Below are 144,179 nucleotides of genomic sequence, written 5' to 3' on the forward strand. Positions count from 1 at the left end.
CCCAAATGGAGTTCTGAGCGAAATGTTATGTGCACTTTATTAGACAGTGCGCAATATGCCTACTCGATTCTTCGTTCTTTCTTAACTAGCATACGTTGATCCCCGAACATGATCTCATCTTAATTTCTTGGGTTTTCACTCAGACTTCAAAGCTCCAAATCACTTGACTTCATTTCATAACATCTAAATAGCTCGAAATCACTCATAGAAGGCATAAAACACACAATTAGTGCAAAACACTAGCGATTAAAGCTCAAACTCAAATAAAGTGCAATAAATTAGAGTGTAATAAGCGACTAAAATACGTAATTATAGCCTATCATCAAGAATTCAGGTCAAGTATATATATTGTTTGGGCTTCTCATTTGTAACAGACAAATCATTTCATTCTTTCAGCTCATCAATAATATCAAAGGCTCTTTCTCATTTGCTCTCAAACCCTACACTAAATCTAATCGATTTCACCTCCATTACTTCTGTTAACATGGTATCAGAGCATGAAATCTCGTAGATCCGGTGTTCCTCTTCTTCTGAGGTTACACTCGTCGGATTTCATCGCCGTCATGATCTCCGACGAAACTGACGGATGTTTACTGATCGAGCCATATTGTGGTTTTTTTTCTTCTTCACAACACAATGACTATCGCTTCCTCACTGATTATTGCTTCAAATATGTGTATCAAGGCCCAAACAGTATGTGTTAGGGTTTGTTGGTATTTTTTTCGATTTCAAGGCCGTACCTTCTCCAGTTGCGAGAAGAGTTGGTTTTCTCTTTCATTTTATCTTATTATCTTGTGATTCTTCATTAGGATTACTGTTGTTAGCATTTTGTCGGGTTTTAATGGCGGTAACTGCTACATCTTCGCCTTTATCTACTTCTGACACTATAAGTGATATCACACCAACACACACCCGTCTTCTTTTCCATCTTGACGATATAATCACCCTTGCCATCCTCTATATGTTCACCATTCTGATTTTGTAGGGGAGCTCTTTAGTCTATCACCCCTTTGATGGGACTTGTTATGGGAGTTGGCGACGATCTGTGTTGGTTGCCTTTTCCATTAGAAATAAGCTGTATTTCATCCATGGGACTATTGAGAAACCTCCTAAGGGATCTCCTCTCATGCGACAGTAGAAGAGATGCAATGATCTAGTTATTGCATAGCTTTCCAACTCTGTCACTAAGCAAATCCATCGTACAGTCGTGTATTCTGAATATACCAAGGATATTTGGCAAAAATTAGAGACTAGCTATGGGCAGGCTGATGTGGTTAGAGTTTTTGAGCTAAAGAAGGAATTAGCTCATATTTCTCAAGGTGCTCTTGACAATTCCTCCTACTTTAAGAAAATAAAGCAACCCTAGGATGAGTTGGCTTCTATTTCTGAGAGTAAGTGTATTTATGGTGGTGGTGTCAAGGCAGAGGAGGAGCAATATGTTTACCAATTTTTGATGTGGATGAATGATGTCTATGTTCAAGTGCGCAACAACAATTATGCTAAAGCTCTTCCCCTCTATAGATACTATGTACATCATTCTACTAAGTGAAGAGAAACAAAGACAAGTGCCTTCTACCTCTCAATTTACCTCAAAATCCACTTCTTTTAATGCTGGTACAACTAAGATTGTTTATGCACCTCGGGTGCATTTTGAGTCTTCAAAGTCTCTCATTTGCAAATTCTGCAAAACACCTGGACCTAGCATTGAAAAGTGATACAAGCTCCATGGTTTTCCACCCAATTTTAAAGTCACCAAGAATGTTGCACCTCAAAGAACATCTGCCAATGTTGCTATTGAGATCTCCTCTGTCTCAGTCAAATTTAGCCCTAGTCCCAGTAATGTACTTGCAAATGATGCATCTTATCAGCATTCTGGAGTGCCAAGGCTGACCAAAGAGCAATATTCTCAATTGATGCTGCTTTTGCAACAGTCTTATGTCAGCCCAGATCCTTCTCATTCTCTCGTGGCCTCTACTCACTTTGCTAGTAGGATTGCTACTCACAGTGTGTTACTTAAACCTGCCTTATTTTACAAGTAGATAGTTCAGCTTGGATTCTTGACTCTAGGTCATCTGATGATATGACTTCTCAAAAATATCTTCTCTTTAATCTACAACCTCTTACTATTCCTTGGCTTGTATCTCTTTCTAATGGATATAAAGTTAAGGTTACACTTACTGGAACTTTGACTTTGTTTTCCCAGTTCACTCTTCATAATGTCCTCTATGTTCCTACTGTTCAGTATAACCTTATTTTTGTTTATCAGCTAGTGGCACAATTTGATGGAATTGCTCAGTTTTCTAAGGCTACGTGTGTCTTACAGGGCCCTTCTCTGGAAAGCCACTGGTTTTTGGTAAACTGGACAAAGAGTTATACAAGCTGGACATTTTTAAGTCTGCATCCATGCCATGTTTTTTGCATTCTGTTGTTTCTTTTCCTATTGTTGATATGTGTTCATCTTCTATTTTTCCTGTTGAATCTGTTTGTAATTTCTCTCATTCCACTATTAATAAAATGGATGTTCTTTGGCATTTTAGACTAGGTCATTTACCTTTTTCTAAGATGAAGCTTATTTCTGCTATTAGCTTTTGCTTTTCTCCTAAGCAATCTTTCCCTTGTTCTATATGTCCCTTGGCTAGGCAAACTAGGTTACCTTTCCCTGATAGTTCCATTCAATCTTCCTCCCCATTTCAATTAATACATGTTGATACTTGGGGTCCTTACCATTCCCCCACATCAGGTGGTGCCAGGTACTTCCTCACTATAGTTGATGATTGTACTGGGGCTACCTGGACCCATCGTCTTGGTTCTAATAGCAATGTTTTTGACCTCCTTAAAGCTTTCATAGCCATTGTTGAGACCCATTTTTACTTTAAAGTTCAAACTGTTAGGAGTGGCAATGTATTAGAGCTGGGCTCCTCTAATTCTGATTCCAAATTATTTGCTGAGAAAGGCATCATTCAACAAACTTCTTATCCCCACACTCCTCAACAAAATTGTGTAGTTGAACGGAAACATAGACACTTGCTTGAAACTGCAAGAGCTTTGCTTTTTTAATCCAGCTTGCCTACTTCTTTCTGGGGTGATTGCATTCTCACTGCCACTTATCTTTTCAACAGGTTTCCTTCACCTCTACTCCATAACAAAAGTCCCATTGAACTCCTCTGTGGGAAGCCTCCTTCCTATAGCCATCTGAGATCGTTTTGGGTGTCAATGCTATGCCACTGTTCCTATGGTTCATAGGGACAAATTTGGGGCTAGGTCTGTCCCATGTGTCTTTTTAGGCTATTCCTTTGCTAAAAGGGGCTATAAGTTGTATAATCTTGTTTCCAAGTCTTCATTTGTCTCGAGAGACGCTATCTTCCATGAGACTATCTTTCCTTTTGCCCAGCCTTCCTTCACTTCTTCTACTATTTTTCCTTCACAGTCCTCTCCTGTTGATGTGTTTCCTTCTGCACCTCCCTCCTTCCCTTCTTTTGGTGAGGCAAGAGATGAGGTTTTTCCCTTACCTTCACCTTCTCTTGGTGATCTTTCTCCTTCTCCCTCTTCTCCTTTTTCGGATGCTTTGCCATCATTTTCTCATTCTTCCTCTCCTTTTCCTACTCCTTCTACTTCTCCTCCCTTTGTCAGGAAATCCTCAAGACCTCACAATCCACCAAGCTACCTCCAGTACTATGTTTGTCCTCTCCCTTCTTGTTCTAGGCCTTGTACTTCTTTATTAGCTGTTGGTGCTCTTTCTTTCTTTGAACCCCAGTCTTACTCCCATGTTGCTCCTGTCCCTGAATGGCAGGAGGCTGTGAGGAAGAACTATGTTTGTTCTCTCCCTTCTTGTTCTAGGCCTGGTACTTCTTTATTAGCTGTTGGTGCTCTTTCTTTCTTTGAACCCCAGTCTTACTCCCATGTTGCTCATGTCCCTAAATGGCAGGAGGCTATGAGGAAGGAATTTAAGGCTTTGGATATCAATGGAACATGGTTTGTCATGCCTTTGCCTCCTGGTAAGAAACCGATTGGGTGTAAGTGGGTTTACAAGGTTAAATATATGGCTGATGGCAGTGTTGAGAGGTTTAAAGCTAGACTTGTAGTTAGGGGGGACACTCAAGTAGAGGGTGTTGATTTCCAAGAGACTTTCTCTCTTGTTGTCAAGATGTCTACCATTAAAACTTTGGTTGCTCTTACTGTTAAAAGACAGTGGCCACTGTTTCAGCTTGATGTCAATAATGCATTCTTGCATGGGGACTTGGATGATGAAGTTTTCATGAAGCTTCCACCTGGTTATTTTGTTCCCTCATCATCTGGCTCTGACCAATTGGTGTGCAAGCTTCAAAAGTCCCTTTATGGCCTGAGACAAGCTTCAAGGCAATGATATGCTAATATTTATCAAGCCTTCACATACAGAGGCTATTGATGTTTGGCATATTTCGATATGTGTTGATGTTACTTTACCCATGTTTTAACCACTACTTGATGTTATTTGATCTTTAAAATGCCCAACATGGTTTAATTATTGGTTTTATAACTAATTGAGTTGTGTGTGGTGAATTAGGGTGTGTGGAGTGCAAAAATATGAAGAAAAGGTGCTCTAGGTAGAGGAAGAGAGATTGGATGCGTCGCATCCAATCTAGAAAAAGATCAGTTCGCGCACCCTTAGCAGTGAAGTCAGCCCATAGCATCCGCCATAGCATCCGCACATGGGCAAAGCTGAGATGGAGGAACTAGGGGTGGATGCGTCGCATCCACCCTCGCATGCAAAGCTGAGAAATAGAGGACAAGGTGGATGCGTCGCATCCACCTTCGCAGGCAAAATTGAAATGGAGGACGAGGTGGATGCGTCGCATCCACCTTAGCATCAATCCCTGAAGCTGATTTGGATTAGAAATAGGAGAACTTTGGCCCACGACTTTGGTACGCAATATATAAGCCAAAAATGCCTCTTTTAGGTCATCTAACATATTGGGAAGAGGGAAAAAAAAGCCACAAAGCTGTGGAGACCGGAATTCATCAAGTTTCTTCTTTCTCCCACCAAACTTAGTAATTTTTATGTTTCTTTGTATAATTTGTTGTTTGGCTACCATGTCTATGTGGAGTTAAACTTCACGTTCTAGGGTTGTGGTTCTTTCATGACTATTGTTATTCGGATATTGATTTTGACTTCTTGATTTATCATATTAGTTTATTTATTCAATCTTGCGCTTAGTTATTTAATTGCTTGATCACCAATTGAATACTATCTACGAATCTAGAATTGAACTCGAAAGTGGGAATTCTATATTGCATATAGGATTGAGTAGAGCAAGTTCTTGAACTTGGGCATCGGGGAACGGATTCGTGGTTAGGATAGACATATACCTAATTGCCTTGCTTGGTTGATTTACAGGAATTATAAATGCGTTCTTGTTGATTCTAACTCCATAGACATATAGGCATTAGGTTAGCTTGAATAGGCGAGTAAGAACTCGACAGATTCTTATGAGCAATATTAACCCTGTCAACCAATAAGCTAGATAAATTAGTCGGTCAATTCAATTGAAGAATACAATAGGATTGTTAGATAGCCCATAACCCTAGAACGTTTTCATTACATTGATATCATAAAAATCTGCTCTTTCTCTGTTCAAAGTTCATTATTTATATTTTTTTATTTAATTAGTTTAGAATAAAATATTTTTAGGTTTAATTCTTGTTTAGATAATTGGGATAGTCTAATTTAGTTAATAGTTAATCATAAGTCCTCGTGGGTTCGACATCCGACTTTTAGTCACTTTATTACTTGACGACCGCGTATACTTGCGTGAGTGTGTTTGGTCGCAACAAGTTTTTGGCGCCGTTGCCGGGGACTTAGAAATTTGCTATTTTTCTAGATTAGACATTTTTTTTATCTATTCATGTTTTTTTTATTATTTTATTTTAGTTAGTATTTTTTATTTATTTTAGCATGGCATCTTGGAATAAAAATTGTTCGAATGATGGTTATTCTTATTTTGATGATCCGTGTCCATATTGTGGAGGACCCCACTGGTGGAAAAATTGTCAGAATGTTCCCAGGAGCGAGTTGTGCGCACAATCTCAATCCTTTGAGTGGAATATTTGTAATATGTGTGGTGGTCAAGATGGCCATTGGGATGGTTGTCCTAATTTTGTTCATCCTTCTCTGAGCCCTTATTATGATCTTTCTAATGATGTTTCTGAGTTTGATAGGGGCAATGAAGTGCAGGATATGGAGCCTGATGCATATATTAGGGATATTCTGAGGCAAGTAGCAGAGCAACAGGATGAACTCAAAAAAGATATGAAAAGAATGAGGGCAGCAATCACAAGAATGAAGGCCAATATGGAAGAATTGAATGAAGAGAGCGAGTACCAGCAAGAGAAAATTTTTGAAAAAGAGGAGATTTTGAGCCAAACTTGGCTGGCAGAACAGGCTGAAAAGTTAGAAATATATGAAGCTCAACATGAGGAACTTACTGATGGGATGAGACACTTTATAGAGGGAAGATCTAAACTGGGACAAGGGATCTATAAATTTGTCACTACTATTCACGACTTGCAAGATAAATTAAATGCAAAGGTTGTTGCGTCTATCGCCCAACAAAATAGTAATGAGTTGTCAGAAGCTGAAAAGGAGCTTATACGCCAAATTGAGGAGTTAAAAGTGGAGAGCCAATCATTCGAGCATATTTCTGTTGATGATGCCCATGTTGAGAAAAGTACACTAGAGCCATGCGAGGTAGCAGATAATGTTATATTTGAAGACTCTAATGTGTGCACATATGAGGATATAAATAGTAATACAATTCTAAAGTTGGGGCGTGTTGGTCCTCATTCTAAACATTTTTCGACATTGTATTTGGATGATGACATGGAAATCGAGTCATCTAAGCCTTTGGAGGAGTCAATGGAAGAGGAACATGATGCCTATATTTTTGAATTTGTCATGCCAAAAAGAAAAAAATACATTCCTCATCTAAAGGCCGAGAAGTGTAGAGTGAAAAATTTATTACTTGGCCTGGTTATCTTTGTAGCCCCACCACTGGAGCATAGCCGCAAACTGGATGCCATGTTAGGGGCTCAATTCATAAGTTTGAGGTGGAGGCAAAAAGTGGTTCACGTCGTGCCGCTACGTCAAATCAGGCGCTTGTTGGGAGGCAACCCAGCGTTACTGCTTTCTTTTATTTTTGTTTACTTTTTATTTTATTTTATTTTTATTATTTTATAGTATTTATTTTTGTTTTGTAGGATTATGAGCATAGGAAGCAAAGCCATTAGAAGAGTGCAAAAGCGAGCTAGATGGTGAGGACTAAGTGTGGGGTGCCCACACAAAGGACGATGCCTGGGGGAAGTCTGAGTACCTCGTGAGCCGCTATTGCTTCGGCCTTTGGCCTACCAGGGAGTCTCGTTTACCCTCTTATTATTTATAATGTGCATTGAGGACATTGCAAAATTTTAAGTGTGGGGTGAGGAGATCGTTTGGATGAGTTTCTGTGCTATTTTAGCTTAGTTGTAGTACTCATAAAGAAAAAAAAAAGAAATTAAAAAAAAAACGAAAAAAGTAGAAAAATTGGACTTTTCCCGACGATTGATCTCCTAGACAGTTTTCTTGAGGGATTAAAGTCTAAACAAAAATCCAAAATATATCTTTTAGCTTTCTTTAGGTAGTAATAATCCCCTGTGGTTTTTCTTTGTGCCTCGGTTCTTTTCCATGGGATGTAGTTTGAACCGGGTAACTTTTTTTCTTTCCGAGTAGATTAGGAATTTAGAGAATAAAAGGAGCAAGAATGATGAACCTAGGCGCCCTTGATGATGCCTTGTTAAATTGGATAGCATGTTTTGTGGCGCCTATGTCTCGTTTACATGACTTATGTTCACCTTGTGTTTAATACTTAATATCTCGTGGCTCCGTGAATACTTGCATTGCTTGAGAGTCGGAATGTGATCGTCCTTAGTGAGTCATGTGCCATGTGTGGTGAGGTTTTTGTGTTGTCCATGTATTGTACTTATGTCTAGAACTTGTCCGGTATGTGAGTTGAAGCAAAATTTTAGGTGATGCTCGGTTTGAAAAATGATTTTAGGATTTCTTTGATCTTTTTGAGCTTATTGCTTATCACAAATAAAATCTATCCCTAGTTAACCCTTTTGAGCTTGTAGACCTTTTATTTGGTACCCACATTACAAGCCTATACCCTTTTTATTCTTAATTGACATTGTTTTGATCCTTTTACCTCTTAAAGCACTTTAATTGTTAGATGAGCGCTAAAAGAAGTAAGAAGGGACTAAGTGTGGGGTGACTTTTGAGTGGAACCAATGAAAGAAAGAAGGGTGCACTTATTTTGTAAAATAATACACCACTAGCGGAAATTGAAAGAAAAAAAAGAGAAAAATCTGGAAAAAAAAAAAGAAAGAAAAATATAAATGAATAAATTGTTATCTTGTTCTTGCTAGTGGGTATGAACTAAAGTAGTGCTTAAAGAAAAAGGGACTGTTTTGGGGGTGATATTGTTTGTGAAATTGAAGTGGGGTTGAAAAAAAAATGCTTAAAGTAATTTTGTGATGTATTAAAGTGCTTAGGAGGTTGAGTCACTATTCCTAAAATATATCCTACCTTTCCCTTAGCCCACATTACAACCATGAAAAAGTCCTAATTGATTTTAGATCGAGCGAGCTTACATTAGTAGAGATTTACATTAAGGGCAAGCATATGGTACCAATTGCATGCATGTGACTTCTCTGTGAGAGTGAGCGATTTTCTTTGATATATGTGAGTCATTAAAATATTTGATCATGAGATTCGAATGTGTGGATTGAACTCGCTCTCTTGTTCTTGTTGTGAGGGCACATGGTTTCACGAGGGATAGGTAACGTTATTAGACTTCTCTATGATGTTGGGTGTTCAAGCCATGAGTGCATAGTGACATTGAGTCGGTTTTTGAGGTTAGGATTGTTGTGAGCATGTTGTCTTTGTTTGAATACTTTTAAAAGAATGGCATAAGTAAAGGGAAGGGTATGTGATGCATAGCCTAGAGCCTAATTGTTGCAAATAACCACGGTCATAGGTGCAGTGTGCTTTGAATGATAAGAGCTTAATTTTGTTTCGTCTACTATAGTGATGGTTTGTTCGAGGACGAACAAAGGTTTAAGTGTGGGGTAGTGATGTTTGGCATATTTCGATATGTGTTGATGTTACTTTACCCATGTTTTAACCACTTCTTGATGTTATTTGATCTTTAAAATGCCCAACATGGTTTAATTATTGGTTTTATAACTAATTGAGTTGTGTGTGGTGAATTAGGGTGTGTGGAGTGCAAAAATATGAAGAAAAGGTGCTCTAGGTAGAGGAAGAGAGATTGGATGCGTCGCATCCAATCTAGAAAAAGATCAGTTCGCGCACCCTTAGCAGTGAAGTCAGCCCATAGCATCCGCCATAGCATCCGCACATGGGCAAAGCTGAGATGGAGGAACTAGGGGTGGATGCGTCGCATCCACCCTCGCATGCAAAGCTGAGAAATAGAGGACAAGGTGGATGCGTCGCATCCACCTTCGCAGGCAAAATTGAAATGGAGGACGAGGTGGATGCGTCGCATCCACCTTAGCATCAATCCCTGAAGTTGATTTGGATTAGAAATAGGAGAACTTTGGCCCACGACTTTGGTACGCAATATATAAGCCAAAAACGCCTCTTTTAGGTCATCTAACATATTGGGAAGAGGAAAAAAAAAGCCACAAAGCTGTGGAGGCCGGAATTCATCAAGTTTCTTCTTTCTCCCACCAAACTTAGTAATTTTTATGTTTCTTTGTATGATTTGTTGTTTGGCTACCATGTCTATGTGGAGTTAAACTTCACGTTCTAGGGTTGTGGTTCTTTCATGACTATTGTTATTCGGATATTGATTTTGACTTCTTGATTTATCATATTAGTTTATTTATTCAATCTTGCGCTTAATTATTTAATTGCTTGATCACCAATTGAATACTATCTACGAATCTAGAATTGAACTCGAAAGTGGGAATTCTATATTGCATATAGGATTGAGTAGAGCAAGTTCTTGAACTCGGGCATCGGGGAACGGATTCGTGGTTAGGATAGACATATACCTAATTGCCTTGCTTGGTTGATTTACAGAAATTATAAATGCGTTCTTGTTGATTCTAACTCCATAGACATATAGGCGTTAGGTTAGCTTGAATAGGCGAGTAAGAACTCGACAGATTGTTATGAGCAATATTAACCCTGTCAACCAATAAGCTAGATAAATTAGTCGGTCAATTCAATTGAAGAATACAATAGGATTGTTAGATAGCCCATAACCCTAGAAGGTTTTCATTACATTGATATCATAAAAATCTGCTCTTTCTCTGTTCAAAGTTCATTATTTATATTTTTTTATTTAATTAGTTTAGAATAAAATATTTTTAGGTTTAATTCTTGTTTAGATAATTGGGATAGTCTAATTTAGTTAATAGTTAATCATAAGTCCTCGTGGGTTCGACATCCGACTTTTAGTCACTTTATTACTTGACGACCGCGTATACTTGCGTGAGTGTGTTTGGTCGCAACAGCTATTCTTCTTCTCTCAATGATTAATCTCTCTTCATTAAGGGTTCTGGTACTTCTCTTGTGATATTGGATGTTTATGTGAATGATATTGTGACCATTGGGGCCGATTCTTCTGACATTTCTGTTGTTAAGTTCTTTCTTCATGCTCAGTTCAAGATTAAAGATTTGGGGTGCCTTAACTATTTTCTGGGCATATTGAGGTTTATTATTTAGATTCTGGTGTTTTCATTCATAAGAGGAAGTTTATTCTTGATCTATTGGCTGACTTTCACTGCTCAAATGTCTCTCATGTCCTTTGTCCTCTTGAGTTGTCTGCCAAGCTTAAAGCTCATGAGGGTGATCCCTTACCCAATCTTGATATCTACAGGTCTCTTATTGGAAAATTGAATTTTCTTACTCACACTAGGCCTGGTATTTGCTTTGTTGTTCAACAACTTAGTCAGTTCATGCAATCCCCTTGGCTTCCCCATATGCAAGTTGCCCTCCATGTGTTAAGATACCTGAAGGGCACCTCTAATTGTGGGATTTTCTTCAACAACTCCTCTGATTTGTCTCTCGCTGCTTATTATGATAGTGATTGGGCTACGTGCCCTGACACCAGGAGGTCTGTGAGTGGTTATTGTGTGTTTTTGGGTGGCAGCCTTGTGGTTTGGACTAAAAAGCAGCTTGTTTCCATGTCTTCTGTTGATGTTGAATACAGGGCTATGAGCAAAGTTGTGGCTGAGCTGGCTTGGCTGTCTCGTTTGTTATCTGATTTGGGTTTGCATTCTACTTCACTTGTTCCTTTGTTTTGTGATTCTCAGGTTGCTATCCACATTGTTAAAAACCCAGTTTTTCATGAATGAACGAAGCATATTGAACTTGACTTCCATTTGGTACGGGCCAAGCTTGCTGAAGGTCTTATCCATCTGTTGCATACATCATCTTCTTCTTCTTCTCAGCTGGCTGATATTTTCACTAAGGCTCTAGGTGGTGCTACTCATCATGGTTTCCTTTCCAAGTTAGGGGTTTTATCACCCTCCAACTTGGGGGGAGGGGGGTGTTAGAAATATACCACCAACTCCTGATTAGTGTTTGGCCCATTTTTTGTTTCATTATTATTTGTATTGGGATAAGCCCATTTTTCCTCCTTTGCAACTATGTTAACCGAGTTGGGTTAGAGGGGAAGTCGAGTCAGGTATATATATTGTTTGGGGACAGATCATTTCATTCTTTCAGCTCATCAATAATTTCAAAGGCTTTTTCTCATTTTCTCTCAAACCCTAGACTAAATCTGATCGATTTCACCTCCATTGCTTCTGTTAACAGAATATATAGAGCAGCCTATTTCATCTTAAAAATCTTTTTCAAGAAAGACAAGAATGTCTTTTTTTTTCTTAATGGATGGATACTGCAAAAATCCAGAGTTAAAAATAGTGGTACTTGATATTGACAAAACAACTAATGAAAGCAGTCAATCAAACAGATTACTAACATTAGCAGCAGTCTAATAGCCTATTATAGTCTCTATTTTTAGCGACCGTAGGTACTCTAGGATGTACTCCCCTTCATTTCATTTTTTTCACATAATGTAAAAAACAAAGGATAAATGATCCCTTCTTTGCCAAGCATATTGCTACTGCAGCTGTTTATCAGTAAACCAAGACATTGACATCTTAAGTTTGTTGGTTACTTAACTTGCTTTCAATTAAGCATCAATTGAAAGGACAACTTTTTCCATGAACCAAGTAAAATGCATGGATAAATATTAAAAAGAGACACTGAACCAGTGTTAAGAGTATGACTTACTGCATCATTACGTATGCCATATTATGAAGCTACATAACACGTCTGGCTCGAACCACATAGCACATAGTATCTACATGAAAAAGTAGAAGTTCAAAAGATAGAAATGTTCTTCTAAAGTGGTGAAGGACTAACCACAGTAGAGAACTTTGGACTTAATTCATGGATGCCACGCTGCATCATCCAAAATCACCATACTGTTTCTAATTAAGTAAACATAAAGAGCAGAAGGTGTTACAATTAACAGTAGGGAATGATAATGTCGGGGAAAGAATATATGTGTAACCTCACTCTTATCCTGAAATAAATGGTTAAATAAGTCAACTAAACCTTAAAATGGCATGCGTGTCATAGCTAAGAGTAAACAAAAACAGTTTTATGTTAAAGAAAATTGAAAGATATGAATAAAGTAGATTTAAGCTAACATGAATGATGTGTGGCTATAATTTCATATTTTAGTACATTAATTACCTTGTATTTTATGTGCTTTAATGTTAAACTACACTTTATTTGTGCGTAATGTAGTCTATTTTATGTGTAGGTGAATTGAAGATGAAAGTAGGGCAAAAGGAATATTTAAAGTCTAAAGCCCGTTCGAAAACAGTTGAAAAGAAGAACGAAAGAAAGAAAGAAGTGAGCAACGGGAAAATGAGGAAGCGGGTGAAGCAAGCTAAAGAGCTCGTGTTAGAACTGGCTGGGCGAGCCTTTGAGCTCGTGTGGGAGCAGGCTACGCGAGAGATAAGGCGAGGTCCATCTCGCATTGAGGCTGGTGTCGTGTGTCCTGGCGAGGTCCATCTCGGGTGGAGCCTAGCGAGGCATGGTCTGAGGCACGTGTACTCCGGATTTTGAAGGCTTATTTTATCTACCGGTTTGACTAGGACTTGCCTATGTCGTTTAGGCCTTTTCCTACACATATAAATAGATAGAAAACACCACTGTTTGACATACTTTGAACCTAAGTAGGCAAGAACACACTAAGAGCAAGGCAGAGAATTCTTCTACGAGTTTTTCAATTCCTTCTTGTTATTTCAATTATTGGTTATGAATTTTAGTATTGTAGTTTTGCATACTATTATGAATAGCTAATTTATTATCTTGGTTTTGATGGAACCTTTTGTAGGATAAATTCTTGTTATGTTTTTATATAATTGAGCCGTTGGATTTCTCTGCTTGTTCAACTACGTGTTTATTGTTGTTGATTGAATGGCCATCAATTGACTAAGCCTATTTAGTGTGCACTACTCGAGAAAGAGTACATATTTAGATAGTTGTTGAACAATATCACTCCTAACGTATGTAAGAGATCAATACAGAGGGTTAAAAGGCGGGATTAGAGATAACGAAACCTTAGTGCGATAATAGTGAGCGGTGAATTAGTGCTAGCTAGTGTAGTTCGAGAGAATACATCTAGTAAATTGTGGTAGTCGTTCGAGAGAGAGCTACGACACTCAGAGTACTCACGATCGGTAGAGAATACTTAGGTGAAATTATAGAAGACACAACAGGAAGGATTCAGACAATTGAGAAAATCATAACTCTAGACCTTCTTAATCTTGTTTCCAATCCTTATCCTTGTTAATTGATAGTTTTGTTGCTTTCTAGTATTTGTTAGTTAATTGGATAAAAATAAATATTATAATCTTTATAATTAGGAAATTGTTTAGACTTGTGTTTCTTAGCGATATTGAACAACTTTAGTTAAGCATTAGTTCTCTGTGGGATTCGACTCCGTACTTGTAAACCGGATTATATTTGTAGCGACCGCTTAGTCTTTTTTATAAGGCATAGTTGGGCGTGGTCAAATTTTGGCGCCATTGCCGGGGAACTAACGGTGTAGCTTTAGTTGTACATATTGCTAGGTTTCGAGTTTGAACTTTTATTTTGTTTATTTTAGTATTTGATTATTCTTTTTAATTTTTATTTCTGATTTCAGAGACATGGTATCTTGGAATTATGGGAGATTTGATGTTGGTAATTGTACTTTTGATCCTCCTTATGCATATAGTGGAGGAAACCACCCATGGCAAAATTATCAAAATATTTCCGAGAGTGAGTTATGTGCACCAACTCAATCTTATGTGTGGAATGTGTGTGATATGTATGGTGGTCAAGATGGTCACTTCCATGGTTGTGCTTATATTTCTTATCTTCCCCTATATGGTTCTACTTTTTCTGGTGAAGTTAATAGGAACAAAGAACCTAGGGAAGCTGACCCGAAGGAGATCAAAGATATGTTAAAGTGTTTTATGGAATAAAGTAATGAGAAACAACAACAAATACCAAGTCTATGTGATACTATCCAAAGGCAAGAAGCAATTATTCATAACCTGGAGCCACAAATGAGTCAATTAGTTCAATCATTTAACGCTCAACAAACTAATATTGTGGATAGTAGCCAAAAGAAGCATGCATTAGATGCAGAAATTGATGTACCAATAGAGGGGTCCATAGTAGAACACCAACAATCAATCAAACTAGAATTTGAGGATGCCGATGTTGTAGAAGGGGTACTAGAGTCAACCAAGGACATTGATGATACATATTTAGTTGACTCTAGTATCATTAGTGTTGAGGATGTAGATAGTCCCAATGTTTATGTAGTTGAGCGCATTGGTCCACACTCCAAGCATTTTTCCACATTGTGTTTGGATGATGATATAGAAATAGAGTCATCCGAGCCACTTGAAGAGTCAAGGAATAAGGAACAAGATTCCTACATTCTGGAATTCTTCTTGCCAGAAAGTCGGAATTACACATCTCATCTAAAGGTTAAGAAGTGCAGAATACTACATTGTTTTATTGGGCCAGTCATATTCGTTCCACCACCCCAGGAGCATAATCATAAGCTTGAATAAAAAATTGGGGTCCAATTCATAAGTTCGAAATGGAGGCAAAAAGTAATTCACGTCGTGTCGCGACGTTAAATCAAGCACTTGTTGGGAGGCAACCCATCTTTACTGCTTTCTTTTATCTTATTTTTTTTTATTGTATTATTTTTATAGTGTCGATTTTTGATTTTCTAGGATCATGGAAAGCAAAGCTATTGGAAGGATCCCACAGCAAATCAGATGGTTGGAACTAAGTGTGAGGTACCCGCACGAAGGACCAGACTTGGGAGAAGTCTGAGTATCCCATGAGCTTCTAGTGCTTCGGCCTTTGGCCTACCATGGAGTTTTTTTTACCCTCTTATTAGTTATGGTGTGCATTGAGGACAATGCACAATTTTAAGTGTGGGGTGAGGAGACTGTCTGGGTGACTTTCTATGTTATTTTAGCTGTGTTAGTTTAATTGAATAATGCTTTTATTTTTAAAAAAAGATTGGACTTTTTCCGACGATGGATCTATTAGACAATTTTCTTGAGGGAATTAAGTCTAAAAAAAATCCAAAAAGATTTTCTTGTAGGTAGTTTAGTAACTCCCCCTTGGTTTTTCTTTGGGTCGCGGTTCTTTTCCAAGGGTTTGTTTGAACCCGGTTTAGTTAAATTTTATTTTTTGTTAGAAATAGAAAAACTTGTGCTGATAATTGAATTGAAGCATTATCTCTTGACTTTGTTATACCTTGAGAATAGTGAGTACTTTGATTGAGACGCTTAGGCTCAGGTTTTGACTCTTGTATAAGTATCTTCAATTGTATGATCTTAACTATGCTTAACTGCTGTGACTAGAATGTCTTGATGAGTCTAATCCCGAGTGAGTTATGTGCCATGTGTGAGTAAGGTTTTGTGTTGTTATATGCATTGCATTTGATGTTTAGAACTTGCCTCGTGTGTTTGCAAAGAGAAATAGTAATTTTGTTCAGTCTTGGAAATGATATAGGCGTTTCTTTGTTGAGCCATATATATATTTTACCCGCCTAATTGGTATGTATCGTAGTTAACCCCTTTGAGCCTGTAATCCTATTTCTTTGGCAAACACATTATAAGCCTTACCAATTATTTGAATTGACCATCTATTTTAACCTTTTCACCTCTCATGAGCACTTGAATTGTTATGAACTATGTATAAGTTAAAGTGTGGGGTGGTTGGTTTGGATTTTGAGTGAAACTAATGAAATAAGGAGAAAGGTGCACTGTTTTGAATAAGTAAGAGCCACTTGAATTGAAAAGGAAAAAAAAAATAGTTGTATTGCTGTGAAAAATATTCCTTGATAGTGGTAACTCTTGATGTAATTGTGCTTAAAGAAGTATGGAGTTAATATACATTAATGTGAAGGTGGAGTTATAGTTTGACATAAATGTGGGGTTTTAAATGTTAAAGTATATGTATTAAAGTGCTTAGGGAGGTGTAGTAACTCTTATATCTAAATGTATCCTACCCGTCCCGCAGCTTACATTACAACCAAATAAAGTCCTACTTGATCCTAGACTGGATGAGCTCGATTAGTAGAGTAGTATACTACGGGCAAGCCTATAGTGAATCTTTTGTGGCATATGAATGTTATTTCTGAGAGTGAGTGAATTCTTTCTATCTTGAGTTCCTAAGTGTTCTTAAATTTTATTGTGTGTGGAACTACTCTTTTTTTTTTGTGGGCACTTGATTCATGAAGGAAAGGTAATGCCATTGACCTCTATGTTAGAGTAAGTGAGTGAGTTGTGAATAATACATGGTACTTGTGAATCAAATCTTGAGGTGAAGATGTTACACCTTTGTTCTTAGTCTATTTTAAATTTTTTTGGTCTGATGCGTTAAGGGAATTGATTAAAAAGGTCATGTCTATAAGTGTAGTTTGATTTCTTGAGGACGGTCAATGTTTAAGTGTGGGGTATTGATGTGTGGCGATAATTTCATATTTTAGTACATTAATTACCTTGCATTTTATGTGCTTTAATGTTAAACTACACTTTATTTGTGCGTAATGTATCTATTTTATGTGTAGGTGAATTGGAGATGAAAGTAAAACAAAAGGAATATTTAAAGTCTGAAGCACACTCGAAAACAGTTGAAAAGAAGAGAAAGAAGTGAGCAGCGGGAAAATGAGGAAGCTAGCGAAGCAAGCTAAAGAACTCTCGTTAGAGCTGGCTGGGCGAGCCTTTGAGCTCACGTGGGAGCAGGCTACGCGAAGGATAAGCAATTTCCTAATTATCAATGAACTAGAAGATCAGATGGCAGTATAATCAAATGAGATGAATATGCAAACGAATAAAACAAAATTTCTCCTCTAGAATAAAACATATCAACTATAACTTGGTAGGTAAGAGAATTTAAGCACTCATTCAATTTATATTTCACTTTATCGTAAATTTTCTTCATTTTCTTTCTCCATAGATTTGATACTCATGCTTATAGATATTAAACTTCTTTTACGTCACATACTTTTTTAGTTTTATACCCATTAATTAATTACTACTGCAACACCTCCGTGGCTGAGTCCCATATTTGTGGCTCTATCTTGATCTCACGGAATTCTTAAGCGGAATAAGTTTTTGAAAATATAATAGTTGCTTGATATTATGGTACATCTTTTAAAAAATAATAAAAGTAGTACTAATTTTACTTTTGAAAACAATGTACTTGTCATTTGGGGAAAAAAACTCGGGAAACAAAATTCAGAAAAGAACTCGCATTCTTGTGATGAATTTAAAAAATATTAAGTTATATAAGTGAAACTAGCGGTGGCAAAATGGTTAAAAGAAAATAGTTACTCACCTATATTATTCATTAAAAATGGGTTGGATAATGAACTTTTTAAAAACGGGTTGAATATGGATAAGAACCATATTATCTACTTAGAAAATGGTTAACCAAATGGATAACCAATGGATAACTAACGTGTTTAACTTTTAAACTTGTAAAGCCTAAAATTGGGGGTTCCTCAAGTTTGAAAAACTAGAAATTCTCCCATAAGTGATCATATTCAAGAAGCCATAGATAATATAGATATCTATATTATCCGCCGGATAACCCGTTTTTTACCCGTCTCAAATCGATCCGCTCATATACGACCCTACCCCTGTTTGCCACCCCTTAAGTGGAACCAAGAAATAATATAATAATGTCTTCTAATAAATGTTTCTCAAACACAGTGAAATGTATGATTGACTGCAAACTAATAACCTGTTTGGCCAAGTTTCTCCGATCGTAGAAGTACTTTCTTTTTTTAAAAAAAAAGTGTATTTTTTTTTCAAAGTTGAGGTGTTTGGCCAAGCTTTTGAAAGAGAAAAAAAAGTACTTTTGAGGAGAAGGAGAAGCAGAAGCAGTTTTGGAGAAGTAGAAAAAAAGTAACTTCTCTCAAACAGTACTTTTTTGAAAAGCACTTTTGAGAAAAATACACTTAAAAGTAATTTTTTAATACTTGGCCAAATACTAATTGCTTCTCAGAAGTTCCTTTTAAATTAATTAGTCAAACACAAACTGCTGTGTTTCAAACACGTATGCGAGAGTGATGAATCTATGAAGCTTATGGAAATTTTTGTTGTGGAGTCTATTTGTAACGATCCGACCGGTCGTTTCGAGAGTTATAGCCCCGTTTTCCCATTTCCTGCTTCTTTTCTGTTTTTAGCTATATTATGGTATATCGGGTTAGTTGGTTCGGGTCTGCAATGGTTTCAGAGTGAATTGAAACACATAGTCTCTTAATTGAAAGCTTAAGTTAGAAAAGTTGACCGAATGTTGACTTATGGGTAAACGACCTCTTATTGGAATTTTGATGATCCCGTTAGCTCTGTTAGGTGATTTCGGACTTAAGAGTGTGTCTAGAATGTGATTTGGAGGTCTGTAGCAGAGTTAGGCTTGAATTGGCGAAAGTTATAATTTTGGTGATTTTGGCCGGAAGTGGAAAATTTTGATATCGGGGTCGGATTGGATTTCCAAAGTTGGAGTAGGTTAGTGTTGTCATTTCTGACTTGTGTGCAAAATTTGAGGTCATGCAGACGTGATGGTATGTTTCGGCATCATTTGCGGAAGTCGGAAGTTTAGAAGTTCTATAGGCTTGAATCCCGGTGTAATTTGGTATTTTGATGTTGTTTTGAGTGATTTGAAGGTTCGACTAAATTCATAGAATGTTATAGGATATGTTGGAATATTCGGTTGTGGTCCCGAGGGCCTCGGGGTGATTTCGGATGGTTGATGGCTTAATTTTGGAGTTAAAAGATCCGCTGAAGTGCCGTTGTTGCTGGCGTATTCGCACCTGCGGAGTGGGAACCGTAGGTGTGTGTCCGCAGAAGTGAAGGAGGTGCCGCAGATGCGGCCAAGAAGGAGTTGTGCAGGATCCGTAGGTGCGAAGATTATTCCGCATCTGCGAGAGTAGCAGATGTGGACAGCTCGGTGCAGGTGCGAGAGAGAGCCGCATGTGCGATGGATTTCCTCACCTATGATAGGCGCAGATGTAGTCGTGGGGCCGCATGACAGGAGTCTTGGATTTTAAGTAAGATACGTATTTGTGATGGATTTTCTGCAGGTGCGGCATCGGAGAAGCGTTAAAGGGACTGCAAGTGCGGTATTCCTGGGCAGAAAAACCCCAGCTCGACTTTTGGACTTTCATTTTTGATTTTTGCCTTGAGAAACTCGGGAGAGAGGCGATCTTTCAAAAAATTTCAAGGAGAACGTTAGGTTAAGTGATCCTAACCCGAATTGGTCTAAATTTTGTGAATCTACGGCTTTCTTCATCATCTAATTACGGATTTGACCTAGAAATTCGAGGGTTTAGGGCTTGAGAATTGGAGAGTTGATTTTGGGGATTTGAAGGGGCAAATGATGTCGTATTTTGATGAATTTAGTATGGTTAGACTCATGAGTGAATGGGCTTTCGCGTTTTGTGACTTTTGTCGGATTTCGTGACATGGGCCCGGGGGCTGGTTTTAAGCCAATTTCGGATTTTTGGCTATAATTTGATATTTTTCTTATGGAATTGATTCCTTTAGCGTATATTGATCATATTGTATTGCTTGTGGCTAGATTCGGGACGTTTGGAGACCGATTTGAGAGGCAAAGGCATTGCGGAGTAGGATTTTGCTTCGTTTGAGGTAAGTAACGTTTCCAAACTTGGTTCTGAGGGGTTCGAAACCCCAAATTATATGCCATGCGATTAATATTGAGGTGACGCACATGCCAAATGACGGGCGTGCGTGCATGCACCGTGAGAATTGTGACCTGGGCGATTCCATGGCACCGTTTAGTGACTCTATCCTGTTGATATCCATGTTTTCATCATGTGATAAAGTAATCGAGCTGTAAATCATGCTAGATATCATGGTTAGGCTTTATGTTGGTATTATTGGGAACTTTAGTGGTCGTTTCTTGTTGTCATATCATTATTTTCATTAATATTCCGTACTGAGTCATTTTCATGCATTTTTATATCATATCTCAGTCTCAGTTATTTATAGGGATGACAATGGGGCGGTGCGGGTGCGGACACATGCGGGGTGGTGCGGGTTTAAATATATGTGGGTGCGGGTCGGATTGGGCGGGTCAAAATAAAAATAATTTAAATCTATGCGGGTGCGGGTTTAAAAACTTCATCAAAAAGGAAACTCAATTTTTTGACTTTCTAAAGATGAAATTGATTTCACGTAATATATTGAAGCAAAATAAAGTTTCATATTGTTTGAACTTTGAACCCAATGCTTGCACGTCAAGTTTGTATTCTTTTATGATGAGTTCTAATAATGTAATATCTAACACATAATTATTAATTAATTATTAATCTATGTTATTGATCAAAATAATATATCTAATACATGATTGCTTAAGCGATAAGTATTTCGAGCAATTATAAATTATATTTAAACGAGTTAATACATCTGTTGTACTTGTCGTTTTACATTATTTTTCACTAAATTTTCTATGATAAATCAAAACACGAGATTTTGGTATGTTAAGATCATGATTTGGTCTTACTTACTCTTAATAAATATAGTATACACAAAATTTTGATATGTTAAGATTTTGACTCGATCTTTCTCTTAGTAAATTATAAAATATATCTTATTTTCACTTTTTTCCCCATTCATTATTGGATATACATAAAAGTAAATTAATCAATAATCATTATAGTCACAGATCTTCGTGATACAATTTGAAAAGAATATTCTTAGATGGGAATTGAACAGTTCAATAACCAAATCTAGAATTCAATATTATAGATCTATGGCAACTGAGTGCTATAGAGATACTCTAACTGTACAATGTGTTTAATTGGTTAATTATTGTATATGGCCCCATAGATGGAAGATCTTGATTTTTGTACTTTGGCCTCAAAGAAAATATAATATAAAGTACTGTAAAAAGCAAAAATAAAAAGAGAACACTTAAAAGTAACAAAATGAAGAAAAAAAACAGTTATGCGGGGCGGGGCGGGTGTGGATGCAGGGCGGGTGAATGCGGGTGTAACTCCTATGCGGGGCGAGGAGGGACGGGTTGATATTTTGCGTGTTAGGTGAAAATCCGCCCCGCACCCGCACTGCCCCTCACTGCTTGCCATCCCTAGTTATTTATTAATTCATCATATCATTGTTCTGGGTTTGTTTTCATAACATTGTGAGCATGTGGGTGAGACTGGAGAGGTTGATGACTGAGTGAGGCCGAGAGTCCGAGTATGAGTGATAGTTATGGGATCGGGCTGCACGCCGCAGCTGTTATATTGATGATTATGATAGCGCTTGGGCTGTAGGAGCCCCTCTGGAGTCTGTAACACACCCCCAGTGAGCACGAATGATATTATTGAGGGATGAATTTTCCTAGACATGGATTTGTATGAAGTACTTGATACTTGGAGATGGATTTCTCCACAGGATTGGATTGCCCTTTTTCTTCGGTACTGGGTGACTTATAGTCCCTGTGCCGGATGGCCATATACAATACCGAGTGGTTGAGCACTTGAGAGTGGGAGCACATGGGCATTTTATACCAATGCACATGTTGTATGTTGAGGCTGGCCTAGTTTTACTATAGGCTCCATCACGACGATCGATTTTGGGTTGTGACAAGTTGGTATCAGAGCCTAGATTACATAGGTCTCACGAGTCATGAGCGGGTTTAGTAGAGTCTTGCGGATCGGTACGGAGATGTCTGTACATATCTTCGAAAGGTTGCAGAACTCTTAGGAAACTTCACATTCTTGAATTCTTATTGTGTGAATCTGTTGATACTGGTAACTAAACTTCTGTTATTCTATTCTCTCACAGATGGTGAGGACATGTGCTACTGGGCAGGACAGACAACCACCGGTGCCACCAGATAGGGTTGTGAGAGGCCGAGGTCGCGATAGAGGCCGTGGTAGGGGTAGAGGTGTAGCCCGCACAACAGCTAGGCCAGCACCTGTAGATCCTCCAATTGCCCCAGTTCAGGACAAGGTCCAGTTATGGATGCACCAGCGGGACCGGCTCAAGCACCAGCTGTGCCCATCGTGATCCTAGGTCTTTAGGAGACCTTAGCTCAGATTATAATTGTGTGCACCACTCTTGCTCAGGCGGTCTCTGTGTCTACTGCAGAGGCCACTTCCCAGGCCCGGGGAGGTACTCAGACTCCCGCCGCCTGCACACCAGAGCAAGTGGAACAGGGACTCCAGACACCAAGGGCACCACCATCCAAACCGGTTGCAACTGCTCAGGACTATGTGGTTCCAGTCATGCCTGATGATAAGCAGCGTAGATTGGAGAGGTTTGGAAGGCTCCAGCCTCCGACTTTCAGCGGTGCAGAGGGAGAGGATGCCCAGGGTTTCTTGAATAAGTGGAAGAGGATTCTCCGTACATTAGGTATTCTGGAGACCAATGGGGTCTCGTTCACTACTTTTCATTTTACTGGAGCTTCCTTCACTTGGTGGGAGGATTATGAGAGGCGTAGGCCGGTTGGTGCAGCACCACTTATATGGCGGCAGTTCTCTGTTCTCTTCCTAGAGAAGTATGTGCCACAGTCTCGCAGAGAGAAGCTGCGCAGGCAGTTTGAGAGGTTGCGTCAGGATGACATGACTGTGATGTAGTACGAGATGAGATTTTTTGAGTTAGCTCGTCATGCTATTTGCTTGGTTCCCATAGACAGGGAGAGGATCAGGAGGTTCATTGATGGCCCTCACATCAATGAACCTCGTGTACAGATCCAGGCGACTCAGTTCACGGCAGCGGTTGTTGATTGAGACCCCATAGTTTGGAGACTATCAAGGTAGCTGCACAGCATTCGCGGGCCTTGATTCTCCTTTTTTATCTTTTGTCGTATTTTTAGTTTATTTCTCTAGACATTGTAGTGGACTGTATTTTATTCTAGACGCTCATATACTCAGTGATAACTAGGTTTTAGGCTGGATTGTATCATATATTGAGATTTCTTATGTTTCAAACAGTTTTCTTTAAATATTAAATGTTTTCGTTTATGTTTCCAAACTTATTGTTGATGTGTTGGGTCGTTAAGTTGAGGTTGGCCTAGTTTCACGATAGGCGCCATCACGACGGTCGATTTTGGTTCGGCACGATTCAGATGGATGGTGATTTGGCTTATGGTGTAGAGCCGGTGGCTATTTTGGGGTGTCAGGTTCAAAAGTTGAGGTCAAAGGATATAGCTTCAGTGAAGGTGTAGTGGAGAGGTCAGCCTGTGGAGGAGGCTACTTGTGAGACCGAGCGGGAGATGCAGAGCAGATACCCACACCTATTTGAGGCTCCATGTATGTTTCTAGACCCTTTCAAGGATGGACGTTTGTTTAAGAGAGGGAGGATGTAATGACTCGGCCTGTCATTTCGAGCGTTATAGCCCCATTTCCCCATTTCCTTCTTCTTTTGGGTTCTTCAGCTATATTATGGTATACCTGGTTAGTTGGTTCGGGTCCGGAGTGTTTCGGAGTGAATTGAGACACATAGTCTCTTAATTGAAAGCTTAAATTGGAAAAGGTGAACGGATGTTGACTTATGGATAAACAACCTAGGATTTGAATTTTGATGGTTCCGTTAGCTCCGTTAGGTAATTTCGGACTTAGGAGCACGTCCGGAATATGATTTGGAGGTCTATAGCAGAGTTAGGCTTGAATTGGCGAAAGTTAGAATTTTGGTGATTTTGACCGGCAGTGGAAAATATTGATATCGGGGTCGGATTAGATTTTCGGAAGTTGGAATAGGTTCGCGGGGTCATTTCTGACTTGTGTGCAACATTTGTGGTCATGTGGACGTGATTTGGTAGGTTTCGGCATCGTTTGTGGAATTCAGAAATTTAGAAGTTCTTTAGGCTTGAATCCGGTTGTAATTTGGTGTTTTGATGTTGTCTTGAGTGATTTGAAGGGTTAACTAAGTTCGTAGGATGTTATAGGACCTGTTGGTATGTTTCGTTGTGGTCCCGAGGGCCTCGGGGTTATTTCGGGTGGTTGACGGCTTGATTTTGGAGTTGATAGCGCAGCTGAGGTATTGTTGTTGCTGGTGTAATTGCACATATGGAGTGGGAACCGTAGGTGCGTGTCCGCAGAAGCGAAGGAGGTGCCGCAGATGCGGCCAAGAAGGAGCTGGGCAGGATCTGTAGATGCGAAGATTTTTCCCGCATCTGCGAGAGTCGCAGATGCGGGCAGCTGGGCGCAAGTGCGAGAGAGAGCCGCAGGTGCGATGGATTTCTGCACCTGCGATAGGCGCATATGCGGTCGTGGGGCACAGGAGAGGAGTCTTGGAGTTTAAGTGAAATCAGCATTTGCGATGGATTTTTCGGCAGGTGCGGCGTCGCAGAACTGTTAAAGGGACCGCATGTGTGGTATTCCTGGGCAGAAAAACCCCAGCACGACTTTTGGACTTTCATTTCCGATTTTGGCCTAGAGAAGCTCGGGAGAGAGGTGATGTTTCGAAGATTTTCAAGGAGAACATTGGGGGTAAGTGATCCTAACCTGGATTGGTCTAAATTTTGTGAATCTATGGCTTTCTTCATCATCTAATTAAGGATTTGAGCTAGAAATTTGGGGGTTTAGGGCTTGAGAATTGGAGAGTGGATTTTCAGGGATTTGGAAGGGCAAATGATGTCAGATTTTGATGAATTTAGTATGGTTAAGTTCGTAAGTGAATGGACTTTCGGGTTTTGTGACTTTTGTCGGATTTTGAGACGTGGGACCGGGTGCCGGGTTTGAGCAGATTTTGGATTTTTGGCTATAATTTGGTGTCTTTCTTGTGGAATTGATTCCTTTAGCCTATATTGATCGTATTATATTGCTTGTGTCTAAATTCGGGACGTTTGGAGGCCTATTTGAGAGGAAGGCATTGCGGAGTAGGATTTTGCTTGGTTTGAGGTAAGTAACGCTTCCAAACTTGGTTCTAAGGGTTTGAAACCCCAAACTGTGTGCCATGTGACTAATATTGAGGTGACGCACATGCCAAGTGACGGGCGTGCACCGTGAGAATTATGACCTGGGTGATTCCATGACATCGTTTAGTGACTCTATCCTGTTGATATCCATGTTTTCATCATGTGATAAAGTAATCGAGTTGTAAATCATGCTAGATATAATGTTTAGCCTTTATGTTGGTATTGTTGGGACCCTCAAGGGTCATTTCTTACTGTCATCTAACTATTTTCATTAATATTTCGTACCCAGTCATGTTCACGTATTTTTATATCGTATCTAAGTCTCATTTATTTATTGATTCATCATATCATTGTCCCAAGTTTGTTTTCATGACATTGTGATTCCGTGGGTGAGACTGAAGAGGTTGATGGCTGAGTGAGGCCGATAGCCTGAGTATGAGTGATAGTTATGGGATCGGGCTTCACGCAACAACGGTTATATTGATGATTATGATAGCGCTTGGGCTGTAGGAGCCCCTCCGGAGTATGTAACATACCCCCCAGTGAGCGCGGATGATATTATTGAGGGATGGATTTCCCTGGACATGGATTTGTCCGAAGTACTTGATACGTGGAAATGGATTTCTCCACAGGGTTGGATTGCCCTTTTTCTTCGATACTGGGTAACTTATAGTCAGTGTTGTATATGTTCCGGGATGGATTTTCCTGGGTCGGATAGCCATATACAGTACCGAGTTGTTGAGCACTTGCGAGTGGGAGCACGTGGGCATTTCATACAGTAGAGATAGCTGAGTTGTATACCTTACACTGAACAGATCTGTATTTACTTTATTGCCTTGAGCTGTCTATTTAACTTGAAAGCATGCCTACATTTCTGCATATTTATTTCTGTTATATCTGTTGCGGTTGAGTTCGTCACTACCTTTCAGTCCAAAGTTTGGACTTGTTACTTACTGAGTCGGTGTACTCACGTTACTCCCTGCACCTCGTGTGCAGATCCAGGCGACTCAGTCCACGGCGTCGGTTGCTGATTGAGACCCTAGAGTTTAGAGACTATCAAGGTAGCTGCACAATGTTCGTGGGCCTTGACTCTCCTTGTTTATCTTTTTTTATATTTTCAGTTTATTTCTCTAGATACTGTAGTGGACCGTATTCTGATCTAGACGTTCATGTACTCAGTGACACCCCGGTTTTGGGCTGGATTTTATCGTATATTGGGATTTCTTATGTTTCAAATAGTTTTCTTTAAATGTTAAATGCTTCCGTTTATGTTTCCAAACTTATTGTTGTTGTGTTGGGTCGTTAAGTTGAGGCTGGCCTAGTTTCACGATAGGCATCATCATGATGTCTATTTTGGGTCATGACACTATTTTGTTTGGAAGAAAGAATGAATCAACTGTGTTGGAGGTGTATGCAGCTATTGTTGAAGACGATCAGGCTTGTGCTGATTATCCTTGGGGTATTGCGTCTTATGAGAAACTTATTACCTTAATGAAACATGCTTTAGGCAACCAGGACAAAAATAATTCAACTGAGTATACTGTAGGTGGATTTCCATATCCATTATGTGTTTGGTTCGATGAGCGCATCCCAGATATTCGGGACAAGTATTTAAAAGAGGACGACTTACTTGATACCCCTCAGGTTCCCAAGATGTTACGTTATATTTCTTTGGGAAAGCCTAAATTTAAAGAACTTCATGAAGATTACTTCAGTAATCATGGTGTAAGTTAATGTTCTTTATTTTTCCTTTTTTTGTAGTTTTGTTAATATGTTGAAGTATCAATTTTATTTTATTTTTCATAATATAGTTTTTTGTATTAAACAGAAATATCAGACATTTAAGATATTAGATATAATTTCTACCGAAGAGGAATTGAATTCAATGCCTTTAATTGGACAATTATCATGTAGCCACATTCGTTCAAATGTACTGAATCTGGTTCCTTCAACTAGTGAATCACCACGTAGTCGGAGTCGATCAAAGCAACCAATCGATCTCCTGTAATTAGAGAATCATCTCGTACTCGGAGTCATTCTAACCATTCTACAACTACGTTTGATAATGAATTAGTCAACACAATATGTCATGTAAATTTTGAGCTGAAGTTTTTTGTTTTGTGTTTTGTAAAACTACAATATGTTTTGTCTGCAGCTTTTATTTTGTTTGTGATGAACTTCAGCATTCTAGTAGCTGAAGTTTTGTTTTGTATTTTGTAAAGTAAAATATGTTTTTACTGCAATTTTCATTTTGTTTTTTATGAACTTCATCATTCTCGGAGTTGAAGTTATGTTCCGTATTTGTAAAACTACAGTATGTTTTTGCTGAAGTTTTTGTTCTGTATTTGCTAAACTTCAGTATTCTTAGAGCTGTAGTTTTGTTCTGTATTTGCTGAACTTCAGTATTTCTAGAGATGAAGTTTTGTTATGTGTTTCTATATTTTAAAATTATTGTGTTGTTTCTATTTCTATACTAGAGGATAACAAGGGAGGTCAAAATCCATGCAAAAGAAGAAAGGCGAATGACCGCGAAAGAAGTTGTTGAAGAGTTTCAACGGGATGAGTGATCTGCTATTGTGGACGAGGTTTTGAAAAAAGTCAAGGTAAGCTTATTTACAGAGAAGTCTTTTTTTCCCGCTAATGTTATTCTTTTATTCAGATTAATCATTGTTAGTAATTTTTTATAAGAATATTTTGATGAGAAATTTGAAAAGTTGTTTAAGATTGTCGACAAATCAAAAGGAATAGATGATGGCGATGCTGATTTTGAATTGATGAACTATCGACAATATGCTAGGATGAATGACTCGTTCGAACCTCAATCGGATATTAATGCTACTCATGATGCACTGCATAAAGTCGCAGATGAATATGTAACAGGTGGGGAAGCAGCTCTTGAAGGCGACGTTCAAGTATTCGAGGAAGTTCAACGTGTTGAACAACAAGTACAAGTGGAATGTTCTAGTGTTGATAGACTGAGCAAAGTTGCTGGATATGATGAACAATTATCAACCGAGAATGTAGGAAGCAAGAAAGGTGCAGATGATGAAGTTGTCGGTACTGAAGAACATGTATCGACTTGTGCTTTGGGTAGTCATATTGCAAAAGGCAATGTGTGTGCGGATGGAGATCATGAACCTGTTGGTACTGAAGAACAAACACCGAGTGATGTGGGTACTCCTATTAGGAAAGGCAATCTTCTTGCAGAAGCATTAGCTATTTGCCAAGAACTTTTAGGTGTAGAGACATAGGAAGTTGTCACTACAGGTATAAATATTTTCTATGTTAATATATAGAATATGCAGTGGAAGTTGAAAATAGTGGTGCTTCAATTGATACAACTCAAAAAATCTCCGATGATGTTGCATTGCATGAAGATAGAGTAGAGAAAATCCTTCCGCAGAATACTCCAATGCTCCCCGACGATGCTGCACCATTGAATGAAGCTGGAGCTGCTGAGATTAACAAAGGTATGCAGTGTGGCGATTGCGCAGTGGAAGGTAAACGTCAAGGTATTCTATACATCACGAATTTGTTACATTTGATCCAAGTATTTATTTTCAGTTTGAAATTTTACATACTTTCTTTTCTTTTTTATGCTTTTTGATGATTATTAAGAAAGACTCGATGCACTCAAAAAATAAATTGGTGAGCTCATTCGGCTATATGAAAAAGGATAAATACATCTATTCACACATGTAGGCTCCCAGACAGGTGGGAAGTGTCTTTGTAGTATTTTCAAATTTTAGTCACTATTATTTAATATTTTTTTGCATGAAGATATAGGCATATCTGGAGGTAATGCAAGTGGATCTATTGGTATGCAAACACCATTCGTGTCGCAACACTTAGACCAGGTAGTTATTTGCTGCAATTTGATTACAAGGAGTGTTTTTGCCTAATGTGTGTTTGTATCAGTTGTATTTATGTATATATTTTCCTTGTTTTTTGTAGATCTCATCTGATGCATCACAACTTTGTAATGACCTGACCGGTCATTTTGAGCTCTAGCGCGTCATTCAGCGGTTTGAGGCCAGAAGTAGCTTCACTTAAGGTATTATGACTTATACGTGTGATCGGAATTGAATTTCGGAAAGTTCGGAGTTGATTTGGAAAGAAAATTCTAATTTCGGAAGCTTAAAGTTGAAGGAATTGACTAATATTTGACTTTTGAGTAAACGACCTCGGAATCGAGATTTGCCGGTTCCAATAGGTTCGTATGATATGTTTTAGACTTGGGCGTATGTCCGGATCGGGTTTTGGATGACCCGGAAATATTTTGGCGCCTATTGTGGAAAGTTGGCATATTGGAAGGATTTCATTAATTTGGGTTCAAGTGAATTTCAGTGTTATCGATGTCCGTTTGGGATTCCAACTCTGGGAATAGCTCCGTATGGTGATTCTGGTCTTAGGAGCATCCGGATATGGATTTGGAGGTCCGTAGGTCACTTCGGGGTCATTTGGCAAAAGTTAGAAATTTGAAGGTTTTTGGAAAGTTTGACCGGGAGTGGACCTTTTGATATCGGTGTCGGATTTCGATTTCGGAAGTTGGAGTAGGTCCCTAATGTCAAATGTGACTTGCGTGCAAAATTTGAGGACAATCGAACGCGATTTGATAGGTTTCAGCATCGAATGTAAATGTTTGAAGTTCTAAAGTTTATTAAGCTTGAATGGAGATGTGATTCATGGTTTTGGCGTTGTTTGACGTGATTTGAAGGTTCGACTCAGTTCATATTGTGTTTTAACACTTGTTGGTAGGTTTGATTGAGGTTCCGGGGGTCTCGGGGTGGTTTCGGATGGTCAAAACAGATCAATTTGGACCTTTGTTGTGTTGCTGAAGGGCCTGAATTCTGGTGTAATCGCACCTGCGGAAAAAGCACCACAGGTGCGACGTCGCAAAATAGGCAAGGCAAGCGCAGAAATAGAGGTTGGCCAAAAGGCATGGGCCACAAAAGCGGGCATAAACGCGCAGGTGCGCTCGCGCAGAAGCGCTTGAGGACTGCAGAAGCGGAAGCACAGGGCTACATGGGGTGCAAATGCAAGGAATATTGGGCCGAGCTGGAGCCGCACCTGCGATGGAATTTTCACAGGTGCGGAACCACAGAAGCGGCTATTGGACCGCAGGTGCAAAGGACGGGCTGGGTAGTGTGCTTCTTTAAAACGAGGGTCTGGCTCAATTTCATTTCATTTCATCCTTGGAAGCCAATTTTGGAGCACTTTTTGAGTGCCATCTTTATCAACTATAATGGGGAATACATGATTTATATACAGATTTAAGCATGAAATTTATGAAAATTGGGATTTTTGGTAGAAAACCTAGAAATTGATATTTTTGGATTTTGCCCACGAAATCGGACATGGAATTGACAATAAATTATATATTTGAGTTCGTAATGTTATGGGTAATGGTTATCTTTGAAAAGTTTCGAAATCCAGACACGTTGGCCTGAGGGATGCTTTATCGACTTTTCGAGCGGAGTTGGGAATTTGTCTAAATTGATTTGTTAAGAGTATTAGAGTATATTTTTATTGGTTTTCACATTGTTTGACTAGTTTTGGAGCAACGGGTATCGGTTTGAGGTGTTAGAGAGACTTTGGAGACGGTTATGGAACTTCGTAGCAAGGTAAGTCTCCTGTCTAACTCTGTGAGGGGGAAACTACTCTCTAGGTGTTGTAATTAATATTTTCTACTTGTTGCGGGGGCTATGTACGCACGAGGTGACGAGAGTCTGTACGTAGCTAGTTTCATGTTATTGTCCAGGTATAATTAGGTTCACACCATGCTGTACTTGTATTATAGGGGTTATCCTTACTCGTTTAATTCCTTTACTTTGTATTATGACTTGAGACTAGACATGCGTAGAGTGATAGACTCGCTATTGTAGAGATTTGACAAGTTTCATGATTTGCCGCGAAATAATGGTGTTCCTCTTACGGATTTCTCACGCACCATGCATTTTCAATGAAAGGTTTTCCTTAAAAATTATTATAACTCACACGTTTGTTCGTGAGTGAGGGTCAAAAACCCCTTTAAGCTTCCTATTCTAATGGGATCAGGCCGTTCGTCTCGGCAGATTTATGTACCACACTCTCATGGGAGCGGGCCATTCGCGTCGGCAGTTTAATAGATGCATCTATGGTTCGTGTCATTCGACCCTCGGCAGTGCATAGATTATGATAGAATCGGGCCGTAAGCCTTGGTATTTCTATAAATATCCTCATGAAATCGTGCGTAATATTTGGCAAGAAGCTAGTGTATCTATAAGTTTTTCCTAATTTGAATTATAACAACCTATTTGATGATGCGGCGACTTACCGCGAGTTGCATTTCATGTTACGATCTACAACCAGCAGTGTCTCCTTCAGAGTTAATTATATTTGTTTCTTGTCTAATTTGTATTTCGGACAGATGTTGTATTTTATTTTACTTCCTAGTTGATACTCATGCACTTGTGACACCGAGTTTTAGGGGTGCTTACGGGTTATTCATTAATGTAGTTGTGAAATATTTTATTCACTTGTAAATTTCATTTTGTACTATGATATTAAAGAAAACTATTATTTCAAATACTAAAATGAGTAATTAAGGCAATAATTTATTATTGACTTGCCTGACAGCGGTATTAGGTGCCATCACGTCCCTTAATGGATTTTGGGTCATGACAAACTTCTTCCAAATCCTAAGAGAAGGAAGGTGTCCAGTTCTCCTAATGTTTTGCGTGGCACCAATGATATTCCCAACTTCAATATATGTTCATTTTCGCTGGGTAGTACACAAGGGACTGGTTCAGAAGGTAATTTTGTTGCTGCTGTTGTTGGTGAAGAGAGACAAGAACATTGTGAACAGCAGGGAGTTGGTCAAGTATCTGCCCGTATGGATGTGGATTTTTCCCCTGCTACTAAACCGCAGCAGTTAGTTGCGATTGAACAGCAGGAAGAGTAAGCAAAAAGAAAACTAGCTAAAATAGGGAAAAGAATTCGTATGAAGAGTATTTGGTTGAAATCTCCTTACGTCATTCCTAAACAAAAGGCAATGAGGCAAGATTGGAAAGCAAGAAAGACTACACGAAAGGTGTCCCTTCCATTATGTCAATCAAGACAGTGGATTGATGCAGAGATTTACAGACTGGTTGAAGACGGATGCTAGGGAATATAACTCCAAGCCATTCAAATTAGCTGGAATCGATGTTCCAATGCCATTCTTTACCGAGCTTGTGGACCTTACCTCTGATCTTGCGGATGAAGTAAGTTATTAAGTTTGTTTTTTGAATTGGTTTTGAATTGTATTTCCTAAAACTTCAGCCTTATGTTTGTTTTAAAGTTTTTGTACAGTGATATGGTAAACTTCAGACTTATGCATGCTTAAGTTTTTTAGTTCATTTGCTAAAATTTCATACTAAAAGATGTTGAAGTTTTTGTCCTGCAGTTTGTAGTCTAGCAATGAGTTTTTTCCTAAAACTTCAGACTAAACTTATTTGCTAAAACTTCAGACTAAACATGCTGAAGTTTTTGTCATGCAGTCTCTAGTTTTGTAATGTGTTTTTTTTCTTTCTAAATTTTAAAGCAAACATGCTGAAACTTTTTAGTTTATTTCCTAATAGTTCATACTGAATATGCTTAAGTTTTTAACATGCAGTTTGTAGTTTTGTAATGTATTTTTTCTAAACTTTATACTTATGCATGTTGAAATTTTTTTATTTCATTAGCTAAACTTATTTTTTACTATGAATTATATTGTGGTTAAGTTTACATATTTTCTTTTGTTATTGTTTATTTGCAGCATATTGAAGTGGGTGTATATTTCTTGCGCAAAGAATATTGCTATCACATTCCAAGTTATCCAAAATCAAAATGTGCAGTAACAAATTTACTTTTTGATCAGTATATGACTAAGTTGGATAGTGTACATCCTTCATATGAACAGAAGGAGAAAATTAGAATAAGGAAGGAAAAGAGAATGAAGGAGAAAAAAAATGGAAGGGAAAAAGAGCAAATCAAAGAGAAAGCGGGCTGTCACAAAACAGGAAGCTAAGGATTACGAAGAAGAAGAAGAAGAAGAAGAAGAAGAAGAAGAAGAAGAAGAAGAAGAAGAAGTGGAGATTGAGGAACATACCGAGTTTACCTGGTTTATTGAAGAATCAACTGCTGAAAAGGTGGCCAACTACGTAAAAGGCATTGACCTTTCATGTGGTATCACATGGACATCTGCCGAAAAAGTATTCTTTCCATTTCGACTTAAGCCAAGTGCTCGCCAGTCATCGTACTACTTTCTTGGAATTTTGCACTTTGAAAGCAAAACTATATATGTGTATGATTCCATGAGCAATACACCATATGAGCGTGCGGTTGAACATGTCCAAAATTATGCTCGGTTGATCCCACACTATCTCAAATGCTTGAACTTTGCTACGCACAATAAAAGTTATCAGGAAAATCCTGTGAAAATTTTTGCGATTAAGTGGATGAACACACCCCTACAGGAGAACAAGTACGTGTTTGGCATATGTTTACTATGCATCTTATCTTTATCGATTTTTCTTTTGAGTGATTGCGTTAACTAATCTTCAATTTTTTTTCATGTTCTTTTTTGTAGTGTTGATTGTGGTATATTTGCTCTTAAGTACCTTGAGATGCGATTGAAGCAAGATGATGTCTTTAAATTCAAACAAAGGGATGCATTGACATTCAGGAGAGAATTGGCTGCGAAACTTTGGGCTCATGGAAAGTGGAAAGAAGATAGCAGTTATGAAACTGCAGAAGAGCAACTAGGACATGACTATGGAGAATAAGAAGATACTCTATGTGAATTTATTCGATAGAGAATAACTTGTAAATGAAAAATAATTTTTTTGTTATTTTTTCAAGGATGTAAGTGAAAACAAAATTGAATTTGTGAATATACATTAATTTTTGTGAATTATGTGATGCCTATCTTTTAAATTTTTGTTCTATTCACGTTAATTAGTCTGACGGTGAGAAGTTTCCTTGGGCACGTCGGGTTCTACAGGCGATTCATAAAAGATTTTTCCAAAATTGCTAACCCTTTATGTAAACTCCTTGAAAAGGATCATCCCTTTGTGTTTTCTACTGATTGCAGGTTGGCATTTGAGGAGCTGAAAAAGAGACTGGTGACTGCACCCATCATTGTTGCACCCAACTGGGAGCAACCGTTTGAGCTCATATGCGACGCGAGTGACTATGCTATAGGAGCACTCCTGGGGCAGCGAAAGGACAAGCTAATGCGCCCAATTTACTATGCAAGCAGAACGCTAAGCAGTCCACAACTTAATTACACCGTGACTAAGAATGAGATATTGGTTGTAGTGTTTGCATTCGACAAATTCAGGTCGTACTTGATTGGTTCAAAAGTTATTATTTATACTGACCATGCAACAATTAGGTACTTGATAGCAAAGAAAGAGTCAAAGGCACGCTTGATCCACTGGGTTCTTTTGCTATAAGAATTTGATTTGGAGATTCGTGACAGGAAAGGGATAGATAACTAAGTGGCATACCACCTCTCAAGTTTGGAGAGATCTGAAAAGAAGGTAGAGGTTGAAGATATAACGGAGACATTCCCGGATGAATAGTTACTAGCAGTGGCAATGGAGGAGACACCATGGTATGCTGATATTGCTAATTATTTAGCAAGCGGTATTGTACCTTATGGACTCTCTTCAATTAAAAAGAAAAAGTTCTTTCGCGATTGTCGGTCTTATTATTGGGATGAACCTCTACTTTTTAAAATATGTGTAGATAACATGATCCGGAAGTGTATCCCCGAGAAAGATCAACCTTCTATTTTGCAGGCTTGCCATGCTTCACCATATGGTGGACACTTTGGAGGAATTCGGACAGCAACGAAGGTGTTGGAGTCGGGTCTGTATTGGCCGACTCTGTTCAAGGATGCCCATGCTTGAGTGAAAATTTGTGATGAGTGCCAAAGGACAGGCAACATATCTCACCGTCACGAGATGCCGATGAATACAATTCAGAAGGTGGAAGTATTTGACATGTGGGTGATCGATTTTATGGGGCCATTTGTCAGCTCGTATGGTAACAAATACATATTGGTAGCAGTTGACTATGTCTCCAAATGGGTTGAAGTTGTGGCCCTTCCAACAAATGATGCCAAAGGAGTGACAGGCTTTCTAAAGAAAAATATTTTCACACGTTTTGGCACCCCGAGAGCTATAATCAGTGATGGTGGAACTCATTTTTGCAATAGAGTGTTCGCAAGGCTGTTAGAAAAGTATGGAGTTCGCCATAAGATTGCCACACCTTACCACCCACAAACGAGTGGGCAAGTTGAAATGTCCAACAGGGAAATCAAAAGTGTCCTGACCAAAACAGTGAATGCGACAAGGACTGATTGGGCAAAGAAGCTGGATGATGCATTATGGGCGTACCGCACAATATTTAAAACTCCAATTGGTATGTCTCCATGCAAGTTGGTGTTTGGGAAAGCATGCCATCTTCCGGTGGAGCTTGAGAATAAAGCCTCATGGGCACTGCGGCAGTTGAATTTGGATATGGAGACCGCAGGCACAAGTAGAGTCACAGAGCTACATGAACTCGAGGAATTCCGGTTCCATGCATTTGAGAATGCAAGATTGTACAAATAAAGAATGAAAATGATGCATGATAAGCACATTCTAGAGCGGAACTTCAAACCCGGAGATCTAGTGTTATTATACAACTCGAGATTAAGATTGTCTCCAGGTAAGTTAAAATCTAGATGGTCAGGACCATTTAGAGTTGTGCAAGTGTTCTCAAATGGAGCAGTAGAAAGTGAATCCGGAGATGGAACGAATAAGTTTAAAGTGAATGGGCAAAGGCTGAAACACTACCTTGGAATGGTTGAAGAAAAAGGGGATAAAGTTGTGATATCGTTGGAAGAGCCCCAATATGCGAGCGAAGAGCAATAATAAAAGCATGTGTTGTGCCGCGATGTTAAATCAGGCGCTTCCTGGGAGGCAACCCATGATTTGTTGTAATTTGTCGAGTCGCGACGTTAAATCTAGCGCTTGTTGGGAGGCAACCCAATATTTGTATTTTTCTTTATTTTTTGTGTTTGATTTTGAATTGTGAAAATATTGACATGTTTATAAATTCTACATGAATGAGATTGTGCAAATTGGAATGACTCGGGGTGAAGAAATCATTAAAAAAAGGCCAAAAGTGGCCAAATTGGAACAACTAAAAAATGGCCAGCACTGGGCTCGTCTAAATTCGCGTCTAGCGCGAAGGCAGACGCGGCCCATGCTAGCCACACACGAGAAAAATAGTAAAGTGGGGGCATCGCGTGCCCCACTTCGCGAATTTTTAAATTTTTTTTTGTTTTTTTTCTTAATTCTTTTTCTTTTTCTTCTTCAAACCTTATAGTTGTTCCCGTATACCTCAAACCCTTGGTTCATCTCCCTCACGCCCACCCCGTCAATTCTACTATCTCCTCCAGTCCAAATCATCACGCTAGTTCCGCTTTTCCTTTATCCCCAATCCCCATCCCCCATTCTGTCGTCCCCCCTCAACGCTCAGGTAAGTCGTTTTGTTTTGTTCTTTTACTTATTACGTTTTTGTGTTTTGTTTTCACCCAGTCCGTTCTCATGTTTCCCCCAGCTTTTTACGTTTTTTTTTGTTTTGTCTTCGCCCAGTTTCGCACCCTCACTAGCGTCAGTTTTGTAGTTTATTTTTCTTGTTTGAGGTTTCTTATTATGGTTTAGTTTAGGTAAAGTAATTGAATTTTGAATTTTGGAGCATAGTTTTCTCTAGATTTTGTTGGTTTTTTATTCATACTGAGGTGTAAACTACAATTCCCACCATCTCACTCAAATTGGGAGGGAAAAATACATGTTACTTGCATTGATACATGAGGGTAGAAATTATGCATATAAGATGTTCGAAAAATTGCCCGAATGAGAATTTTGATAGGTTTTGTGAAGTTTGAGTAGCAAGACTCATTGTTTTGGTAATATGAATATCTCTTAAGGGTAGGGTAGCTGTTTGGGGGTCTTTGCACTTAAATTGCATTCATTTTAGAACAAATGTCAACCCGCGGCCAACTTCGGCACGACTCGCGAGCAACGTGTGTGTTGGCCTACCCACTTGATTTTCAATGATGCTAAGTAACCTTAAATCACTGTCATTAAGTTGTAGTAGGCGCGTGTACCCTGGTTGCACACTTACGCTTTCGGGCTAAGTGTGGGGAGCGATGTATACCACTATGACTTAATGTTACACATTATACTAATATGTGTTTTGTATCTGTTATAGGTGATATGGCCGTATCGAAAACACCAACTAGAAGCCATGGAGCCGGTGGTAATGGTAAGCCATCCCCAAAGAAATCACCAACTGACAAGAATGTAGCGGAGAAGGGTAATACAGAGGCACGAACAAAGGCTAGGCATGATAAGGTAAAGACTAGAACTTTCGAGGTGGACCCTGAGGCCACCTATCTGAGCACTGAGCGGCCTGCACAAATACAGCAAAGGGCATGTGAAGCACGATCTTCTAGGCCAAGAGAGGTTCTGGTACAAATTAGAGAGGGGGCTTCAAAACCACCACCGACCAAGAAACGAAAAGTAGCTAAGGTGAAAGGAAAGGGCAAGGCCACAAGTGTTGTCGAGTCAGAATCTGAAGATGACTCAGCTGATAAGGAGGAGGCAGCGATTCAGTTGACTGAAGGTGATGGGGAGCCGAGTGTTCCTAGTGCTACGAACATGTGGGAAATGAAGTTCGTGATTGAAAGTGCATAGAACAAATGGAAGAATATACAGACTAAGCAAATCAATCCGATACTATTTGAAAGACCGTTGAATTTTAAGGACTCAAGGGCCAAAGGGCGAAGAAAATTTTACTCTTGTGCGTGAATTCTATGCAAACTGGGACCCTGACAGGGGCAATGACATTGTTTGGGATGGTGGGACTCAAGTTGATATCTCAACCTCGGCAATAAATAAGTAATACCGCATACCTGCACAGTCCGACTCAGAGTACTGGAGGAGAGAGCAAAGACCGAATGTGAACCACATACTTGAGGTTTTGTCTGGGGGATCTGGACCAGCTGATTGGCAAGCGGCTGATAGGTTGGCAAAGACGTACATGAACAGAGAGGCTCGAATATGGTTGAATTGGGTTTGTAACAGATTCATGCCAGCAACGCACAAGTCCATGGTGATTTGGGAGCGAGTATTCTTGGTATATGCCCTCATGAAAGGTATTGCGCTGAACGTTGGAGCGACCATACGAAGCCAAATGGCGAAGACCAGAAAGAACATGCAATGGACACTCTATTTTGTGCACACTTTGACTGCATTACTTTCTAAACACTAATTGACTGAGAAGGATGATGAGATTTGTGGAAGCACCGAGTCGGCGGTCCATGATATTTGCTCTGTTCAGGACCCATCAGAAATGACTATAAAGAAAAAGGGCCATGGTGAGTGCATCACCGATATGGAGGGCGCACTTCAGCAGTTGCGAACATAGTTAGAGACACGAGACCGTGCTTTGCTAGCCACACAGGAGACTAGAGATCAGTGGATACGAGAGCAGTTCACTGTGTTGCTCGGGGCTATTCGTGGAAAGAGACAGGTACGACACATTTGAATCTAGGTAGAATTTGAGGAGCCGAGAGATGCGGAATTATCTGCTTTGAGTGCTACTGAGGAGCCGACAGAGGTTCGAAAGGTGGTTGTTGGTGAGGCTGCTCCGACTAAGGAGGGTGAGATGATAGCAGTCGTTGACACATCTGGTGTCACATTGGAGGATCCATCAACATTGCGGACCGAGGGTGCTGTCGGTCCCCACCCGCAGCATGAGATATGATGAGGGAGTTTCTGATACCCACTCTACTAATGATTATTTATTGTTTGCTTTTGTGATATTATGCGCTGGGAACAGTGCACTCTCTTAAGTGTGGGGTGCGGGTGTCAGAATTTGATTTTTGTGGCATGTATTTAATTACTAGTGATATATTTTTTCATGATCACACTGAAGGCCATTGTAATTGTATAATTGTAGTCACCTTTTTATTGGCGTAATCCCGGGTTTTCTTTAAACCACGGTTCTTTCCCGAGGATGCCATTTTCTTGAACCGGGTAGTCTTAGGTAGTTTTTCTTTATAAAATTGTGTAAAAGAATTTGTGGGCTTTGCCCGATGATGGATTGCCTAGACAGTTTTCTTGTGGGTTTAAAGTCTAAAGAAAAATACAAAAAGATATTTTTTTTACTGATAATAGAATGGGAAGAACTTGAGTATCTATATTTTTTTGACATGTTTTATGTTGGGGCTTAGAGCTGGAACATTTGCACTGAGTACTTTCTTCTTTATTCTTGTGATTATATGCCTTGAGAGTATATGTGTTTCTTTTGATGCTTGAGCTCGTCTATTGACTCTTGTTGTTAATTCCTAGTGTTTGGATTATATTATGACAGTGCTAGTTGCTTTAACTTGAGAGTGGGGTCTGAGCTGTCCTGAGTAAGTCACGTGCATTGTGTGAGGTGAGATTTTAGTTGTACTCTGTGTCATCCCTTGTTAGTCTAGAACTTTTCCCGTATGTGAGTCGAAGCGAAATAAAGTCTTGTGAGTTTAGGAAATGATATAGGTGTTTCTTTGATTGATGTTTCAGTCTATTTGCCTACCAGTGATAAAATATTATCCTTTGTTAGCCCATTTGAGCATGTAAACCTTTTCTTTGGTATCCACATTACAAGACGAATCCCTTTTGTTCTTAATAAAATCTTGTTAAACCTTTACCTCCGAAAGTACTTAAGTCGCTAGAAGTAAAGGAAAAGAGATTGGGTAGTTTTTGAATAGAACCATAGAAAGGCCAAAAGGTGCATGTGTATATTGAGAGAGCCACTAGCTGGAAATACTAATTTATGGAGGGTGTTGAAAAGATTTTGAAAAAACAAAGAAAAAGAAAAAAATACAAATTTTTTTTTAAAAAAAATCCCTCCAATTCACTTTGATATGTGCTAGTGCTTACGTAGATGTGCTTAAGGTCAATTGGCTACGCTATTTACGATTTCGTAGCAATATGTTGAGTGATCATGAAGAGGATGTGCTTAAAAGTTAAAGTGTATTGTATTAAAAGTGCTTAGGAGGGTTAGTCACTATTATCTATATCGATCCTACCCGTCCCTTAGCCTACATTACAATCCATGAAGACCTAATTGATCCTAGACTTTGCGAGTTTATATTAGTAGAGACTTACATTACGGAAAAGCCTATGATACGAGATTTGGGGGCACATGAGTTTCTTTGCGAGAGCGAGTGAATTCTTTCATTCTGTGAGTCCTTAAATTATACTTGAGTGTGCAGACTGATTACTCTCTTTGTTTTGATGGTAAGGGCACATGCTTTGCAACGGATTGGTAAGGAACTCGTATCTTTAGTTTGCACAAGAAGCGAGTCACAAAGAGGAATATAGTGGAGTCAATTTTGAGGCTAGGATGTTAGAAGAGTCACACAAATATTTTAAACAATTTTGGCATTGGTCCAAAAATAAAGAGAAGTATGAAGAGTCCTCATGTCGGGTTCTAAGCATTGATATAAACCATTGTCATTGGTGTGATGCTTGAGAATGTTTTGAAAGGTATTTCGTGCTTGTGCGCTTAATTTAAGTTACTCGAGGACGAGCAAGAGTTTAAGTGTGGGGTGGTGATAAATGATGAAAAGTGCATATTTTGAGTATATTTGCACATTAATTCTTGTATAAGTCGTGGGAGATTACATGATTTTTGAAGTGAAATATACTCATTATGTGTTTCTTATGTGTAGGAACGAGTTTGGATGATAAATGATCAAAAGATGACAATCCGACACAAAAAGAAGAAATTAAAGGATTGGAAGCTTGTCTATTCTCGTGCGTAGCACGAAGATGGACGCGAAAAAGGAGAAAAGTGAAGGTACAAAACAGCGAAGCGAAGCAGCGGCACGGATTGCTTCGCGAAATGGAAGAATTTCAAAAGCTGAATCCGCGTCAAAGGTCGTGCGCTGCGCGAAGTCAGGCACAGAATACAGCTTTACATAGCCGAGGTGGGATTGGAAAATTCCGACCTTTAGCAACCCTAAGTGATATAAATACATCAAATAATGACTTTTTGAGGGTTACACAATATTTTTGAGAGGCAAGAATACACAAAGAACAAGACGAAGAATCCTCTACGAGTTTTTCATCTTCTTCTTCTTAATTCCATTATTGGTTATGACTTTTTACATTGTAATCTTGTTTAGTAGTATGAGTAGCTAAATCCGTCATCTAGGGTTGATGGAACCAATTGTTGGAGGAAGTCTTGATTATGTTTTAATATAATTGAGTCGTTTTTACTCTATAATTATTCAACTAGGTATTTTCTTGTGATTAATTGAAAGGACCCTTGATTAATCATGTCTAGTTATCTTGTGTTGCCTGAGAAAGAACCCGTGATTAGATTGTTGTTGAACAATGCCACTTTCGGGTAAGTTAAGAGATTAATTACATGAATTTAAAAGCGGGGTTAGAGATAACGAAGCTTTGGTGTGATATTTATGAGTTGTATAAATTGTCAACTAGAGTAGTTCGAGAGAATGCTTATAGTAAATTACCATAATTGATCGAGAGATAATTACGGTAACCAAGAACTCATCATCTTTATAGAGTGTTACGGCGAGATTATAGCTAACGTGTCAGGAATTAATCTCACAATTGGGGAAATCAATAATCCTAGATCCTTTTCCCATTGAATTCAACTTCATTCTTGCTTATTGATAGTTTTTATTGTCATTTTTCCTTAGTTAAATAATTTCTGTTAATCATCAAATAAAATCTTACGTCTGAAAATTGTCCACGCTTACTCAAAGTTGTAGTAAATATGTTAGCTCCCTGTGGGATTCGACTCTAGACTCTTGAACCGGATTATATTTACAGCGACCGCTTAGTCCTTTTTATAAGGCGTAATTGGGCGTAATCAGTGGTCAACTGATCACCCTTGAAAAATTATACTACGTATAAGGTAAAATATTACTTGTTATTGATTAAAATAGACTTTGAACATCCTTGCATAGCCCACTGGCAAAGAGTGTTCAAAATTTGAATACCCTTATTGAATTTTCTGGCTTCGGTACCAGTTTAGACAATGCAGGGCTACACTGCCGCTCACTCAACATATTGAGCTAGTTTAAGGATCAGACATAAGAAATGGTCACTACCTCATATGTTTCTCTTCTAGACATGTCTTATGCTGAATGCTTAAACCTTAATTTTCTCCAGATGGATACATTTATAGTGCCTGAGTACCTTTTTCCAACTATTTGTATGTGGTGATAAGTTTTCCCTTTCTTTGTGAACATTCTTTTCATCAAATTAGTGAAAAGGATTCAGAAAAAATTTCATCAAAAATAGGAGAGACTTTTCCAAGATTTTGGTGCGGCAATGGTGGAGTTACCAAAGTTGATCACTTGATCAAATTTAACAAAGATAAAAATAGTTTTAATAATACTAAGATTTAAGTAGTTTAATTCAAAGTTTTAAAAATATTTTTATTGTTAAAGAGTAGACATATTTCTTTCCTTTTTACAAAATTTTTGTACTTTTTTTATTTTCTCTACAAACACTAATATTGTCTAATTTGAAATAAAATTAAAAAATCCATTATTAAAAATTTTGGGGGACCTAAATCAAGGCTTTACTAATCTCCTACTAGAGCCACTTGCCCACTCCTGACATTCTCAATCAAATTTATAGAGTCTCAACCAAGATAAGACAACAATGGCAATAACATTAAAGGTAGTGAATGTGTCATTCAATTACCAAATGTGAATGAAACTAGTTGAACAATACGTTCCTGGTGGGACAGTAGTATGTAAATAATTGTTGATCATCAATGAGGGGCGGCTCAACAGAACTTGTGGCCTAAAACCAAAATATATTAAAAAGACCCTGAAACTTCTTTTGTAAATTCCATATGATATTGAGACACAAAAAACCCTACATGACTTCGATCTGGTGGTGAGAGCTCAACTCATGATGTATGGGTTAATGTTAAAAGGGGTGAGCCCATTATCAATCGTGTTTTGAACCTTGCAATATTTGTCTCGCGGATTTCTTAGTTAAAAAAGATGAGACACAAAAAAACTTGCTTTCTGGTATATGGATCAATCAATTGTGACAAAAAGAAATAGTTAATCTAGAGAATTTGAGTTGAAATTAGAAAGTAAAATAGTGAGATACATGAAAAAAGACTATACATAAAGGATGAAAAATAGAATTGAAGAAAAGGTAAATATATTATTTAATTTAGCAGAAAAAAAATTATCCTATTAACTCACTCAATTCTACCTCTATCAAACTTTAAAATTATTAAAAATTTTGAAATCGTTTATCAAATATTATATAAATATAAAATATAGAGTATATATATATATATATATATATATATATATATATATATATATATATATAATAATATAGTAATGCTTCATATTTTTAGGGATTAAATATTTGGGGCCTAAGGCAAGGGTTTCACTTGCCTTACCATAGAGCCGCCCTTGCAGGCCACAAGTTGAGCCAAGACTGACGTGCGAACCGCATGATGAGGAGACGAGGCTTTTCCGTTTACAAGAATATGCTTCACAATATCTATTCGCGCTGACTTGAACTCGTTATGCTGTAATCAAAATTGAGAAATTATATATTAGGAGAAAGATATATATCTTGTTTGAAATAACATGCGAAACACAAAAAGGTTGATATATGGACTACCTGGAAATGACTTCTATAGCGTTAGAAAAGTAAATTGGACGTGAGAGGCTTTCTCAAATATTTTTTTGACTTAGATATAAGTTGGTAATATTCTTTGCTGAAGAATGAAAGTTTCATCCTTCAATGCTCTCATCCTCTGTTTTTGAATACCAACATAGATGGGCGGATGCACGTTCGATAAAGCAGTCTCACGCGATACCGCTTCGTCGAATTTTTTTATTATATATATATATACTGTGTGAAAACGAACACATAGAAACAAAATGATACCACCCAACATAAATTGTCTCTTGGCATGTTGGTTATGTGCCTTGCATTGCTCTAAGAGGTTAAAGGTTCAAATCTCACATAAAAATATTTGAGAAAGCCTCTGTAACGACCTGACCGGTCGTTTTGAGCAATTTCACTTCGCTCGGTTGTTTGAGGGCATGAGTAGCTCCGAATGATGTATTATGACTTATGTGAATCATCGGTTTTGATTTTCAGGTTATTCGGAATTGATTTGGAAGAATGATTCTCAGCTAGAAGTTTTGAATTTGAAAGGTTTGACCAAGTTTGACTTTTTAGAATTTGATCTCGGATTGGATTTCTGATGGTTCCGTTAGCTCCGTTAGGTGATTTTGGACTTAGGAGTATGTCCAAATTGTATTTTGGAGGTCTGTGGTAGAATTTGGCTTGAAATGACGAAAGTTGGAATTTTTGAAAAATTTGACCGGGAGTGGACTTTTTGATATCGGGGTCGGATTCCGATTCCGAAAGTTGGAGCAGGTCTGTAATGTCAAATGTGACTTGTGTGCAAAATTTGAGGTCAATCGGACGTGATTTGATAGGTTTCCGCATCGGTTGTGGAAGTTTGAAGTTTCAAAGTTCTTAAAGTTCGATTGGAGGTGTGATTCTTCGTTTCGATGTTGTTATGCGTGATTTGAGGCATTGAGTAGGTCCGTGTTATGTTATGGGACTTTTTGGTATGTTTGGACGTGGTCCCGAGGGGCCCGAGCGTATTTCAGATTGATTTCGGGCTATTTTTCCTTCATTTTGCATTACTGTGTTGCTGGTTTTCTCATGTTTCAGATATTCTTCGCGATCGCGGATGGAGCATCACGTTCGCGAAGGATAATTTGGCCAGTGCAGAGGTTTGTTCTTCACGTTCGCGCTTTCTTGGTCGCATTCGCGATGGGTTGATGTTGTCTTCTTCGCGTTCGTATATGAGGGATCGCGTTCGCATAGAGTTGAGCTGGGAGCTGGAGCTGGAGGATCTTCTTCATCGCGTTCGCGAGGCTCGTGTCGCATTCGCGTAGTTCTGTCTTAGTGTGTATCGCATTCGTGAGGCTTGTGCCGCGAACGCGTATAGCATTTTGGTGGCTGATATTTTTTCATCGCGAACTCGATGGCTATCCCGCGTTCGCGATGGCTATCCCGCGTTCGCGAAAGAGGAAGCCTGGGCAGCTTTATAAAGTACTCTATTTCGAGGGTTTCAGCCATTTTTGCATTTTTTTGAGCTATGAAGCTCGGATTGAGGCGATTCTTGACGCAATTTTCACCATATGAATTGGGGTAAGTGTTCTCAATTTTCACCATATGAATTGGGGTAAATGTTCTCTACTCGATTTTGATTATATTCCATAAATCTATCTTCGATTTTAGCTTTTGGATGATGATTTCTAAAGAGGAAATTGAGGGTTTTGGCCTAAAGTTTCATAATATGAATTTTTGAATTCTGAACATCGAATTGGAGTCGGATTTGAGTGAAACTAGTATGGTTGGACTCGTAATTGAATGGGTTGCCGGATTTTGTGAGATTTGTTGGGTTCCGAGATGCGGGCTTGAGTTGGGCTTTTGGTCCGATTTCGGTCTTTGATTCAAGATTTGATCTTTTATGATCGAGATTGGTTCCTTCAGCATAGTTTGATGTGTTTGAATTGTTGTTGGTCAGTTTCGTGCCGTTTGGAGGTCGGAACGCGCGAGATGGCATCCTTGGAGCATCGCTTGGCCTGCTCGGCAATGGTATTAGCTCGTTTGAGGTAAGTAACTCTTCTAAACTTAGTGTTGAGGGTATGAAACCCCGCAATACGTGTTATGTGATTGGTATTGAGGTGACGCACATGCTAGGTGACGGGTGTGTGGGCGTGCACCCTATGAATTGGGACTCTGAGGCTCCCATGGCACTTTATAGTGGCCCTATCTTGTTGTTATCTGTGTCTCCACCATGTGATATATTAATTGGGCTGACAATCATGCTAGATATCATGCTTAGACTTATGCCGATACTGTTTGGACCCACTGAGGTCATTTCTGCTGTGGAGTTATATACTTTCATTATTTTATATACTCAGTCATACACACTCATATGCATATCTTATCTTAGTCACTGTTGCTATTCATTAATACATCACATCATCATATTAGGGCTAGTTTAATGATATTGTGAGCCCAAGAGAGAGAGACTGGAGAGATTGATGAAGCAACGAGGCCGAAGGCCCGATTGTGAGGATATTTATGAGTGAGGCCGAGGGCCTGATTGTGAGGATATTTATGAGTAAGGCCGGGGGCCTGATTGTGAGGATATTTTATGGGATCGGGCTGCACGCCGCAGCATATTTATTTATGGGATCGAACTGCACGCAACAACATGTTTATTTATGGGATCGGGATGCACGCCGCAACATGTTTATTTTTTAGAGCGGGCTGCACGCCGCAACATGTTTGATATAGGCCGAGGGCCTCATTGATTTATGCCATGATTGGCTTGATATAGCGCTTGGGCTGTAGGAGCCCCTCCGGAGTCTGTACACACCCCCAGTGAGCGCAGGTACCTAATGAGTGATGTTTGCCCGAGGGGCTGTATATGAGTGATGTTTGCTCCAGGGGCAGTATATCAGTGATGTTTGCCCGAGGGGTTGTATATGAGTAATGTTTGCCCGAGGGGCTATATATGAGTGATGTTTGCCCGAGGGGCTGTATATGAGTGATTGGGAAGACTGAGTGACTGAGAGGACTAAGTGACTTGATGCTCTGAGAGCTTGCGTATGGTTTTATCACTGAGTTGCATCGCATTTGATATACACATTTGACATACATGCATAGAAATGCATTTTTCCTCATGTTATATAGTATCACGTCATTCATAACTTTTTTACACACATTGGTATGTGAGTACAGAGAGGTATTTTTGCACTTGATATTTGGAAAGAAAATGAAACTTCTTACTTATTGTTGAAAGAATTTTGAGAAAAATCACAGTTTTCAAACTTACCTGTTTTTTTGGCATTTTCGGCAAAAGAATTGAGTTTCACTAAAATATTTGTAAAGCATACCTATTTTTCTGAAACTGTGAACGGGTTGAGCTTTTTTACTTCTGAGATACTTCTTTATTGCTTGTACTATGCTGATGTGAACTGTTGTAGAATACCGGTATGAGACCCGCCGACCTTGTGATAGCTCGTCACTGCTTTCAAGCTAAGGTTAGGTTTGTTACTTACTCAGTACATGGGGTCGGTTGTACTGATACTACACTTCTGCATATTGCTTGCAGAAATTGGTTGCGGTGTTGCTGTGTTCGATGGTTGCTGGATTTGAAAATGTACTCGCGTCCATGCAACTGCCTCTGTTGTTCGAGGTAGCCTTAGATTAAATTGTGTTGTTTATGTACTTTTCAAACAGACTATGCATTTATTTCATTTTCGCTTTGTAAACTCTATTCTTAGAAGCTCATGATTTGTACTACTAGTAATTGAAAAATGTAATAGATTCATATAATTTATTCTGTTTAATTGACTTGTTAAGATTATTGAAATTTGATAGTTATTAGTTGGCTTACCTAGCGGGTTGGGTTAGGTGCCATCACGATTAGCGGATTTTGGGTCGTGACAGTCTCTATTAGGGCTATTTCTTGTCTAGAAGTATGATAATTAAAATTATTTATTCTCGTTCTTCTATAAATTTCGACACCGTTTATAAAAATTCATGCGTATGCCTTGATCTTTCTATATTTTCTACCATATCTCACTTTGAGATTACTAGTAATTACTAAGATGAAAGGATTTTAACTAACCCTTGTGAAATACTTATTGATCTTACTCTTGTCTAACTATTGAGTGCTTGCAATGCAGCCATTAATTAAAACACGAGTGTGTTTTTATTGTGAATGCTTTTATAGTTACAGCCAAGTGGTAGCACAGCAAAAATTAATAATAGTTAAATAAAAACAGTAAACAGAAAAGGCTTGAAGCTTGCCATAAGAACATGGAGAAGAGAATTGACACACTGTAACCAACGACCTAACCTTGAAGTCTAAAATAAACAACCATAGGATCAAAGAGATTTTTGAGCTATTAGCTTAGTTTCCCTAGGGTGACTAAATGTGACATTTGAGAAAGTTTCCACTTCAAGAGATTTTTGAGCTGGAGTAGAATAATCTACATCTTGAACCTAAGAGAAAGATAATCAAAGCCCCAACTATCTAAACAAAGAAGAGCAATGACAGTTGCAGGCCAAATTTGCATTTGTGCATCAGTTAACTGGAAGAACACAATAAAAGAAAAAAAAGGCAGCTCGATGCACTAAGCTTCCACTATCCGCTGGTTCGGGGAAGGGCTGGACCATAAGGGTCTATTGTAGGTAGTCTTACCCTGCATTTTCACAAGAGCCTGTTTCTACAGTTCGAACCCGTGACCTTTTAGTTACATGACAGCAACTTTACCAATTACGCCAATGCTCCCCTTCTTTTTACTGAAAACACATTATGGCATGAAAAACATAATAGGCTCAATAAGAAAAACGAGATTAAATAGATAATATAATAAATGTCACAGTAAATAATAACAATAAAGGGTCCATATCAGTGCTAGTAGCTAGGGGACAATAATTGCATCAAATCTCCATTGAGATTCTTGAGAAAAGGCTTCAGGCTTGGCATAGGGAAATGACCCAAGTACAGAATTAACACACAGCAACCCACAATATCTTTGAACTAAACAACCACATATCAATTCATGTCATTACTCTCATTTTAGAATGTGGCAATCTTGATCATACTTAACTTCTGATTTTGGAGATGTACGCTGAAATCGATTTAGCCAGGTGAGAATTTTGTTTCTTGAAGACAACTTTTGCTTTAGGTGTTGCACGCTGAAATTTTGATAACTCAGTATATTTTGAGAGTTGCAAATTCTTCATCTAGATATGAATCGATTAGCATTCTCACTGGCACCGGAGACTTGGCTAACAGAAGCTTCATAAGCTGCAACAAAGGCTTTGAGCCTTTAATATACTTTAGATTAACTTCCTTGAGGTGATTAAATGTCACATCCGAGAAATGTTCCACTTCAAGAGATTCTAGAGCAGATGTACCACCAACATAAAGATAAAGCACCTAAGAAAAGATAAACCAAAGAATCAACTAATTAGTGATTTAAGGAGTCTGAAAACAAGAAATATGAAACGGTATAATACATGAGCAGACCCTCAAACTCGGCCTCATTGGCAATCATGTCCTCCATCTCCACTTTGTCAGTTGAATACTCTAACTTACAAAATGATCATCTGGACACCTCCAAAATTTATGTGCCACGTTTGTGTTTACATATTCAACTTTATACAAGTTGAGGTGCCTACTTATGCATCCAAAGTTGGAACGCATACTTGCCAGCTGAGACCAAATTTGAGGGCCAGTTTATGTATTATAAGAAACTATTGTACATAAGAAAGAGAAAAAAAAAAGTAACCTCAATTTCTAGATATTGAAAACATGGGACGCTTCTAATCAAGCCAACAACACAGGAGTTGAACTCCAATTCACCCAGACAACGATCAGATAGGTAAAGATGTTTGACACGGTTAAAAACATAGGGAAACCTTTTTGATACAGCTCCACCTGCTCCAGCAAAGAACTAGGAAAGAAAATGCCAAAATCAGGATGACTCAAACCAAAAAGATGTTCCATCATTGAAAATGCATTACAAGGAAGTGATGAAGCACATTTACCTCGATACTTCCATTACCCAAACCCAAGTAGAGATGCTCAAGAGCCGTAAAAGACTCAAAAAACTTGGCAATATCACATTTTCCTGCCTTCTCATCATCTCTTGTATTTGCAAGTGAAAGTTTTGCAAGACGAGGGACATCTTTCAAAATAATAAATTTTATATTGCCTTTGAAGTCAAAGGATCTCAACTTGGGAGATTTAATTTCAATAGAGTTCAAATGTTCTGAGATTCGCATCACCAACTGCTCGAGCAGCAGGCATTTAGAGATTAAACTTTCAAGAAATTTGGAAGAAATTGTGACGTTAGGTAATTCCAGGCTAATTAACCTGTCAAACCCTTTGAAGTTTGGTGGAGGAAGTATTAAACAACTCTGGAGAGTCAGATGCCGCAACTGCAAGCATTTGAAAAAAGATACAGGCAATTTGTATGGGCTACGACTGAATGGAAGTGTAAGAACAAGATGCTGAATGCCTTTTCTAGAGAGAAAAAATATCAAGTCATCAATCTCAAGATAACTACGCCAACTAGTAAGGTGGAGGATAAACTTTGTAATTGGCCCTACCCCTACATGAAGCATCAAAATGTGTTAGATAATAATGGAAATTTTACTTGGACAGAACATTTCATTAGTTTTAGTTGTCCAAACAGCTTTATCAAGCGTCAACTCTGGAAGTCGGCACCATTTATATCTCCATATGTTTGATAAGATGCTCGTCCTCACAGCATCTTTAAAAGACAAACACATCAAAATGGCATCAATTACATTCTCCGAAAGGTTGTTAAGTATATCGGGAGGTAAAGTTAGACAACAATGCTTTTTGCCCTCAGAAGGCATCATATAACAGTGCCTGTAGAAAAGAAACAAGAATATGAAGATTAGGAGGATCTCCAAACTATGGGGGCAGAATAATTGTCCTCACATGTTCCTAATTGAAGAGGGCATACCTAAAACATAAACAAAATAAGGAAAATATCTTCTTAATAGGAATAAAATTGTCTTGAAAGTATAAATATGTGCCTAGCAATTAAAAGAACATATTAATTTTAATTACGAATATGTTCAACAATGAAATATATATTTAAAGGGTGAAAATATCAATCAACATTTTAATTTGGAGTTTCATACTTTTATAATAGTGTATAAATATAGATTTAGTCCCTCTTTCTCAAGTAGAGACTAAGTCATTTAGGCATGAATCAATTTTTGCAACCATTAATTCTTGAGTTCAAGCAAGAACTAGGCTAAATATCACTAACCCAATCACAAATAAGCCTTAAATTAAACACTCATCAAATACCCAAACTAGGGTTCGGTCACAATCCTAGCTAAAAATTTAGCTACTCGTAAAAAATACAGAAATTAAAGAAGAAATAAAGATAGAATCCATAATATTTGATTATAGCACGAAAATCTAGTGTTTGGAGACAAATCTAATACAAAATTACTAAAAGCAGTAAAAGAAAACGGAATAGGTGCTCTTATAAAATATAAATTCACCTAAAAATGACAAAAAGTCCTATTTATACTAAGCTGAAAATATCTGACAAAATGCCCTAACGGAGGTTGTGCGGCCACATAATTCTGAGTACGGACGCACACATGGCCTGAACTGGGATCTGGACTTTAATCTGCGGACCGCACAAAAGTGAGTGCGGCCGCATCTTTGGCTTTTGCGGTCGCACAAAAATCGTGCGGACCGCATGTCTTCACTTTATAGTCTCTGAATCTCTTTTTATGCGGTCCACGTAATATTGATTGAGGCTGCACACTGGCTTATACGGCCGCATAAAATTCCTGCGGTCCGCAAAACTTCAATTCGAGGTTCTCTGAATCCATTCCTCTGCGGTCTGTATAATAGTGAGTGAGGCCGCACATAGACTTCTGCGGCTGCACAATACTTGTGCGGTCCGTACATCTTTACTTGCTCAAACTTTAAAGTCTCTGAACCTCTCTTATGTGGCCGTACTAGAATTATGCGGTCCGCACACTGTGAAGCTGAAGTTGACAGGGATTCTTTATTGTTCGCGGCCGCACTCTAAGCATTTTCACCCTGTTTTTGTCCTTGTCTAATTTTGACTCCTTTTTGAGTTGATTTTCACTTTCTTGGCTTGTTTTCCAATATTACTGCAATAAAGCTCATTTCATTAGTTCTTGGGATACCTTTAAGCATTTTCGAGCTAAAACTCAAGCAAAAGAGGGAAAATAAGCGGTCAAAATCCCTACTTATCAACTTTCCCAAACTTAAGCTTTTGCTTATCCTCAAGCAATTAAAGAAATTTCCACCTCCATTAGAAAAAAAGGATATTTCAGCTGCCCTAAGTTAAGTCAAAACACAAATCAATTGGGACCAACAATTACCCATATGCTCATGAATCATTAACAAGCCTATGATTTAAAAATTGAAGCACAAATGGCTCTAATGTGATACTTTAGCATCAAGGGTTAACTTTGATCATCAAGGAACTCTCACTTTTATACAAGTTGCTGTGGATCCCAAATTCCTCCTCCTATACTTTTCGAAAGCTCATCCCACTCACGAATGAAGAGTTCAAAACAATAACTCGAGGAAGATTCACTCATCACTCTCAAAAGAATGTCACAAGCCCGGCTCTAAGTACCATATTCTTGTCCCTCATGTAGATCACCACTAATGTAAGCTTGCTTGGCTCGCAATCACGTAGGAATTTTTCGGCATGTAATGAAGGTTTTTGGATTAAGGAGGGTATTATCGGATTGGAACCGGTTCATATTTCCGTTAGCACTTCATATTCTCTTATTGGCTCATACTTTGCCGATTCCTAGAGTCATTTTCTTTTTCCTTAGGGGGATTAGAGAGACTTTACATCACTCTTTCTATTCCATGCTAATCACTATCTCCTTCTTTGCTTTTCCCTTGCTTCATACTTCTTCTTTCTTTTTGCATCTTTTCAACCCTTTCACATTATTCATTTTCTTTTTGCGTTTTTCTTTGTTCTTCCTTTCCTTTTCTTTGCCCTTTTTTTTTTTATTTCTTTTGTCTTTTTGTGCCTTAAAACCATCTTTAAACTCCTTGTCTCTCCCCCAAACTTATGTTCTTGCCATTTGAATCACATGACTGCTAAAGAAAAGTCGGGTGTCAAGAGAGAGTCACTATAAAACGGTTAAAGGCTTGTACTGTGGTTATTGAAAAGAAAGTCTATAGGATCAAAAGGGCTTACTAAGGATGATATCATTGGTAGGTGGAAAATCCATTCGCCCGGGTACTTAGACTAGTAACAAAATACCTCTACGGTAACAAAATATCACACCTCTCACACAACCGAATTGTTAAAGAGAGAGAAGTCGAGGGCCCACAACAACCACATTCAAGATAAAAAAAAATCTCTACGGTTCATCTAAACTATGTGATGGTTGCCTAAATCAACACAAGATTCACTAACTAGAGCTATTTCTTTACAAAAACTTATTTTTGACCATAAGCGCATAGTTAAGTGTGTTGGTACCAAGTGAAACATGCTTGACCCTTTTATTCATTACTACTTGTTTTTACCTAAACATCAAAAATTGATTCAATCCCTTAAGAAGGTTGTCACGCCATCCATCGTTGGGAAGAGCCACCCGATTCACACAAGACCTTACTTTGGAAAGAACCATGGTATTAAGAAAACCAAAGGCTTATTGTTCGTTAAAACATAAGAAGAAGTTAACAAATCAAAAAGAAGCTAATAAAGTAATTAAGAAGCTATACTATTAGGAAAGAAAAACAAAGAAGCTATGAAATAAACTACTAAAAGTAAGGCAAATGAATATATACAAAGGGAAGATTATACACATAATGAGGGATAGAATAAAGATAAAGGTAAGACAAATGAATATATACAGGGGGAAGATTATATACATAATGAGGGAAAGGGTAAAGATAAGAGAAAAAGGAAAAAGAGTATTTAAGTTATTACAGGCCCAAAAAGTGATCAAATGTTATAACAGTCATCCAAATAAAAAATAAGCATTGTCCCTAATGCTTAACAAAAATAAGAACAGGGAAGGGTAGAAAGTTAAGAGAACTCCCTAAGTGGTATCAGTCTGAATGATATCTCCAGCACCCTCAGTCTGCATAGCACCCTCAGTATCCTCAGTCTCCTCAAGTTGAATCTCATCATCACCTGGCTGAGGGATAACTGGGTTGCTGAGCATTTGGATCATCTCCTCAGCGGTGTGGGCAGTAGCCTCCGGCTCCTCAGACTGGCATGTTGCTACCTCAGATGCCTCTGGTGCTGCCTGTGCTGCTGGGGCTGCTATCTCCATGAGTAGGTCCAAAGGTAGATCTCCAGCCGATGTAATCTTGGCAACCTCCTAACTCAACTTCTCCACTGACTTCCTCGATGCCTGAGACTTCCTCATCTTCTTTGTTTGTTTCCCCAACTCCTCAATTGTTGTCCCATATGCTACCAGAGTCTCCATAATGATCTTTTGGTTGTCCAGACTCTTCTTCAAAGTCTCTTACACTAATGGAGGTACCTGTGGGGCAGCTGGGGAAGAGGATTGTGCTGCAACAACACTAGATATGTCAGCCATCTTTGAAGTAGCTGCCTGCATCCAATTGTTAAGACTCGCCAAGATCTGGGAGACTCGCAACGCAGTCTGTGGATAAGTGGTAGAAGTTGGTACTGATAAAGGGGCTGACGGCCTGGATGAAGAAGGTGGTGGCATGGCTGTTGTAGAAGGCATGGCAGCAACGGAGGGCCCAACAGATGGATCAGTAACTACTATCCTTGGCTCTTCATACTGGATAGTAGAAGTAGTTGTCTTACCCTTGAACTTCGAGTTGTCAGCATCCTGAAGGTGGTACCATGAGAAAGGCTTCTTGGCCTTAACTTTTGTATCAAACGTCCTTGGCTCCACCCTCTGATCATAGAAGTATCCAGTGAGGAAGTTGGGGTAGGGATATGATCTCACCTCCTTCTGGACAGCTAAGGTAATGTTTGAGGACATTAAGGCTCCCACATTTATTGGATACCCAGCCATAATCAAAGCTACCAAGACTGCTCGGGGAAGGGGCAGGTTGTTCTCATTCAAGCACGGGTCAATTCTGCTGCATACAAATGTCTGCCACCTTTTTGCCTCAAAATTTAGGGTGGTTGGGACTATGGGGACCCCTGTTGTGAGCCACGGAGATGGTGGTCCTCGAGCTGCCAGAATCTCTGCTAACCATGACCTAGCGTCCTCTCCCAAAGCCAGTTTCTCCAAGTATTGTACGACCTCCACTTCTTCAAATCACATGTAATAGTTCAAAGCACAAGAGTCAAACCGGATTTTTAGATTCTGCACCTTTGTCACCTTGGTACCCTTATTTATGTGACCCACATTAGCATAAAATTCCTTTACTAAATGCTTGTTTGCGTCGAGGACACTTTGGGTGAACCATTTTTATCCCGTTCACCCGGAACTATCTGAGGAGATTTGAATTGTGAATGTCCAAGTCCTTCATCAAAAATTATCGCTCCAGTGTGAGCGATCTATGGGGCCATAGTTCTCTGAACCTCTTGAAGGCTGCTAGGCTAACAAATTTGTCCTCCCACATCTCCCTCCTCCTTGTCCTCTCAAGGCTACCCACTCTAGTGTCACCCCCTCTCCCGTCATCTGGTATATTATCGTCATCATCAACATTGATTGGTGCAGGAGGAGAAGTTGAAGAGAGGGCTCGGAACCCTTGCTTCCCATATCAGAATCAACTAAAGAGTTGTCTGTAGGTTCATTGTGCAGTTGATAGCACCATGTGGGTTGTGGAGGATTAGATTGGGGTTCAGGCTGGACCTCCATGGATTGACCCTCGGATGCTTCTCCAGATGGAGCATATTCACTGGTGTCGGAAGATTTTGGAGCTGGAGGTCTGTTGGCAGTCGCTTTCTTGCCTATGATTTTCTGAACGACAAGAGGTAGGTTACTCTTGCCTCGGCCTCGACCCCGGGAGGGTTCACCTCTCCCACGAGATCTAACCATTGTCGACAACATATAACAATAGAAATCAGTTAGAACGAAAGTTCACAGTGTATACAATTGTATGTTGAAAGGTTGCAGTAAAATGACTCAAGAGAGGTTGTGCGGACCGCACAAAAATGAGTATGGCCGTAGACAGCCGAGTGCAGACCGCACAAAAGTGAGTGCGGCCGCACAACCATAAGTGCGGACCGCACAAAAATGAGTGCGACCGCTCAACCCAAAGTTCAGACTGTGGGTTCTCTGATCTTTCATCAATACGGACCGCACAATTTTGACTGCGTCCGCACAATCACGAGTGTGGACCGCACAAAAATGAGTGCGGCCGCACAACCCAGGTTTAGACTACTGGGCTTTCTGATCATTAAGCAGTGCGGACCGCACAATTCCACTGCGGATCGCATAATTATGAGTGCGGTCCGCACAAATCAAGCATAAAGTTTTACCCTAACTCTTACTTGTGAGAACCGCACAAAAATGTGTACGTCCGCACAATTTAAAAATTATAGGCACCAAATTTTAACTCATGCAACTTTTTCACATATGGGCCAAGATATGAGCAATTAAACATTATTAGCTATTTACCCAAGCTCCCAATTAGCATATTAGATCCTACCCACAATATTCTAAGCACAACGACTGACTAACTACTGATAATTTCAGGCATGAGACTAACCCTAGGCAAAAAGAACAAAATAAAATAAAAATGAAAAAACAAATTAACAAATATCTAAGGATGTAATGAACATACCAATAATGATGGATGCAGGTGTGAATCTACACATATGAGATGCTTGAATTTTGAGAACTAATGGGGAGTGCACTATGCTTGCTTAGGATTTCAGAAGTCAGAGTGGGAAAAGTGTGAACAGTGCATGAAGGTTCTATGTATACCCTAGCTGAGTCAGTGCAAAACTTACCGGAGTGCGGCCGCACAATTTTTGAGTACGGTCCGCACTCTTTACTTGTTCCTGTGGAGAATTGCTGCGGTCCGCACAAAACTGAGTGTGGCCGCAGAATTTGTGCGGACCGCACAATTTTTAGTGGGGCCGCAATTTGTTCAAAAAATTTGATAGGCCAAACTTCAGAGGGCATTCATTTTTGGCTTTCCAGTTGTGCGACCGCACACAAAATTGTGCGGCCGCAGAGTGATTGTATGGTCCGCATAATTCTAGTGCGATCCGCACTTTTGTGATACTTAGCCAATTTTTCTTTCATCGTCCCTGCAATGCACACCCCTTCCTGCATACACTTCAAAACTAGTTAGCACAAAACAAAGTCTACCTAATCTAAAGAAGAAAATCAAGAGAAAGAAAAACACATGGGTTGCCTCCCAAGAAGTGTCTGATTTAACGTCGCGGCACAACGTATGTTATTATCAATTAATTGAAATGGAGCAACGTCACAATGTGGTCATCATCAACCTTGCCAAGATAGTGCTTCACCTGGTGCCCATTGACTCCAAACACTTTACATTCTTATGTTTCATATCTAAACCACCAAAGGGTGTCACATGTACAACTTCAAATGGGCCACTCTACTTGGATTTCAGCTTTCCCGGAAATATCCACAACCGAGAGTTGAACAAAAGCACAAGATCACCTTCTTTGACTTATTTATTCCGGATATACTTGTCATGGAGGTACTTCATCTTGTCCTTATACAAGGACGAACTGGAATATGCATGGAAACGAAACTCATCAAGGTCATTCAATTGCTCCACCCTAAGATTTGCAGTTATATCCCACTCACGGTTAAGCTTCTTTAATGCCCACATAGCCTTACGCTCAAGTTCCACTAGAAGGTGACAAGTTTTCCCGGACACTAACCGATACGGAGACATACCAATTGGTGTTTTGTAAGCTGTTCTATAAGCCCAAAGAGCATCGTCAAGCTTCTTCGACCAATATGTCCGGTTGGCATTTACAGTCTTTGATAGAATACTCTTGATCTCCCGGTTGGAAACTTCAACCTATCCACTTGCTTGAGGATGATAGGGGGTAGACACTTTATGAGTGACACCATACTTGGACAGTAAAGTATCAAAAGATTTGTTGAAAAAGTGTGATCCCCCATCACTAATGATGGCCCTTGGAGTACTAAACCTTGTGAATATGTTCTTCTTCAAGAAAGCTACCACACTCCGAGCTTCATTGTTGGGCAAAGCCACAACTTCAACCCATTTGGACACGTAATCAACAGCTACCAATATATAGGTGTTCCCACATAAGCTCACAAACGGACCCATAAAATCAATACCCCACACATCAAAAATATCAATCTCTAGGATGGTGGTGAGGTGCATATCATTTTTCTTGGAGATCCCACCGACCCTTTAACATTCATCACAACGTCTAATGAGATCGCTAGTGTCCTTATAAAGGGTAGACCAATAGAATCCACAACTTAACACCTTTGTAGCAGTTCTCGCTCCACCATGGTGACCACCATATGGCGAAGAGTGGCAAGTTTCAAGAATACATAATTGTTCTTCTTCTGGTACACATCTTCGGATAACACCATCAGTACAAATTTTGAAGAGATATGGCTCATCCCAATAGTAGTCCAGGCAGTCCCGTTTGAGCTTCTTCCTTTGGTTTGAAGAGAAATCATTCGGAACAATGCCACTCACAAGATAGTTGGCCACATTGGTAAACCATGGCATCCCAGTCAGAGAAATGGAAAGGAGTTGTTCGTCATGAAATGAATCATTGATCCCAAGGCCATCATGTGGCCTCCCCTCTTCCTCCAATCGGGACAAGTGGTCTGCCACTTGGTCTTCACTCTCCTTGTGGTCTTCGATCTCAAGATCAAATTCTTGTAAAAGAAGTACCCACCGCATCAATCTTGTATTAGAGTGTTTCTTGCTCATCAAATAACGAAGTGCCGCATGGTCGGTGTGAACAATCACCTTTGTACCCATTAGGTATGGGCGGAACTTTTCCATAGCAAAGACAATGGCTAGGAGTTCTTTCTCAGTCAGCGTATAGTTGACTTAGGCCTCATTCATGGTCTTACTATCATAGTAGACCGGATGGAAGATTTTGTTAACTCGTTGCCCCAATACCACTCCAACCGCCACATCGCTCGCATCACACATAAGCTCAAAAGGTAAGCTCCAATTTGGCGCGGTCATAATAGGAGTGGTAGTCAACTTATACTTGAGTAGTTCAAATGCCATCATACAATCTTCATTGGAAAGGAACTTGGCATCTTTCTCCAAGGGTTTGCACAAGGGGTTTACCACATTAGAAAAGTCCTTGATGAATCGGTGGTAAAACCCCGCATGACCTAGAAAGCTCCTCACTCCCTTTACGGAAGTACGGGGAGGGAGTTTCGATATCACTTCAATTTTTGCTTTATCAACCTCAATACCATTCTTGAAAATCTTGTGACCGAGGACAATTCCCTCCTCGACCATAAAGTGACACTTCTCCCTAATTCAACACCAAGTTAGTTTCCTCACAACGTGCCAATACCTTATCCAAGTTATCCAAGAACTCTTCAAAAAAATTCCATACGACAGAAAAATCATCCATGAAAACTTCGAGAAAGTCCTCCACCATATCGGTGAAGATGACCATCATACACCATTAAAAAGTTATCGGTGCATTGCATAACCCTAATGGAATCCGCGAGAATGGCAAAAGTGCCATAGGTACAAGTGAAAGTGGTATTCTCTTGGTCTTCAGGAGCAATAAGAATCTGGTTATATCCGGAGTATTCATAAAGAAAGAAATAATAAGCACGTCGGGCTAACCTATCCAACATTTGATCAAGAAATGGAAGAGGGAAATGGTCTTTTCGTGTAACTTTGTTGAGCTTCTTATAATCTATGAACACTCTCCATACGGTGATAGTTCTTGTGGGGATCAATTCAATTTTATCATTTGTTATCACAGTCATGCCCCCTTTCTTTGGGAAACATTGCACCGGCAAGGTCCACGAACTATCGAAAATAGGGTAAACAACCCCGGTATCCAACCACTTGATGATCTCTTTATTCACTACCTCTTGCATGGCCTCATTCAATCGTCTTTGATGTTCCACGAAGGGTTTGGCATCCTCTTCCAAAATGATTTTATGCATGCAAAAGGCGGGGCTTATACCCCGAATATCCGCTAATGTCCAACGTATTGCTTTCTTTCTCCTTTGGAGCACTGCAAGGGTGGAATCTACCTGCACGTTAATTTAAGCACGAGGAAAGAATAACAAGTAAAGTGGAACACGGGCCTAGAAACTCATACTTGAGGTGTGAAGGCAAAGGCTTTAACTCCAAGGTGGGAGGCTCTTTGATTGAGGGCTTTGTTGGTGGAGTCTTCCGGTTCTCGAGATCTAAAGAAAGTTTTCGGGGCTCATAAGTATATGATTCCATTCCTTGCAAAGCATTGACACATTCTACAAAGCCTTCCTTCTCATCCTCATCATGATTCAATAACACAGATTACAAGGTATGTTCAACATTTATCGCAACACTTGTGTCATCAACAATTACTTCGGTCACAAGATCCATGAACGAACACACTTCGTTGCTATTTGGCTGCCCCATTGATTTACAAACATGGAACACCATTTTTTCATTGCCCACACGGAAGGTGAGCTCACCATCTTTCACACAAACTAAGGCCTTCCCTGTAGCAAGGAAAGGTCTCCCCAAAATGATTCACACCTCATAGTCAACCTCACAGTCAAGTATCACAAAATCTGCTGGAAGGATGAACTTGTCGACTCGAACTAACACATCATCAATTATCCCCAATGGCCTTTTCATTGTCCGATCCCCATTTGCAACCTCATGGATGTGGGTCTTAGTTTCCCAATCCCCAACGTTTTGAACACAAAATAGGGCATCAAGTTAATGCTTGCCCCCAAGTCACATAAAGCTTTGGCGAAATCGGCACTCCCAATAGTGCATGGGATTGTGAAAGCACCAGGGTCTTCCAACTTTGGAGCCATGGAGTGCACAATAGCACTCACTTGATGTGTCATTTTGATCGTTTCATAGTTTATTGATCTCTTCTTTGTTACCAAATCCTTCATGAACTTGGCATATCCCGACATTTGTTCTAAGGCTTCAACCAACGGCACATTTATGGACAAAATTTTCATCATATCAATGAATTTCTTGAATTGATTCTCATTATTTTTCTTTGCGAGTCTTCGAGGATATGGAGGAGGAGGCCTTGGCAAGGGTGCCTTGGCCTTTTTCACTATCAGCTCCGGTATGTCTATTACATGCTTCGTAGACGGGTTCACATCATTTTGTGTCTCCTCCACACTCTCATCAATGTCAATCCTCACCTCTTCATTAGCTTGAACATCATTGCTTGGCACATCATCATCTTGAACCAATGCATCATCATCCACATATCTTCTTTGGTTTGAGGTACTAGCAACTCCACATCTTCCACTTCTTATTGTCACGGCCATTGCAAGCCACGTATTGTTCCCACCCCTCGGGTTCACCATCGTATCACTAGGTAGTGCCCCTTTAAGGCGAGTATTTTAAGCTTGAGAAATTTGGCCAAGTTGAACCTCCAAGTTGCGGATAGAAGTGTTGTAGGAAACTAATTGGGCATCAGAGTCGGCGTTTTTCTCCATCATTTGCTTAAACATGTTTTCAATCTGTCATATTTCACTATTGGAAGAACTCGAACCTTGCAACGGATATGGAGGTGGGTTGTTTGGTTGTTGATACATCGAGGGCCTTTGAAAGCCCGACCCCCGATTTCCTTGATTGCTATTGTTCCAACCCCCTTGATTATTGTTGCCACCCCAATTACCTTGATTATTTTCTCCCAATTGCCTTGGTTACCCCAATTGCTTTGATTATTGTTGTTCCCCCGTTTGCCTTGGTTGTTGTTGTTGCTACCACTCCAATTTCCTTGGTGGCCTTGATTGTTCAAATTTTGTTGGTTTCCTTGTGATCTCCACTGTTGTTGATTTTGAGCATTGCTTCTATGACCTTGATAATTGTTGACATATTGAACCTCTTCATCTTGCTCATCATATGAATCATCTTGATTATACCCACTATTACTTAGCTCAAATTGTTCCCAGTGGTTTTGTACTTGTTGACCTCATTGCCGTCTCTTGTTCACCATCATGTTTACCCCTTCCATAGCATTCACCTGTTTTGGTCCTTGAACCTGTTGAAGCTGAGCCTTGGACAATTGGTTCATGGTGGTTGTCAACTCCGCAATAACTTGCCCATAATCATGTAGCTCCTTTTGTAGGTGAATAACATTTATGTCACCTTGAGGAACATTGGCTCTACTTTGCCACGCCGAAGAGGTATCCGCCATCTCATCCAAGATTTCACAAGCTTCAGAATAAGGTGTGTTCATGAAGTTACCCTTGGCGAGTTAATTTACCAGACACTGATTTGTTATGTTGATCCCCCTGTAGAAGGTCTGTTGGATCATGGCCTTGGTCATATCATTATTCGGTCACTCTTTGACCATGGTACGATATCTTTCCCAAATCTTGTGCAATGGCTCATTGGGCTCTTGCTTGAAAGCTAGAATTTCATCCCTTAGTGTTGCCATGTGCCCCGGAGAGAAGAATTTGGAGATGAACTTCTTGGACAACTCATCCCAAGTGTGGATGGAATGACTGGGCAATCTCTCTAACCAGTCCAAAGCCTTTCCCCGTAGAGAAAAGGGAAATAGCCTTAACCGCAGTACATCCTCAGAGACATTTGTTTGCTTGCTCCCCCAACAAGTATCGACGAAACCTTTGAGATGCTTGTAGGCATTTTGGTGTGGAGCTCCGGTGAAGAAACACCGCTGCTCAAGCAGTGTAAGCATCACGTTGGTTATTTGGAAGTTGTCCGCCCTAATTCGGGGCGAGACTATTGCACTTGCATAGCCCTCGTTTGGCAACACCAGTGCTCTGCTCTTGGTGGAGGTGGGGGAGGGTTATGTATATTATCATGAGATGATCGGCCTTGCCTATTTACTTGAGGTTCGGGATGAACTTCATCCACTTGATCACCATCTACCTCCTCCCCCAATGGTAAATTTCCGAGGGGCTCATTGTTAAGAGCCATTTCGTACCTAAAAGCAATTCACAAACAAAATTAGTGACTTGGAAGGAAAGAAGGACAACACACATAACTACCTAGATATATAGCTAAATCAGTTTAACTCTCCGGCAACGGTGCCAAAAATTGATCTTGGCCAAATCCATACCACAATTAAGTAGCGAGGCGGTCGATGTAATAATAAACCCAATAAAAGTCGGGATCAAATCCACAAGGAGTTAGAATATGGGATTAGGTGTATATCTAGTTTGAATGCAAGTCTTGGCTCAAATTACACTTCCACAAAATTGATTGGTGTTCTACTTCTACTTTTACTCTAATGTTTGCAAGTATAGAACTAAAGAACAATATTTTTGGTTTTGAGTTTTTCAAATGATAAAAGGATATAGGGTTGTGACTTCTACCTAGGTGATTATCGAATGGATTATAAACTCCATGGCAAGTTTGATTAGTTGGGATCGTAATATAGTTCTCACAGCTGGGTACTCACTCTATACCTCTCGGTAGTTTGAGTGATTTTGTCTAATTTGGCTTTCTCAAGTCCAAATGGGTATTTGCTCAATACAAGTGATATTAGCTCAAGTCGGGTATTACTATCTGCAGGTTTAACCCTTTAATTGGGGCTATCAATTTTTTGAGTTCACCCCAATTCCTTATTAGCCAAGTTTTCTTAGCTTAGTCCCTCTTTATCAAGTAGAGACTAAGTCATTTAGGCATGAATCAATGTTTGCAACCATTAATTCTTGAGTTCAAGCAAGAACTAGGCTAAATATCACTAACCCAATCACAAATAAGCCTTAAATTAAACACTCATCAAATACCCAAACTAGGGTTCAGTCACAATCCTAGCTAAAAATTTAGCTACTCGTGAAAAATACAGAAATTAAAGAAGAAATAAAGATAGAATCCATTATATTTGATTATAGCACAAAAATCTAGTGTTTGGAGACAAATCTAATACAAAATTACTAAAAGCAGTAAAAGAAAACGGAATAGGTGCTCTTATAAAATATAAATTCACCAAAAAATGACAAAAAGTCCTATTTATGCTAAGCTGAAAATATCTGACAAAATGCCCTAACGGAGGTTGTGCGGCCGTATAATTCTGAGTGCGGTCGCACACATGGCTTGAACTGGGATTTGGAATTTAATCTACGGACCGCACAAAAGTGAGTGCGGTCGCATCTTTGGCTTCTGCGGCCACACAAAATCATGCAGACCGCATGTCTTTACTTTGTAGTCTCTAATCTCTTTTTATGTAGTCCGCGTAATATTGATTGCAGCCATACACTAGCTTATATGGCCGCATAATATTCTTGTGGTCCGCACAACTGCAATTCGAGGTTCTCTGAATCCATTCCTCTGCGGTACGCATAATAGTGAGTGCGGCCGTACATAGACTTCTGCAGCCGCACAATACTTGTGCGGTTTGCACACTTTTCTTGCTCAAACTTCAAAGTCTCTGAACCTCACTTCTACGGCCGCACTAGAATTATGCGGTCCGCGCACTGTGAAGCTGAAGTTGACAGGGATTCTTCATTGTTCGCAGCCACACTAGAATTGTGTAGTCCGCACTCTAAGCATTCTCACTCTATTTTTTTCCTTGTCCAATTTTGACTCCTTTTTAAGTTGATTTTCACTTTCTTGGCTCGTTTCTCAATAATCCTGCAATAAAACTCATTTCATTAGTTCTTGGGATACTTTTAAGCATTTTTGAGCTAAAACTCAAGCAAAAGAGGGCAAATAAGTGGTCAAAATCCCTACTTATCAATCTCTCCTGTGTTTTCTCAATGTGGGATTTGCCTAGGGTATCACAACACATCACATAGCAGTGCTACGTTCCAAAACTCCATTGCTCTACCTTACAGACGTAAGATAATTGAGATAGGAATATGGCAAATAAAAATATTGAGTACAATAGAAGTTAGTTAAGTTAGTTGAAGTTAGTTAATTTAGTTGAAAATATCAGTTACAAGTTAGTTACACAGTTGCAGTTGGTATCAGTGTTCTTAGAACTGATGTAGGTATTAGATTCTCTATATATACATATGTATCAATACTCGAAAATAACACAATGAAGAAAACTCTCATTAGTCTTTTCTGATCATAGCTTTGTATCTCTTTCTCTCATCTTCATCTTCTTCCTTCTACTACATTCTTCAATCCTCATCCTTCTCGTGTTCATCATCTCTGAATCTTACTGAGAGCTAGATGTATAGATGAATTTCTACATGGTATCACAGCAAGTAGAATCTGATTACTTCCGCAAAAAATCTACAGTTCTTAAAATTCTCCAAATCAGGCAAATTCGTTTTTCAAAGTCTTGAAGAATTCTGAGAATCTGCAATCTAAAAAACCATATCAAAGCAAGTGTTGCTAGTTAATTGCAATTCTGAATAACAGTTCAATCTTTGAAACATGACAATCAATAACTCAGAAAATCTGGAAATTACAACAGGAACCACACCACTTGTGGCTCAAATTGATGCAAATGGAACTCAGCCTCCACCAGGAACCATACTAGTCATGGATCATAATCATCCCTTGTATCTTCATTCAACAGATGTAAGTGGCATTTCCCTTATCTCTTTACAATTGTCTGGAGCAGAAAATTACTGTCTATGGAGAAAATATATGAGAATAGCCTTACTAGGAAGAAACAAGTTGGGATTTGTTGATGGTTCTTGGAAGAAAGAAAACTTTAGGGAGGAATTCCGGTACCAGTGGGAAAGGTGCAATTCCATAGTCCAATCTTGGATAATGAATACTGTATTTAGTAATTTGTTGGCAGGAATGATGTATACTGATAGTGCTTAAGATGTTTGGGAAGATATGAAATAAAGATTCAATAAGGTGGATGGATCAAGGTCCTTTAGTCGACATCAAGAAATTGTTAGACTAACCCAAAGAATAGCTTCTGTAGCAGCTTACTTCACAAAGCTAAAAGAATTATGGGTTGAATTAGAGGCTTTAGTTCCACTACTTGGATGCATATGTGATAAGTTAAGGGAATTTGTTTCCTATCTCCAACGATAGAAGCTATACCAGTTTCAGATGGGGCTGAATGATAACTATCTACAAGCTAGGAGTCAAATTCTTCTTATGACACCACTATCTTCATTGAATCAAGCATATACTATGATAGTCAGTGATGAATCTCAAAAGGCTATGAGGAAGACTCTAACTCAGTTGGTCTATTGGGTACTATGCCCAGTCTTGATCCTACTGCTATGTACTCCAAAACAGGATATCAAAATCAAAAGTTCAGGAAAACCAACAATCTGTAGTGTGATCACTGCAAAATCAGAAATCACACCAGAGAAAATTGCTATAAACTGAAAGGATATCCTCAAGAGTCTAAGTTCAAAAGGAAAGGAGGACCTGGAGGGTCATTTACTACTTACAATGTGTTTTCAGAAGAAGCAAATGAACAACTGACACAGCTGGATGATCAAGGAAACAACAAAGCTAGCAGAGTTCACTACATAGACACTCCTGCACAAATGGTTCAAATAAACCAATTCACATGGCAAATAACTCAAACCGGAGTATGTGCCTTCACTCAGTCTCAATATGACCAGATTGTTGAAATGCTGAATCAAAACCACCAACATAGTACAAATTCCAACACCGGCTCTTTAGTCAATGTAGAAGGTACAGAAACAGGCATTACTAGCAGTAAGGCTATGCTAGTACCCAAAATTCTTAGGGATTGGAATATTGACACTGGTGCCACAAATCACATGGTGTCTGATATAAGCATGCTAAATAAAGCTTCCTTGCCAAAAAGCACAAACACAAAATATGTGTAGTTACCAAATGGTGAGGTATCACAAGTAACTCACATTGGTTCAAATACAATTTCTGATAACAGTACTCTGACTAATGTGTTTTTACTACCTCAATTCAAATATAATCTTATGTTAGTATCACATGCAACAAAATAATTAAATTGTTTAGTTGCTTTCTATCCTAACTTCTGTGTATTTCGAGATCTTTGCAATGGCAAGGTGAAGGAGATTGGTAAGGAGTATGATGGCTTATACCTTCTATTAAACAAGTCAACTGGAAAACTTGGAGGAACAGGGTTAAATGTGCATGAAGCTACTGTTGTCAGTACAGAAGAAATAAAATTATGGCATATGAGATTTGGCCATGTAGCCAGTACAACTTTAAATAAAATTCTACCTGCTAGCAATCAGACTATAGTAGAAACTCTCAAGAAATGTAGCATATGTCCAAGTGCAAAACAGTGTAGATTGATTTTTCCTACTAGCTTAAGTAGAAGCATTGCTAAGTTTGATCTAGTTCACATGGATGTATGGGGACCTTACAAAGTTCAAACTTTTGATGGAAATAAATACTTTCTAATCATAGTAGATGCTTACACTAGAATGACATGAGTTTACTTGCTAAAATTAAATTCTGATGTATATACTGTCATTCCATTCTTTCTAAAATATGTCCAAAGTCAATTCAATATTATGGTTGAAATTGTTAGATCAGACAATGGTACTGAGTTTCTTAATAAAGTTTGTAACAATATATTCAAACAATTATGAATAATACACCAACGGTCTTGTTTCTATACACCTCAGCCAAATGGTATAGCAGAAAGAAAACACAGACATATTCTAGAAATAACAAGAGCAATTAGATTTCAAGCAAACATTCCTCTAAAATTTTGGGGACATTGTGTTCAAACTGTTGTATACTTGATTAATAGATTACCATCATCTGTGATTAAAATGTCTCCTTATGAAAAAATATACGGCAAAAAACCTTCTCTTAGCCATTTAAGAGTAATGGGATGTCTATGATATGCCAAGAACATTGGTGAAACTGATAAGATTTAACCAAAAACAAGAATAACTGTCCTAATGGATACTCAGAGGTACAAAAAGGCTATGTATTGTATGATATTAATAACAAGTATTTCTTTGTCAACAGTGATGTTAGTTTCAGGGAAGATGAGTTTCCATTCAAATGGAACACTACTGAGAGTCCAATAGTTACCAACACTATGTCAAAAATATCACAAGGAGATAAACAAAACACACAAGTTTTGGAACTACAGACCTCTAGCAGTTATCAGGGGTCAAGCAGTAACAATTAGCCAATACAACAACAAAATACCACTCTACTAGTCCTTTCAGTTCAGATTACTCCAGAAACACAACCTACCTTACAATCTCAGACTAATGCAGACACACAAACTATGTTACATGTCACCAGGGCACCAACAATTCAACATATGACTACTCAACTTATGCCAAGATCAAAGCCAAGAGTGGAACCTACCAGAAAATCTACAAGAACCTCAAGGCCACCTATATGGAAAAATGATTTCATATCACTCATCTTACACAACAAAGCTAACTATTCAATCTCAGACTTCATTTCCTATGACCAGATCTAACCAAAATACAATGCCTTTCTTTTAGCTTTCTCATCTATCACAGAACCTCAATTCTATACTGAGGCAGCTCAAGATCCAGCATGGATTGAAGCTATGCAAGCAGAGATTATTTATTTAAAAGAAAATAATACATGGGAGATAGTAAATCTACCAGAAGAAAAGAAGCCAATTGGCTGCAAATAGATATACAAGGTCAAATACAAGGCAGTAGGAGAAGTAGAAAGACTTAAAGCAAGACTAGTAGCTAAAGGCTACAGTCAACAAGAAGGTATAAACTATCAGGAGACCTTCTCTCTTGTAGTCAAAATGGTGACAGTCAGATCAATTCTATCTATAGCAGCTGCAAGAAGTTGGCATATACATCAAATAGATTTGTATAATGCCTTCCTGCAAGGAGACCTTACTGATGAGATTTACATGAAACTGCAACAGGGATTTCAGAGTCAGGGGGAGACTAAAGTGTGTAGACTCATAAAATCCCTCTATGGATTAAAGTAGGCACCAAGACAATGGAATGCAAAGTTGACAGAAGCTCTGTTGAGTTTCCAGTTCACTCAGAGTCAATTTGATCATTCTCTATTCATTAAGAGAACAGACAAAGGCACTACAGTGGTTCTTATCTATTGTGATGATATGCTGATAACAGGTGATAGGTTGGATCTCATAGAAGACATCAAAATTGCATTACATAAAGCCTTCAAGATGAAGGATTTGGGTGAATTAAAATACTTTTTAGGAATTGAATTTGCAAGATCAGAAAAAGGAATCTTAATGCATCAAAGAAAATATGCACTAGGACTAGTATCTGAACTTGGACTTTCAACTGCAAAACCAATAGGTACACCTATGGAAAACAACCTAAAACTCACAAGCAGGGAATATGATAAACATCTCTGAACAGCTTCACTCACAGAGGATGAAGGCTTACCTGATCAAGGACCATATCAAAGACTTATTGGAAAACTACTATATCTCACACTCACAAGGCCTGACATAGCCTTCAGTGTGCAGAACCTAAGTCAATATCTGCAACAACCAAAAAGATCACACATGGAAGCAGCTCAAAGAATAGTCAAGTATATTAAAAATGAGCCTGGCCTAGGTGTACTTCTATCCATTAAACCACAAGACAAAAATTATAGTATTTTGTGATGCTGGCTGGGCAACATGTCCACAAACAAGCAAAATTGTCACTGGTTTTCTAGTGAAGATTGGGGAGTCAACTGTGTCTTGGAAATCAAAGAAGAAAACCACAATTTCAAGAAGCTCTGTTGAATCTGAATACCAGAGCATGGCCTCAGCAGTAGCAGAATTGACATGGCTACTAGGAATGCTTAAAGAAATTGGCTTCAAAGTTGAACTTCTTGTAACTATTTACAGTGACAGCAAAGATGCTAATTCAAATCACAACTAATCCAGTCTTCCAAGAAAGAACAAAACATATTGAGATAGACTGTCATTTTGTAAGAGAAAAAATACAACAGGGACTTGTGAAGACAGAATACATCAGCACCACTGAACAGCCAGCTGACATACTTACAAAATGATTAAATAAACTCCATCACATGTATCTCGGGTCCAATCTAGGATTATTTAACATTTTACTCCACCTATCTTGAGGGGGAGTATTGAGTACAATGGAAGTTAGTTAAGTTAGTTGAAAAAATCAGTGACAAGTTAGTTACACAGTTGCAGTTGGTAGTAGTTTTCTTAGAGCTGCTGTAGGTATTAGATTCTCTATATATACATATGTATCAATACTCAGAAATAACATAATGAAGAAAACTCTCATTAGTCTTTTTTTATCATAGCTCTATATCTCTTTCTCTCTTTCTCTCATCTTCATCTTCTTCCTTCTACTACATTCTTCAATCTTCATCCTTCTCGTGTTCATCAACTCTGAATCTTACTGAGAGCTAGATGTATGGATGAATTTCTACAAAAACGATTAACACACAGTAGCAATTCTTGTTGCAAGTCCCATTTCAAGCAAAGCCATGTAAAGTAAAAGCCTAAGCTCTGTAATGATAAAGTTAAAAGAAACCATATATCCACATTCCTTTACATCCCCAAACTGATGTTCATACTTCTATCAATCTTATGGCAATTAGGCTAAACACAGAGTTATACCAATGCATCAACATTTGTTTCTATCTGTTCACTTCAACTTCCAAAACACTTATGCAAAAGTTCATGATCTAATTAAAGAGCCGTAAAGATCAAACAAGACGGCTATATGAGTGCTTATCCAAGTAATAGACAACCTTTGTTTTAGGTGATGCCCGCTGAAATTTTGTTACCTTGACGAGTATTTCGACAATTGCAAAATCTTCAACTAGACATGGCTCGATTAGCATTCTCTCCAGCCCGGGAGACACGGCCAACAAAAGCTTCATAAGCTGCATCTCAGGGATTGTGCCATTAGTTTGTATTAGCTTAACTTCCTTGAGGCGATTAGATGACATATCTGAGAAATGTTCCACTTCAAGACATTCTAGAGCTGGTATATCATTGTCATCGCGCTCCACCTAAGAAAGATTAACAAAAACTCAACTCCCTAAGCTTATTGATGAATTAAGGAGTATCAAAATTAGAAAGCCACTAGACAAAACGAGAAATCCAAGAGAACCTTAATTTTCATATGAAATATGGAAAGCTTCTTATTAGAGCCCATGAAACCTCATCCCAAAAACTGAGAAAAATACTAGATATGCAAAGTTGTTTGACACAATTAAGATTAAACGAAAGCTTTGTTGGTATTTCACTTGCTCCAGTGCTCCTGCAATAAAGGACTAGAAAGAGGCAAAAATCAGGATGACTCATAGGCCAAAATATGTTCAAACATTGAAACTGCAATACAATTGTCACGACCAAAAATTCTCAAGTCGTGATGGCATCTAACCCAACCCGCTAGTTAAGTCAACTAATAACCATCCAACCCCAAACATGTTAACAAGTCAATTAAAAAGAATAAATTATCTAGATCAAATACATATTCCAAGGACTGGTAGTACAAATCATGAGTTTCTAAGAATAGAGTTTATAAGGTGGAAATGAAATGAATATATAGTCTGTTTGAAAAGTACATAAACAATACAATTTAATCTAAGGCTACCCCGAACAACAGTGGCAGCTGCAACATGGGCATGGGTACATCTTCAAATCCAACAACCACCGAACACAGCAACACTACAGCCAACATTTGCACGCAATGTGCAGAAGTGTAGTATCAGTAGAACTGACCCCAAGTACTGAGTAAGTAACAAACCTAACCTTAGGTTGAAAGTAGTGACGAGTTATCACAAGGTCAGGTCCAATACTAGTATTCTACAACAGTTCATAACAGCATAACACAAGTAGTAAAGGGGTATCACAGAAGTAAAATGCTCAAGTCGTTCACAGTTCCAGAAAATAGGCATACTTTTCAAATATCTTAGTAGAAATTCAATTCTTTTGCCGAAATTGCCGAAATTGCCAAAAATGCAGGTACGTTTGAAAACTGTGATTTTTCTCAAAATTCGTTCAACAATTAGTAAGAAGTTTCATTTCCTTTCCAGATAACAAGTATAAAATCCCTCTCTATGCCCACATACCAATGTGTGTAAGAAAAATCAAGAATAACGTTATACCGTACAGCATGAAAAAAATGCATCTCTATGCATGTATGTCATATATGCATGCCAATGCCATGTATCCCACAGATAAATCATGTACTCACACTCTCATAGTACTCAATCTCATTATCTCACTCTTTCCACTCATCAATTCTCAACCACTCGGTACTGTATATGGCCCATACGGGCCAGGGAGGATCGATCCCGGAGTATATATATCACTGATCATCAATCACTCAGTACCGAGGAAGGCCAATCCAACCCTATCGAGAAGATCCATCTCCAAGTATATAATGCTTCGGACAAGATCAATGTCCAGGGAAGATCCATCCCTCAATATAATCAACCGCGCTCACTGGGGGTGTGTACAGACTCCGGAGGGGCTCCTACAGCCCAAGCGCAATCATAAGCCAGATCCAGCCATAAATCAATATAACATGCTGCGGCGTGCATCCCGATCCCATAATTGTCACTCACAATCAGGCTCTCAGCCTCACTCAGCCATCAATCTCTCCAGTCTCATTCTCGGGCTCACAATATCATGAAACTAGCCCGACAACAATGATATGATGTATCAATAAATAATACTGAGACTGAGATATGATATGAATGCATAAATATGACTGAGTGCAAAATATCAATGAAATTAGTGAGATGACAGCAAGAAACGACCACTATAGGTCCTAAAAATATCATCATAAAATCCTAAACATGATATTTAGCATGATTGACAGCTCAGATACTTTATCTCATGGTGGAAACACAAACATCAACAAATAGGGCCACTATACAGTTCCATGGGAACCTCAGAGTCCCAATACACAGGGTGTATGCCCACACGACCGTCACTTAGCATGTGTGTCACCTCAAAACCAATCCAATAACACGTATTATGGGGTTTCATACCCTCAACACTAAGTTTTGAAGAGTTACTTACCTCGAACGAGCCAATACCAATGCCGAGCAGGCCAAACAAAAATCCAAATATGCCATCACGCGTATTCCTCCGTCAGAACGGCTCGAAACTGACCAACTACAATTCAAATACATCAAATAATGCTAAAGGAACTAATCCCGGTCATAAAAGATCAAATCTTGAATCGATGCCCAAAAGCCCAACTCGGGACCGCACCTCGGAACCCAATAAAACTCATACAATCCGACAACCCATTCAATTACGAGTCCAACCATACTGGTTTCACTCAATTCCGACTCCAATTTGATGATCAAAACTCAAAAATTTATATTATAAAACTTTAGGCCAAAACCCCTGATTTCCTCCTTATAAATCATCAACCAAAAGCTAAAATCGAAGATAGATTCATGGAATATAATAAAAACCAAGTGTAGAACACTTACCCCAATCCTTGTGACGACAATTGCTCCAAAAATTACCTCAATCTGAGTCTCACATCTCAAAATATGAAAAAAGAACCAAAACCTCAATTTTATAGGTTATGCCCAGTAGGTTTCGCATTTGCGGACAAGAGGCCGCACCTGCGACCTTCGCTTTTGCGGAAAGAGGCTCGCATTTGCGAGGCAGCCTCGACCCTCCAAGGATTGCATCTGCGATGCTCATGACCGCATCTGCGGTAGCGCTTCTGCGCAAATGCTTCTGTATTTGTGGACTTCTACCCATAAATGAAATCTCGCTTCTGCGATGCTGGGCTCGTTTCTGCGGCCATCACACCTGCACAATACCAATCGCAGGTGCGAAACACCAGAACCAGCAGCTGCAATATTAAAGAAAATGATCCAAAATCAATCCGAAACATGCTCGAGCCCCTTGGGACCCCGTCCAATCATACCCACAAGTCACATAACATAACATGAACCTACTCGAGGCTTCAAAACACATATAAAAATATCAAAACGATGAATCAAACCTCAATTCGAACCTAATGAACTTTGAACTTTCAAATTTCCAAAACACGCGTCGAAACATATCAAATCATCCTGAATAAACTCAAAGTTTGCACACAAGTCCCAAATGACATGACAAAGCTATTCCAACTCCCGGAACCACAATCTGAATCTGATATCTTCAAAGTCAACTTCCGGTCAAACTTATAAACTTCCCAAGCCTTCAAATCTCTAATTTTCGCCAATTAGTGCCGAAACCTTCTAGAAACATTCAAATGCAAATCCGAGCATATGCCCGAGTCCAAAATCACTATCCGGACCTAACAGAACCATCAAAACTCTGTTCCGGGGTCAAATTCTCAAAAGTCAAACTTGGTCAACTCTTTCAACTTAAAGTTTCAACAACGAACTCATTCTTCCAAACCAATTCTGAATAACCTGAAACCCAAAACCGACGATTCGCATAAGTCATAATTCATCATACAAAGCTACTCATGCCCTCAAACTACCGAGAGAAATGCAAATGCTCAAAACGACCGGTCGGGTCGTTACATCCTCCCCCACTTAAACATATGTTCGTCCTCGAACGTGCCGAGAGTTATTCTTCAAACCATCAATATGCCACATAGCCTTACTATGCACATACCCGGGGGTGATCCCACGTCACCCTATCCTATATAGGTCTGATAAAACAACATAACTGCAATTTCTTCATCCAACCTAGCCCATAAGCCTTAGAATCTAATTTCTACATCTGATATTCCTATAAGAGCAGAATCTCGCATCCACATGCTGTATAAGTATGAACAAGCTGTATCAAGCCTGTTACATCCTATATTTTCGTACGTGAAAGTATGCCATAAATAAATTGATGAAAACTCAAAAATGAGATGTTACATCCTGCATTTTTTGTATGTTAAAATTTCGTCGTAAGTTAATCGATGTGAATTCGGGAATGAGGTTATTTTGAAATTATAAGAATTATGCTATTTCAAACACGTGATAAGTAAATTTGTGAAGGAGAAAGGGTAAGCAAATCAAAGAAAAGAAATTTTGTCAAAGTTTGACATTTCGGGATAAAATACGGCTCGAGCTATAATACCCGGTATTTATGGAGTAGTACCATACAAGGTACCATATGGACATGATATACGCATATGCATGATATTATAAAAATGAAATGATTCACAGAGTTATGCAGACGTACATGTCGAGTCTTTTACTCCATGTTTCTCTCATGTCTATTATTTACTGATTTTCATTCCTTACATACTCGGTATATTATTTGTACTGATGTCCCTTTTTCCTGGGGACTCTGCGTTTCATGCCTGCAGGTCCCGACAGACAGGTCGAGAGTCCTTAAATTAGGCGATCAACTTAGAAAAAGATGTTGGTGCACTCCATTTACTCCGGAGTTGCTTGTTTGGTCAGTATGATTTAGATGTGTATTGTTTGGTATAGCGGGGCTCGATCCCGACCTTTATGACAATTATGTATTCTTAGAGGCTTGTAGACAGATGTCATGTATATGAAATATTGTATCGCCTTGTCGGCCTATGTTCAATGTACGAGTGATCGTTTTGGTATTATAGGCCAGTATGTCATATGTATAAGTTTATTCCCTCATGCTTTACTCCGGTTCATTTACTTATGATGGAATGATACGAAAGATACGTTATGTTGGTACTCGGTTGAATAAGGTACCGGGTGCCCGTCACGGCCCATCGGTTTGGGTCGTGACAAAAGTGGTATTAGAGCAGTTCTGTCATAAAGAGTCTACAAGCCGTGTCTAGTAGAGTCTTGTTAGCAGGAGGCTATATGGCATTTAAGACTGTCACTCTTTCTTCTTACTCTAGATCGTGTGGTAGAGCTCAGTTGTAAGAACTCAATTTCCTAAAACTTTATCTTATTCATAATACGATGATGCCTATATCCAGAAAGAAGGTTGGTAAGGGATTGAATATGGTTGTGGAAGAGTTGAGTAAGAGGAACTCAATTTTGCATCATGTTTATGATGAGTAAATGTAAGGTCTCCAGCAGATCATGTGTGTACTAAGACGTGTGAGCTTTTGGAAAAGGAGCCTTAAGGCAGGAATATCTATCCACCCCTATGGTGAAAGGCAATGAGAGATTCAGAAGATAGATACAAGTTTCAACAAATAAAAGAAGCAAGGTGAAGAGGGGTACGAGGTACCTAGTTAGTTGAGATGAACATTATCTACAATTCAAGCAGAGAAATATAAGCATTTTGAGTTACCTTCAATTGTAACAAAGGTATGTACAATTGGCCACACCCATCTTATTTATGCCCTATGGAAGCTAACAGAAGTAGTATAAGAGGAGGACGGATATCAGGATCCGACTGGGGTTAGAGTGACCCAAAATGGTGGATGAATTGTTTGCTTTAGTTGACATTTCCGAAGTATATTGCAAATATGATAGCATATCTCCTTGTGAGACACCCAGATGGTGAACTCTACAATAGTACAGCCAGATGTGAATATTACAAAGATAGGCATTGGAAGCCTTGAAGGGATAAATATTATCTTTGTATGGCTCTCGTCCCAAGTAGATAAAGAATGTTAGGCAATTCGAAAGCTAATGGATGGAGCAAGGGGGGTAAAAGCAAAAGAATATCTTGTTCGAGTTTTTCGAATAAAGTGATAGACATAAATGTTAGCGGGAAATAAGAAAAGAGTTAGGGAAGCATTATAAGTAAGATGTGATACCTCAATGACAACGGTAGAAAAAGAAAAGTGAAAATGATGACAGTACTACAGAGTCTATAGTCAAGTGAAGGAAAAGGCGAAAGGTGACAGGCCTTGAGATAACAAAAGAGTATAGGCCATAAAGTCATATCCTTATTTCAAGAAATAAGTTCGCGACTCTAACATGATTAATAGAAGGAAACGTTAGAACTCGAAGTAACAAGAAATCAGTATAGGCTAGTGAACAAGGTAAACTAAACATTAATTAGGGACTGAGTGATTTGATAAGAGTTGGCACCATGAGAATTTCATATTGCGTTCCGGCGATAAAAGAATGGACGACAGAAGAATAACCCTTAAAGGTCATTCAGGAAGACGCTTTCCTAAAGCAAGCAATGTGAGCAAAGTTAAGCTTAAAGGACTAAGTGTGGCAGTTACAATAAGTGTCACCCTCATGAGTAAGGAATTCTGTTATCCTTGGTACAGAAAGATTACCGCAAGGCGTGTAAGGGTCATCGATGATAAGAAAGGACGCCAAAGATGAAGAGGTACAATATCTATAGGTAGATCGTCGTAGCTCTAAATCTTAGCATTCCCCTAAAGGGGGGGAATATGAAGTTATGTGGCATTAAGTCAGAATTAAGCAGTTCAGTAACGATGGAATGATAAAGGATCAATGCGATAAAAGTGAGAAAGGAATGAGATTACACTTATTCAAATCCTACCGATATGCTACAATTCCAGAACATTATGCAAACACGACATCAAGGAGAGAAAGTAAGGGTCCCGGCCCAAGATGTTATTGATTAATAAGGAGCCAATGCGAGAGGTAAGTTAATACAAAGGAAATAACCCAAGAAAGATTATGCGGAATATTAATACGGGAATGGACCAATGAGTAGTTAGTAGTTGATTCAGGAAGAGCCTAGCTATGGCTAGACAAGAAGATACCGACAAATCAATAGATCGTGTAAGACAAACAGAATGAACCCCAACATGGGGAATTCAGCCCCACAAATATGACATCATAACCTTGAGAAATATCCAGATGGGAGTTGGGGTAGTTGAAGATATAGTATGAGTGTTACGGGGATAAAAGAGAGTGCCACTGGAAAGACAGTCAAAATATCAGTTCAAAAGCAACCCTACAAGCACATATATGTGGAAGTAAGTAACTACGGATAATTATAGGCAAGGAAGGACATCAAAAGATCCGTAATAAGCTCGTAGCTTTACAAGAGTCAGAGGGTCTTCCTAAGTACCATAATGAAAGACTAGCTGAGGAAGTAAGGAAGAAGGCTTCAACCTAAACTCAGTGACCCAAAGAGGGAATGGTCTTATAATTACAGTCTCACAACAACATTGCATGCACTCCATAAGAAAGTTGCACATATCGTGGCTAATAAGCGGGAGATGAAACCAAAAGTAATATTCAAGACCGTATGAGTTGCATAAAATTCTGGCATGCGTGGGAACTAAGATAAGCTAAGTAAGTACACAACAAGGAGGCAGAAAGACCAGGAAAAGTAATTTCTTACGTTTAAAGAAAGCTGAGATGGAACGAAAGAAATTATTCGATCAATGATCCATAGTTAGTTACATTATGAATGTACTTAAGATTTCGGAGTATTATCCATGCAGTATATATGTTGACAATTCTACAGTCGTAGAAGAATCCGGTATAAGTTAAAAGAAAGAATTGAGCCCAGGGCATAGACAAAGGATTGAATTGTTAGAAGATTATGTCATGGATATTCCATAGCGCCCAAGAAAGGCTAAAGTAATAACTAATACCAGGAGCCACATATCGGAAGATAGCTTAAGCCTACATGAAGGCTGGTCAGAAGGAAGAGGAAACTAAAGAGTTACATCAACTCAGTAAATCAAGAGTTTGATTATTAGACCAAGAAAATTTTAGACCTCGTGATTGAGAACATTGCAGGATCACTCTTAAATACAAGAGAGATAGTACAGTAGGCATATTCTATAACGGCTCTACGATAACACCAGTTACAAGAGTACCAGTCTCATAAGAAGTCAGTATGAAGCTCTCACCGGATTATATATGCACCAGAGGTGCAAGTATTACAATAGAGCTTCAAGTTGTCGATGTGAATTATAACTCTATGGAAGGGAGGCCATGAAAGAGATAGAAGATGTGATGTGAGATTTTAAGTTAAGTAAGGTAAAGATGAACAACGTACGAGATACCCAAATGCAGAAGGTGGTGAATAGTCCATACCTCAGATAGAAGGCTAGAAGCTTTGGGATTCAGTATCCAAGAAGGATAACAGTGTCATTAGCGGTATTTCTTCTAGCCTATGGTTTCTAGGTATCGAGAGGTATAGTTAAAAGAGTAAAGAAGAGTTTGAGACGATGTGATGTCTCGCTTGATGTTCCAAAATAACATAAGAAAATCTATGGTGCGCAAGTTGAAGGAAGGTTGCGAGTAATATAAATAGATATGTGTAGGTCGCAAGCTAAAGTATGGTAAAGCGGCAAGGTTTTAGGAAGACGGGAGTAAGGATAAGAAAGGGCGAGCGAGGAGGTGATGGGAATGGATAAGTCCTCGGGATTAAGCCCATGAAAATAAGAGAGCTGGTAGTTTTTCTAAGTAATGGAAAGCTCAGTATAGCTTGAATGAACTCAAAGGAGTCTAAGACTAGTAGCATTAGAAGAGATGGAATGCTGCCCTGGTAGTAGAATGAAGGTGTAATTATGATAGATGAAGGATGACGTGTGGGCCTTCGATTGTCCACGTAAGGTAAATCACATTGAGATGCTATGAAATACGATTATGGAAATATAGCATTGTATTGCCCCCAGGTGGATCAGGAAAATCACTTCAAATGATCCTTAATGCAACGTGAGCCCTAGTGATTATGTAAGAGGTTTCAAGTTATCAGTGGTAGAATGTAGATCAATATTGAGGTGATCAGGAGTGTATTGCCCCCAGGTGGATCAGGAAAATCACTTCAAATGATCCTTAATGCAACGTGAGCCCTAGTGATTATGTAAGAGGTTTCAAGTTATCAGTGGTAGAATGTAGATCAATATTGAGGTGAATCAACAATGGATAGATAAGGGTTACAAAATATGAGATGAGAGTAGGCCGTCATTCGTAAGATGAAAAGCATTAAAGGACTTAGATTTATACATATATGATAAGCAGTGAAAGAGTAACCTGGAGTTTAGTAGCAGACCCCAGTAATGATATATTGAAGTAAGAGTTATGGTATAGTATAACCTACCTAGATGCAGTACAGTCACACGAATGGATAACCGAGTCTATGAAATAAGATATAACAATATAGTTCAACAAAGTATCGAGCGAAGAACTTCATTGTACTTATAGATGCCCAGACGGACATCTTATTAAGCTCTGTGTATGTTCACAAAATGAGGCCTAGGGATTGACTAAAAACTGGAGGAAAAAGGAGAGAAGAGTCGAATAGGCGCACTTACAAACTCAGAGTCGTATATGCTGCATGATAAAAGATAGCAACAGTTACAAGATTAGAATGATTCCGACCACGAGTCGTGGTGTGAGAAAGAGGCCAAAAGGTGGATTCATTCACAGAACAATTGCATAGATGGCAAGAAGAGTACAAAAGTATTCGCAAGAGCTATGGGTTATGAGAATGATAAGTGCATCAGTCAACATTTGAGGACGAATGTTCTAAAGGGGGGAATGATGTTACATCCCATATTTTCGTACGTGAAAGTACGTCATAAATAAATTGATGAAAGCTTAGAAATGAGATGTTACATCCCGTATTTTTGTACGTTAAACATTTTGTCGTAAGTTAATCGACGTGAATTCGAAAATGAGGTTATTTTGAAATTATAAGAATTATGCTATTTCAAACATGTGATGAGTAAATTCATGAAGGAGAAAGAGTAAGAAAATCAAAAAAAAGGAATCTCGTCAAAGTTTGACATTTTGGGATAAAATACGGCTCGAGTTATAATACCCGATATTTATGGACTAGTACCATACAAGGTACCACATGGCCATGATAGTAAAGTGTATAAAGTATGTAAAAAATGAGTAGTATTTTAAGTAATTTGAGATAATTTTTAATTATTCAGGTAATTGGTTAATTACCGGGTAACGAGACATTACCTAATTAACTAATAAATTGGATAAAGATTAAAATTCCCCACCCCCACCCCCACCCCACGTAGCAGCAAGCCACTCCTTAAAGATATGATTCTTAGTCATTCTTTATTAGGTGGAAACATAACATAATAATTTCAAGACACTTCATTCTTATATTTTGTATACAATCACTACAATAAAAAACATTAGCCATTCTTATAATCAGAACATTAGCCATTCCTCCAAGTTTTTCAAACAAAATTTCTTAAATACAAAACACTACCAAATACCTTACAATCAGGAGTTAAGACTACTCCAGGTATGTTAAGGCTATCCCTTTTTTCTTTTTGGCATGATCAAAATGATTCAAATCAAACGAGCAAAATACGCAACTTTCATAAATTACTTTATTCATAGAAGTACTTGGGGTGTCTATATTCTTGATTCTCCATGTGAATTATGATTATATCATCTGTTCATGGGTCTCAGAAAATACATAAGTTTATAAAGTTTGTTTCATGATATTAATCAGAGATATAACGGTCTTATGACGTTCCGAGAGATTTTATTGACATACTTCTCATGCATTGCATTCACTTACATTGACCCATGACCAGATGGCGTTATATACGTATATATATGTATATTATATGTATATGGGATATGGGAAAAAGGTTATGGCATTATATACGCACCACCACCTGATCAGCTGGTATACGTTGATAATTTGCCCACAGTGGTCGAAATGATATGATGGGATGCCCTCAGAGGCTTGATGATGTTATGAACGCATATACTTATGCATGGTATGACATTTATATGCATATGCATGACATTATAAAAATGAAATGATTCACAGAGCTATGCAGACGTACATGTCGAGTCTTTTACTCCATGTTTCTCTCATGTCTATTATTTACTGATTTTCATTCCTTACATACTCGGTACATTATTTGTACTGACGTCCCTTTTTCCTGGGGACTCTGCGTTTCATGCCTGCAGGTCCCGATAGACAGGTCGAGAGTCCTCAAATTAGGCGATCAACTCAGAAAAAGATGTTGGTGCACTCCATTTACTTCGGAGTTACTTGTTTGGTCAGTATGATTTAGATGTGTATTGTTAGGTATGGCGGGGCTCGGTCCCGACCTTTATGACAATTATGTATTCTTAGAGGCTTGTATACAGATGTCATGTATATGAAAGTGCAAGTTCAGCGCCAAGTCGAGGGAAGTAGGCATGGACGTGAGGCTTGGATCATAGATCATCCCCAAGAGAGGTAGTTTCTAGTACCTTGGGTCAGTTATAGAAGGGGATGGATAGATCGACGAGGACGTCACTAACCGTATATGGGTTGGGTGAATAAAATGGAGGCTAGCATCTGGATTTTTATATGCAAGAAAGTGCCACCGATACTCAAAGGTAAGTTTTATAGAGCGGTGGTTAAACCGGTCATGTTGTAAGGGGCAGATTGTTGGCCAGTTAAGAGCTCTCATATCCAGAAGATGAAGGTAGCTGAGATGAGTATGTTGAGATGGATGTGAAGGCACACTAGGATGGATAAGATTAGAAATGAAGATATTCGGGAGAAGGTGGGCGTGGCCCCTGTTGATGAGAAGATGTGGGAAGCGAGGCTCAGATGGTTCGGGCACGTGTGGAAGAGAAGCTTGGATGCTTCGGTGAGGAGATGGGAGAGGTTGGCTTTGGTGGGTACGAGAAGAAGTAGAGGACAGACTAAAAAGTATTAGAGAGAGGTGATCAGGCGGGACATGGCACGATTGCATATTTTCGTGGACATGACCCTTGATAGGAAGGTGTGGAGGTCGAGCATTAGGGTTGTAGGTTAAGGGGTAGTCGTGCTTCTTCTTCTTCTTCATACCGGGGGTGAAGCGAGTTTGATAAGGTTGATCTTAGACGGCTTGTGGTTAATGTAGAGTCTACACTACCCTTACTGTTTTTCATAGCTTCGGACCTTATTTGCTGGTTATTGTTATTACATGTCATCTATTTTATGGTTTTTAGGATATTGTCACTATTTCTATGGTTTATGTTGACGATACTAATGAGTTGTCTCTTCTTGTTTTATTTCCATCTTCTTGAGTCGAGGTTCTATCGGAAACAGTCTCTCTGCCATGTCGGGGTAGGAGTAAGGTCTGCGTACACATTACCCTCCCCAGACCCCACTTTGTGGAATTTTACTGGGTCGCCGTCGTTGTTGTTGTTGTTGTATCCTTCACGTTATTTACAAAACATTATTAATGGAGCTGGACGCAAAAAATGAATAAAGAGATAGTTAGGAGTTTTATTTTAGGAAGAGAAATTCAGAGATTCCAAAATAGTATTAGTTGTAAAATAAAACATCTTTTTTTTATCATTCAGTTCACATATGTTCCCCTTTGTGTTGTTGGGAATAAACCCCCCACAGAAATAATATTTACCGTAATAAAAGCGGAATAATAACGTAGTACCGAGATACAGTAATTAACAGGAGTAAAAGAGTGACAATGATACCAAGATTTTTACGTGGAAAACCCTTTAGAATAAGGGTAAAAAAAACACGGCCCCAAGAGGAGCAACTAATACCGCTATAGCAAGGAATTTTATATTTTGTAGGTCCGAGAAAAATATTCCAAAGACCAATAAAACACTCAAAAGAAATAACTCTCTTTTGATATTTCCACCCCACTACAATATAACTCACCATCTATTTTTTTCACAGACTATTTTCTTATATCCTGTCTGTGAAATATCACTCTTTCTTTCTCTTTGTTGGTGTGTAGAAATGAGAGCCGAAGCTCTCCTTTTATAGCCGAAGCCTCACTCTCTGAAGCCTACTATATTTGACAATTTGCACACACTTTTTCTTTTTTTCTTCAATGTTAACAATTCAACAACGTTAGCTGCCAAACCAAAGAAATTCAACGTTGGCCGCCACAAAGAAATTCTCAGCCAAGTATTTTCCTTAGGCACATGCCTATTACTTTGGCTTTTCAATGAGATGGACCCCATCAATCTCCTCTTCCAGTCTCATTCATCTAGAGGAGGTTCTACTTTGAGTGCATGCCGACAAGTTCTTTGCACAGCTCGAACTTGTCTCCTGGTACTACCTTGGTCAGTATATCCGAAGGATTCTAACTTGTATGGATCTTATTGACCTATATAGATTCATCCTCTATTCTTTCTCGAATCCAGTGATATCTCACGTTGATATGCTTCGTCCTTGCATGATACATGGTGTTTTTGCTCAGGTCTATTGCACTTTGACTGTCACAATAGACGACATACTCGTTTTGATATAGTCCAAGCTCTGGAAGGAACCATTTCATCCAAACCATCTCCTTGCCAGCTTCAGTAGCAGCAATATACTCTGCTTCAATTGTAGAGAGTGAAACACACTTCTGCAACTTTGACTGCCATGATATAGCTTCCCCTGAAAATGTGAACTGGTATGTTGTAGTAGATTTTCGATTATCAAGATCACCTTCCATATCAGCATCCGTGTAGCCCTTCAAGATTGAATCAAATCCTCTGTAACACAATCAATCTCCTACAGTACCTCTTAGGTACTTGAGTATCCACTCGGCTGCTTCCCAATGTTCCTTTCTTGGATTTTTAAGGAATCTACTAACAACACCAACTGCATGAGCAATATCAGGTCTGATACATACCATTGCATACATCAAGCTGCTGAAGAATAAGGAACTCTAGCCATGTTCCTTTTCTCCTCCACTATTGTAGGACACATCTTCTTGCTCAACTTTAGATGACCACCAAGAGGTGTGCTGACTGGCTTAGCACTTTTCATGTTGAAGCGTTGCAGTACGCGTTCAATGTACTTCTCTTGAGATCGCTACAACTTTTTGCTTGTCCGCTCTCGAACTATTTTCATCCCTAGAATTTGTTGTGCTGGGCTCAAGTCCTTCATATCAAATGACTTGGACAAATCTATCTTCAACTTTGCAATCAGCTCATTGTCTTGTCCTATAATCAACATGCCATCCACATACAACAATAATATAATAAAGTTATTATCAGAAAATCTTTTGAAGTATACACATGGATCAGAATAGGTCTTTATGTATGTTTGACTTTTCATAAATGAGTCAAACTCCATGTACCACTTCCTTGGCGCCTGCTTCAATCCATAAAGACTCTTATTCAATTTGCACACCATGTGTTTCTTTTCAGCTACTTCAAATCCTTCTGGCTTCTCCATATAAATATCCTCTTCCAAATCTCCATCAAAAAATGCAATTTTCACATCCAACTGCTCCACTTCAAGATCTAGGCTAGCTGCTATGCTCAAAATTGTTTGAATAGAAGTCATTTTGACAACATGTGAGAAAATTTTGTCAAAATCAATACCTTTCTTCTGTTCGAAGCCTTTAACCACCAATCGAGCTTTGTATCTGACCAGCTTGTCATTTCCATCTTTCTTGAGTTTAAAGACCCACTTATATTGAGTAGTATTTTACCCTTTGGAAGTTCAACCAGCTTGTACATGCCATTTTTCTGCAGAGATTCCATCTCTTCTTTCATGGCTTTCATCCACTAGTTCTTTTCTGGATGAGACAATACCTCTTTAAGACTTTATGTCTCCCCTTCATCACTGATAAGGACATATTCTATGGAAGAGTACCTGCATACTCTACCCTTGGCCTTTCTGATCTCCTCAAAGTTGTGGTTGTTTTTCTCCCTAAGTGGGGTGCTCCACTTGCTCGACACCATTATCAAGTTGCCCCCCCTGCTCAATAACCTCACTAGGTTGCTTCCCCTGCTCAACAACCTCGTCGGTCATACTTTCTATACTTGTGGGATAATTAGAAGAAGAAGGAATGGTAACAAGGTTAGGAATTACACCATTCTTGACCTTCTCTGCATATCATCACCAGTTCCAACTTCACTTTCTCGAAAGACTACATCTCTGCTTCTGATGACCTTCTTTTTTACAAGATCCCACATTTTGTACCCGTACTCTTCATCTCCATATCCGATGAATATGGAGGGAACGGATTTATCATCCATCTTTGTTCTTTTCTCCTTTGGTACATGTGCAAAAGCTCTGTAACCGAGCACCTTCAGATGCGAGTAGGACACCTCCTTGTTGGTCCAAACTCTCTCTGGGATGTCAAACTCCAATGGAACTGATGGACTCATATTGATTATGTAAAAGGTTGTCTGAACTGCTTCACCCCAGAATGACTTCGGCAGTTTAGCCATTCTGAGCATGCTCCTCACCTTCTCCACAATGGTACGGTTCATCCTTTCGGCTACGCCATTGTGTTGTGGGGTTCCAGGAACTATCTTTTCATGTCGGATCCCATGGCTCGAACAGTACTCTTCAAATTCCCTTGAAGTGTACTCACCTCCCGATCTTTGGTTTTTAAAATATAAACCCATAATTTGAATGAAGCGTCATCAATAAAAGTAACAAAAAAATATTTTACCGTCCATCGATTAAAATTCCCATTGGACCTCAAACATTAGAATGTACCAAATCAAGTATATTTAGTTTTCTTTTAGACGATGTCTGAAATGAGACTCTATAATGCTTACCAAAACAACAGTAGTCACAAGGTTTTACCGTTGTATCTTTGGCATAAGAAATGAGTGATTTCTTGGCAAGAATCTGCAATCCTTTCTCGCTCATATGACCCATTCTTTTGTGCCACAAATCTGCATCAATCTCATCTTGTGTCGCGTTCAATTCACCTTGGCATATTTCTGCATATGTCCTGTACAACGTACCACGAGCAACTCCTTTTACAATCACCAATGATCCCTTGGTGAGTGTCCAATTTTGATTTGTAAAATAGTTCTCATATCCATCTCGGTTTAAAGCAATTCCCGAGATCAAGTTCATCCGCAAATCAGGTACATACCGCATGTCCTTTAGAACCAATGTACATCGAACATTTGTCTTGATACAAATGTCACCAATCCCCACAGTATATGAGTAACTTGTGTTGCCCATTCTCACAGTACCGAAATTACCTGCTACATATCTGCAAAAAAGATCTCTTAGCGGTGTGGCATGGTAAGATGCTGCTGTATCAACCACCCATTCCGACTCTGGACCTGACAAGTGAATGCACTCCTCTTCCTCATTTATAAATAGGACAAGTGTTGAGTCATTCTTCTGGCAACTGCTTTCACTTTTTCCATTCCTTGAATTTGGGCAATCCATTTTGAAGTGACCTGGTTGATCACAATTGTAGCAATTTCTGGCTCTTAATTTGGATCGGTTCTTAGACTTTCCCAGAGCTTCGAATCTACCATAGTTGCTCGAACTCCTTTAATAACTCCTGCCTCTACCTTATGTGATGAGAGCATGTCCTTGAATTTTAAGCTTCTTTCTCATCTTCTCATTGAGTAGAAGAGCCGATATGACATCTTTCAACTCAATGGTAGTCTTATCATGCTGGATGGTTGTTGCCAAATTATCGTACGAAGATGGCAACGAGTTCAATAGCAAGATGGCTTTATCTTCTTCCTCGATTTTCACTCCGAAATTGGCGAGTTATGTGATTAGTACATTAAACACATTTAAATATGACAAAAATCTGTACCTTCACCCATGTGTAGGTCGTATAGCTGCTTCTTCAGGTACAATTTATTTGACAGCATTTTGGACATGTATAGGCTTTCCAACCTTGTCCAAATGCCACATGCGGTGTCTTCATCGGTGTTATTATTTACCACATCATCAGATAAGTGCAACCTGATTGCTCTAGCAGCCCTTTCATCTAAGTCAACCCAATCCTCACCTTTTTATGGTATCAGGCTTTTTGGCATCAACATCTAGTACCTTGTATAATCCTTGTTGGATGAGCAGATCCCTCATTCTTCTTCTTCATGTTGAGAAACCGCTATCTCCATTGAATTTTATAACCTCGTACTTTACACGATTAACGTGTGGTTCAAACACCCGGAAACTGCATATTTAAATTTCTAAAGAGAACATATTTTATAAGGTATCAGCACTAATGCAAAGTATAGTTATTGTAGCACGTACGTTACAAAAAATGTACTCCCTCTGTTCAAATTTATGTGAACATGTTTGAGTGAGCACGAGATTTAAGAAAAAATAAAGACTTTTGGAATTTATGGTCCTAAACAAGTCAAAATATAATGGAGATAGTATTTGTGTGGTCATAAAAGCTTCCCATTAAGGGTAGAATTGAAAATTTAAGCTAAATTATTTCTAAATTTAAAAGGGGTCATTCTTTTTTAAACGGACCAAAACAGTTAGTTTCACGTAAACTAGAATCGACGGAGTAACTTAGATTGCACCAACGTATGTGCTTTTTTGTACAAGTGTTAATTTACTTTCCGTACACGTGATAATTTTTAATTTGACCCTATTTGAAACTTTCACTTAACCAAAGAATTTAAAAGGAACATTCTGAGAGGAAAAGAAAAAAGAAAACTATAAAGCCATTATCGGGTAGGAATATATTTTATTATGGGGATTTTGGTACCTTCGAACTAAGAGAACTGAAATCTTCCACCAACCATCTGGTAAAGCTTTTTTAACTTTATTCCTTCGATTCTATTCCTTTGTTATGTGTTCTTGTCCTTGATTTATTAACCATAGTTCACCTAAATCTCCTTAACGTCAATTTTTTTTAACTATATATATTAGATGTTAGAATTCACTTACCTTCTTTCCGTGTTGGCGAAAATTTTGCTTTCACTGTGTACTACCTCCCACCAACAATAAGTACTAGGTAATTACTCTGCTCACGCACGCTTGGACTGATAGAAAGGATTCACCTAGTATATTTTTGCTTCAGTTGGATTTTGAACTTGAGACCTTTTTTTTTTTCTTTTTTACTTCCTTTGTAGGTATGTATTTTTAAGTTATTTAATGAAGTTGAGAGTTTTTGACCAATGAATATTATACTAAGATTTTATCACTTCATATTTTCTTATGTTAATAGATAAAACCACCTAAAACCAGATGGAATTATATCTCTGCAGTGATTACTTATTTTCTGATAAAAACTACAGGTTACTCTCCTATTTGTTTTTTTTAATTGTCATTTTTCCATAGCTCAAGACTGCTAATTGTGGGAATAAAGCTAATAAGCTTATTTATTGATTCAAAATTTAGTAGTAAAACTATAAGGTTAATGCCCAAGGTTGCCAAAGGTGTGGAACATCTACTAAGCTGATCTTGTGTTTAAAATATGCCAAAATATTAGGTATTATTTTTTCTCCTATTCTTGTTTTGTGAGTTTCTAAAGCTTATTACGGGCAAAAGGAAATTTATTGTTTTGGTTTACCAGTTTTTAAAATAATAGATCTTAATAATACCCTAGATTAATGAAGTATTTATGTAATGTATTATTGGGAGGGGAGCCTTGCCGTACTTGGTAAAGTTGTTGTCACGTGATCAAGAGGTTAGAGATTCGAGCCGTGGAAACAGCCTCTTGCAGAAACATAGGGTAATGCTGCGTACAAGAGACCCTTGTGGTCTGACCCTTCCTCGGACTCCATGCATAACGGGAGCTTAATGCACCGCACTCTCTTTTTTTTTTTTTTTTTTACGTAATATATTATTGGTAGCAGCCTTTTCCTTTTCTTCTTTCAGTTGTTGCATGTTGAGGTTACCTTTCTATCCCAACAGTTGGATATTCCTTGTCTTTATATTCTTGTTTACTTTCTGCAGACTTTTGTTGGAGATTATTGTTTAAAGATGTCTCCTAAGGGTGTAAAGCGTTGTTGTCAAATTGCACCTCTGGATATACTTTGTAGACTTCCTGAGAACTTAATAGATGATATTCTAATGCGTTTGCCTTTACGAGATGCTGTGAGGACAAGCATCTTATCAAAGGAATGGAGGTATAACTGGTGCAACCTTCCAGAATTGACGCTTGATCTAACAAATTTGAGTACAACAAAGGACTCGATACCCCCTACATTTGAATTTGCCAACATTATCTACCACGTTTTGACACTTCATACTGGACCAATTACTAAGTTTGTCCTCTCCTTTAGTTCTTCTCTGATACCCTGTCCTACTATTGATAACTTGATATGTTTTCTCTCTAGAAATGGCATTCAACATCTTGTTCTTAAACTTTCGAGCTGGAATGATCCTTACAAATTACCCTCTTCACTTTTTACATGCTTTCAATTAAGGCAGCTAAACATTGTTTAATACTTCCTCCACCAGGCTTCAAAGGATTTGATCAATTAATTAGCTTGAAATTACTTTATGTCACATTTTCATCCAAATCTCTTGAAAGTTTAATATCTCATTGCCTGTTGCTCGAGCAGTTGGTGTTGGATATCTCAGGTTTAAGTGGCGTCATTGAAATTAATGCTCCCATGCTGAGATCCTTCGACTTTGTAGGCAAAATAAGTTCCATCCACTTAAAGTATATCCCTCTTCTAGCAGAATTTTCAGTTGTGAATTTGGAATGTGATGAGGAGACACGAAAATGTGATATTGCTAAGTATTTCGAGTCTTTTACTGCTCTCGAGCATCTCAAGTTGGATAGCGATAGTTTGATGGTAAATCTGCTTTCAACACTTAATTGTTATGCATTTTCATAGATGTAATCTCTTTTGGGCCGTGATTCATACTGTATTTTCTTTCTAGTTGTTGGATGCGGGTGGAGGGGAATTGCCAACAAGGCTTCCATTTGATCTTAATTCTGTCAAAAGTCTTTACCTACTGTAACGACCCGACCGGTCGTTTTGAGCTCTAGCGCGTCGTTCGGCAGTTTGAGACTATGAGCATCTTCACTTCAGGTATTATGACTTGTGCGCATGGTCGGAATTGAATTCCGGGAGTTTTGGAGTTGATTAGTAAAGAGAATTCTCGTTTCGGAAGCTTTAAGTTGGAAGATCGACTAAGGTTGGATTTTTGGGTAAAAGACCTCAGAATCGAGATTTGAAGGTTCCAATAAGTTCGTATGATGATTTTGGACTTGGGCGTATGTCCGGATCGGGATTTGGATGACTCAGGATCGTTTCGGCGCCTATTATGAAAGTTAGCACTTTGGAGGAATTTCATAAATTTGGGTTGAAGTGCATTTCAATATTATCGATGTCCGTTTGGGATTCGCAGTCTGGGAATAGCTCTGTATGGTGATTCTGGTATCGGGAGCGTGATCGGAAGTAAATTCGGAGGTCCGTAGGTCATTTTGGAGTCATTTGGCTAAAGTTATAAATTTGAAGGTTTTTGAGAAGTTTGGCCGGAAGTGAACCTTTTGATATCGGGGTCGGATTCCGATTCTGAAAGTTGGAGTAGGTTCGTAATATTGAATGTGACTTGTGTGCAAAATTTGGGGTCAATCGGGCGTGATTTGATAGGTTTCGGCATCAAATGTTGAAGTTGGAAGTTCTAAAGTTCATTAATCTTGAATTTGAGTGTGATTTATGGTTTTGGCGTTGTTTGATGTGATTTGAGGCCTCGAACAGGTCCACATTATATTTTGGAACTGGTTGGTATGATTGGACGGGATCCCGGGGACCTCGGGTGGATTCCGGGTGGTTAACGGATCGAAAATAGAATTTGAGGAAGAGCTGAAGCAGCTGATATCTGGTGTGATCGCACCTGCGCAAAAAGGGCCGAAGGTGCGAGTTCGCGGGTGCGAACCAATAGACGCAGGTGCGGTGGGCGGAGAAGAGTTTGGGAGCGCAAGTGTGACGGTATGCCCGTACCTGCGAAGGCGCAGATGTGGAAAGGAAGGCGCAGGTGCGGAGTCATGCTAGGCAGGAGGAATGCGCAGGTGCGAGGTTTTTGGCCGCACCTGCGAGACGGCAGATGCGGCTGGTTGACCGCAGGTGCAAAAATCGAGTTGGGCAGTGTGTTCTTTTAAAATGAGGGTTTGGCTCATTTTCACCATATTTTCTCCATGGGAACCGATTTTAGAGCAACTTGGGATTCCATTTTCATCACCAAGCAAGAGGTAAGTGGTTTATATTAGTTTTGAGTTAAACACAGGATTGTATATGAATTTGAACATGAAAATTTGTATAGATTGTGGGGTTTTGGGTAGAAGACCTAGAATTTGATATTTTGGATTGTGACCTCGAATTTGGGTATGGAATTGGAAACAAAATATAGATTTGAGTTTGTAAAGTTTTGGGTAATCATTATTTTCGAAAAATTTCGGAATTCGGGCACGTGGGTCCGAGGGCGATTTTTGTCAACTTTTTTATCGGGGTTAAAAATTATTATAAATTGGATTATAATGGGTAATTGAGGATATATTAATGGGTTTGCGTAGTTATTGGCTAGTTTTGGGGCGTTGTGCATCAATTTGAGTCATCGAAAGGGCTTGGAAGCCGGTTATAGAACTTGTAAGAGGGAATTGTCCCCATAGGAAAATAATTAATTATGTGCTTCTATTTATGGGGAGCTACGTACCCACGAGGTGACGAGAGTCCGTGCGTAGCTACTATTATGCTTATGTCCGGGTAGTCTAGGACCCAAAAGCATGCTTCACTTGCCGAACTTGTAATTTTATTGATAGACTTAAAAAGGGTTTAAATATTATCGAACTTGGTAAACAAATTTTTAACGGACTAAAAATCACTTTATTGACTGTTAAAAGAGAAATCCTTGAATTTGTGTATCTATGAGTACCTATGCCGCATGTATGATTCGCGAGCGGGGTAACTCTATTATTTATATTTGATTACATCGCACGTATGATTCGCGAGCGGGGTAATAGATGCATCTATGGTTCGCGCCATTCGACCCTCTCGCAGTGCACAGTTTAAATATTGTTGGATCAGGCAGTACGACCTCGGAAAGATTTGCGCATGCTTGTATTGCTTGCCTTGTAAATTTATAAATAATGATATTGCCACCCTGGCCTGAGATAAATTATTAAATGATGAAATATGATTTTTTTTTTTGGAAATCTCTTGCTATTAAAAGAATTGTTTACCTGCTTCATGCTTATCGAGTTTTCAATCACCTTATAAAAATCCATACTTTTACACATTTTGGTATTTTATTATTGGACCACTAGTAAGTGTCGAAGTCGACCTCTCATCACTAATTCTTCGAGGTTAGACGGGATACTTACTGGGTACACGTTGTTTTTATAGTCATACTACATTTGCTGTGCATTTTTGTTGCACAGGCATATGTATGTCTAGTGGCCTATTTTGGCGCAGCGGCATGGTTAATATGGAGACTTAGGTGAGCTGCACCGCTCGAGACGACCCGCAGCCAGCAGAGTCTCCTTCAGAGTATTGTATTGTATTGTATTTTCTCTACTGTCCAATTGTATTTTGGATACTTATTGTATTACATTGTTTCCTAGAAATTTGCTCACGCACTTGTGACACCGGGTTCTGGGATGACTACGGGGTTTATTCACTATTTGAATTTGTTAAAGACATTGTTGTTTACTCAGTGGAGGTTCATTATTTATTATTTAATGTAAGGAAAAGAAATAATTTCAAAAATATTAAAATGAGAATTTAATTAACTATTTAGTGTTGGCTTTTCTGACAGTGGTGTCCGGCCATCACGACCTTTAATGGATTTTGGGTTGTGACAATATGGTATCAGAGCACTAGGTTCCTTTAGGTCTCACGAGTCATGAGAAAGTCCAGTAGAGTCTTACGGATCGGTACACAGATGTCTATACTTGTCTTCGAGAGGCTACAAGGCTGTTAGGAGTACTTCCCTTCTTGATTCCTCATCGTGCGGTTTGATTCCTTTGAGGCTTATGACTACGTTTCTTTCCTACTCAATCTTACGTGACGCGAAGTGCTTGCTATAAATCGAGAATTTGAGGAATTGTAATGGTACTACAGATGTAGTGTGGGATGTTTCTCCATGCATAGTTGTTTAGGCTATTGTCATCGCCTTGCGGAAGGATATCCTGTCGTTCAGCTCAGTAGCTGTACTTCTGAGAGCTTTGAGGCTATGCACAGGTTGTTATGATGCTCGTGAACGGTTATCGCGCAGTAATCAATGTGATGATAAGATGCTTGCCTATGTGTCGGGGCAGTGAATGACTTGAAATGAGGTCTACTCAGAGCACGATTCAGAGATTCGGTATTTTATTTCTGGCGGAGGAAAGGCAATCGGACTATAAATGTTCAGGTTTGGGTTGATAGAGTAACGAGACTTGGTGTTTTCAAGTGTGGTGAAATTTTTATCTGCAACGTGGTGTCGTCGTCCTCGATTGAATGTATTAAGTTCGTCGGTGTTATGATCTTCTACAATTCGCCCTGGGGCAGGATATGGTGAGATAGTATTGGAGAAGCGGCTGTCAGAGATTGCGAGGTGCGGTGGTTCAAGATTCAATGGGTATTTCTAATACTGACGGCTCGAGAAGGAGGATCTTCAGAAAGGGTTGAAGTTAGTAGCGATCTATCGGTTCAAGTGCTGCAGATATAGATATTGATTGGAGGCAACATCTAGGCAGGGAAGGGTGAGGAAGGACATGTGGGAAGTGTAAGGCGGTGGTTAAATTTCTAGAAGGCCAGGTATAAGAAGCGAAAGTCGAGTAGGTGCTTAAAGGAGTGAGTTTGACCAAAGTGGGAGAGTGGCAGAGTAACATATGAGTTCAGTGGCAGGGTAACCACACACCTGGAGAAAAGTTTAGAGTAACTTGGAAATTTTAGTGGACGGTGATTGGGTCCACGAGCTTAATTTGAAATATTGGCTAGTATATGGCGGGGGATTGGATGCAACAGAAAGGAGTTGCTTGGTATGAAGAAGGATGCAATATCACTTTGACTTGGAAGATATTATCGCACATTTAGTTTATGTCCATAAGGCGTGAACGGAACGGTTCAGTTGGTGAATGAGAAGGGGCTCAGGATGGGTTATTGATGTCGTAGTGATTGTACCCCGTGCAGCGAAGTTGGAAGATGTCGGCATGTAATTTTCACATGTGGGTTATCTCCTATGAGAAGGTCAGCGGTCGCGTGGTTGGCAAAGCTTCTGCGAAGGATTTTACTGACTACCTAGTAAGAGGTCGAATATGTGAATGTTGCTAGAGATTCAGAGTGTTCGTGAAATGCTAACAGAAGGATTTCGAGGAATTTGGCGGGTTGGTTATGCAAGATCATGTAAATAATGAAGAAATTATCTTGGTGGGTTCTAAGGTTGTGTAAGGAGTGGCTCCAAGCCAAGTGGGAGAGTCCCACCATCTACGATTGGGTTGCGTGATTATCTACTTGTGAAGTTTCGGGTTATCGGCATATTGGTGAGTTAATACAGCTAAGGGAAAAGAACATAAGTGGTAATCTGAGCAAAGGAATTGATAAAGGTGTGCTATATTTGGCCTTGTTGACTCATGTTCAGGCTTCGGGAAGATTCGGGATTTATGCTTCGTACAGAGGTGATTCACAAGGGAAGTGATTCAGTCGGGTGCTTCATTGAGATGGGTTTTCATATGCCAGCGGAGCTTTGGAGTTGATTATATTCAGGACCGAGCAAGAGTGGGTGACTTTCAACAACGGTCCTATTGAATTCAAAGGTCAAGAATGCGGTGCTTAAGGATTTCAAGCTCGCGGTATGGTTAAGAATCGAGCGTTTGTAGCGGATTATGATAAGAGGCACGGAATGTTCTATGATATTTTCGACTTGCAGAGTAGCATATGGGGGGAAAAGAAAATGACTTCGGATTCGTAGAGGAACTATCAGAATGGGTGCATCGGTTGAAAATGCGAATGTGCGTGCAATGAGGGTATAAAATGATTCATGATTTTGGAGACAATGAGGTCTCGTGGAATGGGGTCACTCAAGATGAGTGCGGGTTTAGGTTTGTGATGTAAGGAATGGAGCTATTATTATCTCTAGGGCAAGTTTTCGGATGAATTAGAAGAAGTTAGATTGGTTAGTCATGGCTGAATTGGCATAATGGTGGCGGTGATCAGTTCCTTCAGCGTGATCGAGTTATGCATGTGATTTGTGACGGTATGTGCGAGGCTTGACGGCTGCCATAATTGATTTTTATTGGAAGTATTCAAGTATTATGGCATGTTATGTGTAGGCGGATCCCGGAAGGATTATGGTGGTTTGGACCACTACTTGAGAATTTGCATGTTCTGCGGTTATGAGGATTCACTCGCATATCGCTACTTCTTTCTTGGAATGAGTTAAGTAAGAAGATTTTATAGGATGAAGTGTTTGCCCTATTAGAGGTCCAGGAGTTATGATGAAATTCTTGTACTATCGCATATTGACATGTCAGGTGCAGTGAGTGGTATGATATTTGAAAGTGAGGATCAGGGTTGCGGTTCGGTGTTGGCAAGGATGTCACGAGCCTGGATGAGCAGGAAAGGGATTTGAATGTTTAGAGTAAGCTGGTATTGTCTTCAGCGTCACCTGAGATCGGTGTTTTGTGAAAGGGGCTTTGCATCCCGGTTATGGATTCTTGATTCGCTTTGCAGCGTTAGTGTGGCCGATGGTATAGATGTGCAGACTTGTTACCTTGTGCGGAAGGTCGTGGAAGCATATCTCACGGGAAGATTATATAAGTGTGACATTGTAGTCACTCGACTGATTGAAGATTTAAACCAAGCCAGAAGAATGTGGTAATATTGCTTATTTGAGAAATTATGTCGGGAGGGCACTCGGTTCATTTGGTTGTGGACTGTGGAAGCTTGTTCCGGTTATGATGGTTGTTCTTGTGTGTTATGGGAAAAATGGGGTTATTATGAACCCTTGAAAGGTTATTAGCCTAGTACGGTGTGATCAGAATCGGCTTGAGGTCTGTGGATGAATTTAAATATGAACGTAGGCTCTATATCATGCCATATGTGTTCATTTCAGCATAGCGCCCCTCATGGAGGAGTATTAGAATGTTGGATGTTATTTCGGCATATGCTATTTCATGTAATACTATATTGTGCCGTGTGAGTTGTGAAATGGCTTGATAATTTTCTTATGTGTTGAGATTCCGCGTAGCGATGGTGTTATGTGAGCAGGATGGCTCGTGAGATTCAGATCATATGTCGCACCTCAATTATGCTTGAGTTTTGTAGCTTATGGCGCTATATGTCTCCCCAGGGATGGTATTGTACACTTAGCGTTACTTGTGACCGATATTCAGTATTTTTTAGTAATGAGCAATTTAGCTTGATGTGTATCTCCTTATATGAATTTTATGTGTGAATCGGGTGGCACGCCGCCACGGGTATGTTATTTGGATCGGGTTGCTAGCCGCAACAGTGTGATGTTGAGTACGGTTTCCTATATTCTATTTTGTGTGTTTTGTTTCCATTTTCTGAGGAAGGTTCGTATTAGTTGTATGGGTTGAGTAGTCCTTTCTAGATTTCATTTTCCTTATGTAGCACATTCGAGTTGGTAGCTTATTGGCGCATTGTGGCATCATATGAGACTTTTGGTCATGTCTGGGGTAGCTTACTGCCTGAGCAGTTCGTACTGGGTGAGACAAGATTATTGGATCTAGGATCAGTGCAATCAGATTGTATGATGTGTATTAAAGAGCAAATGCCATTATTTGATTCAGAACGATGTGATGGCTCTTGTCAGGAGTATAGACTCAATGATTTGTTAACTCGACAGTTGGTTATGAATTTCTACATGCCTCTTTCGTCGTGGTGGTATTGTAAGAGTTAGAACAGGGCCGATATATATATATATATATATATATATATATATATATATATATATATATATATATATATATATATATATATATATATATATATATATATATATATATACATGTAGGCATGGTGAGCATCAGATTCGGGGAATGTCGGCTGTTATGATGAGAGAGTGTTATTATGAGCCTGTGAATGATGTGGTGCATGGTGTGAATTCAGCAAAGGTACGCAGTCATGTTCTGGTACATCGTGTGGTGATTGATCGGTGTTCGTATGTTAGAAACAGGCTTGGTAGAGAATTTCGGACATTGGAATTGGGCCCTAAGGCTTTTGCCTAAATAGAAGAGGATATCTTCAGATTGGATCGAGCTAATGTGCTCAACCGAGTTGTGGTAGCACGGGTAGGTGCACGAGGTGTTAAACAGTGATCTCAGACCGCTCCAGCGCAGTTCTTAGCACGTTCGAGGACGAACGTATGTTTAAGTGGGAGAGAATGTAATGACCCGACCGGTCGTTTTGAGCTCTAGCGCGCCGTTCGGCAATTTGAGGCCATGAGCAGCTTCACTTCAAGTATTATGACTTGTGCGCATGGTCGGAATTGAATTCCGGGAGTTTTGAAGTTGATTAGTAAAGAGAATTCTTGTTTCGGAAGCTTTAAGTTAGAATATCAACTAAGGTTGGATTTTTAGGTAAAAGACTTCAGAATCGGGATTTGAAGGTTCCAACGGGTTCGTATGATGATTTTGGACTTGGGCGTATGTCCGGATCGGGATTTGGATGACCCGGGAGCGTTTCGACGCCTATTATGAAAGTTAGCACTTTGGAGGAATTTCATAAATTTGGGTTGAAGTGCATTTCAATGTTGTCGATGTTCGTTTGGGATTCCGAGTATAGGAATAGCTCCGTTTGGTGATTCTGGTATTGAGAGCGTGATCGGAAGTAAATTCGGAGGTCTGTAGGTCATTTTGGAGTCATTTGGCTAAAGTTAGAAATTTGAAGGTTTTTGAGAAGTTTGACCGGAAGTGGACTTTTTGATATCGAGGTCGGATTCCGATTCCGAAAGTTGGAGTAGGTCCGTAATATTGAATGTGACTTGTGTGCAAAATTTGGGTCAATCGGGCATGATTTGTTAGGTTTCAGCAATTGAATATTGAAGTTGGAAGTTCTAAAGTTCATTAAGCTTGAATTTGAGTGCGATTCATGATTTTGGCATTGTTTGATGTGATTTGAGGCCTCGAGAAGGTCCGCATTATGTTTTGGAACTGGTTGGTATGATTGGACCGGGTCGCTGGGGCCTCGGGTAGTTAACGGATCGAAAATGGAATTTGAGGAAGGGCTGAAGCAGCTGATATCTGGTGTGATCGCACCTGCGCAAAAAGGACCGCGGTGCGAGTTCGCGGGTGCGAACCAATGGTTGCAGGTGCGGTGGGCAGAGAAGAGTTTGGGAGCGCAGGTGCGAGGGTATGTCCACACCTGCGAAGGCGCAAATGCGGAAAGTAAGGCACAGGTGCGGAATCGTGCTAGGCAGGAGGAATGCGCAAGTGCGAAGTTTTTGGCCGCACCTGCAAGAACGCATATGCGGTTGGTTGACCGCAGGTGCGAAAATCGGGCTGGGCAGTATGTTCTTTTAAAACGAGGGTTTGGCACATTTTTACCATATTTTCTCCATGGGAGCCGATTTTGGAGCAACTTGGGAGTGCCATTTTCATCACCAAGCAGGAGGTAAGTAGTTTATACTAGTTTTTAGTTAAATACATGATTGTATATGGATTTGAACATGAAAATTTGTATAGATTGTGGAGTTTTGGGTAGAAGGCCTAGAATTTGGTATTTTGGATTTGACCTCAAATTTGGGCATGTAATTGGAAACAAAATATAGATTTGAGTTCGTAAAGTTATGGGTAATCATTATTTTTGAAAAATTTCAGAATCCGGGCACGTGGACCCGAGGGCGATTTTTGTCAACTTTTCGATCGGGGTTAGAAATTGTTATAAATTTGATTATAATGGGTAATTAAGCATATATTAATGGGTTTGCGTAACTATTGGCTAGTTTTAGGGCGTTGTGCATCAATTTGAGTCATCGGAAGGGCTTGAAAGCTGGTTATGGAACTTCGGAGCGAGGTAAGTCTCCTTTCTAACCTTGCAAGAGGAAATTGTCCACATAGGTGAAATAATTAATTATGTGCTTCTATTGTGGAGGGCTACGTACGCACGAGGTAACGAGAGTCCGTGTGTAGCTACTATTATGCTTATGTCCGAGTAGTCTAGGACCCAAAAACATGCTTTATTTGTCGTACTTGTAATTTTATTGATAGACTTAAAAAGGTTTAAATCTTATCGAACTGGGTAAACAAATTTTTAACGGACTAAACATCACCGTATTGACCGTTAAAAGAGAAGTTGTCATTTCCTTGAATAATTACTCCTTAAAGAAATCTTGATTTGACTGTTTGAATTTCTGTATCTTTGAGTACCTGCGTCACATGTATGATTCGCGAGCGAAGTAACTCTATTATTTATATTTGACCGCGTAGCACGTATGATTCGCGAGCGGGGTAATAAATGCATCTATGGTTCGCGCCATTCGACCCTCTAGCAGTGCACAGTTTAAATATTGTTGGATCGGGTCATACGACATCGGCATGATTTGTGCATACTTGTATTGCTTACCTTGTAAATTTATAAATAACGATATTGCCACCCTGGCCTGAGATAAATTTTTAAATGATGAAATATGATTTTTTTTTTGGAAATTTCCTGCTATTAAAAGAATTGTTTACCTGCTTTATGCTTATCGAGTTTGCAATCACCTTATAAAAATCCATACTTTTACACATTTTGGTATTTTATTATTGGACCACTAGTAAGTGTCGAAGTCGACCTCTCGTCACTACTTCTTCGAGGTTAGACGGGATACTTACTGGGTATACGTTGTTTTTATACTCATACTACACTTGTTGTGCATTTTTGTTGCACATGCACATGTATGTCTAGTAGCCTATTTTGGTGCAGCGGCATGGTTGATAGGGAGAGTTAGGTGAGCTGTACCTCTTGAGACGACCCGCAGCCAGCAGAATCTCATTCAGAGTATTATATTGTATTATATTTTCTTTACTGTCCAATTGTATTCCGGACAGTTATTGTATTACATTGTTTCCTAGAAATCTGCTCATACACTTATGACACCGGGTTCTGGGATGACTACGGGGTTTATTCATTATTTGAATTTGTTAAAGACATTGTTGTTTACTCAGTGGAAGTTCATTATTTATTATTTAATGTAAGGAAAAGAAATGATTTCAAAAATATTAAAATGAGAATTTAATTAACTATTTAGTGTTGGTTTGCCTGTGGTGTCCGACGTCATCACGACCTTTAATGGATTTTGGGTCGTGACACTTACGTAGTATTTTTTTTTTTATAAAACAAATGTGGTCCCTCGTGCTCTTTGCTTGATAAGAAGCTTCCCATTTAATCACCTCAAGGAAGTTAAGCTAACAGGCAGTATAGGCCCAAAGCCTGCTATGCAGCTTATCAAGCTTCTATTAGCTAAGTCTCCCATGCTGGTGAGACTGCTAATTGAGTCATATCTAGAATATGATTATGATGGCAAAACACTCGAAACACTCAAATTTTCCACTCTGCTAAACTCGTTTCGGCGTGCATCACCTGAAGTAGAAGTTGTCTATGACTGTTATAATGATGACAAGTCTGTGTCATTGTGAGTTTGTTATTTCAATGGTAAGGGATTTTACATTTAATGTCTGTTCTTGACTAATCTATGCAATGAGAACTACAGCATGAATTATTATATGTGGTTGTTTACCTCACAGTTATTTCAAAGAGTTGCTCTGTGTTAATCCTCAACTTGGTCACATTACCTATGGCAAACCTGAAGCCCTTTCTCAAGAATTTTATGTCTATAAGCTGGAGCGACGGAGATTTGATATACTATTAACTGTCCCCTAGCTAGTAGCAGTGATATGAAATCTTTCCTTTATTATTATCCAGTATGGTATTTAATATTTTGCTTACTTAATCTTCATTTTTCTGATGGAGTTTGTTCTTTTTTTCATGGCATTACGTATATTTGGTTCCACTGGACTGATTTTAATATATTTATTTATTATCTCTTCAAAGTCATATCGTTAATTTTACTTTTATCAAATAAAGTAAGAGTCATTAAGAGCCCGTTGGGATATAAGAATATTTTCACTTTTCGGAAAATTCACTTTTTTTCCAAATTAGCGTTTGGCCATAAAATTTTCAACTTTCTCTTGAAGATGAATTTTGGAATTTTTCGAAAATTTGAAAAAATCCAAAAAGTTGTTTTTCAAAAAAAAAAAAATCAATCAGATCATTCACAAAAATTCTAAAACAACCCAAAATTATATTCATGTCCAAACACAACTCTAATTTTCAAATATCATTTTCACTTGAAATTTATTTTTCACTTTTTTTTTGGAATTTTACATTTCTTATGTCCAAACGCACACTAAGTATTTACTTTGTCAACAAATAAGTGGATCAATATTAATTTTTGGATGTCACGCATTCGAACCGTGGTAATATTCACTAAGTTGTCTACATCATACTCCTAACATTCATTAAGCTGTCTACATCATACCCCTTGAGGTATGACCCTTCCCGGACTCTGCGGGTGCGTAGAATATCTTGTGCACTAGGCTGCCCTTTAATATTAATCTTTATAGGAAAATAGATCTGCATCAATTTATAATGAATTTCCAGATTCCATTCTTACCCTACTCCAGCTTTGATTTTTTAAGTTAATTCTATGGGAATGAACAGACTTGGGAAGTTCAAGAAAAAGTCCTTTGAGTTACCCAAGAAAAATGCCTATTGGCTTCTTCTGAAGTCTGAACTAAGACCTACATTAATATCCATTAATTCCCCTGCTTCTATTTATAGATCCTCACTTCATTTTCAATCAAATAGAATTGTAAAATATTTCAGAGAAGAAGTATGAGTCAATGCAATGTAGCAAGAAATGTGAGGAAGTCTACCATTATTAGTGACTTACCAACTAACATACTACACAGAATACTTGAGCTTATGCCCATTAAATATGCTGCGAGAACTAGCATCTTATCGAATCAATGGAGAAAGTTATGGTCTACACAGCCACACCTTATGTTTGATCGCCACTTTTTTCAGTATGTATCTAATAAGGACGCTTCTGCTGCAAGTATAATTCATAAAATTCTCATGCAACATATTGGACCTGTTTTGGGATTCCATCTAATCTCAAAGACAGACATTTTGGCACAGTCAGATGTTGATCAGTGCATCATCTTTGTCTCGAATCATGGTATCGAGAAGTTGACTCTAGATGTAGCCAACAGTGAGAAATATGCATTGCCTTATAGCATATTTACTTGTGCAACGTTGACACATTTGAAGCTCTCGAGGTGTGTCTTTAAGGTACCTGATAATACCCAATTCCCTAATCTTGTTAGCCTTCAGTTGGAACATTCTGAACTTGACGGTCAAGTAGGATCAGATGAGAGCTCTCTTATTCTGCCAATGCTTGATACTTTGGACTTAAGATTTTGTGTTGGTGTTGATTGTGTTAATATAGTTTCTCCGAAACTTGTGAACTTGTCTATCCTGAGCAGCTGTACAGTAACATTTGAATGTTTTAATGTGAACCCAATCTTTGAAAGGATTAAGCACCTTTGCTTGGATGGATCTTCCCTAAAGGTTAGAAAATGATTTTACTTGTTTTTTATTTGCAGTTTTTTTGGTATACGAATTATGTGACTTCATTTTTTTGTGCTTTTTTCAGAACTTAGGGTCGTTTCCTGTGCTAGATAGTCTTGATGTATCACTAAAACTCCAAAGCCTGAAAATTTATGACTTGAAGATTTCTGTTAAACGTATTTCTAGTGCACTTTGCCTACTGCGGAGTTCTCCAACCTTTTTGAACTTGACATAGATGAAGTTGTGAAGGTAAGACATTTCGTGACTAATAAGTGCAGCGGTGGAGCCACATAGGCTCAACAGCGGACCCTTGGCCAGAAATTTATAATTGTGTAATAGCTCAAATATTATTTTTATACACATATATTAGATCTTGAACACCCTTGACTTAATAATATATGATTCTTTCTTTAGGTTGCTGAGACAGTGCGTCACACAACGGAATTTCTTTCTTATTTGTCGGAGGCACTATACCAAGTGAGTGAATCTCTGAGCATGATTAGAACAGTGAGGTTAAGGAAATTCAAGTGTTCATGTATTGAAATGTGTTTAATAGAAGTCATCCTTTCCAATACTCCAAAACTTGAGAGGATGATCATTTAACAGATCCAGAACAAAAATGCCACAAGCTGTAATCAACGTTTGAAGGAACTGATAAACTATCCGCGGGCATCAGCAAAAGCAAAAATTAAGTACATAGACTGATTCCATTGGCGTTTTACGACTTCTTTGTTAAGTAGATCCAATTTATTGTTGAGGCATAGCTAGATACTATGTGTAAGTTGGATGGATAATTGCCAAATAGCTACTGTAAACATTTAGCTTTTTGTAGATCAAGACATAGCTAGATACACACGATTGTGTATTGAAAGTAAGGCTTTCCAACGGGACGGGCTGCCCCGTCCTGATCCCGTCCCGTAGCCCGTCCCGGCCCACTTAAATCTAAACGGGATGGGGCCATGTTAAACGGTACACGGGATGGGACAAGATGCCCATTTCGTCCCTTTTATCCCGTTTTTGTCCCGTCCCGTCCCGTTTGTCTCGCGTGTTTTTAAAAAAAATAAATTTCTGAAATATAGTCGTTGGGAAACGGCCTCCATTGCAAATTTAGTCGTTCCCAACTGCCATAAGCGGCTATAAACGGCCATATTTGCCTCCCCCTCCCCCTCCCCCCCCCCCCCAAAAAAAAATACCCCTACCCCTGTCACTTGAACATGCAAAAACGTATTATTGGTTATAAATTTGTTGATTCAAAACACACTGGAGCATATATTGCAACTTTTGGCATGGTGGAGGGAGCGTGGCAAGGCTTTTCCAACACTTTCAATAATGGCCCGAGATATCCTGGCTATTCAAGCATCATCAGTAGCATCGGAGAGTGCTTTTAGCGAGGCAAGATTTCAAATCGGAGATCATAGACATTCATTAGTGGAGGACGGCCTAGAGATATCCGTTTTATTTAGAGATTGGATTAATTCAAAAAGAAGAAATCTTGGTTTTGAAAAATTAACCACTAGAAAAGAAGAATACAATGAGATACTTAGCACTGGGAGCGATGACGACATGGAACTCATGGAACATCAATCAACATTGCCAATTCCAGAACAATGCCCGAGAGAAATTATAGATAAGTTATAACGAAGCTATATTGGAGCTTACAAATATTAGTATGATAATTTGTAATTGGCTACTAAGAGGCCTAGTTCAAACAAAACTCTTCCTAGAAGGCGGCTGCGTAGATTAGGTACTCTTCAAAAGAATTATATTTGTATGTGAAATTTGAAAGTTCTACTAATAAAATAAAAGGCTCTACGCCTTGAATATTTTTATGAATTGCCTTATACTTTTACTTAGTTATTTAATGGCTTAAGATTATATTAAATAAATTACAACTCTATTATAATTACTAAAATATTTCATTACAAGTCTTTTGTTTTAATATTTTATAATTCTTTACTTACTTTCCTAATTTTCTTATAATTTATTAAGTTTTAAATTTATTAAATAAGGCAAAACATTAGCCGTTGCAAATTTTACAAACTTAGTCATTGTCAAAAAATTAGCCGTTGCCAAACTTAATGCTTAAATAATTATTTTTTAAAAAAACAAACGGCCCACTTAAGGCCCGCGAAATCATCTCGTCCCGTCCTGTCCCATCCCATTTGTTAGCGGGATAGGATGGGCCTACCGTTTCGTCCCGTATGGGCCCGTCCCGCTACCGTCCCGGCTAAATATCGTCTCGTCCTGTACCGTTTATTTGGTCCCGTCCCGTTGGACAACTTTAATTGAAAGTAGGGGTGGCAAGTGCGCCAGGTCGGCCCCTAAACGGGCCGATCTCGTGGGCCGCGGTCTTGGGCCTTAAATAAACGGGCTAAACGGTCTCGTGCTAAATATAATTTTTATAGGAACCGGCCAGGGACTGGGCCCACAAACTCATAGTTTCGGCTAAACGGGTCGGGCCCACGGTCCCAACGGGCTAAACGGGCCCAACAGCTAAGCAGTATTATTTTTTAAAAATTAAATAGAAATTAGAGACAAAAATATGTTTTAAAAAAATATCTAATTGTTACCTAATTTTTTAATTCAAATTTAAAGACAAAAATATTATAAAAATATATTCAATGCAATGCCTTATAATTTTATTATAGCAATAAAAATATATGGCAATATCTTTCTTAGTCTCCCCCCTCCCCCTATGGAATGAGCACAACAAGGTGTTACTACCACCATTGAGAAGAAAAAGGAACTAATCAAGATGTGGCAAAATACAAGTTACATAATACATACTAATTTTTGTTCATACAAGTTACATGTTATCTCTTACAAACTTCATAAGTCCTTCAAGGTTCGGAGGAAGTTCCGTTGGTGGTGGCGGAAAAGTAGCTTGCTCATTGCCGCTTTCAATGTCGGGCGGAGCAGCATCCTCGGCAAGTTCAGCTAGAATATTTTCGTAAGCTTTGTCTACCTCTGGTTGTGATTCAGCAAGTTCAATTTTTTTTTTCCCGAACGGATCCAATCTCAGAAAGGTACTGATTTTTCCAATCTCTCCCTCATAGACGCTCTATAATCACCGATTTGAAGTCTTGCTTGACTGAAAGCGCTCTCCGATCCCACAGTTGAAGATTGAATAGTTAAAATATCTCGGGTCATCCTTGAAAGAACCGAAAAGTATTTTTTTGTCCTTCCACCATTGCAAAATATTAAAGGTGCCGTCGGAATTCACTTCCTCAAGTTGCTATGATAAATAAACTTCAAGCTCATTTAGTTATGAAAATTTATTACTAGTAGAACCGAAAGAACCCCTAAACCCCGCCCAAACACTAAGTCCTCTTACTCCCGCAGTTCTTTTACAAGATTGAGAATCAGAAGAAGAAGAAGAAGAAGAAGAAGAAGAAGAAGAAGAAGAAGAAGTTGGAACATTTGGTCTAGCATGATTTAATGCAACTTGATAAGCATTATAAATAGTTTCAGCATTTGTTCTAATTGAGGCTATTGCTTCCGGAAGTTTAGGCAACTCATCATCTTCAAGTGCTAAACCATTATAAATAGTTTCATATCAAAATTGAGGACCTCCTAATTTCATACAAGGATTTAACGAACCAGCAATACCATAAATAGGGGGAATAGGGAAAAAATATTTTTTAAACTTTTTTCTCATAGAATCAATAGCAAGTTGATAAATTTTCTCACCCTATGAAAAATGAGCAAACAAATTTGCAAGTACTGCAAATATAAACTAAACAATTAGAAATAATAGAATAATATTGCGCAGAAAATTCTTTTGTAGTAGTATGAAATTTTTCTAAAACATCAACAAGCATTTTAATATTAGCCCAATCCCCATTCATAAGGTAATCATCATCATCACTTACATGTATATTAAACGTTGAGTTTATGGGGTTTCTATATTCATATGCAACAACCATACTTTCATACATGTAATTCCATCTAGTTGGACAAGGTTTAGGAATCTTTCTTTCTCTTAGGCCACAATCATCACATCTTTTAAAATATTCTCTAAGTCTACGGGAGTAACGGGAGTATCAGATGGGTCATTATTTGGATTAGTAGGGTCATCACAAGTTGGGTCAACGTCAGAAACAGGAGTAGTGGGTGCATCATCGTCCGGTTGAGTTTCATCAAGATCAATTTTTTCATCATCATTTTCATCAATAGTATTATAATTATTAGAATAAAGAGCATTAATCAATTCATGGTCTAAATGTTCATCGAGTGCAATATTATGGCAAAATTCAGTGTCACTAAATTATAATAAACTATTATCGGTATCAAGAATAGCAGGTGTAGGACAGGTATGGGATTTGGTTCGGGGAGCCGGGGGTAGGGGAGGAGGAACAACAGTACCACTAGATTCGCCAGTCTTGGATTTTCTCTTATTCTTATTTTTACCAAAAATATTTCTTAAGGAAGACATCTTAATTAATCAAGTAATAGCAAATAAATAAAACAAACAAAACTATAATATTAAGACTTAAGAGTTGGAACGAGTTTACCGAATTGACGAACAACTTGTTGAAAATTGATTATCGTCGAAGACTTGAAGACTACAATTCACCAACTTCACAATTATTTCACAAATTGTAACAACCTCAATATTTTTTGACTATTTTTTGGAATAAAGTAAGTAATAATAGCAACTTCACAATTTTTTCACTAATTTTTTTTATAAAGTAAACAATTATAGCAAGTATAAAAGAAAATTAGAGAGAGATTTTGATTGATAGATATTGATTTTGTAATAAAATGAAAGAATGAGGGGGTATTTATAGTAAAAAAATAGGAAACAAATGTAATAATAAAAAGTTTGGGGTTAAAACTAAGTGGGGGAGGGGAGGATTAAATGGCTATTTTTTAAATAGCCAACGACTATTTTTTAAACCCCCAACTGCTCTTTTTTCAAAAGCCAAACGACTATTTTTTTTAAAACAAAATTCATTGGGCCCGCTAAGGGACCGGTCCGGTCCCGGTCTCTTGGCGGGCCAAACGGGCTCGGTCCTAACGGTTCCTAGCTAAGAACCGGCCCACGAGACCGGCACGAGCCCACCTCTAACGGGCCTAACGGTCCCAACCCGTTTAGCCCACTTAGCCTGTTTAGCCCACTTAGCCCGCGGGCCCGAGCCCGGCCCGGCTCTTTTGCCACCCTTAATTGAAAGAGTGCTTTATATGGGGAGTATAATTAAAATCTTGCTACACGTGAGAGCTTTGGTTTTGGGGTGTTTTGTTGGGGTGCATTTATTTCATGTTTAGACTAAATATTGAATTTGCGGATGAATCACAACTTAATTGGAAGAGTCCCTGTTTTGTTTTTTTATTTGATCCAGGCGACTGTCTACAAAGATTACCTTATTTATTATATGTAGTGTTTTGACATTGTTCTACTTTAGAAGGTTAATAATATTCATTCATCTATATCTAATCAACTAATACTCAATCCATTTTAATTTATTAGTAAAGATGGGGTGGACATTAGCACACAAAAAATTGAAATCGTCATGAATTCATAGACTATGGCCCTAAAACGGCAAAAGGCAAAGAACGGTCATGGCGAAACAATGTCTACTATTCATTAGGTTATTTCTGATGGGCATATAAAATTTTAGGTGATTCGAAGCCCGTCACCCGCTATCATGAAGATGGCATGGAAATTAGCACACAAAAAATTAGAAATCATCATGAATTCCTGTTTTATGGCCGTAAAATGCTAAAAGTGAGGAAAGGTCATAACAAAACAATGAGTATTATTCATTAGGTTGCTTCTTATAGGCTTACAAAATTTTAGGCGATTCAGAGCCAGTCACCTGAATTCATGAAGATGGAATGGATATTAGTACACAAAAAATTAGAAATCGTCCGGTATTCCTATTTAATAGCCCTAAAATGCCAAAAAATGAGGAACAATCATGGTGAAGCATGTTAGATATATGTTTTAATGATGAAAAATAACTTACTTCTATTTGCAGGAAAATAATTCCAAAGAAGGAAGTTAGAAGAAATGGAAGAGTACCAATAACGGAGAAGTCGAGATTTCAGTGAAGATCTAGAAGCAAGAATCAAGAAATCAATTATGCAAGTCAAGATTCTAGTGAAGATCTAGAAGCAAGAAAATCAGTCTTGATTGATTCTGAGGATCAATTCCCTTAGGTTGCCCACTATCTATGGATATGTCATGCCTAGAAGATTGGAGTTCAAATCATATATATATACAACAAGAGATGCAAAGGAAGGAGATACTTTGATCGAACCACTATCAATCTTTTTGTTCTAGTTCAAACAAGCATTGTAGTCTACTCTAGATTTACTGTGTAACTAGGGAGAGAAGAAAGAGAGAAAAATAATCGGTGAAGCATTGTATCGAGAAGCAAGGAAAGAACTATTATAGTGATGAAGTTGTTGGCATATAACAACACCAACATACCTGTATCAAGAAACTTCAAATACTTGAAAGAGAATACCCTTGCAACACAAAGGGACTTTTAATCCGAACCAGCATAAACATCCGATGTCATTTACTTTTTGCTATTTACTTTTCTGTATTTTTGTTTATGTCTCTCGCATCAATAATCTAGTCGACTAGAAAGAAAATTAGACAATTATCCTGCAAAAGAAAAGAAAAATTACAATTCACCCCCTCTTGAACTTTCAATTGGTATCAGAGCAGGTCTCATATATTTGCTTAACAACAAGTGAGAAAAGATCATGTCTACTCAAGTAACTGCTAGTACACTCTTTCAAGAAGGGACATCGCAAGTAAGGCCACCATATTTCAATGGACAACACTTCTCTTATTGGAAGGTGCGCATGGAAATTTATGTAAAGTCTTATGATGTCAATATATAGCGTGTTATCAAAAAGGAAAACTATCCACTTCCAGCAACAAGAAAACCACCCGTTGATCCTAAAGATATAGATGACTACTCTGAAGAGAAAATGGTTGTTGTTCAAGTTAACGCTAAGGCACGAAACTTGCTCTATAACTCTATAAGTGGAGAAGAATATAAGAAAATTTTAAGTTGTGATACCGCCAAGGAAATGTGGGACAAACTGGAAGTCACCTATGAAGGAACTAGCAAAGTGAAAGTAACACAGATAAATTTGTTGGTTCACGACTATGAACTCTTCCAGATGAAAGAAGGTGAATCCATTGAAGCAATATTTGCACGATTCAGCAAAATCATTGGCGATCTGAAAGCCTTTGGTAAACCTTACTCAAGTGGTGAACAAGTTCGAAAAATCTTAAGAAGTTTGCCTACCACATGGCAGACAAAAGTAGTTGCACTTGAATCTCAAGATTTAGACAAACTGTCTTATGATGAACTACTAGGAGATCTCATAGCATTTGAGAAAACATATCTCAAGAAAACGCGCCAGGAAGAGAAGAAGAAAACAACAACAACAACAACAACAACAACAACAACAACAACAACAACAACAACAACAACAACAACAACAACAACAACAACAACAACAACAACAACAACAACAACAACAACAACAACAACAACAACAATAACATACCCAGTATTATCCCACACCGTGGGGTCTGGGGAGGGTGGTGTATACGTAGATCTTACATTTACCTTGTGAGGATAGGGAGATTGTTTCCAATAGACCCTCGGTTCAGGAAAGCATAAGCACCACATTAATAAAAATATAGACAAGAAGGGACAGTACCAAAAAGTCATATAAAAGCAGAATAAAAATAACAAGATAGTAAGGTGATCAACAATGAAAGGAAAATAAGGCTAGTCATAAAAACCCTACTAGAAACAGAAAGGGAGACTGCGTGCCAATACTACTATTATAAACACTCTAGACTACCTACTCTACTACCCTAATCCTCGACCTCCATACCTTCATATCAAGGGTCATGTCCTCGGTCAGCTGAAGTTGTCCCATGTCTTGCCTAATCACCTCTCTCCACCTCTTCTTTGACCTACCTCTACCTCTCCGTAGGCCCTCCATTGTCAATCTCTCACACTTTCTCATCGGGGCGTTTGTGCTCCTCCTCTTCACATGACCAAATCACCTAAGTCACGCTTCCCGCATCTTATCATCAATAGGGGCCACACCCACCTTATCATGAATAACCTCATTTCTGATCCTATCTAATCTGGTGTGCCCGCAAATCCATCTCAACATCCTTAAGAGAAGAAGAAAATAGTTTCCTTCAAAACTACAACTGAAGGACCTGATAACGATATCGATGACGACGCAGAAGCTCTTGAAGAAGAAATTGCCATGGTTTCAAGAAATATGGATGGATTGATCAGAAGATATAGAAACACAAAAAGGGGAAAGATGGCATCTAGTTGAACCTGACAATATAACGAATAAGACAAAAATGATGAAAAATATTTTGAATGTGGAAGGTATGGCCATGTTCAAGCTGAATGCCCTGATCTTAAAAGAAAAGTCTCCAGAGGGTTCAATAAAAACTAATAATGCAGAATCTGGAGCGATGAAGATAGCTTAGAACATGAAAAAATAGCAAACATGTACTTCATGACTATTTTAGAAAATGATATGAACAAATATTTTGGTTGCTGGACTGATGAAGATGTATCAGAGATGATTGTAAAGAAGATACTGAAAATTTCTTCATAGTACGAGGTGAAATAAGTGAGGTAAGACCCTATAACTGTGATAGATGTAACGAATTGCAAGGCATTCTTGATCTTACCCTAAAAGAGTACTCAAAAAATATTGAATGAATTAAAGAGACTCAATAGGGAAAATAAGGACTGGAAACTCAAATTTAAAGTCTGTGAAATCGAAAGAGACATTCTTCAAGATGAGGTTCAGGAATTGCAATTGCAACTTAATGGCATGCGCAAATCCACCAGTCATAATTATGCCAAGTCTAACTAAGTGACTTACAAGTCAACTGATAAAAAACCTATTAGAACTGAGTCCACAAGTACTAATACCAGTGGTAGATCAAAAACTGGATCAACCCCTATGTGTCATTACTGTAACAAGGCTGGACATAAATTTTCCTTCTGTAGATTTCGTAAATCAAATGTTTCAGGATGGATTTGGAAACCCAAAAATAGCCCTGATCCTAGTAGAACTAACCAACAAGGACCCAAGCAAGCTTGGGTACATAAAAGAAGGTAATAATCTTTATTTACAGGACCACAGGAAAAGTCAAAAAGGAAAATGGTATCTTGACAATGCGTGTCCCATCCACATGACGGGCAACAAAAATATCTTCAAAGAAGTCATCAAAATTAATGGAGGAAATGTTAAGTTTAGTGATGACTCAAAGGCAAAATTGTCGGTACCAGAATTGTTCCTTTTAACAATAACTATGCTATCACTGAAGTATATCATGTAGATGGGCTAAACTACAATCTGCTAAGCATCAGTCAACTATGCGATTCTGGATATGAAGTAAAATTCAAGAAAACTGGGTGTGCTAATGAAGACGAATAAGGTAAAATCATCCTTCCAGGAAAGAGGTATGGAAATGTCTACATTTTAGATTGCATTGATAATCTGGAAAGTCATATCTGTCTAGCATCAATCATTGATGGTCCTTGGCTTTGGTTAAAAAAGCTTGGTCATGCCAGCATGCATTTGATTGAAAAACTATCTAAGCATGAATTAGTCATTGGTCTTCCTAAGCTCAACTGCTCTAGAAATCATGTATGTGATGCAAGACAGCTTGGTAAGCAAACTAGAAACTCTTTCAAACCCAAGGATATTGTTTCCACAACCAAACCTCTTCAGCTATTGCATATGGATTTGTTTGGACCTACTAGAACTGCCTGTATTGGAGGGAAAATGCATGCTTTTATTATTGTTGATGACTACTCACGTTTTATATGGGTAATATTTCTGGCTCACAAAGATGAAGCTCTAAAGAACTTTGAGACCTTCTGTAAAAAGATAGAAAGAGAAAATGGGTACCTCATCTCAACTATTTAGAGTGATTATGGAGGAGAATTTGAAAGCAGGTTAGTTGAGGAATTCTGTAATGACCAAGGATACACTCATAATTTCTCAGCACCAAGGTCACCACAGCAGAATGGAATGGTTGAACGTAAAAACAGAACCTTGCAGGATATGGCTAGAACCATGATACTGGAGCACTCCCTACCAAACTACTTCTGGGCAGAAGCAGTCAGTACAGCATGTCATATTCTTAATAGGTGCTTGATTTGACCTATTCTGAAGAAGACTTCATATGAGTTGTGGAACGGTAAGAGACCTAACATTAGATACTTTTATCCATTTGGAAGCAAATATTTTATCCACAATAATGGTAAGGATAATCTTGGTAAGTTTGATCCAAGAAGTGATGAAGGTATATTTCTCGGTTACTCTAATAATAGTAGATCCTTTAGAATTTATAATAAGTGTACTCTATGTGTAGAGGAATTAGTTCATGTTATCTTTGATGATAATAACTCTATGGCCGAGAAAGGAGTTCTTGCAGGTGATGAAGAGATCAGTCAAAATCAATCCAAGATTAGTGAACAGATCAACCCAAAAGAATCTGCTGACAGTGGAAATGAAATCCCACAGTAGACTAATGAAGATATCAGCGAGCATGCTAAATCTCAGACTGAGTCGACTATCAACATACTGAAGCAGTACCAAATGAATGGAGAAGCGAACCTGAATATCCTCAGAAGTTTATCATAGGAAATCCAACTTATGGAATAAAAATAAGAGGAGATCTAAAGAAAAAGGCTAACATTGTACGCATATCTCAAATAGAACCAAAGAAAGTTGATGAAGCTTTGAAAGACTCAAATTGGGTACAAGCAATGTAAGAAGAACTTGATCAGTTCGACAAAAATCAAGTTTGGACATTGGTACCCAAGCCAGTAAACACAGCAATCATAGGAATTAAATGGGTATTCAGAAACAAGCTGAATGAAGAAGGTAAAGTTGTCTGAAACAAAGCAAGGCTAGTCGCTCAGGGCTACTCTCAACAGGAAGGAGTCGACTATGATGAAACTTTGCTCCAGTGGCTCGGTTAGAATCAATTTGTATCTTGCTCGCATATGCTTCCTTTAAAGATTTTAAATTATTTCAAATGGATGTTAAAAGTGCGTTTTTAAATAATTTATTGATAAGGAAGTCTATGTTAAACTACCTCCTGGATTTGAGAATTCACAATTTTCTTACCATGATTTAAGTTGGCTAAGGCTCTCTATGGGCTAAAACAAGCACCTCGAGCTTGGTATGAAAGACTAAGCTCATTTTTGGTTAGTCATGGCTTCTCAAGAGGTAAGATTGATACTACCCTTTTTATCAAAAGGTCATCTTCGGGTGATCTCATTATTCAAATTTATGTTGATAATATTATATTTGGAAGTGTTAATCCTGCTCTATGCAAGGAATTCTCATATCTCATGCAAAGTTAGTTCGAAATGAGCATAATGGGAGAATTGACTTTCTTTCTTGGACTGCAAATTCATCAATCAGATGAAGGTATCTTTATATGTCAAACAAAGTACATGAAGGAGCTGATAAAAAAAGTTAGAATGAGCAATGTAAAGGCACTTGGAACTCCCATGAGTCCAGCTACATCACTTGACAAGGATGGGGAGGGAAAATCAGTGGATGAATCAAAATATTGTAAAATAATTGGATCCCTACTTTACTTAACTGCCAGTTGTCCTGACATAATATTTAGTGTCTGCAAACGTGCTAGGTTCCAAGCAGCTTCCAAGGAGTCTCACCTAACAGCAATGAAACAAATTATTAGATATCTCGTTAGGACTACATCACATGATTTATAGTATCCACGCCTTAACAATTTTAACCTTGAAGGTTTTTTGAGATACAAATCTTGCAAGTGATAAAGATGATAGGAAAAGCACAAGTGAAACTTGTCAACTACTTAGAAATTCGCTCATCTCCTGGAACAGTAAGAAACAAGGATCAGTTGCATTATCTACAACTGAGGCTGAATACAATGCCATCATACAATGTTGTGCTCAACTACTTTAGATGACTCACCAACTAAGTGACTATGATCTATCTTTTAAGCCTATTAAAATTTTCTGTGATAATTCTGGTGCTATCTATCTATCAAAAAATCAAGTGCATCATTCTAGGGGGAAACATATAGATATCAAGCATTATTTTATTAGAGACCATGTTCTTAAAGGTGATATTGAATTATCATTTGTTAGTACTGAAAATCAATTAGCTGACATTTTCACTAAGCCCCTTCTAGAGGACAGATTTCAAAACCTTAGGGATTTATTTGACATTATTACTTTTCTAAATTAAGGCTTTGAAATTTCAGTACTTTTCAAAGATTGTGTGTTTTAATATTTTTGGTAAAAACATCCTTTTGTACCGTGTATCTCATTATTACTGCTTGTTGCATTAATTAAGTGCCTCCATTTGTATCCCTTCCTTCCACCTTTTTGGTAAATTGAGAAGGAAACTGAATTAACCAGTCTTGTCTGTTCCCTTTCACTACACCCATCAGTCATGTTGTCCCGCCTTTTCACGCCTTTCTTCATCTTTATAAGTCCTCCTATTCCTTGAGCTCTCACTTTGTAATCTACTACCTAACTCCCAAATGTCTAAGGCTTCAAAAAACCCTTCTGCCTCCACTCGCAAAAGCACCTGGTCCAAAGGGAGAACCCCATCTCAATCATCAGAACCAGTTACCATTAGCTCTGACCACTCTGAGGGTTTCTCATCTTCTCAAGAAAACCTCTTCGATGATGCTCGAACCGAAAAGGCCCTAGGAAAGTGCCCCATGGAAGAAGGAGTAGAAGTTTTCACCCCAAAGAAAGTGAAGACAGACTTGGCCAATGCTCTAGAGTCAGAGTTGAACTACTGGGATTCACCCAATAGAGACAAGTTCATCACTTTAAAGGGAAAATCAATTGCTCATGAAATAATCATCAATCTGGAAGAGATGGAAGCCCTTAATTGTAAGGTAAAAGATTTCTTCGGTTTTCAAGAATGGGAGAATTTCTTTGTTCTAACCCCCTCCAAAAGTCTATGAAGATCTTATTCGTATGTTTTATGCTAATCTTCGTTCCCAAAAATTTGATAAAATTGAGTCACTCATGGTGGGTCAATGTATCATTCTAGACTGTTCTACCGTTGATTCTCTGTTTAAGTGTAAAAGTCCCGGTTACTCTGCTTTGTTTAAGAATTCTTGGCCTGAAGATTTTGAAGTATCGTTTGAACAAGCCAAGCAATATCTTGTTGATTCCCTGTCTGATCCTCTGCCAAAACAATTAGGACCTAGTGACAACAATTTTGAAACCCGGATTTTTGCCCACATTGTTGCCCCTACTATTTTTCCCATAATTGGATCTTACACTACTTTATCTCAAAGAGACACCTTTTTAGTCTATTGCTTTCTCACCAAGCACAAAGTAAAGTTGTCCTTCTGGGTAATCAATTTTATGATTGAATATGCTTAAGATCCATCGAGTCTCCCTTATGGAATGGTTATCACTCACCTCCTCGAAGCCTTCAATATCCCTCTTTCAAACTATCCCTATGTGTCTGTCTCCAAGTGTTATAACAATAAAGCATTTGTTAGCGGTTATATTATTGTGGATGGTACTTGGATAAAGAAGCAAGAAATTGAAGCCAAAGTGATTCCCTCCTGCTCCAAGTTAAAGGTTGATACTTCTCAGGCTGCTGTCAACAATCTAGAATTGGTTGCAAAGATAGTTGCATTTGATGACAAGTTGACTACCATCAAAGAGCTACTCTTGACCACTCAATCCTCAGTTAGCGATATTTACGAAGTTGCCAAGGAAACAGACTGTGACGTGTCCAAGCTGAGAGTCATGGTTCTAAAAACTGCAGAAAAGGCAGTAAAAGCTTTTAAGGAAGTGCAGGATCATGTTGATGGAATCTCAGTCACAATGAATGCAAGCTTTGATCATCTCAAAGAAGCTATCTACAATACCCTTGCCTATTTTCTTCGTCGATGACCTATGTTGGCTGCTTAGACATTTGTTTTGTTAATGTTTTGGATATTTTATTTTTGCTTTCATGATTTTGAATACTATCTGGATGACTGTAATTAAACTTACTATATACTAATCTTATCTGCTAGTAGTTAAATTGCTTAGCTCTCTTTTTGATTGATGCCAAAGGGGGAGAATAAGGTACCACTAACTTGCAGGAAATTAGTGTCAACTGCTAGGAAGGATCAGTTGACTGACTGACCAAGAGTCTACTAATGGGAAACAGAATGAGGGGGAGCCGACTCAAAATACTTGATAGCAAGTTGAGGGGGAGCCGACTAAAGGCTAGATAAACAGGGAAGTAAAATGAATTAAGTTATTTTGTCATCATCAAAAAGGGGGAGAATATTAGATATATGTTTTAATGATGGAAAATAACTTACTTCTATTTGCAGGAAAACAATTCTAAAGAAGGAAGTCAGAAAAAATGGAAGAGTACCAATGACGGAGAAGTCAAGATTTCAGTGAAGATCTAGAAGCAAGAATCAAGGAATCGATTATGCAAGTCAAGATTCCAGTGAAGATCTAGAGGCAAGAATCAAGAAATCAACTATGATGTGATTGCGAGCTTTATGGAAAACAAATATTTGGATACAGCTATTTACGGAATGCTCATCAAAATCTGAAAGATTTACGCAGAATAATCAATCACATACATCACAGACAATATTCAAACACAACGACTCACGGAGGAAAGAAAATCACGAAAGCAACGGATCAGTAAAGGAAGTTCTATCTTATTCTTGGAAGAAACCAATCTTGATTGATTCTGAGGATCAATTCCCTTAGGTTGCCCACCATCTATGGATCTGTCATGCCTAGAAGATAGGAGTTCAAATCATATATATACAACAAGAGATGCAAAGAAAGGAGATACTTTGATCAAACCACTATCAATCTTTTTGTTCTACTCCAAACAAGCATTGTAGTCTACTCTAGATTTACTATATAACTAGGGAGAGAAGAAAGAGAGAAAAATCACTGGTGAGGCATTGTATCGAGAAGCAAAGAAAGAACTATTATAGTGACGAAGTTGTTGGCGTATAACAACACCAACATACTTGTATCAAGAAACTTCAAATACTTGAAAGAGAACACACTTGCAACCCAAGGGGACCGGATGTAGGATTAACTTTGAATCTGAACCAGTATAAACATCTGGTGTCATTTATTTTTCGCTATTTACTTTTCTGTATTTTTTTAATATCTCTCGCATCAAGAATCTAGTCGACTAGAAAGAAAATTAGTCAACTACCCTCCAAAAGAAAAGAAAAATTACAAATTCACTCCCCCTCCTGCACTTTTAAAGCGATACATATTATTCATTAGGTCGTTTCTGATTGGCCCATTAAATTTTAGGCAATTCGAAGCCCGTCGCATGAATTCATGAAGATGACACGGACATTTGCACACGAAAAATCGGAAAACATCCTAAATTCCTGTTTTTAAGGCCCTAAAATGCCAAAAATTGAGGAACTATCCTAGCAAAGCGATGTCTATTATTTATTAGGTCGTTTTTTATGGTTTCACAAAATTTTAGGCGATTCAGAGCCTGTCACCCAAATTAATGAAGATGTCGTGGACATTAGCACACGAAAAATTAGAAATTATTCGGAATTCCTGTTTTATGGCCCTTAAAGGCCAAAAAACGAGGAATAGTCATGTCGAAGTGATGACTATTGTTCATTAGGCCATTTCTTATGGGCCCACATAATTTTAAGTGATTCGTAGCCTGTGGCCCGAATTCATAAAGATGGCGTGGATATTTGCACACAGAAAAGGGAACTTTACATAACTGTCGCAATTTAAAAGAAATATAACAAATTCGTAGCATGAAATCCAATATTACAGTTGTGGCAGGAAAATATTTATATTTGTAGCACACAGTTCCATTAAAATAGGAATATTAATTATTAATCTCTAAACATAAGCAATTTGAATGGAAAGTCAATAATTCTTTGTACAAAAATCATGCCTTTTTTTCTCTTTATCTATTAGTTTTCCTTCTCTTTCTTCATCTTCTTAATTTTATTTTCTGCCGAAGCCAATATATTTTCTAAATTTGTTCCATTCGTTTTCTTTTTAATTATCTTTCTTAAGTTTTTCGCTTCCTTCTTTCTTCCTTTCTTAACATAAAGATGTTACTTCGATAATAATATATGTTAATATATACATATATATATATATATATATAACGTATATAAAATAATATATATTGAATTAACACATACAAAATATACATAAAAATACATCTTCAATTAAGATGACACTTAGACATGTGAAATATACATAAAATATATATCTTAAATTTAATTAAGATGGCATATAAATATACAAAAAATATATATATAAAAAATACATCCTGAATTAAAATGGCACTTGACATATAAAATATATTTAAAATATACATTAAAAATACATCTTAAAATAGAATGGCACTTCACAAATAAATATACAAAAATTATATACATAAAAATACATTTTGAATTAAAGTGATACTTGATATACAAAGTATAAAAGATGTATAAATCAATACATCTTGAATTTAGGTGGCATTCACATATGCATCAGATTTTTAAAAATGGAGTAAAGAAGATGAATGTTGGGCTTAATTTTTGTAATATGCTAATAATGAAAAAAAAAATGTTCTTTATGAAATAAACAATAAATGATGCTAATTTTTTAAATAATAATTAAAAAAGGATCAAGTGTGTAAAAAACTCCACGGAAAATCGGCTGTCGAAGCCCCTCGTCTTTTGCAACTCAAAGATTGTGAATACAATGACCATATAGGATTCAACTTCTATAGCTTGTCCGATGGCCGTTTTTACTCTTTTAAGCTACCTAATCATATTTTGAGCAAATACCCTAAAGTAGCTTAAGGAGCGACATATTGTTATTCCACTTCTAACGGTTGGTTGGTTGTTATAGTTGGACCTAATCATAATTCAGACATGTTTCTTTTCGATTCTATTTCAGAAATCGATGTCAAACTTCCTTCATTAATGACAGTAGTCCCATCCTTCTCATATTTAATTGAGCATGATTATTATGTCTCATCTATGGTCCTTTGCATTCAAGTATTTTCAATCTCACATAATCTAACCAAAAATCTCATAGTGGCTGCAATGTTTTTTGGAACAGGAGAATAGACACATTTTGGGATTCTGTAATTGTGACATAGGAGTCGCTGAAGAAGATAGATCGTGAAAAATATCTGTGATGGTATGTCGTACGCTTTGATTTTAAGTCGGGATGACGTCTTTGATTTCGACAAGAGAATTGGTGACAAAACCAACCACGTAGTCGCAAGATTGATTATTGTGAGGTGAAGTTATATCATATTCAGGCTTATGATAGTGAGGTTGTAAAATATGTATATTTGGCTAAGTCAATCACGAGAGAGCTGCTTATAATTTGGGACTGGACAGATCCACGGTATGAAGATGATTAAGACTATCGTACTACTAAATTAACAATCCAACGTATGAAAGTATCTATAAAACAAGTAAACAGTTTGAAGCCGTTACATGTTTGGGCGATCAAGCAATATTTGTATCAAAAAATAGCACTTCCTTCTCAATTTCTGCAAGAAGTGGCAACGAATGCCAAGCAAATTGCGTCTATTTTACCCTGAATGCACTCGATACTCTTCACCAGAAATCTCTAATCCTTAATCGTCAATAAGGTATTTACTGTATGCAAGAAGGAAGGATCAAACGACCTTTCCCTAATCCACCAATCTAGTTTCAACCACGACTTAGCAATTAAAAATTGGCACTTCCCTGGACCCCGCGCATAGCGGGAGTTTAGTGCACCGGGTTGCCCCTCTAATTCTTGGTACAATTAGGATGGAACTGATCACGCCCAACTATGCCTTATAAAAAGGAGTAAGCGGTCGCTGCAAAAATAATCATGTTCAAGAGTCCGGAGTCGAATCTCACAGAGAACCAACATATTTGCTACAACTTTTCAGTATCACTAATGATAAGCTCAGACAACTTTTAGAGTTTATGACTTGATTTATGAATTAACTAAAATTACTTAACTAAGAAACCAAAAAAAACAATAAAAACTATCAACTATCAAGAATGAGTTTGAATCAAGGATAAAAAGGTCTAGGGTTTATGATTTCCCCAATTGCCGCATTAATTCCTGACACGCTAGCTATCATCTCGTCGCACCACTCTCTAGAGATGATGAGTTCTTGTTTATCGCAATTATCTCTTGATCAATTACGATAATTTACTAGAAGTATTCTCTCGAATTACTCTACCTCACAATTCGTACAACTCATAAAGATCATGCCAAAGCTTTGTTATCTCTAATTCCGCTTTTAAATCCAAGTAATTAATCTCTTAACTTACTAGGAAGTGGCATTGTTCAGCAACAATCTAATCAAGTTTTCTCTCTCAAGCAACACAAGATAACTAGACACAATTAATCAAGGGCCCTTCAATTAACCACAAGAAACACATAGTTGAAAAATTAGAGAGTAAAACCGGCTCAATTATATCAATACGCAATCAAGAATTTATCCAACAATTTGTTCCATCAACTCTAGATGATGGGTTTAGCTACTCATAATACTACTCAAAAATACATAAGCCATTGTCAAATCAATATTCATAGAAATAAAGACAGAAAAGTAGAGAGAAACTCTTCGATTCGTCTTCTTGAATGAACTTGAGGATCTTTCGGGCTCAACTTTGCTTCAACAATGGTGTTTCTTGCCTTCTCAGGTCAAGCGTATCGCTGAAATAAGGGTTGGAAGCTTTTATATCACTTCCCTAAGCCAATTGACTAAGTTGCCCCTCAAGATAAAACGCTGGCAAATTTGCCCTTGTGCTTCGCACATGGCCTGTTTGTGTTTTCCAAACTTTCCTGTGCTTTTCGAAGTTACTTCATTGCCTGGTCCGATTTTTCTTTTCTTCAAAAATTGCTTTTTAGCTTTATTATTCCTCAAATCGCTTCTATTCTTCACTCTTGGCTTCCTGCATAACAAACTTCAACAATTAAGCTCAATCAGTCATCTTTCAACATTCAAAACACCTAAAAATACACCAAAGAAGGGGTAAAATATATCCAGTTACATATAATTCTAGCATATTATCACCACCCCATACTTGACTTTTGCTTGGCCTCGAGCAAACACATGATATCAAAGACAAATTACAAAGAAGCAGTCAAGCTCATTCAAACTCCATGTCAAGCAATTATGCAGAGACATCAACCACAAGAGTGAACACCTTTCTTTTGCTCAGATTCATATATTGAAACTCGAAACTTTGCTCCTCACAAATCTCATTGTATCTCACAAATAAAGAAATGCCCCCAAAACACACATCTATAATAACAAATCACAAGCACTAGGGCATATAAAACAAAACACTCACACTCATCAAGAAATTTCACATGCAACACATACAATACCATAAGATTACCCATTTTGTCACTATCCACTAATGTAGAAGTCTCAATCCACAGTCAAGTAGGAGTTTTTAAAGCTTGTAATGTTGGCTTGGGGGTAAGGTATGGGCACTTTTGGTTATACTAGTTTCTATGAACGTGCGGTGCACGATAACAATGGCATGTTGATATTTGATCACTAAACAATTTCACTTTCTGATTGCAGGGCCTTTAAATACATATACAATAATGTTTTATCACTTAATATTCATGGATATCGTTTTAAAAAAATTGAGTAGCATGAAATTATCTCTATTTAATATTATTTAAAATGCAAGTTGTGTATCGATTAACAAGTACAATATAGATATGTATTAGAATGGAGTTTATGAGATCTTTGGACAACTTCCTTTAGGCTTTTATATTTAAAAATAAATTCTTTAGAAGATTAAAATCCTTGATTATAGATGATTTTATTATACAATTATTTTAAGAAAGACATAATATATGATAATATTATTTTTGTAACAGAAAAAAGAACTGGATAACTGATACCCTCCTAAGTCCCAATTTGCAGAACTATGCTAAAAATTTATACTGATATTCCCATTGGGTCTGTTAAAGTGAAGCGTAAGATCAACCAAAACAAAGAAGATATCTTCTTTTTTTTAAATTACCTTTAAAGAAAGAACAACAATAGCAATGTACTGCATGCTGATATACTTCATGAATTATGCATTAAATATATTAAGTTAATCTTAAAGAGAAAATTCATGAAATTAAGAAATTAAATTACCTCTAGAAAGACATATGTCCTTTGAGTGCAACAACAGATGATGAAACGCATTATTAAAGAATGTCATCATATCAGAACGGATAAATAATACGCTGAAATAAGAAGCCAAGCTGACATAGTTTATTTTCCATTGAGATAGTTACAACATACAACTCCTTTTATTTTTAATCTCGAGAAGGAACTCATTTTATGAAATTATAAATAAAAAAATCTTAACCAGATTTAACATACAAAGATGTTGAAGTAAATTACTCACTCTGCCAAAGCTCAAATGCTACTACAGGCAACTGTGCACTTGCTTCCTCTACGTGTTTGATGCTTCGTTTATGTCTAAACCTGTTGAGTTAGATACGTGAAACTAATATTCGAACAAAATTAATAAATTACCTCTAGAAGATTGATATTCCATAATAATAAGTACAACCTAATTTGTTTGAGGTAGACATAAATAAATTATACAAAGTGTCCTTCTCCAAGTCGATAAGTGTTTAAAAGTGCTTGTGTCTATGTCGGGATGGTATAGAACTTCCACATTAAGTAGAACACATATGGTAAATATATGAAAAGTTGGAACTTGATTAGTGTTAGAAGTTTGTTCAAATTCATAATTATCTCCAACGTTATCACTTTTTAATTGAATTAGAAGTTCTCGATATTGGTAGAGTGGGAATTTATATGCACGGTAAGTGGCGTTTAAATCAGGAAGAATGTCATCCTTGGGTAATATTTTAAATATTATAATTTTATCCACCTTTAATAACTCGAATATTTAAGGGGATAAAAGTTTATTAAAGTTTCAAGGATGCTTTAGTCGTTCAACATTTAGCATAATAATATTCGTGCTTTTATAATAATATAGATAGATATAAATATAGATATAGGTATAGATTAACTTTTCGTGGTTTTAAACGTTCCAAGTAGTTGGTACATGTGTTTTGTTCGTTTATTTTTTTTTCTCTTTTTCTCTGTGACGTACGTACTAACAATCTCATATCTTTTGATAAATTCACCGATCATTTTCTAAACATCTCCCGACATTACAACACTCAAAAAGCAAAATATATATAGAAAAAAGTTTACCTTTAATCCCCCCCCCCCCCAAGTTATGTATTTAAGTAAAAAAAGAAAATTAGCCTTTTAAATCTAACACAACAATTTGAACGTTTTGGAGTTGCCATGTTATTGTTGTTGTCATGTTAATCTAGGAAAAGTAAGTATTTTTATTCTGAATGTTACAATTGTAGAAAAATAACAATTTTTAGTTGATATCTTTTTCAAAAATTATTATGAGTTCTGAAATATTATTCGACATGGAATTGAATCTTTAATGAAATAAATATTTATTATGAAATTTCATTATAAATTTTAAGAACACTATTATTACTTAACTTTAAATTTTTATATCTTATAATTTTATCTAACACAAAATTATTTTTAAAAAAATAGTTAGTTTTGAAGAATTTAAAATTAATTCGTTACGATTTTGACATGATAGGAATAATAAGTTATTTTACTCTGTATTTTCTTTGATTAACTTATTATTTCAGTTAGCAGATTATTCTTTGCCTTGTCTAAAAGTAAAAAAATAAAATTAAAAAAAAAGCTTAAAATAAACTAAAGAAAAAACTCCCAAAAGACCCAACCCACGGGCAACATCAATTTCCAATATAGAAAGTCTATTTTATCCAGAAGTAGTATTTTAATAGAATTTTATTTATATTGTTTTGACCAAAATATGACCTACAACGTTATGTGAAGAATAATGTAAAAAAGGATATTTTATCCAGTATTAAGGCAATGTGTCTTGCTCTAAAATTGAAGTAAGAGAATAACAAAATCTGACGAAGAACCCTTTTACTCCTAATCAAACTAAAACTATTGAAATAGTTAATACCGTTCTTGTAAAAAAAAGGAAAAAATTATTAGAACCCATTACAAATTAGGCATATTTCAGGCAAATCTTAAATACTAAGTACAATTTCTATTATAATTACAACTCTTTATTTTAATGTGCATTACTTCCAGTTGTGTCCTCTTCTTATGCCTTTTAGTGAAAATTATTTTTAAGATTATTTTGGTCTATCAACATTGTATTCGTGCTTTTATAATAATATAGATAGTGGCTAAATTTTCCCCTAAACACTTTAAGCATCACTAACTTCTACGTTTATTTTTTCTCGCAACTCAAGCACAGAAGTCCCAACTTATTATTTTCTTTTGTCTCTCTCTTACTTTTCCCGGCATCTCTCTCTATTTCTTTTTTTTATAATGGATCTTCAAAAAGGGAGTATCAAGGGACTTAACTTTCATTCTTTGGTGCAACTTTAAGTTTTCAAGTACATAATATTTTCTCATAACCACAACTGATGCCCAATTGCCAAAGAAAAGATTAATAGGCACAAATTGGGACGCTAGGGATATTCATTCATTTGGTAGGCTAATTTAGGCACAAATGGTTTATATCAAAGAAGTCCTACTATCACTCTAAGGATCAAAACTTCCTAAGATTTCGCCTCAAACAACATGCAGGGCAAGTTCTAGACTGACATGCATACACAGAAATGCACAACAAAAACTCCCCACACAATATACTTGGGATTTATAAGTCACTTCGTTTTACCGTCAATGTACAAATATGAGCTCATAAAGGAGGTTCAAGAACAACTTAGATGACTCTCACAAATTACAGCTTTTCAAGAATTGAATTCTCTTTGCTTCAAGTTCTCTCTATCTTTCTTTTTTATAGATTACAAACAGAAAGAAAAAAAATGTTTGGTTCAAAAGAAAAACTCACTGGGAAAGAATCAAGTCCAAGAAAACCTAATGAGATTACTATGCTAAAAAAATTAAACTACATTACAAATAAGATATACCCCTCACCGCACACTTAAGAATCTGCAATATCCCCAATGCAGCAAAATAAAGAATAGGGGTGAAGAAATACTCCCTCTAAGTATCGTAGTCAGAGTCGCCAGCATTAGAGTCATCGACGTCCTCCACATCTGCATCACCTGCAGTATCATCAACAACAGTAGTTGGACCACTCTGAGAGGGTGCACTAACAGGGTTTGGGGCTGGCAAAGCAAGAGTAGAAGTACTAGCATGAGGTTCCACCTCCTCGTCAGACTCATCATCGCTTTCATCATCCTCTTCTGCTGACATGGGTGGTGTGACTTCGTCCTCAGACGGATGAACATCACTATCTTCATCATTATTTAGTGCGAACTTCGATTCAGCACTAAATGGTATAGACTTCATGAAGTCTCTATCAGTTTCCTTTGGCTTCTTAACTTTAGAGGCAATTACAGACCACAGTTGTTTGAAGTTATCAATGATCACATCAAATTTCTGGTCACTACTCAACTTCATAGATTTTTCTGGGACCCTCACCGTAGAGTAATTTTCCAATTTAGTCTCAACCGGCTGCTTCACATCGCCTTCTTGGTTGGACACTTTAAACTTATCCTTCATGTATTTGGTCAGGGTATTTGCATAAAACAAACGACACCTTGACCACCTCTATGTTCGTTGCATCTCTAAGCACATAAGGGCACCCACATTGACCGTGACTCCCGTCATAAGGGCATAGGTCAACAACACATGTGTGCGCCGCACAGTACTGATATGCTTGCATGGTAAGATTCTGTTACAGATTAAGTTCAGATAAACTCTAGCCTTCTAGTTCAAATACTTGTACGATAGCACATGGTGTCCACTCCGACCCTTTTGTTTCCACTTAGCCTGCTTGTTGCCATCACATAGAACTTCTCTGATTCTAGCATAGTCATGCTGCTTTTTCCAACTGAAGTCATCATCTGGGTTGGAGAGTCCTAAAAATTCATTGAAGGCCGTCGGAGTTATGTGAATGTCAACCCCTCTCACCTTAGATAATCCGCTCTCCCAATCTACCCAATTGGCATATAATTCTTGAATCATTGTGATGTTGGCAACACCTGCTAGCTTAAACAATGGACCTCACTGACGGATCTCTATTAAATCTTTCCAAATCCTCTTGTAGCTCTTCTTCAAATTTTTTTCATCTACAGGTCTTTCTGCCAAGTACTTCTTCCTCTTAACCATTTCGAAAATCTTTGTTGCCTCATCATTGACAAACCGTGGTGGCGCAGGAACCTTCTGTTTCTTTGCTTGCCACTGTCCAACTGCCTCTTTCTCTGTAGACAGTTGATTTTTTTTCTCGAATTTTGGTGCATCCCAAGAGGATGAAGGTTGTGATTTTGACTTTGGTTTGGGTGCCATAATGTTACCTGCAAAGTGAGAAATATATAGTGTCAGCTGCATAACCAAATTGTAAGAAGTAAAATCAAGGTGAGCACAAAAAGGTGTTGCAACATTCAGTATAATCTGCGAACATGCCAGAGCGGCGTCGTAGCATTACAAATCGATCAAGTACTTTACTCAAACTTCACTCAACCTTAAACGAGTTAACAATACAGGCACATTAGTGGAAAGCCAACAAAATCTCAAAAGAGTTTCACCCAGTACAATTAACACATAACAACCTCAAATGGAGGGCTCGCTACTCAGACTTCGCGAAAACTACCATTTCGTTGTTGAGGCAAATTATCAAACAGTTGGTGTGCTTAACTCAGAACTTTCACATTATGCAATTGATGGAGGGTACTGCCCTCCCAAAGCGACGAGAACTGTCCTCGACAATTATGCAACACCATTCAACTTCAATCCCAAGTTAAACTATACATATGCATCGAGCCACTTAGCATAAATAAAGCATAACTCCTCTTCTTCTTTTTTCTGTCCTAGGGCTAGAAAATATTACACCAAACTATCAACATGGAGTGGTGGAATGGGGGTAGAAGAATATGGGCTAGGGTCCGACCAATAACGGTGAACCCTAGAATTTTAGGGGTGACGGGGTAGATGTGCGGCAGCGTGAAAGGGGAATAGAGTAGGGAGACAAAGAAAAGAGAAGAGAGGAGAGAGAAAGAAAAGAGAAGAGGGGAGAGAGACACTTACCAGGTCGCCGGATGGTGGTGGGTACTGGTCGGAGCAGCAGCGGTGGGGAAGAGTATTGGGGAGAGAGGGGGGAGTATGCAACGAGGGGTTGGATTCTTTTCGAATTATTGAGGAGTGGAATTAAGGAGAAGGGTTTATATGAGAGAAGGTTGCATTTTTTTTTAGTTTTAAAGAAAAAAATTTACTTCCCTGTTATGTTATACCTGTGCTATAATCTGTTAGCAAACTATTAAGGAAAAAAAACTTTGCCTTATTGTGTTATCCTTGTGCTATACTCTCTTAGCACACTGTTAAAGGAAGAACATTTTTCGTCTTGTTGTGCTATACTATCTTAGCACAATGTTAAGGGAAGACCTTGTTGTGCTATCCCTGTGCTATATTCTCTTAGCACACTGTTAAGCAGATTTTTTTTAATTATTTTTTTAACAGTTACAACAATTCGTGAAACTTTCAAGCTAATCCCTTCTAGGGTGACCTTATTTGCTCCATGAACTCCGCAGTTGTGTATTAATCCTGCAAGACAAACTAAACTAACCAACTAAAATTAATTTACCTTAACAAAAAATATGAAATAAAACACTAATAATGACTTAAAGTCGTGGGTTGCCTCCCACGCAGCGCCTTATTTAACGTCGTGGCACGACGCATGCTTTCAGAATTCCATTTCGCTCACATATTGGGGCTCTTTCAAATACATCACATCTTTCTCTCTTTTTTATTCAATCATTCCAAGGCAGTGTTTCAACCTTTGACCATTCACTTTAAACCTGTTAGTTCCACCTTCGGACTCAATTTCTACAGCTCCACTTGGGAACACTTGCATGACTCTAAATGGCCCCGACCATCTAGATTTTAACTTACCCGGAAATAATCTCAATCTTGAGTTGTATAACAATACCAGATCTACGGGTTTGAAGTTCCTATCTAGAATGTGCTTATCGTGCATCATCTTTATCCTTTACCTATATAATCTTGTACTCTCGAATGCCTGGAACCAGAAGTCTTTGAGTTCATGCAACTCTGTAACTCAACTTTGCCCACGGTTTTCGTATCTAAATTCAACTACCGCAATGCCCATAAGGCTTTATGCTCAAGCTCCACCAAAAAATGGCAGGCTTTCCCAAACACCAACTTGTATGGAGACATACCGATTGTAGTTTTAAATATTGTGCGGTAAGCCTATAATGCATCATCCAACTTCCTTGTCCAATCAGTTCGAGTCACATTCACTGTCTTGGTCAGGACACTTTTGATTTCCCTATTGGACACTTCCACTTGCCCGCTCGTTTGCAAGTGGTAAGGTGTGGCAACCTTATAGAGAACTCCATACTTTTCTAGTAGCCTTGCAAAAGCTCTGTTGCAGAAATGAGTTCCACCATCACTGATTATAACTCTCGGAGTGCCAAATCGTGTGAAAATATTTTTCCTTAAAAATTTTATTACTCCTTTCGTATTGTTTGTTAGAAGAGCCACAACTTTAACTCATTTGGAGACATAGTCAACTGGCACCAATATGTACTTCTTGCCATACGAGCTGACAAATGGTCCTATAAAATCAATCCCTCACATGTCAAACACTTCTACCTCTTGAATTGTAGTCATCGGCATCTCATGACGTCGAGATATTTTGCCGATTCTTTGGCACTCATCACAACTTTTCACCCAGGAATGGGCATCCCTGAATAGAGTCGGCCAATACAAACCCGACTCCAGCACTTTCGCAATTGTCCTAATTCCTCCAGAGTGCCCACCATATGGTGAAGCATGACAGACCTGCAAAATAAAAGATTGATCTTTCTCGGGGATACACTTCTGGATCATGTTATCCACACAGATTTTAAAAAGTAGAGAGTCATCCCAATAATAAGACCGACAATCACGAAAGAACTTTTTTCTTTTATCAAAGAGATTCATAGGGTACAATACCGCTTGCTAAATATTTAGCAGTATCAGCATACCAAGGTGCCTCCTCCATTATCACCACTAGTAATTGTTCATCCGGGAATGTCTCCATCATGTCTTTAACCTCTACTTTCTTTTTAGCTCCCTCCAACCTTTAAAGGTGGTCTTCCACTTGGTTCTCCGTTCCTTTCCTATCGCAGATCTCCAAATCGAACTCTTGTAGAAAGAGAACCCAACGGATCAAGCGTGGCTTTGACTCCTTCTTCACTATCAGATACCTAAGTGCTGCATGGTCAGTATAAATAATCACTTTTAAACCTATAAAATAAGACCTAAATTTCTCGAATGCAAACACCGCAGCCAACATCTCTTTCTCAGTCACGGTATAATTGAGTTGTGCACCGCTTAGCGTTCTGCTTGCATAGTAGATTGGATGCACAATTTTGTCCTTTCCCTGCCCCAAAACTGCTTCTATAGCATAGTCACACGCATCACACATGAGATCAAAAGGTTTCTCCCAATCGAGTGCAACAATGATTGGTGTAGTCACTAGTCTCTTCTTCAGCTCCTCAAATGCTAACATGCAATCATCAGAAAACACAAAGAGGTGATACTTTTCAATTAATTTACATAAGGGATTAGCAATTTTAGAGAAATCCATTATAAATCGCCTGTAGAAACCAACGTGCCCAAGGAAACTTCTTACTTCCTTAACCGAGGTGGGCAGTGGCAACTTCTCTATCACGTCAACCTTAGCATGGTCGACCTCAATACCCTTACTTGACACCCAATGCCCCAAAACTATACCTTCTTGTACCATAAAATGGCATTTCTCCCAATTTAGCACCAGATTCGTCTCCATACACCTTTTCAACATTGTTTTCAAATTGTTGAGACAGTCATCGAATGAATTTCCCACTACTGAGAAATCATCCATAAAGACTTCCATAATATATTCAACCATGTCAGTGAAAATGGCCAACATACATCTTTGAAAAGTGGCTGGTATATTGCATAGGCCAAACGATATTCTCCGAAAAGCAAAGATGCCATACGGACAAGTGAATGACATTTTCTCCCTATCCTCGGGGGCTATTTTGATCTAATTGTACCTCGAATATCCATCCAAAAAGCAGAAGTGAGACCTCCCTGCCAACCTATCCAACATTTGGTCAATGAATGGCAGGGGAAAGTGGTCTTTCCGGGTGGCATTATTCAGTTTTCTATAATCTATGGAAATTCGCCAACTCGTGACCGTATGAGTAGAGATCAACTCATTATTCTCATTCTATACTACAGTCATGCCACCTTTCTTCGGAACACATTGGACAAGGCTTACCCAGACTATCCGAGATAGGAAAAATGATGCCCGCATCCAGCCACTTAATCACTTCCTTCTTCACCACTTACTTCATGTTCAGGTTCAATCTTCTTTGATGTTCCCTTGAAGGCTTGTGCCCCTCTTCCAAGTGAATCTTATGCATGCAAAAGGCAGGGTTCATGGTCCAACCAATAGCAGTCTTACATTCTTGTAACACCTGTAAGAGTTGTTCAACCTGCACAGCTAACAAACAAGATAATATTATAATAGGTAAAGTAGAGTTAGGCTCTAAGAAGGCATACCTGAGGTGAGCTGCAAGCTGTTTCAGGTTCAACTGTGGTGGCTCCTCTATTGACGGCTTCGCAGGTGGTGTTTTTCTTTCTTCTAAGTGTAATGGATCAAACTGAGGTTCCCTTTTCTAGAAACCTTGACCTTCGAGAGCCATAACCCACTCTGCCAACTCTTCACCATCCACTTATTTCAAATTCATCAAACAAGCTTCTAATGGGTCTCTGACATGAAGAGTCTCATCCTCCTCTTGTAGTATCACATCAACTACCTCCACTAGCGAACAATTTGCAAATTCTTTAGGCCTCCTCATAGATTGTTGAACGTTAAATATTATTTCTTCATTGTTCAACCTCATTTTTAACTCTCCAGTCTCACAGTCAATATATGCTCTCCCCGTAGCTAAAAATGGCCTTCCCAAAATTATGGGTATTTCTTCGTCAACCTAGCAGTCAAGAATAACAAAATCAGCAGGAAATACAAACTTTCCCACTTGAACGAGCACATCATCCAGAATTCATGTTGGACTTTTCACTGTGCGATCAGCTAGTTGCAGCAACATTGAGGCTTGTCTAGCTCTACCAATGCCTAACTTTATGTAGATTATCAAGGGCATCAAGTTAATACTGGCTCCCAAGTCACACAATGCTTTAGCAAAAGCATAACTTCCAATTATGCATGGGATAGTGAAACTACCAGGATCAGACAACTTTTGAGCCATAGGCCTTGTCACTACAACACTACAAGTTTGAGTCAGAGTCACAGTAGACAAATCCTGGAAGTCAAACTTTCGAGACATCAAATCCTTCAACATCTTAGCGTAGCCTGGAATTTCCCCCAAATCATCCATCAGAGGAATATTTAATTGAATCTACCTTAGCATTTCCATAAATTTTCTATATTAATCATCTTTCTTTTGCTTTGCAAACCTTTGAGGGAATGGTGCTGGAGGTTGCTTCTGCCCACTGCTATGTGTTTTTTCCTGATTAGAAGTCTTTTATACTACTTGTTCTGGGAACTATTCAATTTCTTTCTCCTTGCCTTTGTCAACTTGTGCTTGTTCAATTACAACCTCCATGAGCTTCGTCGACTCATCGATCTCAAATGGCACTGGGGTAGGTGGAACTGTATCAACTATTAGATTGAGCAAATCCTTTCTCTCTACCCAAATCCCTTTCATTCCTGAGACCCACTGCCATTAACTGGTTCGGGTTCTGCTCTTTTGGATTTATGTGTGTGTCTGCAGGCAATGTTCCTTGTGGGCGATTGTTCAAAGCCATGAACAACTGTCCTAACTGAGTTTCAATGCTTTTAATAGCTGAGTCGTGTGCGACTAACTTTTCTTGTATCTCTCCATTAGTCCCAATGATTTATTGCAGCATGCCCTTTATTTCTATCATATTACTATCTTTATGTCAGGTCGCCTGCTGTTGATGAGGTTGTTGGTAAGCCAACTATTGTTGGTGCTGCTGATTGTAACCTAGTTGCCTTTGATAGGGCACAACTTGGCCCTGTAGTCGTGCTCCACCAGGATTGGTATTGTACTATTGCTGGGTTGGTATGTACTGCTGATTCTGAGGTCCCCATTACTATCCATCTTGCCTCTGACCCTCAAAATTATTTACGTAATTCATGTCTTCTCTGAAGCCTTGTTTATCATTTTCTCCACTCCACGAGCAAACATACGGTTGATTGATGCAGGGAGTGCATAGGCCTCAATTTGTTGTGTCAAAAATATGAACTTGTTTCTTGCCCATCTTGTCAATCTTCTTTGTCAACAAACACATCTAACGGTGCACGCCCACACGCCCGTCACCTTGCATGTGCGTCACCTCAAAATAGTAAAATGATACGAAATTCGGGGTTTCATACTCTGAGGACTAGATTTACAATCGCTACTTACCTCAAACCGGTCAAATATCTACCCCGCGATGCTCTTGCCTCTCGACTCGGCATCCAAATGCTCTGAATCTATTCACAATCAGTACAATACCATCAATATACGTTAATGGAATGAATTCCGCAAGAAAAACTACCAATTCAGACCAAAACCAGAAATTGGCTCAAACTCGGCCCCCGGGCCCATGACTCGGAATCGGGTAAAAGTCATAAATTACGAACACACATTCACTCATGAGTCCAACCATACTAGTTTCACTCAAATCCGACTTCGAATTGACATTCAAATCCCAAAGAATCATTTTATGAAGTTTCTACAATTTTCTCTAAATTTCCACCTCAAAGTACTAATCAGATGATGAAATCATTGATATATTCATGTATATTAACCAAATTTGGGTTAGAATTACTTACCCCGATGAATTTCTTGAAAAGACCACGAAACATCGCTACAAACCGAGCTCCCTAGGTCCAAAATATAAAATAATACCCTAAACCATGTTTATATAGTGCACCTCTGATCTCTCACTTCGCGGTCCGCAAAATGTTGAGCGCGGCCACGCCCCGGGTCCCGCGCTCGCAAAACAATGGTGCGGTCCGCAAAATTCTTGGGGTTGCACTGCCTGGATTTAGTGATTTGGCCATAACTTTCTCTACAGATGTCCAAATGCTTACTTCTTTACCTTTCTGGAAACTAGACACGAAGGGCTAAAACTTTCGTTTTTGAATCATCTCATAATTCTTTGTAGATCAAAATATATAGGCTTTCGAAGTCGGACCAGCGGATCTGCAGAACCTTCCCCGGAGTGCGGCCGCGGCAGAATTATGCGGTCCGCGAAATTCAAAGCGTGGCCGCGAAATTCTGCTGAGGTCCGCAAAATTTAAAGCACCAAAACCATACCTGAGTTCCGGAAATGCCCGGACTCACTCAAAGCTCACCCCGAAACACACCCGAGGCCCCCGGGACCTCAACCAAATATACCAACCAATCCTAAAATACCATATGAACTTAGTCGAACCTTCGAATCACTCAAAACAACATCAAAACACGAAATTACCCTCGGATTCAAGCTTAAGAACTTCTAAACTTATGAATTCCACAACCGATGTCGAAACCTATCAAACCACGTCCGAATGGCCTCAAATTTTTCACACACGTCACAAATGACATAACGAACCTACTCCAACTTCCGAAATTCCATTCCGACCCCGATATCAAAATTTTCACTACCGACCGAAATCGCCGAATTTTCAACTTTCGCCAATTCAAGCCTAATACCACTACGACCTCCAAATCGCATTCCGGACGCGCTCCTAAGTCCAAAATCACCTAACAAAACTAATGGAACCATCAGAATTTCAATCTGAGGTCAAATGCTAAAAAGTCAAACTTGGTCAACTCTCCCAATTCAAAGCTTCAACAATGAAATTCTTTCTTCCAATTCGATTTCGAAATACCTGCAAACCAAAAATGACGATTCACACAAGTCAAAGTACATCATATGGAGTTACTCATGCTCTCAAATAACCGAGCGAAGTGCAAATATTCAAAATGACCGGTCGGGTCGTTACAGTATATTCCTAAATTATGCACTGAATATACATTAATTATAATTATACACATGTTATACAAAGTGTATACATAAGTACATCATTGTTATACAATGTTAATTTCATTGTTACACAATGTTTATTTTACTGTTATACAATGTATAAACAATTGCTATACAAAACTTCTTACTCAGAAGCACCATTAATATGAGAAAAGAGAAAAACATTCCAGATCGACCGCCCGAAAAAACTGCCCAATTGGGGTTGAGGCGAGATAAAGGAGGGAAGAAATGGGTGGATTTGAGGAAGGAAGAGAGAGACGAAAGAGAAAAAAGAAAGGCCGGCAAAATTGTGAAGAAGAGAAAAAAGGGGGACGATGTTGAGAGAGAGAGGAGAGATGTGGGGAGCGATTATGTTTACTAGGGAAAGTGAGAGTAGGGTTAAAAAAGTAATAAAAGTAAAATACGGATATTTAAAGTTTTTATCTTATATGGGCTGCTATTTCAGTTAAAAATTCATAGCTAAACCACATTGTGGCCTCCAACTATTCCATGTCCATAATTTGAACCTCCACATGCAATCTCAAACATAGAAAAATAAACCTTTTATGAACATAAGCTAGTTACTTTAGGCGCGTCTAATAAATCACCGTGACTATGGGTACGGTTTCCATGGCATAGTCATGATAAATAATTTCAAACTCAAGTGCATGTTCGCGTGCTTTGACCCCAACTTCAAAATAATAAATAATAATAAACACTTTGTAGATCGCGGGTGCGTTTTACGTGACGCGGTTTGCAATGTGTACAAAACGACAAGTGTACGACATCGTAACTTGTTTTAAATAAATTCCATAGCTGTTTGAAATATAGAATCAAAAGCGGTAAAAGGTAAAAAGCACACTAGTTTTAAAACGCGTAATAATAGGATAATTAAGTCAGGTGTAATTGTAAAAAGACCGTGCTACAACTACGGAATCCGGGAGTGCCTCATACCTTCTCTCGGGTTAACAAAATTCCTTACCCAGGTCTTCTATGTTTCGCAGACTTATACGGAGTCAAACTTTCCTAATTTGGGATTCAAAAATAATTGGTGACTCGAAATACCGTTAATTATATAATTCTGAGTGACGACTCTTAAAATTAATCCCTTTTCAATAATGTCACTTTAATTGGAAAAAACTCTTTTCCCCGTGAAAAAAGAGGTGTGACACCCGTTGATGTTCTCAACGTCACCCATTTCAATTTTGATTTGTTCATTCTGTTTTAGATGTTTGCCCTTCTTGTTAGCTCGATTCAATGTCCTGAATGCTTTCTCGGGATCTGAGAGACCTTCAAATAGTTCAACAGTTTTCAAGGAGCTTCTAGGCATGCACTTGAGGCACAGAAGAGTTCAAACGTGAGAATTTTAATGGAAATATTTTTAGCATCACGAAAAATTGATTTAAACTAAAAATCTTAGCAATTCTTTCAAGTTGTAATGAATAACACCATTAGTTCCCCGGTAACGGCGCCAAAATTTGATCACCCCAACTATGCCTTATAAAAAGGACTAAGCAGTCACTGCAAAAATAATCTGGTTCAAGAGTTCGGAGTCGAATCCCGCAGAGAACCAACCTATTTGCTACAACTTTTTAGTATCACTAATGATAAGCTCAGACAACTTTCAGAGTTTATGACTTAATTTATGAATTAACTAAAATTACTTAACTAAGAAAACAAAATAAAAAAACAATAAAAACTATCAACTAGCAAGAATGAGTTTGAATCAAGGATAAAAGGTCTAGGGTTTATGATTTTTCCAATTGTCGTATTAATTCCTGACACGCTAGCTATAATCTCATTGCATCGCTCTCTAAAGATGATGAGTTCTTGTTTATCGCAATTATCTCTCGATCAATTACGATAATTTACTAGAAGTATTCTCTCGAATTACTCTAGCCGACAATTCCTACAACTCATAAAGATCACGCCAAAGCTTTGTTATCTTTAATCTCACTTTTAAATCCAAGTAATTAATCTCTTAACTTACTCGGAAGTGGCGTTGTTCAACAACAATCCAATCAAGTGTTCTCTCTCAAGAAATACAAGATAACTAGACACGATTAATCAAGGGCCCTTCTATTAATCACAAGAAGCACATAGTTGAACAATTAGAGAGTAAAACCAGCTCAATTATATCAATACGCAATCAAGAATTCATCCAACAATTGGTTCTATGAACCCTAGATGACGGGTTTAGCTACTCATAATACTACTCAAAAATACATAAACCATTGTCAAACCAATATTCATAGAAATAAAGATAGAAAAGTAGAGAGAAACTCTTCGATTCATCTTCTTGAATGAACTTGAGGATCTTACGGGCTCAACTTTGCTTCAACAATGGTGTTTCTTGCCTTTTTAGATCAAGCGTGTCGCTGAAATAACGGTTGGAAGCTTTTATATCTCGTCCCTAAGCCAATTGACTAAGTTGCCCCTCAAGATAAAATGCAGGCAAATTTGCCCTTGTGCTATAGTTGTGCTTCGCACAGGGCCTGGTTTTGTTTTCCAGATTTTTCTGTGCTTTTCGAGGTTACTTCACTGCCTGGTTCGATTTTTATTTCTTCAAAATTACCTTTTAGCTTTATTATTACTCAAATCACCTCTATTCTTGTAACGATCCAACCGGTCGTTTTGAGCATTTACGCTCCTTTCAACTATTTGAAGTCTTGAATAACTTCCTATGAGGTATTATGACTTGTGTGAATTGTCGGTTTTGGTTTTAAGGTATTTCGGAGTTAGCTTGGAAAGATGAATTTTCATGTTGGAAACTTAAGTTGAAATAGTTGACCGGATATTGACTTATGAGTAAACGACCTTGGAATTTAATTTTGATGATTCCAATAGCTCCGTATGGTGATTTCGGACTTAGGAGCATGTCCGGAAAATTATTTGGAGGTCCGTAGTGGAATTAGGCTTGAAATGCCGAAAATTTAATTTTGAAAAGTTTGACCGGGGGTTGACTTTTTGATATCGAGGTCGAAATCTAATTCTGGAAATTTGAATAGCTTTGTTATGTCATTTATGACTTGTGTGCAAAATTTAAAGTCATTCCGGATTTATTTGATATGTTTCGGCACAAGATATAGAATTTGAAAGTTCAAAGTTCATAGATTTTGATTTGAGATGCGAATCGTCGTTTTGATGTTGTTTGATATGATTTGAGGCCTCAAGTAGGTCCGTGTTATGTTATGAAACTTGTTGGTATGTTCGGACGGGGTCCCGAGGGCCTCGGGTGAGTTTCAGATGGTTAAAGGATCGAATTTGGATTTGGATGAGGAGCTGAAGCAGCTGGACTGCTGGTGTGATCGCACCTACGCGAAAAAGAGCCGCAGGTTCTCGCGGATGCAAAGAATGATTCGCAGAAGCGAAAATGCATGGGATGTCCAGGCACCGCGGGTGCAAAAACAGACATCGCGGGTGCAAAGACCACAGGCGCGAAGAAATCATCGCGGGTGCGAAGACCGCAGGCGCGAAGAAATCACTGCGGGTGCGAAGACCGCATGTGCGAAGAAGTCACCGCGGGTGCGAAAATCCTGGAAAGAATGTTAAAAACATAGGGGTTCCGAGTTTTTGCCATTTTTGGACCTTCAAGCACGATTTTGGGGCGATTTTGAGAGAGAAATCAAGGAAATTTGAGGTAACTCACTTGTGATCATTTCTACTCCATAATATTGAATTATCATCGAATAATCTGACTAGATTACATGTTTTGAGGTGTAAATCGGGGGTTTGAACTTAGGGATTTGCAAATAAGATTTGAAGATTTGGAGGTCGAGTTGAGGTCGGATTTTGGTAAAATTAGTATGGTTAGACTCGTGGTTGAATGGGCTTTCGAATTTTGTAAATTTTGCCGAGTTCCGAGACGTGGGGCCCACGGGAAATATTTGGGTGAAATTTCGGATTTTGATGGAAAATTTATATTTTCTTATGGAATTAATTCCTATCATTTTTATTGACTGAAACGAATTATTTGTGGCTAGATTCGAGGCGTTTGGAGGCCAATTCACGAGGCAAAGGCATACCGGAGTAAAAGATTACACGGTTTGAGGTAAGTAACACTTCTAAACTTGGTTCTGCGGGTATGAATCCACGAATTTGGTATGATATGAGTTGTTGAAGGTAACGCACATGCTAGTGATGAACTTGTAGACGTGCACCACAGAAATTATGTCTTGAATAAATCCTGTGAAGTTGTAAAATTAAAGAATCATATGATTATCTGAACATGTGGCACGTGTTAGAGGAAGTAAGCTGAGGCTAGTAATAAAGATCATGTTTAGGCTATGTGTCGATATTTTAGGACCCATGGGGTCGTGATGCTGTTGAATTAATTGTTCAAAAATATACATTTCATACTCAATAATAATTGTCCATTGTGAGGATATTTATGGGATTGAGTTGCGCAATGCAGCAGGCCATAATGGCTTTATACATTATTATTAAATGGATCAGGGTTGCCCGTCTGCAGCAGGCCAGAATGGCTTTATACATTATTATTAAATGGATCGGGGTTGCCCGCCTGCAGTAGGCCAGAATGGCCTTTATACATTATTATTGTTCTGGATCGGGGTTGCCCGCCTGCAGCAGGCCTTATTGACTTTACTATTTTATGGATTGAGGTTGCTCGCCTGCAGTAGGCCATATTGGCTTTGTATTACGCTTGGGCTGAAGGAGCCCCTCCGGAGTCTGTACACACCCCCAGTGAGCGTAAATGATCATCGATATTCGGGATGGACTTCCCAGGGCATGGACTTGCCTTACTTACTGCTTATATATATATATATATATGTAGATGATCATCGATATTTGGGATGGACTTCCCAGGGCATGGACTTGCCTTACTTACTACTTATATATATATATGGGATGGATTTTCTTAGGGCATGGACTTGCCTTACTTATTTGTATTGTAATGAGTTTATCTGGACATGGATCTTGTTCGTATCATTTATATTTGGGGATAAATTATCCCAGGGCTGGACTGGCCTTATACGGTACAAGGTGACTGACTGTCAGTCGATGTGCATATATATACGGGTTGGAATACCCTTGGGCTGGATTGGCCATAAACAGTACCAAGTGATCGGAAAATTTGTGACCAGTATTTACATGAGGTCTTCTACTGAGATGTCATATGCCTCATATCATGCAGTATTGATCTATTTCACTTGTATTGGGTTTATCTGTTGAACTTGAAAGCATGCCTACATTTCTGTACCATTACTTTTACTGGACTGTACCTGCGGAGCTCATCATTTCTTTCAGCCCACAGGTTAGTCTTGTTACTTATTGAGTTACTTGTACTCATACTACACTCTGCACCTTGTGTGCAGATCCAGGTGCTTTCGGACACGGAGATAGTTAGATTTCAGAATACTATCAGTTGGAGACTATCAAGGTAGTTGCTTGGCGTCCGCTGACCTTATCTCTCTTTCCTTCAGTTATTGTACTGTTTTATATTTTTAGACAGTGGCTTTTATCAGTCAATCATTGTACTCATATTAGATGCTCATCTACTCAGTGACACCGGATTTTGGGAGTGTTATATTTAAAATTGTGAGATTTCTTCCGCTGAATTTAATTATTTATTTTCAAATTTAAAAGATGTGGTGGATTATTGAGATTTTCGGCTTGCCTAATATTGAGATAGGCGTCATCACGACAGGTGAGATTTTGGGTCGTGACAATTCTTCACTCTTGGTTTCCTCCATAACAAACTTCAACAATTAAGCTCAATCGGTCATCTTTCAACATTCAAAACACCTAAAAACACACCAAAGTAGGGGTAAAATATATCCAATTACATGTAACTCTAGCATATTATTAGGAACTTTTGGATATTTTCTTAAAATGGTGTAGATTTAGAGAATTCGTATTTGTGACTTGTGAGTTACTTAGTATTAATTTCATGTTATACCCTTTATTATTCAAGCTTTGGATGTTCAAATAATCGTGTAAGTAGTCTCCTTAAAACTTGTTTTGGACAGTTTGGTATGTCTTAACTTTTTCAATATATATATTGTAATGTGTTTTGATTTCCTTCATCTGCCACATCATTTTGTAACACTGAACGTTCAGCTTCCAATTTCCTTATTTGGAATTAAGCCCTTAGCTAATTTGATGGTTGAAACTTACTTTGCCCTTACTTGTATTAGTTCTTTTCTGTGTTATTTTTCCCCTATCAACTATTTATATAAGTCTTTATATGTATATCAATATAACTGACACTTCTTACTCAGTGAACAAATATTTTATTAAAAGGATTAATCATAATATGTGTTTCATTACTCGTTAACATAATTATATGAGAATAAAATAATATCGTCCGCAAAAAGCAGGTGTGAGACGGGTGATCCAGATCTACTAATCTTGACTGCGTCCAGTCTCCGTTGACTGTTGCATGGTCAATTAGGTAGGATAAGGACTGCATATATATGATGAAGATATAGGGAGAGAGGGGATCTCCTTGGCGTATTCCTCTCGATGGTTCAAAGAATTTTGTGGGCTTGCCATTTATCATGATAGAAATAGAGAAAGAAGAGATACGATTCATGATTAGGTTGATAAGGTTGGTGGGGAATCCTAAGTTGTGGAGTGATTTGCGGATGAAGGGCCATTCAAGTCTTTCAAAAGCCTTTTCTAGATCTAGTTTGACCATCATGTTGCCCATGCGACCGGACATGCGTTTGAAAGAGTGCATTTCTTCTTGCACTATGATTGCATTATCAACAGCCCTTCTTCCCGGAAGGAAACTGCACTGATTAGGACTAATTAGGTGTTTAAGGAATGGACAAATCCTATTAACAATAATCTTCGTTATGGTTTTATAAACAGTGTTGCAGAGGCTAATTGGTCTATATTGAGATATGTGCTCAGGGTTTTTATGTTTTGGAATGAGCGTGATAAATATGATATTTATCTCACATAGGATAACTGAGGATTCAAAAGCATCTTTACAAATTTGAATTACAGCAGACCTAGTGGCATTTCAGTATTTTTGAAAGAATATTGGATGTAACCCATACATCCCAGGGACTTTAAGAGGTTTGAAGGAGTTAATGGCCCGATTTATTTCTACCTCTAAAATGGGCCTGGATAGTTGAATCTTGTCTTGTTCTGAGAGAGCATTCTCATAACGTCCGTGATCTATATTCTTGCTATAAGTAAGCTCAGTTGAGTAAATAGCATTGTAGTGATTTAAGATAATTGAATTAATTTCTTTGTGGTCGTAGGTCCAGTTACCTACATAATTATTTAATCCTAGTATCATATTACGTCTTCTCCTTTGGATAGTAGAAGTGTGGAAGAACTTAGTGTTAGCATCACTCTCATTTAGCCATTTCACGCGAGATTTTAGTTTCTAAAAATCTTCTTAATTTTTCGGGACTAAACTATATTAGGCGCGAAGGTCATTTTCTAGGTTTTGGTGGAAGTACAATTTTGTGGTATTGTCCATTTTTTGAAGACCTAGCCTTGCTAGTAGTACTTTTTTGTGTGGAATATATTTCCAAAAGTAAACTTGTTCCATCCCTTGACGTGGTTTGTAAAAAAATTTAAAGCGTTATAGTATATGGAGGAATGGTGCCAGTGGTGGTTAACAATGTTATTAAAATCTGGGCGGCTAAACCACATGGTTTCCAGCCTAAATAAATTATTAGGTCTGGCTGTTTTTGAAAGGGATAGCAATAGTGGGCAATGATCTGAATGAATTCGAGGGAAGTGTGTGATTGTGGAGTCGGGGTGTAGGCTAAGCCATAAGGGGTTTGCACAGAAGCGGCCTAATCTTTCCAGAATTAAGTTGCTTCTAATGCTCCTTAGGGTTGACCAGGTGAATCTGGATCCCGTAAAGCCCAGATCAACTATATTGATATTTTGGAGGCAAGTTAGAGTGCATTGGCACGATTATTATTAATAGTATTACCACCAAATTTGTCAGCGGCAGAAATTATTTTATTAAAATCCCCACATAAAATTCAAGGTTGTACATGGGAAACAGATAGTTGCTCTGAAATTTCCCACAGTATTTTCCTATTGTTAAACCTAGTACTAGCATAAACCATTGAAAGAATCCAGGGTTGGCTTGATGGATTTACTTGGACATTTGCATGTATCTCCTAGTTAGTGATAGCAATGGAGTCCACTAGAGCAATTTCATGTTCACTCCACAGCATAATCATTCCACCTGAGTAGGCAATAACATCTACATGGAGCATGTTAGTGAACTCTAACTCCAATATTAGTGCCTCGTGGGCTGGCTCCTTTATTTTTGTCTCAGTAAGATAGACTATAGTTGGGTTGTTCCATGAGAGGACTACTTTGAGGTTCCTCCGAAAGTTAGCTTCATTAGCTCCTCTATAATTCCATAAGAGTATCTTCATTAAAGGACTGCTTTGGGTTATTGATCTCTCTCGATAATCCCTCATGGGGTTCAGAGCAAGAGACAGTTCCTGCCAGTTGGGGTCTTCTGGTGGTGGTGTTTGCTCCCTCGTGGTTGGAACCATCGCAATCGAGTAAGATAAGGGATCTATGGGGTAAATCCTCATGTTTATACCCAGCTTCATAACCAGCGATGGAACACTGACGAGGAATTTTCTTTCGGAGTTTTGGGGCAGGGTGAGAGTCAGAGGCTCCATTATTGTGATGTTTATGAGAATTTGATCGAGGATGTTTGCCTGAAAGGGGCCTATGTTTGTTGTCCTCG

At 38.4% G+C, this 144,179-nt stretch overlaps 1 protein-coding gene across 1 annotated transcript; it reads right to left on the reverse strand.

Moving 5' to 3' along the window:
- Window positions 1-49,051: 49,051 nt before the first annotated feature.
- LOC107767870 (F-box/FBD/LRR-repeat protein At1g13570-like) lies at window positions 49,052-51,049 on the reverse strand. Its single transcript, XM_075248075.1, has 3 exons — window positions 50,266-51,049; window positions 50,007-50,171; window positions 49,052-49,654 (listed from the first exon to the last, which is right to left on the reverse strand). Exons 1-3 carry the CDS (start codon window positions 50,842-50,844, stop codon window positions 49,427-49,429), a joined length of 972 nt encoding a protein of 323 aa, XP_075104176.1. The 5' UTR covers window positions 50,845-51,049; the 3' UTR covers window positions 49,052-49,426.
- Window positions 51,050-144,179: the final 93,130 nt, after the last annotated feature.

Source organism: Nicotiana tabacum, chromosome 24, assembly GCF_000715075.1.
Source record: "Nicotiana tabacum cultivar K326 chromosome 24, ASM71507v2, whole genome shotgun sequence".
Taxonomy (NCBI): domain Eukaryota; kingdom Viridiplantae; phylum Streptophyta; class Magnoliopsida; order Solanales; family Solanaceae; genus Nicotiana; species Nicotiana tabacum.

Bases quoted from the DNA above. Each gene is read 5' to 3' on its own strand.
- LOC107767870 (XM_075248075.1), bottom strand. From the start codon at position 50,844: ATGCTTCATGTAGGGGTAGGGCCAATTACAAAGTTTATCCTCCACCTT. The intron at 50,172-50,265 runs GTAAATGTGCTT...TTTCTTTCCTAG, and splicing joins TGGGTAATGGAAGTATCGAG to TTCTTTGCTGGAGCAGGTGG. The intron at 49,655-50,006 runs GTTACTTTTTTT...ATCTTTTCTTAG, and splicing joins TTCAATATCTAGAAATTGAG to GTGCTTTATCTTTATGTTGG.